Source organism: Schistosoma haematobium, chromosome 1 (genome assembly GCF_000699445.3).
Source record: "Schistosoma haematobium chromosome 1, whole genome shotgun sequence".
Classification (NCBI taxonomy): Eukaryota; Metazoa; Platyhelminthes; class Trematoda; order Strigeidida; family Schistosomatidae; genus Schistosoma; species Schistosoma haematobium.
In genome coordinates this window covers 78,653,543-78,783,156 of record NC_067196.1, presented here as the reverse complement: position 1 = coordinate 78,783,156, position 129,614 = coordinate 78,653,543, and the positions used below count along the sequence as shown (strand labels likewise).

At 34.9% G+C, this 129,614-nt stretch overlaps 3 protein-coding genes across 5 annotated transcripts; 2 read left to right on the top strand and 1 right to left on the bottom strand.

Annotated features, from left to right (window-relative positions):
- Positions 1-6,676: 6,676 nt before the first annotated feature.
- MS3_00000929 (uncharacterized protein) lies at positions 6,677-8,051 on the top strand (the record flags this gene model as incomplete). The annotated part of the gene is made up of 1 exon (XM_051208497.1): positions 6,677-8,051. A coding segment is annotated over one exon (306 nt), but the record flags the coding sequence as incomplete, so codon positions are not given.
- Positions 8,052-34,035: 25,984 nt separating this feature from the next.
- Positions 34,036-47,637, bottom strand: MS3_00002196 (uncharacterized protein; the record flags this gene model as incomplete). 2 transcript variants are annotated; one of them, XM_012941606.3, is made up of 13 exons in its annotated part: positions 34,036-34,403; positions 36,160-36,343; positions 37,484-37,649; positions 38,159-38,387; positions 38,764-38,946; positions 41,024-41,188; positions 42,921-43,119; positions 43,777-43,923; positions 45,144-45,309; positions 46,099-46,223; positions 46,311-46,496; positions 46,586-46,686; positions 47,377-47,623. In XM_012941606.3, the coding sequence occupies 13 exons, from the start codon at positions 47,621-47,623 to the stop codon at positions 34,261-34,263; spliced, it is 2,241 nt and encodes a 746-aa protein (XP_012797060.2). In that variant the 3' UTR covers positions 34,036-34,260. The 2 variants fall into 2 exon arrangements, with proteins under 2 accessions (XP_012797060.2, XP_051075227.1); XM_051209769.1 differs by lacking the exons at positions 41,024-41,188; positions 42,921-43,119; positions 43,777-43,923; ... (1 more) ...; positions 46,099-46,223; positions 46,311-46,496 and having other exon boundaries at positions 47,377-47,637.
- Positions 47,638-68,631: 20,994 nt separating this feature from the next.
- On the top strand, positions 68,632-129,290 carry GPD2_1 (glycerol-3-phosphate dehydrogenase). 2 transcript variants are annotated; one of them, XM_051209767.1, is made up of 13 exons: positions 68,632-68,710; positions 69,855-69,971; positions 75,211-75,382; positions 78,863-79,085; positions 79,758-79,921; positions 89,338-89,686; positions 98,816-99,009; positions 105,403-105,596; positions 105,963-106,214; positions 109,790-109,969; positions 115,421-115,582; positions 117,941-118,039; positions 127,987-129,290. In XM_051209767.1, the coding sequence occupies exons 2-13, from the start codon at positions 69,855-69,857 to the stop codon at positions 128,086-128,088; spliced, it is 2,208 nt and encodes a 735-aa protein (XP_051075226.1). In that variant the 5' UTR covers positions 68,632-68,710; the 3' UTR covers positions 128,089-129,290. The 2 variants fall into 2 exon arrangements, with proteins under 2 accessions (XP_051075226.1, XP_051075225.1); XM_051209768.1 differs by lacking the exons at positions 68,632-68,710; positions 69,855-69,971; positions 75,211-75,382; ... (1 more) ...; positions 79,758-79,921; positions 89,338-89,686 and adding an exon at positions 104,451-104,531 and having other exon boundaries at positions 97,285-99,009; positions 117,941-129,290.
- The last annotated feature ends 324 nt before the right edge of the window (positions 129,291-129,614 follow it).

The window sequence follows — 129,614 nt, the reverse complement described above, 5'->3', positions numbered from 1 at the left end:
TGACCAAACCATCCAGCTCAGAGAACAAAACTCCGTCAAGAACAATTTAATTCAGAAAATTATTCATTAAATTAATGGATATGTATTTGAAACCTATCATATTTGTAGAATAATACAATTCATTTGTACTTCATTATACAAATAGATGATAAATTATGATATAAAATACATTTATGTGCTATTGTTGTTATGTTTTATTTTATCCAAAAGATTCAATGTGCTATAAATTACAATGAACATCTTTGTATAAACTTTAAGTACTTTTTAAATTTTCATTATTTTTTTCATCATATAATATTCAGACTCTTGTATTAATGGAATTCTTATGTATAATCATTTCTTATGACTTTATACACAAGTTATTGTTATTTGTATACAGTGGCACTGAGTCAGAATAGAACTAAAATTATAACATGAAACGCTCCGCCTAGATCCCTTCAAGAGTTAATGCTGGTCCCAAGTTCGGTTAAAAGAGGAGAAGTGGACACAGGGTCAGCAACCGCCTCACGGTGAAAGCCAAGATCCTTTGGAAGTCACTAGACAGATGTCTCTTCTAATAACCTGAACAAAAATTAGCATAGGTATATGACATGGAATGTCTGAAAATCAATTGTGACCATCAGACAAATCAAAAGCGGAAGAGCAGTAGGACCTAACAACATACCAGTCGAAGCACTGAGGTCACACATAGAAGCAACTGCAAACAAGCTCCATGTTCTATTCAGGAAGATTTGCGAGGAAGAACATACACTGCTAAAATTTACGAATCTGCATCATGAGAGGAGCGCCAACTTGGAATCGTGAAGGAAACGGACAAGAGGAATACCAAAGAACACTGAGTCGAGAGCTAAAAACAGACATGAAAAGAATGAATAGTCACTGAAAACAGCTGGAATGGAGAGCGCAGGACAGAGTTGGTTGGAGTATCGTGATCTGTAGCCTATGCTTCTTCACGAGGGATAATAGGTCTTCGGATAATAAATTATCTTTAATGAGACACTGACAGTGAAGGAACTCAATGAATTTGTAAGATGATTATTGGAGTTAGTCGACAGGAAACCCTGGGTGTAAGTTTCGTGTTGTTCGACATCCTTCTGCGAGATATACCTACAACCTTGAAAGAAATAACGTCTCCTAGAGGATTCAATCCCCTGTTACCTGGTTTCACAGTCAGAGATGTTAGCACTAAGCTACTTGGGTCTCAAATGAAATGTATTTAAAATGTATTACACAGACTATAGATTCACTTCGAATGGTGGCCATATTTCAATTAAATAGATAGTATTCAATTAACATTAAGAAAATCTCAATAAGTTACTTTGTTTTTCACCTTAACTTATCTTATCTATCGCTAGAATAGGTTTTCTGAAAAGTTATATAAAGAAAAAAGTGCAAACTTCCATTAATTTCAATAATGAATAGATACTATTCCCTGTTTCTATTGTTATCTCAATAAATGTTCATTGTGTATTCGGGGGGTTTTTTTAAACAAACGAAAAAAACAAAAAATTGTACTAATACATATTGTCCACTTAAAAAAAATAAAAGTACCAATGTAATTTTTAAATAATTTTCTTATTCTTCACCATGGTTTCATATGACAGTATAAACTGAGAAAAATTTATAATAAATTCACATTAGAAAAGAGGGGAAAATGTCATGTTTTTCACGTGATCTAAATAATTTATTCTGGTCACAACAACAAAAAAGTACAAATAAGATGTTCTCATTTAATTAGAAGTCATTAAGCAACGCATGAATCATTCTATAAATTTATTATAATATTCAAGTAGAATGATCATAGATTTAATGTGGCTTATACAACCTTAGAATGTAATTGTCTATGTTATCTTGATTCACAAATCTTTGTACTATTATTATTATTATTATTATTATTATTATTATTATTATTATTGGTTAGACATCATTATTAATCTCCTCAATACATGATTTATTCACTTTACATTCATCCCTTCTTATTAAGTCTTACTAATCTTTTACTCTAAGCATTTGGTTGAATTCTAATTGCACTATTATTTCTTTCACCCTATCTAACCCATATTTATTCTGATCATGGATCTTAAATTTTCATACAATCTGATTCGAGTTAACATTCTATATGAATCATATCAACATTAACAGTTTTGTCCTATTTTGTTTGACAATCCTAAATTCACATGCTTTAAATGATGTACTTTGCCCTTAACCTGACCATTTTTCGGTTTATTAATTTGGATATATATGAATTATACAACCTGAAGAGAATTTATCGAAAAGAATATACTTCGTTCACATATTAGTCTTTCAAATATACAATCATTTAAATAGAGATTGATCAGATTGTTTAGCGTATATTTTAAACAATAGTGATTGTACTGTAAAAAATGTTATCAGTTTCTTCAAAACCAAAAATATGTTTACCTGATGACTTCCAGAATAAAGAAAATTCTAATCTACAGCTTTCTAGCACTCACATTTAGTCATCTAATTAAAGATTACTAAATGTGGATAAATTTTTCATAAGTAGCTGGCACAAGTAATTACTAGATGGTCTACGCTAACCGACACAGTATCGATTGACAGAACCTTTCCCCGAATCTTAGCTAAACAGAGGATAAAATCACCAAATATAAGAGTAGATATTATAAAGAAATTCAAGCTGTTAATCGTTTACTAACCAATTTACTACGACTTTATCACATGTAACAAATGACTAATCAGGTATGAGAATTCAAGTTACAAATGGACTAACATAATTTCACTTCTGTCTTTTACATTTTGTAAAGTTCTTTACTAACTTTGATATCTTGACACAGTACATCTGTCCCATTCATGTACTGAAAAAGTGCTACATCATTTTGTATGACTAGTTTAGAAACCCAACTCCTCTATTAGGAGTACAAATTAATCTATTTGGTTTTAAGGACTTGTAATACTACATGAATCACTTAAATCAAAGTAGATTGAAAGACATACCCTTCAATTAAGTAGAAGTGCATAAATATCTACTCTGAATTACACATTTATTAGTTATGAGAGTCGAACTTAATACACTATTATGATTTGACTGATAACAACTAGGTTTTAAACTGTCACAACTTTACGCACACTTTCTAAATACAAATATTCTATTTTGATGAAGTTTTGTTCTCTGGGCTGGATGGTTTGGTCGTGGAACTTTCATCGTCCCTCTGAACAACATCATCAACACAAACTTTAGGTAGAAGTGAAGTGTTCTAATTCCTCCACATGTGGTTCACAGCTTGTTCTATACAACTATATCGAGGCAATCCGCGCAGGATTTACATATGCCAACATGAGACTGATCAAGTGCAGTCCTAAATAACAATGGGAAGAGACAAGTAAAACAAAACCAAGTGAATTTACACCCTTAATTTGTTTCGAAAACTGGTATTTTAATAAAGGCAGTCTTAAACCGAATTTTTATTTTTATTACGGTTTGAACAATCATCTTTCTTTAGATTTGATAGCTAAAAACATACTATGAAACTAGTTTTATATATAATTAGCTTCAAACTTAGTGTTCAGTATGAATAATATTGATGCTTTAGCATGTCTATTTATATATTATTATTATTATTATTACTATTATTGTTATTATTATTATTATTGTTATTAATGGCTTTATTCAATATTATATTTTGGTACAATATAGAATTCTCAGCACAGGGTATTTAACAAGTTTCTTACACAAAAATAACAGAAACACTGACAAAACGAGGGAAAAAAAGGTTTAAAAAAAACTGAAAAACTGTGCAAATTTTCAAATTAGAGACATGTTAAGAATGCAGGTTATTGACTAGGTTAAACCTAACAACCTGTTCGTCACAGAGTATACTTGCTAGGTACGGTATTATAGAACTTTTATACTTTTTCTTGCGTACATGGATTTTAATGTAATTACGTCTCGTTCTACCAGAAGATATACAAGGAGAAAGATAAGAGTGAAGGTGATGGTTAGTATCTGATAAAATAACACCTGCTAGGAGTTTGCATGACTTTAGATGTCTATCCACGACCATACTAATTATGACCTCGAAAGATTCACCACACACCTTGCTAACTGCCTTCACCACTCTCCGCAATACAGCAAAGTCTTTTCTCAAAAGCCCGGGAGAGAATTTTGTGGCCCGTAGTTCTCGACTCCATTTAGAGCGTACGAATGTTTGCTATCGCCGATTCTCGTATATCATCGTCGACTTTAATCACGTTAGTCAATAACGGAATTAAATAAGTCAAATAACGAGAATGGGATTTTGAATACATATATTTTGTATATGAGATGAATGGAATAGAAGGAAGAGAAGCGATGCAGAGTGGAGATGGCTGGTAAGCCAACTCATTTTTAGTCAGGCGTTAGCCAATATTTATAGGCAGACAAAAATAAGCTACAGGCATGTGATGAGACATGGCATAAGAAGTGTACACACATATACGCTCATATAAAAACAATGAAGACTGGTAAGCGAATAACTAACAAGGTCAACATATGACTCAAGTAGAATGAATAGAATGGAATGTCCGAAAGCTAGAATAAGATATATGGGCTTAAAATAATGACTGACACTACAAGAATAATGGAGAACAGTAAAGAATAATAGGTAATATGCAAGAATTGACAAATTGTAAGAGTAAATGACGAGTAATCTCAACAGCATGCAATCTCTTTATGTAGTAGGTCAGACAGAAAACCTTCTTCGATAACAATAAAACGTGAGAAGACCAAGAGAGATCAGAGGAAAAGGTAACACCAAGATAATTGACCTTCGACACTGTGTTTATCAAAGAGTCTCCAATGGCACAAGCATTATGGGATCTCAAAATGTTGTTTAAATGCCGTTCATGTCTAATGCTAAAGTTAACAGCTTGACATTTAGACGGATTAAGTATAAGACCATTACCAACAGACAAACAATCAATACGAGACAAAAACTCATTCATTTCTATGGGGTGTAAAGAGAAAGAGACAGACATACATACAGTGAGATCATCCGCATATTTCACAGAAGTGTTTTCTGTGGAAGGTGGCAGATCATGCAGGAAAAAGAGAAAAGAAGAGGTGAAATAACAGCTCCTTGTGGTACACCTTCATGAGACAGTGTACTGTTCCCTTCCAGGGAGGTAGGAACATAGCCAGTTGGTTATCCAGCTGTCAGTGTTGACGCTGATCAACTTGTTAAGTAGACGTTGTCTTGGTATAGAACCAAAAGCTGAAGTATAGTCCAGAAAAGCGCATCGATCATACTTCCTACGCTTTTCTAAGTTGAACACTATATTGTAACGCACAACAGCAACAACATCTAAGGTGCTTCTTTTGCATCTGTAGGCAAACTGATATGGATCAATATGCTCTTTTATCACAGGCTGAAGTGGAAGTATTCATAATTTTTCCATTGTTTTGAGGAAGGGCGAAGTTATTGCAATGGGTCTAAATTTCACATTCTTACCACCAGATACTTTCTTGGGTACAGGGATTATCTTCATCTTTCTCCACATTTTCGGTATGAGATTAGATGAGAAGGATCTGTTAAAGATAGTCGTGAATGGATAACATAGGACGTCAGTACATTTTTAAAAAGGAGGTTTGGGATACCATCAGGTCCTAAACAGGTATGTGAAAGTTTCCACCTGTTGCAGTGTTTCTCCATCAAGTCTGATTGGTTTGGTTAATGTTCTCTTTGTTGTATTTGAGGATGTTGGTTTTTGTCTTGTGTATGTTGAGGCCTACTGATTCAGAGGCTTATGATCCACTGTTTGTTTTGATCTGAATTTGTTCGTGTGTACATACTTTATATCATAATATCAGAAATGTAGTCATCGATGATGATAATTTAAACTACAATTAATATGACAGAATTATAAAAGATGTTAGAATCATTTGTAGAAGAACAATTTTTATGGAATACACTTAAACAGGTGATTAATAAACCTGTCCTTTAAGCTATTATAAATGAGAAAAATAGTAAAAACATTATTCAGTAGCTTTATCATTCTATGCACCATATAACTAATATTTATCTTCAAACTGAAGTGATCCATTTTGTTGCTTATTAAATATAGTACTTGTGATTGTGCATCATGTCAATCATATCATAATGGATTGTTTTACTAAACTGTTCTTCGTTGAACAATTCAATGTAAATCTTTCATTCAATATGTAGTGTTTTACTAAAAACCAAATCATACCCTAAAGATCATTACGAAACAATGAAATTAAAGTACATCATATTTCAAAACTATAATCTTGTGCAAATAAACTAAAATACATATGTAAACTGATTTCATTATGAAAAATTGACTGACATAAATCATATTGTTAATTTCTACTAATTTATTGTTCCGTATCCTTTTACTTCATATTACATTCTGTACACATGTATACAAACATACAGATATTGGCACATTGACATAATTGCCAGTTTATAATTCATGTCAATTCACAAGTGACATAGAAAAGAAACCATCGCTTCAACGATTATCTTGATTATGCTATTAAAAGAATGTAATTTTTGTACTTTTGTGTCGAAATTTTCATATCCTGTGATCAACAATCACATTGAAACATATAAACAAATATTTCGAAATTTTATAAATGTTCAGTTTGAAAAGAACAGTACTTTTAATAAATTGTTTCAATCCATTTTACTGACTATAGGGAATTTTAAACGAATTAGAAATTAGGAAACACTGGGTTACATTAAAGTTAAAATCACAAGTTATTTTAATTTTTACATCCACAACTAAGGGAAAGCACGGAATAAAATGGACAGCTTATATGCAATTTGACGATATAGACATTGCAGATCACCTAGACATTCCATCCTATACACACAAACAAATTCAAATCAGAACAAACAGTGTAACACAAGCATTTGAATCAGTAAGCCTCAACATACACAAGCCAAAAACTACCATCCTCAAATACAACAAGGAGAACATCAACCAAATCAATCAGACTTGATGGAGAAACACTGCAACAGGTGGAAACTTTCACATACCTGTCTAATCAGCATCGTCGATGAACATCGATGAACATCGACGCAATCATCAAGGTGAGGATTGACAAAGTAAGCTCAACATTCCTACAATTGAAGAACATATGGAACTCAAAACAACTGTCAACCAATATCGAAGTCACAATCTTCAATATGAACGACATGACAGTTCTATTGCGTGGAGCCGAAACTTCGAGAACTACCACAATCATTATCAAAACAGTACAAGTATTTCTAAACATTTGTCTACATAAGATACTGAATGTCCGTTGGTTGGATATCATCATTAACAGCCTACTGTGGGAGAGAACAAACCAGCCTCCATCTGAATAGGAAATGAGGAAACAACGTTGGAGGTGGATAGGACATACATTGAAGAAATTTCATACAGAAATTTACGAAACTGCATCACGAGAGGAGTGCCAACTTGAAATTCTGTAGGGAAATACAATAGAGGAATATCAAGTAACATACTGTTTTTGGAATCGGAAGCAGATATTGAAGTGATTAATAGTATCTGGAAAGGATCGTCCAGGACAGAGTTGGATGGTGAATACTGTTGATCGGCCTATGCTTTTCCATGAGGGGTAACAGGCGTAATTAAGTAAGCAAGTAAGTTAATATAGAAATTGATGACAAATCATACGACTGAATATTGTAGTTTCTGCAAAATATGACTGAAATAAAAAATATTTTTTGAAGCTTGATTGTTTTCAGATCCCGTCTGACCGTAGTTCTTAACTAACTGAATAGATCCTTATTCGTTATATCGAGTTCTAGATTTAAAAAATCTGAAAATATTAACATAATCTCAGTAGTTTGTAAAAGTTTCAAGTATTCAGCTAGAAAAGGTTTAGTTTAAGTAAATTTATTTTCCGAAATCACCGATCAAATCAGAGGTAATCAAAATCGTCTAAAATCTTATTATACAAATTATAATTTCTCATTTCTTTAGATGAAACAATTAAGTGATTAGGATTAGAATTGAAAATTGATCATTGTGTGAATTGCATATGAGTAGTGTTAAACACGAACAAATGAGTAGTCATAGTATTTTGGTAAATCCATTTTCGAAATAAATAACATGATTTGAAACTGAATATCTGAGTTTTAAATAATTTTATGTACATTACTTAAGGTTAAGAAACTAATTCATTTTGTATCGGTTGTTTGAATCTTCCCATTAATGCTTATGACGGCAATTGATCAGTCTCTTATTGGTATGTACGCACCCTGTGAGCATTGCCTTGGTATCGCCTGAAGTCACAATTATTGTAAACAAAGATAAATGATGGCTAGCAGTGGAATCTAGAGTGAACACCAACCCTGAGATGTAAGTACATTCAACCGACGAGCTCCAATCAGGATGAAACGCATGCCGTAGATTCCACTGTTCGCCACCATCTATCTTTGCTTAAGAAATTATTGTCAGTTTGGGATGGCTTAGCCATTGTAAATTATTAGGAAATAGGTATTCGCAAATAATCTATTTTTAACTAGAAAGGGAAATTAATCAAAAATAATTATGCTAGAGAACAACTTAAACTTATAACTTTCGACATTTCATAAATGGATGAAAATTTTATTGGTTTAAACTATTAGGTTTATAATTTGTACAGATTATTTATCCGATTAATTAACTTTCGAATGTTACTTCTCTTATTCTGTGAAAACAGATACAGAATGAGGATGAATTTTCTTAATAAACTTCAGAAAACTTCGGGAATAAAATATAAGCTTACTTCAATGTTTGTGGAGCTATTAAATTTCTATATTATTGGAATCAAAAATGTGAACTACAGAGTTTTCGATCAATGATCTACACTTATTATGTGCACTACTTGACTTGAAGCTTTTTGGTTTAATTCTCTGTGGAACGCTTTGCATCAGAGTAATAAGCTAATAACTACTTCTGTTCATTATTTTCGCCTTCCTAATAGTTTTTCAGTCCATATCACTCAGGAATTAAAATTATCTTTGAATATTTTCTAGTTACTGATATTAAAAACTAACCTTAATTAGATAGCCATTAGAAACTAGGGGATACTGGACAGCTGTTTCGTTTTAGTATGGGAATTCTCGTCGGTATATATTCCCAACCCCATCGGGGATCGAACCCAGGACCTTCAGGCCTTGGTAATAGCGACTGATCTTTAGATCACTGATTCATTACCCAGTAATGAACTTGTCCCAGTTTGTGATCTCAATGACATTCAATAATCCCCATACATCCCTTAGACTGATATTTAAGTTAACAATGATGTAAGTTATCACTTATGTATAAATGAACATAGGTAGTAGTAAGATGATATGACAAGTAATCACTAATATCAGTGCATGCAGACAACCATAGACAAGATTTAATTTTGAAAAAAACATCAAAATTTCAGATCTGGGAAAATCCAAGAATGTTAGAAAAATTCTAAAAGCATGGCATTCAGATCAATTAGCAATCAATAGACACATCGGCATAGCCCTAATCTATGAACTGATACGGAATCAGTCAAACAATCACACGACCAGAGTTTAACTGACAAAAACATTCAGAATGAAAGCAGAGACAAGTGAAAATAACAAAGCCTACGAGAATAGCCAACCACATATCAGATTATCAGAATGAATTAGCGGTTGATGTTGTCCAGAATGATAATGAAAGATGCATAATGTAACCATTTATCCCGTGGAACTCAACATCACCAAGTTATCAAACTTTTTGTAAGCAAAGTACATTTATCAAGCTTTTAAGATACTCTGTTTTTAAAAGATATATCGAAACACTGATCTTACTACCACAAAATTTGCACATATTATGATTCAATAAGCCGATGAATATTTCAATTTCTCCTTATCGGAAGTATACCTTTCTAAGTTGTAATCGATCTCTTGGAAATATTGTAAAAGCCCATGTACAAAAAATAACATTACTCAGTACAGATTTTACAGATGACAGACAAGTTGATTACACAACAACAGAATAGAATAATGATGGCACAAGTTTTTTTAAGTATTCTACCCAGAAGATAATCAAGAGGGAAGACAATAACGATTGAAAGAAACAACCCATCTAACTAAAGGTTAACCTGACTATCAATAAGAATGGAAATGTCTCACGTTGGATGTGCCACCGTATACTTGACCGAATATTTTCAGCTAATGGTGTTCGTTAAAACTCAGAAGACCCTTACAACTATTGAATATCTAGCTGACCATTTATTTTGGAAGATTATTAACGGATACAAGTGAACCACCAATATAATACTAAATTAAAGAACTTATTGATTTTCGTCTTATGTAACTCCACTGTTCTTGGTATTATCATTGACGATAAATGTGGTAGAGATCATTTATTCACTCTTCATTCCAATTTTAAGATCATTAGTTATAGAATATGAAAATTTATTTTATAAATTAAAAATTGACTAGTTCCCCTTTAGTTTAATCAATATACAATTAGTCAAATGAATTATTAATGAAACTAATTTTTTCTTTACAAATTTCACTGGTAGAAATCATGAGTCAATTGAAGCTAGACCACCATGGAAAACCTAGATCTACTGGACGGACGTTTCGTCCTAGTATGGGACTCCTCAGCAGTGCGCATCCACGATCCCGCACCACGCGAGACCCGAACCCAGGACCTATCAGTCCCTCGCCAGGCGCTTAACCAACTAGACCACTGAGCCGGCCGGCATTCAGCGGTGTTAATGTCTAACTTCAACTAATCCATGAAATTGAGCGACACATCCACCATTGTCATCAGTGAGTTACTACCTCACAACTGTCCCAAGTGAACTCCACTGGTCACTACTTCTCACTAGAACTCCAGGATATATCTCTTGAAGCCAGTCACTAGTTAGCAATCATTAAAAATAATTTCTTTGATACTTTCAAAATATACATATCAGCTAAATTAAATCAGGTCATCTTTTTTTATTTTTTTACTTTTTTTTTTATTTCCCAAAAATAAATGAAAACTTAGTTTATTTCCCGTTTCGAATAAATTTCTAACTCTCTGTCATTAAAAAAAAAAGAAAATTATTTTTTATCATACGAATTTATTTAATGGTACCATTATCTAAACTTACGCCTAGTAAATTTATTCAAAGGGGGGAGGGGGAGAAAAATTGGTTTAATTCAATATAAACATGAATGGGTGTTAAGTGAATATATCGATTCATAATAAATTGAATATATTTTTAATATAATTGATTGAATTACAAATGAATCTTCTAAGAAAAGATTTTTTTTAGCTCGTTCTACTTTTAAATGAACAACTATTTTGTTCGGAACAAACTTTCTTTTTCTTTTTCAGATTTTATTCTAATAGATTAATGAAATATACAAGTTTAATGGTTTGAATTCATTTCTATCCAATAAGATATTAAACTAACATTGAAATATCATACCTTAAGGGTTCTATCTATAAAATATGTCAGTATAGGGTTGTGGAGATTATTATGATTTTGATTGAGATCATGAACCAATTGATGTTAGACCACCACTGAAAACATGGAAGCACTGAACGGCCATTTCGTCCTATTGTGGGATTCCTCAGCGGAGCGTATTCACGATCCCGCTCGCAAGATTCGAACCTGTTGGCGGTAACCAGTCCAACGTTCAATTTATAGAAAAAGTAATTGGAATGGCCTCTACCTGAATTTCAATCGTTTTTGTCCAATTAGTTACAAGAAGGCGTTGGTTAAAACACTATTTTACAGGGCAGAAAAGATATGTACCACCGACAAACTGGAAGAAGAATTAATGAACGTAGAAAAATGTCTAAAAGAAAACCTTTATCCACAAAAGTTTATTGACAAATATAAAAGGCCCAAGGAAAAGAAGACGGTAATAACTATGGTCAATAAAAAGCCAGTATATATAAATCTTAACTTTAAAGGTGATGACGTCGCACAAATTATCAACAACAGACTAAAAACAGCGCTAGCCAGAACTTATCCGGCTACTAAACTTTTAATTCTCTATAAAACAACATGTTCAATAACCCAATCAAAGATAGACAAGCAACCCTTTCAGGTTACCGCCAACTGTATTTATAAATTTACGTGTACCTGCCAAAGCAGCTACATCGGCCAAACCGAAAGGAGAGCATATGTTAGATTCTTTGAACATGTTCCAAAAAGTCTTAGAACAAGGGAAAGAAAGACTCTGAACAGTGCAGTCACCAAACATCTCCTTGATACAGGACATCAGGTAGATACCTTACAATCCTTTAGGGTGATTAGTAAGCAACCAAACTCCAGTCTTCTGAAGTTTGCTGAAGCCATTGCCATCAGGCGTCAAAAACCTGACCTATGTATTCAAAAGGAGACGGTGGTCAATCTTTCCTTGCCCTGGTGACAAATATTTCTTCACTGCACCATAAATGTTTTTTCTTTTTTCTTTTGCATCTATTACATCATTGATGTTATTTTATTTTTTCAACTATCTTTCAAATTAATAATCTTTCAACTGAACTCTGCTCACTACATTCCTTCAATGTTATTCATTATGTAATCGATTGTTTCTAACCCACTTTTGAACTGTTGTCACAATTAATGTTGTAGAATACTCTTTCACATTAGGTATATATTTACAATATTCAGTTAGCAATTTAAACCCATTATGTAATTATGATTTTTAAATATCACAGGTTGTATGCAGCTGACGAGAATGAATTCATGCTATTCTACTAGAATCTTTGTTCTTGCTCTTTTCATTCGACAGTTGGTGGTAGAAATCCTTAGATCTAGATTTCGAAAAGAATTGATATTCTTAGTGAGTTCTACATGAAATTAACACAATAGAAATCAATAACCACTTGTTGTAATCACGTAAGCACTAGAGTTCACTAGTTACAGTTAGATAGTTCACTGGTAAGTTCTCTGGTCTCAGCATGAAATGACATTATTTTAGATCACCTCTAGACAGTATATACACCATGCTGAAGATTGCTAATTGGAATAAAATCCTGATGGGATCCTATCATACAAATATGGAGAAAAAATTTCATTCTTCAATAGATAATTTTTGGTTTATACATCTTAGTTCATCTAACCCCATCAAATTATTAAAGTACAAGTTTCTCTAAGTAGACGGATCACACCCATTCAAACAAAGACCATAAACATTACTTAAGCAAACAGTTCACTTTACGGAGAACTTATTTTCAAAGTTATTCAATTGTAAATATTTACTGATTATCGATAAGTGAACATAGAATTGGTCGGATGAGAGAACCTATCATTTGGATTTGTCTTGAACATTGGTCGGTCGGAAAATCCTAATCTCAAGGTTGGTGCGAAATTCATTCTTTTGAAAGAATTAGCATGTTGTCTCTTCAAGGTGTTCTTGTCTTTGCTACCTTTAACACTGATGTTCATCTGTAGAATTTTATTTAGTGAGAGTGTTATTAAGACTTTTGTATTCTGCACAAAATAAATTGCATAATAACTAACTATCTTTTAGTCTAGTCGACCTTTTATTTTTATATATAAATGTTCTTAACAAGTATATAAGTGATCAGATTGTTCGAAATGCATTGCGCTAATATATCTTTTATCTGTCTCAATTAAAAGTATGCAACCTGAAATGTCTGTAATTTATACCTTCGTTAAGAGAACTACATAACTTTCAGACTTAGTAAAACTAGATCATTACTCGTCACTGATTAGTTTTCTTGTAATTAAAAACATATTCTCTGCTTTGAACTTACACAATACATTAAGCATAATCGTTAGTTTGGTCCAACTCAACTAGCTTCTCCTATCTACCTACCTATATATATCATTTGATAATTAACACATCAATAAATTCATTTACAGGAAATGAACATATGCCTATTAGATTTAATTGAAGTGTTTTACCTTATAAACATTGAAATATATGCATATCCATGTCCAAAGTTATTATCGGCTTAACAATCCCATGTTAGTCTCTCACATAATATTGATTAGAATAATTTATACAGTACAAGAAATAGATATCACTGTCCCTAATTAATACCGGTCTGTTCGTTTGTGTTGTAAGTGTTCATTTGTTCAATTGTTAAACAAAAACGTGGACTAACAAGGAAAATCCATAGAAAATCACAAACCAATAGCTAGTTGGAAAGGAAATCACAAAAATAGATTGCAAGAATGAAAATGAGAATTGAATAATTGCATTATTTTTTTCCTAACTAGCTTGTACTTTAAGACAAATAAGCATTGATAAATGATTCCATTCGTTTTCAATTATAAAATATGTAATTCACATTGAAGTTTATTTGTTAAGCTTATAGTCATGATTCGTGCCTATCACGAACAAATTACTGCGTATTGACTAATGTCATGTATTTCAAGTCATTCTTAATGTAGATCGAATTCTATCGATCAAGTTGCAATGTGACTATTAGTCTAGGTGACTTGACATTGAATGCACCATGTTGAGATGTAAAGTTGGTCTTTCTAGTATTGATCGTCATTTATTTAACCCAACGAATTTTATTACAACTTAGTTTCTTTTTAAACTGAGTCGAATTATCTACATGAAACGTGAAACGCATCAAGTTCACTGGCGTACACAAATAAATCTAGATTAGGATGATGTTCAATAATTTAATGTAACGTTCAGCTCTTAGTAAGTTTGCATTTAGCATAAAGATATCTTATGTGTTAGGGGAGTATAAAGAGCAATGATGAAACCAATCGATAATAACTAGGAATTAACACAATCTTGAAATTATGGCAATCCGATAATCGGAACTAGTAGTTGATAGTGCAATGTTTACAATTCACTGAACTAAATCTACTTAATGTAACCTTGTCTAAGAACTAAACAGAATGTATTGTTTGACTAATATTAGTTGTCAGAAGGGGTTTTGTGGAGATTTTAGGATTTTCACTGATTGAAATCATGAATCAATTGAAGCTAGACCACAATGGAAAACCTAGATCTACTGGACGGACGTTTCGTCCTAGTATGGGACTCCTCAGCAGTGCGCATCCACGACCCCTCACCCCACGAGATCCGAACCCAGGACCTATCAGTCTCACGCCAGGCGCTTAACCAACTAGACGTCCGTCCAGTGCTTCCAGGTTTTCCATTGTGGTCTAGCTTCAATTGATTCATGATTTCAATCAGTGATATTAGTTGGACATATTTTGTTGGTTTTAATTCAAAACTCAACAAATGTTTATTTAGAAGTTAAAATTATTAGTCATTTTCCCCGTAAAAAAAATTCATCTCATTCTATTGACAACGAAATCGGATAAACTTTTATTCATTACTCTATTTGAACGAAATTTAATGATGTTTGGAAATGGCGTGATGGAACAAATTTTTGATTGAAAAATCACGTATCTCAATACAAACATTCAAGTAGTCTAGTCTATTAAACCTACAAAAAAGAGACAATGTTTAAACAAGAATAATTTAGCAAAGAGAAAATAAACAGTAAAATAATTCATTTTACTATGAAATATCGGTCAAAACAAACTTATACTTATTTGTCATTTGAATATAGAAGACAATCAATGAACAAAAGGAATACCTTCTACTAGTATCAATCCGTTATAAAAGCTACTTTTCGTTTCGACATCAGGTAGATGTGCTATAACAAAACCTGTTGAATTATTTGAATCAGTCAATAGATTTCTATTTTACTATTTTCATCCAAATTTCATTAATATCAACTAGCCTTCAAATGCTTTGAAGATAGCAGAAATAATTGAAGCAGTGGGTTGCAACTATAAACTTCTACTGGTAGTCGGCGGGATAAGTTTAAAAACGAGATATTATTTGGTCTGCATTAAGAGAGATATGACAAACATGACGTTGGTAACTACACAGTGATCAGTCAATTATAAATGCGTCTCAGTCCTACAGTAGGCAAATCGCGGCACGAATAGCTCGGTGGAAATGTCACTCGCTGTAAAGCTTGGTGGCACGGGATAGAATCAGCCAGGGAACATCATTTCATCCAAGATCACAGATACGTATTGTGGGCGAGTGCTAAACAGCATGAAACCTAGGTTTAAGGTTTCTTGTCGACTATCTTCAACCACCACCTTACATTTCAACATAGTGCATGAGATGTCGAATCACCTAGACTAATGACCACATTGCAACTTGATCGATAGAATTAGATCTGCACTATGAAGGACTTGAAATACATGACATTGATCACTATCCAATGATCAATCGACTGTAAATACCGACACTATTTATCGTATGCAATAGTTTCTTTTCGGTGTTGTAAATTTTCTAAAATATATCATTTTAATTTAAAAATACTGTTATTAAAATAAAATCTCCTTTATTATTGTTTCCTTAACATGTGTTACATTATCCACTTTTCATGAGAGAGAAATAAAACATACTTTACATGTCTTGTTTGTCTTAAAAATAACTCATTAAGAGCTCCATATCTTGTTACACAACATAATTCAACTTTTATTTCTTATAGTAATAAGTAATTTAAAAGAAGTATCTTGAAAAACACTTATCATAGTTGAATATCAATGATGGGCTCTTGTGTATTATATATTAATTGACATTGTTTTGTAAATCCCTTAACTAAATTGTTGCTATCAATCAGGATGATATCCATTTGTTTGAAATTCCAGGGACATTTCTGAGTGCTTTGGATTAGTTAGGAAGCAGTCTCCAAATATTTCATCTGTTTTACAGAGCAAAACCATTCATAAGGTCTAACATTTATGAGATATTCATATAGTTTTAATATCGATTTATGGTTGTTGGAAATAGTAGAGACTCCTATTACTGATTTCATTTGTAGGCATTTCAGTTCTACAGGACATCTAGAACTCATTTTCATGTTATTTATATATTCCTTGGGACGAGTGGAGATTTCATAATAAGACTCCACAATATAGAAAATACTGAGATTGACACAGCGTAGTGTGTAGACATAATTCTGTGTAAATGTAAAAGGGAACTTTTTCTTGTTTTAAACTAAAGCATTTTTTTGTATATTACTTGTTTTATAAAAGAAAACGGTACATACTATTTCCAACATCCACTAGATAGTGATCAGAAATATAATTCAAAAAAATTTCAACTATAAAGAAAGGCTAGTGGCTAAAGTCTTTCAAATTGTGTTAGACCTCTGCCGCTAGCATAAAAGATGGTCTAACTGTTCAACTAACTTGTATATTTTATCCACAACTAAATATATTTAGTCTATTACCCAATAACCTACACAAAGATATGTATGATAATGTCTAACACAGGATCACATTTGTCGTAATGATATGACTTTGACATGATCAAACCTGATTTGATTGTACTAACTATTCTAATTTATTCCTTTGTATTGTTTAAACTTGTGTTAACTTAATACCGTAATATTTTTTATTATCTGAAGAGATGATTTATGCTGAATTGTATTTTCTACTTATTGAGATATTACAAATGTATTATTTTATCACCATAAACGATCCACCTAGTGCTTAATTTATTTAAAATTGTCAATTCGAACCTGGTTAACGATACTTAAAAACTAATTATGCATGTTAGAACTATCAAGATATTTAAGACGTAATACGGAGGGATGAATGCGAAGTGAATGAATCATGCATAGGGGAGATTAACGATAATAATAATAATATAAAAATTTATGAATAAAGATAACAGGGACAATTGCAATTGACTACGAAAGGTCATAGTCAAATTAGGTCATTCAGTAGTTAAGATTACAATTGATTAATTGGACTTGATGTTGGCCAGGGGAGGAGGAGTGGTTGAATACATTTTTTCTGTACGCATAGCTCCGGTTTCTTCATCCGCTGCTATCTACATAACCATTATACAAATTAATGAACCATGTTGTATTTCATCTTCGAGTGTTTACTTTTTTATTGTTGTTCTACTGAGAAGTTTTCTTATCTGTGTAATTTCATATCTGCTCTTCATGGTCATTTGAATAAACCTAAACTTAAAATTATTTATTCAAAATGCTATTAAAACATCACGAAGTTCGATAGAACACTCAGAAAACATGGTTGTTGACTTTAATTATGCTCTTTCGAACTAACACTTACCTTCATATTATTTGACTTCATATTGTACTGTCACTATTCACAAAGTTACTGCTTGATAAACAGTATATCTATTTTCTAAACAGACACTCTAACATACTACTAATTACTAATTTTTCCAGAAAATAGTTTTATCCAATTAAAACAAATCTATTATTATTACCAGCTCTATTCAATATTATATTTTTGGTACAATATGGAATTCTCAGCACAAATTATTTCAGCGGGTTTCCTTTTCTTATTTTTTGATCGATCCTGACGATAAATAATAAGTGGTCGCCAGTTAGATGTTAACAGTTCAGGACTAGACTTAAGAATAATGCATATTCTTCTCGATGCACATAGCCAACAACTACGATGTCTCTGATTGGACTCTTTTTTAACTTGTACAACTAAATGTTGCAAGCTTTTCACAAACGCATCTGAATAGGTTATGAGACTAATAGGCATAATGATGTGTTAAAACAAACAAGCAAAAAGATAACTTGTTGAAATATCCAGATAGCAGGAACAGGTAGTCTAGATATTCAAGCAGTGTGTATTTGCAATAAAATTTGTCTATGAATCATATCTATAACGAGATTATATCTTTTCATGGGATGTAACATGAACATTATTTCATTCTCTCCTAGTGTTAATAATTTAAATAATGAAACAGTTTTATGATAAATCCGAACAACTTCAGTGAAATGACATCATTATTTTAGTTTGTGTACATTTTAACGACTGAAAATTAATCCTGGAAATTCGTTTGCATTTTTATCTGGTTACTGAATAGTTCATCAGATCGAATTTTCTATTTTTATACATTTCTACATAACTTTGCTTTATTCACATAGTTTTTGATTCCCTGGTGTGAATAGTGAATTCAGTATGTTATAGTTATTACAACTTTGTAAAACATTTAGTTAGAAGTGAGATAAACGAGTGTTAAAAAATTTACCCAACAATTAGTTTCATATAATTATTTTCCATATAATAATCAAACTTCAATAAGGAAATATTTATGTGGGTGATGTAAATCCAAGTTCTAATCCAGTTAAAAAGTAACCCAATTGATCTTTCAAGATGGGGAACCTGTAGAGATTTATATAAATCTTATTTTATCAAATACGATTGATTTCATGCTTATTTTTTTACATAAGGTTAATTCTTATTCCGAACTAGTTGCATCTAAAAAGTCATCAAGAAACAGGGAGTACTAGGTGGCTGTTTCATCCTAGGTTAAAACTTCATTACCAGGAATCGAACAACAGCTTCAAAATACTAAGTCGAAATTCATCGATTTATACCTTTGATTAATCAGCAATTCTCAGCATATCTGGATCTTGACTAAATTACCTTGATATTGGTATGAATTCATGAATTTTATGCAGTCTTTATGTTATGCCCCGATAAGAATAATCAGTGGTAATTTTTGGGATCCATTTGTGAACCAATACTATACGTATATTTTACCGTATAATTGTTAATTAACTAAACTATTCTTATTGATTAAATGTTAAATATTTCTATGGCAGTCGATTGACTAAATCATCGATTAAATGTTTAAAAAATACTTCCATGGTAATATCGATTATATACATATAATTGATATATATACGTTTGAATTGTGTTTGTGGATCGCTGTGTGATCGCTCGTTTCTAGCTGTTTGCAGAATATACTTTCTCATTTCAAGCTTGGACTTCTCCTTCTAGTTAGCGGGGCTGGGACTCATCAAATAGCTAGCTTGCAGGTCTTTGGTCACCGAGTCTTTGTTCTCGTTCGCAGATTAAGTGAACTCGTGACAGCATCAACTCTAGCACTTTATTATCAACAACTAGGAGATTCGAACCCACTCAAATATAATCAAAATGATTTAGAAATGCTAGTCTTTCTAATTGCATTCGAGTATCAAAATATTAACACGATTTTCTTAATTTTTTGAAGTTTCATGTTTGTTATATTTGAAGAAATTAGTTGATGTTAGATCCAAACTAAGTTTTGGACTGAAGAATAGCTGTCGAGGTGGGTTAGATACGCGCTTTTACCCGGTTAAAACCAAAAAGTGATTGGGTAAAATGACGGTTCTAAAATTCATCATAAATTTAAATGTACATTGTTACCTATACGAAAATGACCACCCATCTATTCAAACAATAATTGTTCAATTAATCAAATTTAAATTACGATAAATAAGGAAGTTGATAAAGGATGCGAGAAAATTACCAATCACAACAAATAAATGTTATTCTATCCTGTCTGGATAAACCACACACGGATTCGTCCAAATGATAATATTTGGTTGCTTGATAACAATTCCAATTCTGGAAGAGTGCTTCAATTCGCAATCAGAAATGCACAATTCCAGTCAATACAAGCAACACAATCAAAAGGAGGAACAAACAATTATGGCTGCTGCCAAGACTAAGTATCAAGTATAACAAAAAAAATGCAGTTCAGGGAGAAACATAGAAACTTAGTAAAGGCGTAAGAAAAATAAAAACTATGATAAAATACAAATATGAACAACTCAAATGGAATCAAAAAGACTAACAAAATGTACAAATAAAGGAATCAATAGAAACAAACTACAAGTGTATACATGGAGGGATTTTGATACACAAAACCTTCAAAATGGATCTTACAGTTAATAGATATGAAAAGTTTTTCGTCTACATAACTTTTACTACTGTTGTGGTGTATGCTACTGATGTTGACAGATAAAAGTAGCATGTAACACCAATCAGAAGTGGAATGCCTAGCAGAAAAGGATTAAGAAGATTGAATTGGAGAAAGCAGAAAACAAAAAATGAGAGCAATTTTAATAACAGAATTGAATGAATGATGAATCATATGAAGGACAACTGAGGGAAGACGTGCAAATATTGTATTTAATGTATGGTTTTCATTGAATAACAAATCGGTTATCCCCACTTGAGTTCATTCACTACACTATCTTCGGAAAATTTAACTTTATAATGTTACTTTCATAACTCATTTCTTAGTTTTCCTCTCAATGATACAATGAATTATTTCTCTATACTATTATTCCACGAGTGATTGGGTTATTAACTCTTTAGTCTCATAAAGGTACATATGTTTCTAGCTTTTATTTTCAAATAGGTAGATCGAAATAGTTATTTAACAATATACACAAGGACATCGGATATAATTCCTTATCACTTATGTAAGTTTTAATTTAAAAACTTCTGTTTTAAATTCGAAATCGATTTAAATTAAGTATTTGAAATCAACTTAGCATGGTCATGTTCACCTAAGACAAACGATTAATTGCTCAATGATATCTAAATGAAAACGATTATCTGCTGAACTCAATATCCATATTGAAATGAAGAATAAAACTGTTGGGATTGCCAAGTTTTAATCAGTAACCTTTGGGTTCTTAACTCTGTTCTTCACAGAGTGAACTATGAAACGATTATGATAAAATAAAAACACCTAAATAGTATTAAATTTCCACGGGAATTATCCATGAAACTCAATACCTGATTACCAGTCAAGAATATTCCATTTTCAGATATTTTTATTTGCATAATAAAAAAAATATTTTATGAGATAAGACCAGTTCAGATTAAATAACTACTGATATAATATTTGATTATTATTATCAGAAGGGGTTTGTGGAGATTTTAGAAATTTCACTGGTTGAAATCATGAGTCAATTGAAGCTAGACCACCATGGAAAACCTGGAACCACTGGACGGACGTTTCGTCCTAGTATGGGACTACTCAGCAGTGCGCATTCACGATCCCTCACCCCACGAGATCCGAACCCAGGACCTATCAGTCTCACACCAGGCGCTTAACCAACTAGACCACTGAGCCGGCATTATTATTATTATTATCAAGATCTCAGAATCACATAAGTTTCTTTCTCCCTCTCCCTATTGCGATCCCTGTGAATTCTTGATCAGATAATAAACAATTTTACTAATTTTTGGAAATTTTGGATGTAACACATGGCTTACTGGTAATTATTTTCGTTAGAAATATGGACATTTGTCCAAAAACTATATGATTTAATTTTATTGTGAACATTCGAATTCAAACTTTACGTCCTATTTTTTAAACGACCAAATATGTATTTGTATTCATAACCTTTTACTTCGATTAAAATCAGCTAGATAACTATTTAGCACTTCAACAACACTATACAATAATGGAAGTGCGAAGCAATTAATGTCTTGAATTTCACTCCAAAACTTAATTGTAATTTTTTGATATCATTTAAACGATTATTTGTTAGATCGTTGGGATTAGATAAAAGGGAATCTCTAGACCTAGGTTTCGTTCTAGTTGGCATTTGCCAACAATAAGTACATGTAATCTTGAGGTATTTGATGTCATCTGTGGGATTTGAACTCACGTTACCCCGTTGCACAGTCTAGGAGTTATGAGTTAACCTTAGCTGACCTGTAAGACTGAAATATTTACAATTGATTGACTACTGAGAAGTAATAACTAATATCATGTTTACTTAGTTCTTCTGTCCTGGTCGAGTTCTATCAATCAAGTTGCATTTTGCCCATTAGTTGTAGTACCTCGATGCAAAGTGTAATATGTTTAGATCAAATTTATCAACAGAGTTGGATTGATAGAGATGGATGGCAGGTAGCAATGGAATCCAGGACCGATTAAATAAATAATAATAGTGCTGTATATGATTGATTGAGACTTGAAATTGATTATTTTCTATTATCATCCGCTAAATTAGTTATAACTAAAATTTCAGAAATAATTTTACGTGAATCAGCATAGAACTTTTGATAATTCTTATTAGATCTCATATTTTTGGTTATGAAAATTTCAATAAAGAAACTCAAGTAATTTAGTCTCTTTTTTTCTGTTTTTACAACTGTATCACAAATCCCCAGTGTTTGGCGACGTTATTGTTCGAAACAACTTTTTATTTTGACATACCGAAGCCAATTAAACCAATTGTCGAGAATGAATGAATACGAAGAAATATTTGAATAATGATCGATGTGTCAGAATGTATACAATTTAAACTGACTAGTCGTCGTAGGAGATAAGCACCACGACCTGTCCGATTGTGATGTGGTGTGGATACTTGACTGAGCTCCTTAAGCTAGGGTTGTATCCAGTAAAACTAATGTAGTCAACATCATTGTTGTAGACTTACAAAAACTTTGTTTTGGAGATTTATTTACTACGACAAGCATTAAAGATTATTCACATAATTTTAAGCATTATCATTACTGAGCTTAAAAAGTCTTCTAAACTGAATAAACGTTTCATAAATCTAGTTGAAATTTGAATGATTCATTTGGTCTAACTTGTGTTTTGACCTCTCAAAAGTGTCAGATCAGAGAGTAATGATGAATCACAAGGATACAATCACCATTATACATGTTGTCGTAAATAATTCATACTGTAAAGAGACGCATTACAGCTTCATTTTGAGGTCAATGAAATGTTAGTTAACAAAATGTTTACCCTGATTACATATAGTGAAGTTCAAATCACCAGTGAATACTTACAAGTTCGTAAAAATGAAATATAAGAAAAAGTAATCTTGATTGATTTATTAAAGTAAGACTGAATCTATTTATAAATGGATAATAGGTGAATGTAAAATTCAATTGTTTATTGAGATAGGGTTAGTTCAAAATAGTGACTCCTAAAGGAGGACCAATACTTGCAGATCATTGGAAATCCCGTTCGTCATATTCTAAAACACCATAGAACACTTTACATTTATCAACAGAATCTATTCCAAGAAATCCGTGTCTCTCGGTAATAACCATGTCTTTCAGTCAAGTAATTTTATTTAACAATCGGCAGATTAAAAATGCAACTAATTTAAAAACATGGTTCGACCATCTTTCAGCATCGATTTCCAGTGTCAACTTGTGTATAACTACAGATTAAGGGTCATTATTAAATTCCTAGACATTCTTATTGTGATTCATAACTGATATATTTCTGACTTATTGATATGTAAACAATTGGTTCACTTAAATTTTTGGTCACAAGGCTGAGAAACTGTGAACAGTTTAAAAGTATGGAGAGAGGAAATTCTATGTTATTAGTATGAAATACTTACTACTGAATAACTATTCATTTATGTTTATTAATAAATTTTATACTGTTTTTCTATATACTCGCGAAACACTTTTATTGACTTGTTTATCATACACTTTAAATGTTGGTTGTGTGGTTAGAATTAGATATAACTTTTCCTCACACATAATGATGTTGCTATTGTAAGTTCATTTAATAAATATTAATATACTTAGCTTCCCGTATAAAGATTAACAAATTTAATGGATACACTAGACTGCTTTGTTAAAGTTTAAACTTGTGTCTGAATGATGAACGAATTTCAGTATTGATTAGTATTGAATTGTTTACTTTTCAGTGATTGACTAGTTTACCTGGCCTTGTGGGGTAGTCAATTATAGCCTGTTTAACCCAGTAATAATGATCTCTAATGTGACCACTGGTTTATTGAGGTTCTGAATGTTTTACACATAGAAAATATGGTAAGATAGAGAGATTTCTCCAGGTTACCTACAAGTACCGTAATGTGAAAGAAAATAAATTAGTTTGGGAATTTCAATTTTTTTCCAACAAGAGAGATACACAACACTGGTTTCCAATTTTTTCATCTATACTATTATACATGTTTAACCTTCAATATTTTATTAGTACCTTCGAGGTGCAAAATATCATTTATAATGGCTAGATCAGTTATTTCATAAATTGATATAACAGTTAGTTTTACCAGTGAAAAGGAGAGTTTCTATTGGATAAGTACTGGCAATGATACTAAATGCAGTTATATCTCTTACTGTAAACTAATGCAAATTTTTGCGTTTGGTTCAACTAAATGTGTTGCCAAGCTAATTAACTCTAGTGTGATCAGAAAGTCTATGTTCCAGACTAAGTGAATTCTAATTTTACTCCAGTGCTTGACAATAATATGAACTCCTACATTAGAGTTCCAATAAATTGAAAAACTAACCTAGGAATCTAAATAACTTTTTATGTAGTCTGAATAACTCATTGATATTACATTCATTTTGTATTGCTTGTTTGAATCTTCCCATTGATGTTTAAGATTACAGTTGGTCAGCCTCTAGGTTTGAGTCCCGGAGTGAACATCAACTCTGGGATGCAGGTACATCCAGTTGACGAATTCCAAATAAGACGCAACGCGCGTTTTGGATTCCACTGCTAGTGACCATACATCTCGCCCCCAAATGCCCTGGTACGACGGAGAGTGGGGAGAGTGAACTCTCCCTCTTGAAATGCTCTCACATGGCCACGTGCATACAACCACTGCCAGGGAAGTCCTGTTCGCTGCCTTTTCGTGCGCTGGCGGATTGTTTACGAATTTGCGAAGACGAAAAGCGGGTGTCCGGCACTTCAACCGGGTTGGTTGGTTTCAGAGGATCCATCTAGTGGAATTGGAAAACCCTGATTTCAAACCAGTGGTGCACATGGCCTCCAGGATCCTGAGCAAACAAATGGCGTATGAACCAATTATTGGTTACCGGCTACCATGAGACTGTATCTCCTTACGTTGATCCACTGCCTTGTGGATTAGACCTTTAGGCCAAAGGCTCGGGGTGTGGCCCCTTAAGAAAACCACATGCTTCGGTTTAGGCACCCGAGCAGTATCCCAGCTCTCACACAAATCGTATGATTTATGTGGCTAATATCTATTTGGTGTCTTTTTGTATCTATGTTTATGTGTTTAAATAATAATGATAATAATAATCACCTGCTTAAGAATTCAGTATACTCTTGTTGCAATTATTTCATCAAAATTAATTGTTAGATATGCTATTCGAAACAACATATTGTACATACATTTTGATTTTAAATTATCTATCTTACTATTGAATGGTATTTGAAGAAAATGCATAGGCTCTATTAATCGATCAGTAAGAAATAGCCAAGATCTTGATCTCCAGTTTTCAGAATTGTTCAGACTCCATCGGTTAGATATGTCATATTGCTCTTATCCTAAGTGGTATGTTTCCATGGTGTGTTATGTCTAATGTTAAATTGTTGTAATAGATCTAGTTGAGTGACTAAACCTCCAGGATTTCCAGATCCCGGATTCAAGCCTTTTGTCAACAAGCTTTTTACAAAATACCTCGTCACTTGACACTATCTATCTATCTATCTATCTATCTATCTATCTATCTATCTATATATATATATATATATATATATATATTCCAATAAAAACTATGTAATTAAAAGTAACATATTCACATTTAAATATTTTCGTCAATGGAATAAAATTTCATTCCGAAACTATCGATTTTACGACATGTAATTAGTGATTAATGAATGTTTGTGATAATTATTTGTCTAACTATTCTTAAAAGTAGTTGTATGGGTAGTTGGGAAATTAAGAGACAAAAACACAGTCCTAATAACACAGGGAATTACCTACGGATTGATTTTTATCAACTGATAATTTAGTAAGGATTTATAATATTTATAAAATGAAGCTCCGTAATAACCCTGTTCATGAAGCACACTTAGTTTGGGATTTAGATTAAAATGTATATTGTTATATCTGGTCGTCGCTAATTGTTATGTAGCAATCGCTTATCACTTATACTTGAAACAACAAGGGTACACTACAATTCCCAGGACACGAGTAAGAAGACTACGATTGGTACAAATTCAGATTTATTAAATCCAAAACACAATAACCGTAGTTGAAAATACACTCATTTATACATTGATTGTACACCCCTTTTGATCATTAATTAGGATAAAATCACATATGAAAAATTCCCAGAGTTATAAAAAATCAAATGCTGCTTGTTATGCTGAACACAGTTCATGTTAATTGAATACAAGAATATCGTATTTTATGCAGAATAAAATCTAATACGGGAAAATAGTAACAAATACTACATTGCGTAATCATCACACTGATATAAAACGGAATTAATTTTGACTAAAAATCCCTTCATATCATATATATAACCAATTGTTCACCCATTTGCCACTACAATTTTTTTTCTGCTTAGAAATTTTACTAACATTGAAAGTAGCTGGATGAATGCTTGTGTAGTAGTTCTCTTACATAAATAAACAGTATGAGGTTTATTAGCTCTAAATTGTTAGAGAAACAAATAAAACTATACAGTTTATTAACAAACTAGTAGGAATTTATAGCCAAAATTGTTTTTGCAAAATACAGTCCGTAATTTAAACAAGTTGTATAATAGAGGGCAGAATAATTTAAATCATCATGCCACAGATAGAGGGATTCAGATACATCGAACGAATCAATAAATCACTAATAGATTTATGTTAAATACAGAAATATTCACGACATTTCAGACACATAGTTCTTTTCTGTGATTATGATAAGTATGTCAGGCAATTCAGAATTCTAGTTTTTTTCTGTAGATACAATGCGTTGTCATGGTAAACTATTGGTGGAAACAAGTTAGACTTAAGTGTTTCTTTCGTATATAATTCTAAATAACTTTTATTTATTTTTTTAAACAATATTTTATTGAAGCTTAAATGTATCTACCCATCTATCTACCAGTAAATTCACCTAATTATCTGCTTCAGTTGACATATATTTTGTTTAGTCGAGTAAAATCAATATATTCAGTAATTTCAAGGACTAACAATTAAACAGAGTGTATTCATGTCATCAGTTAAATAATACAACTATGTGTCATAACATTTGGTTCTGTTATTAGTCGTATCAAAACTTCCGTATACAAACTCAAGAGTTTTTGTAAAACTCCTATAGCAAAAGAGTATTTAATAGCTTGTTTAACATAAATATGAAGAATAAGGACAAATTTGTAATGTATCTCTTTCAACAATCGAGTTGATGATATTTATTTCCCAATAAAAATTACCATCAAATTAGATTCTATTTATCTGGAAAATAAATTTCTTCAAATTATTTTTGTTGTAATGTAAACTGTTAGTTATACTTTCCTCATGCATATACCTTGATCATAGATGTATATCCATGATCTATTGTAAGAAATCTTATTGCTTTTAGAACTCATTATACCACATGTATTTTTTAACATGGGAAGAAATTCTATTCAATATAAACAGTCTGTTGAGTGAATACATTTCTGTTATAACGATTGGTTTTCCATGTTTACATGTATGAGATGTTAATTTACCTGAAACGAATATTTACACTAAATTCCCTCGCAGTGCCTATTCTACAGGATGTCAACACAACTCAGATCAAGAACGAGTGATTAGCCTGACTAGAACGTGAATATGTTTCCACACCAAAACCTGACACAGTCCAATAGCAATGAACAATCGGTGATAATTATTATTATAAGGATAGGGGAATATATAACTCATCTGACACCTGTCAGATTATCTACATATCTGACTAAGCAGACAACCAATCATAATGCGTCGTTCAATTTCGTGAATTAGTTGAAGTTAGACATTCACACCGTTGGATGCCGGCCGGCTCAGTGGTCTAGTTGGTTAAGCGCCTGGCGCGGAACTGATAGGTCCTGGGTTCGAATCCCGCGGGGCAGGGTCGTGGGTGCGCACTACTGGGGAGTCCCACAATAGGACGAGACGGCCGTCTAGTGCCTCCAGGTTTTCCATGGTGGTCTAGCTTCAATTGACTCATGATCTCAACTAATGAAATTACTACAATCTCCACAAAACCCCTACTGATCTTAATTATCATCCTCGCCCACACATCGATTTCAAATTCATATACACTCTTATTTACGCCACCTTACATATGGGTTGATTAAAGATATGAATTTATCATTCCTCCTTTTTTTATCTACCTTACAAATAAGAACAGTTTTGCACTAAGTGGTATTTTCTTTTCAAAGCTTAACAGTTTGAACATAGATGAACATTTAGTTTATTTTCGGATCAACATTATTAAGAAAATTATTCTGAAGAGCCCAACACTTCAATTAAACTCAATTTCTCACTAAGTTCGTGGATTTACATAAATAAACATTAAATCTATACTTAACTTCATAGTTTTAATTAAAATAACCCGAAAAGCTTTGCCTGAAGCGAAAATGAGACCTACTTGCCTGTTACCCCTCATGGAGGAGCATAGACTGCCCACCGGCATTCTACATCCAACTCTGTTCTGAACAACCCTTTCAAGTTCTTTACAGTTGCCATTCAGCCTTTTCAATGTCTGCTTCCGACTCCCTGCATAGTGTGTTATTTGGTCATATCCTTTTCCGTTTCCCTTCATGATTTCAAGTTAGATCTTGCCTCGTGATGTAGTCTGGTGATTTTCACAACGTTTGTCCTATCCATCTCCATCGTCTTTTCCTAATTTCCTCTTCAGCTGTAAGTTGATTTATTCTCTGACACATCCACCTGTAGCTCTCTTAGGGTTACTACCGGTCCCAAAACCGGGTAAAGAAGGTGTGTTGGGTATGGCGTCAGAAACCTCATCCCGTAGGAAATAACATTACTAAGAAACACTAACCAAAATGAGACCTAGATGAGTAACTAATTTAGAATAGTTTGCATGTTCACTGGTCTGACTCGTCAATTTAACAAGCGTACTAGTTATTATTTTCCACTTGTGATGTACCAATGACCTTTTTAACTTTGAAATAATTTTATCCACATCCATTAAATTTGTCGTGAACTGAAGTTTAAATTTAAACTGTATATTGCTAAATTACCTGTCAATTGCATTAGTATGAGATATCCCGATTTCTGTTTTAAGTAACTTTGACTGATTTTACAGGATGCAGGACATTTAAAGCCTGAACTGAATATTAATCTTAGAACCTAAGATCAATGTTCATTTAGGTCATGACCTTTATTTATTTGATCGATAAAAGTCAACTCTTGTGATTTTTCACTGGTGGTTTAAGACGCGGATTAAACTAATTAGTCAGGACTAGTCTGAAAACGATTAAACAATAAAACTGATTCCAGTAATTGTGATTAGTTTAAAAGTGGATTGTTATCTAACATATAAGTAACACGACGAGTTCCTAATGTTAGTTGTTGTTTTCTATTCACAATTTAACCACACACTCAGATGAAATCACAAAACGAAGAAAGGCCGCAATGACAGAAACGATAAAACGGTAGGCATTTTAAACCAAAACCTCTAGTAAGATAACGCTACACGAATACACACAACTGAGAGTTCAGAATGAGCCTTTTAATAATCACACGGATAGCTTAGTGAAATGTCAACTTAAGGCCCTTTGAATATCTACCAAAATGCTAGGTCAGTGAAGTGCCGTAGAATTTTGCCTGAACAAAATCTGAACGCCTTCATCCTAAACTTTTTAATATCTTAGCCTTATACCATCTAATGAGGACAGTGTATATCTTAGACATAGGTTTGACTCACGAACTCGCAGTTCCGTCCGGTTTCTTATGTATCCATATTTTTACTAGCTTGAAGGCAGGTTATAATACAGATTGCTATCACTATTGGTTTGGTCAGAAATAACTCTGACACATAAAGTAAACCAGTAATCCACGCGATATTTACACAAACTAAACACAACCGTAAAGTACTGCTTGGTTTTGTACACCTCACATGTATTTAGATAGTCAAAATATGAATGGAATTCACTTGAAAAAAAATGTAGACTCTTACTTTACATCAGTTGAATAGTTTAGCAACATGTATTCTAGCTGAATATTGCTCTACAAGTATTTCATATTTGAATAAACGCTCAGATGTAAAAGCGACTAACCAAGAGGTTGGGTATCTCATTTTATAGCTACTTCAGCGTTCTTTTTTTCGATAATTTGCCTTTTTTTATATCTCATGTTAATGAAAGAGGATAAGTGCATTATACTTAGTTAATGTATTGAAATAGCGTTATTCAACAACACGAGGTTAATTTTTGTTACTACGTGATTCATATTTACTTAAAATGTATAGTAATATCGATTTATTGAGATGAATTTCAATATAAGGTTACAGATGTATACTGCTCGAGGGACCTAGTTCAAGTGATGTCTAGCTAGTGTACATTATTTTCATGATTAAAGTTCACTTTACAAGGAGAATAATGTTTCTACGAAATTATTGCTTAAGATAAATAATTACATCAATCTAATTGACTTGAAGACCATTTTCACTATCTGGAAAACCAACAGAAATCAGTAGAGAAATGGTAACTGTTACACATTCTCATTTATGTTGATTCCTTAGCAAACGATATATCGTAAATATATAATTTCTTTTTCCAATAAATTACTATAAAACCAGACGATAAGAAGTCCTGATCTTAACTCTTGGAATATTTATCTCTTTATCGCTCATGCTCTTACAGAGACTTAGTTTGTCGTTTCAGTTCTAAATAAGATTATCAAACAATCTACACTAAAACTGGCTTCACATTATACGAAATTATGTACATAAGTTTGTCTTAAGTTATGAAAATCAGTTCAATTCTCAAATCCTGTCAAAGTGACAGTCAATCTATATTCTGTGTTGTGGGTTATTCTCATTACTCCTTTTATCGATCGACATTACTCAAAAGTTAGAACTTAATAATTGCATTATTTCCATTCCATAACTGCTTCACATAATATTATATGCTTGTATGAATTTTAATACATTTTCATAAAATGTGTGTATTTTGTGAAGTATAGAATAATATTGGAAAGAACAGGACGTTTTCCTATCTAATTAAGAGGAAAGTATATGCACATATGAGTGAATACGGGATACACGATATAAAATAATAATGTATATACCATAATAATTAAATTCGTTTATCCGCACTTCACTTAGAAATTGTTTGTTGATGATCATTCTATAGAACCATTCATTTTGTAATGTAGCAAAAAAAGATTAACTTAATGAAAAGCAAAAAAATTCTAGATAATTACAACAGATTTAAGATTTCCAATACAAGACAACTATCACTGTCATTCTGTGTGCAGAACATACATACAAAACTTCTTAGTCTCCGTATCTTAAAGTTTATATGTTGTACATTCCTCAGTAGGTACAATTCAATTAAACTACGTACTTTTGTACAGACTGTTGGGATAAATGTCAGTTTCTGCTTTACGCTTTAAAATTTAATGTTTTTTTAGATTGTTTTGTACACATCGGTTAGTAATTTAACTTTACTATGATAGAATGAGACTGTAATAAAAGTGTTGTTTCGGTTGGTGGCATTCCTAAGCCTCATTGATTGTTTTGTGATTTCTATCTTCATTCTGACTGACAATTTTGACTGGATATTTATTCATTTTGGTGATAGATTTAATTTCATAGTATGTTCAACCAGTTAGTTGGTCAGTAGTTCTCTTAACAAACGAACAGTTTGACTAATCTAATCACTTCAGGACTTTATCGATCCCGCGGAGTGGAATCGTGGATGCGCACTGATGAGGAGTCTCATGCTAGGAAAAAACGACCATCCGATGCTTTCAGGTATTCCATGGTGGTCTAGCTTCAATTGACTCATGAATTCAACAATTAAACTACTAAAATCTCCACAAAACCCTCTTATAAAAATTTAATTATTGATGATAAGCGAACAATGTTACTGATGTTTTAGTGTTGTGCAAAGTTAGACAAGACGAATGACGTAAGATATAAATGTAAAAACGCAGTGCTTAGTCCTTGAATGTAAGATAATGCTAAAGATGTCATTTTCATGGTTGGGTGTACTCACTATTTAAAACAAAAAAAAGCACAGTCACCCAGATTTATCTCGTATTACTAAGATTTATTCAATTTAGGAAGTAACTTACATTACAGTGTACCTCAGTGTCAACGAAGTATACTGATTAAGTTACCAAACTTTATATTCTGTCTTAACTTTTTCGGATAACTATTGGTTTAATTTATACAACACCCTAGATAAAAATAATATTCGAAATACACAAATGCCATTTAATTTGACTGTTGGATATTTGAAGTACATATGACAAGCTTGATATCATGCTTCGAAAATGTCTTGTACAATTTAGTACCAATAAGAATTCCACATTATATAACCCATTACTAATCTATATGATTTGCCTGAAGTTAATAACTCTTCAGGTCAGTAGAAGGATCTTTTACTTCAAAGGATGAATTTTGGAGAGATTTCAGTTTCATGCATAAAGAACCATTGGACTATTAGTTTCCATCCCTTAGTTGTAGTGACATAAAGTGAAATTATAATGATGGCCTATGGTATAAAAGTAAATTTTCCACGTCCTTATGTTACAAAAATTGTACAGGATAGGTTGTGAATAATGTTGAAATTCTATAGTACTTATTAGATACTGTCTTTGCTTTAGTTAAATTAAGGAATTAAAACGGCATTGTAAAGCTTATTATAAATTATGAAAGAACATTTAGTTCATGAACGATCAACAAATCACAAATGATGCAATATCTTTACAAATAAATGATATATCCTTAAGCTATCAATGAACAGCTAATTATCTTATAAAGGCGTATATATAGTAAACTAATATTTGATGCTTTCTTTTATCAATCTCTTGATACGGGACATCTATATGATTATGTGACTGATATCCTCTTACTTACCTACGTACGCGTTTTACCCCTCGTGAAGAAGGATAGGCCATCCACTAGCATCCCCCCTTGTGTTAATATTTATTCTTCGACTTTTTAAGTGGTCATCTTATATACTATAACTCTGTTGTAATTTATCCAATGCATCACTATCGTTCCTATCTCAACTAGTTATATCCAAATTGAATTATGTCTGACACTTCTCGAGCTTTGTCTTTTTTCTCTTGCTTTATTGCCATCTCTTATAAGTCTAAGGTGGTCTATTGGGTTCACGATATTAATATATTCGCTTTCATCTCGAGTATTAATTATTGCTGACATAAGTACCCACATACAAATGTCAAAATCTAAGAAAAACCATCACTTGACTACGCTCTAAAGCTAATGTTTTGAAAATTCGAATAAGTATAACGGTTCACTGTTTGTAAGATTAGACAACTATTCGTAAAATTTCAAAATGCAATTTGATTATGTCAACTAACTTATGTATTATTAACAGTAACCAAAGTGAAATGTATAGCTAATACATTACATTTTTTAGAATAAAATACATCGATTTTAAAACTACTAATTAAACATCTAAACAATAAAAGGGTACATGAAAAATGAAAGGAAAGAAGGGAAAAAATGAGTAGAGTAAGGGAATTGTAGTATATACTGATTTGTCCAAAAAAGACGTTGTTTAAAGGAATATTATAGTCCTTTTTCAATTTCAATCATTTTAGCAACACCTTCTGCCATTTCATGAGCTGCTTGTAATTCAGTTAAACCAAGACGGCGCTTATTGCTAATATCATATGTACCATCGGGGGATTCTGTATGTTCACCATAGAGACCTTATAACGCGAAAACAAAAACAGAATATCTCAGTAATATGGAGTGATATTAAGAGATTTTTAAACAAGGTGATACACTTCACAGATTAACCTTATTTGGGATACTTTTGAAAACTATGAAGCAGTGGACGGTTGTGCAAGATATGAGGTAAGTCACTAAAATAAACAATTCACTAACTGTTTACACGTTTATACACTAGGCTATGAATATAAAACTCTAGTATTGATTGGAACCCGAACTTTTCATCGAAATATATCTTTTAGAATCATAATTTACGTTTATCCATTTCCTGTATAATAGAAACTGATCAGCAGTGAGAATCATAATACCATAACAGTTAAATTTTAAGGAGTGGTTATATAATATCAGGTAGGATGAACTGTAAGTTTTCCGGTTTCATTGTTTCAAATACGTTAATCTTAAAACTGCTAATGAAAGAAAATACAAGTCTAGACCTATTCAAACATTGTCTTTAACCATTCATTATCAAATATATTTAAATTTGCTGAGGAGTCCCATACTAGGATGAAGCGGCCGTCAAGTGCTTCCAGGTTTTCCATGGTGGTCTAGCTTCAATTGACTCATGATTTCAATCAGTAAATTATATTAAGCTACTACAATTGTTCCTTTAATCTACAAAAATTCGGAAGCACAAAAGATTAAAATATTACCATGGATCATATTCGGCTATCCGTTTATATACTTGACACTTTAAATATGAATCTTCTTTACATTTAATAATTAAGAGCTTTTTTATTAGCAAAAATGTACTCCGAAAAAATAAAGAATCTGATGTGTGGGCGAGAATGATAATGAATTGGTTGTCTGCTTAGTCAGACATGTAGATAATCTGACAGGTGTCAGATGAGTTATATATTCCCCTATCCTTATAATAATAATTATCACCGATTGTTCATTGTTATTGGACTGTGTCAGGTTTTGGTGTGGAAACATATTCACGTTCTAGTCAGGCTAATCACTCGTTCTTGATCTGAGTTGTGTTGACGTCCTGTAGAATAAGTACTGGGAAGGAATCTCGTGCAAATATTCGTTTCAGGTAAATTAACATCTCATACGTGTAAACGTGGAAACCCAACCGTTATAACGCTAGGCGAAGTAAAAGCGAGCGTTATAACAATTGGCGACGGGGTGAAAAACAAAGAACTAGGGGTACAAACCACAAGTTATAACAGAATCATGCTTTGCTTCCTAATATTAAACGCTAACAAACAAAAAACAATAATGAATACCTGACTCTGAATAATAACATGAATGGTAACGATTTTTTTCAGTGTTCTTTTTTGTTGTTGACAAAAAGTGCTAGAGATACATTTTTACATTGCTGAATACGAAAGAAGATATTTGTTTTCATTAAAATTTACTTAATATGTAACTAAACAATACAAATCTCTGTGATCAGTAGTAGCTTCAAAAAGTTGATTTCATTTTCTGGGCATCAGTAATGCGTAAGTTAAAAATTTATAAAATATAAACTACATACAGCGTTCGGTTGTTCTCTACAGTGTCTGTAACGCAACTAATGCTTGGTGCATTTTTAAGAACTAGGTTATAAAATATGTACCCAGTTATAAACTGTTTGTGTGCCTGTTCAAACAATATCCTATAAGTCACCCGTAATAATCACTACATAACTGTTAGCTTGTTGATCATAAGTCATAATCACGCAGTTTGAGTTTAAGACAGAAAAGATAATGTAGAAGAAGGTACTGAATGTAAAACATTTAACAAATTTACCTCTAGCTTGAAGCATATACTTTGCACAAATTTCATCCAGTTTTTTCGGTTGAGAACTAAGTTTTGGTATCTTTAATAATACACTGGCACGCATTGATGTACCTAAGTTTGATGGACAGCAAGTTATGTAACCATATTTATCACTGTGTGCAAACTTCATACTCTTTCCGATAGCATTAATTCCCTGTTATGAATTAAGTAAAGTAAAACTATTAGAAATTGATCACTATGAATAATAGTGTAGGTATAAATAAACTTCTTTTCATAAAAAGATTGACTTATCTTAAGATACTAAGATCTTTTAGTGCAACTCGGTAATTTAGTTGATCAAAAAACTCGGACCAGATACGATGACTGTAAATTCATATTAATGGCAGTCATTGTATGGATTCATTGACCAGTGATTAACTTGTTTTATTAAAATAAGTCATAAAATTTAACTGCATATTTTCAGTTTATGAACATCTCTCCTACTTCCTCTGACTACCAGATTTGTGGAGCAGACTAAATTTAAAGAAACCAACTAGTTAACCGACCGTTGCACTTAATGACTGAATACTAGAACTAACAAGTCATAACTTCATCAAATCTGAGAAATAAATTAGGCTTTTAAGAAACATATCTGAATGCTCTAAGAACTGTCAAGAATCACGGAGATTCTGAGACAAAACCAATTGATTATACTTCTTCCTCCTTATCTGAATGGTCGATCGCTAAATTTATTAAAAATCTTACAGGTCGCTTAAGGTCACTTGTAGACCTATAAATGGCCATTATTTTCTGTGTATAAAAGAACTCTAGAATTATAAAGCTTCTTTCATTATTCGAGGTTCAAGTGTCGAAGAATCCTATCACAAACGTATCAACTTGATTACAATATGTAACCAGCAAAAGTGTATTGTAACAGCGATAGAAACAATGATTAATATTACTAGAAGCTTCTTAACTGAATGCTCATTCTAAACTTTTTTCTTCACCAGTGAATTATTTTGCTTGGATTACTATAGCTATTTATACAGGCATATTTTCGTAGCTTTTTCGTATCAGTGAAAACCATTATAATCATTAGGACAGACATTAAAAGAGAAAAATGTAATAACGTATCTTGGGACTATTGTGTTTACTATATTTATGTTGTGGAAGTAATTACTGGTATGATATATCTGGGTCACGGCTATAAATCCTGACCCAGTGTTATATAAACTGTGCTGTACAAGAATAAATCTGGGTCAAAACATAGTAGATCTAGTGACTCGTAAAAAGCGAGATAAATTTTCACTTTTACTCGAAAACGTTTATGTATTTCTATTGGTTATCCACTCACTTCAATTAAGCGCTTATAAACAGAAGCTAAATCTCCGCCTTGTTGCATTGATATAATTCTCATGTGATCTTCTTCGCAAACCCATACAAGGAAAGTCTTCGAATTGTTATGAAAAATTCCACGTCCAACAGGCCAATCGCGATACCCACCGGCATCACGTAAAACACTAAACAGAAGAACGGTAGAGATATACATATGGATATGTATACATTTTGTCACTAGATTCAATGGCCAAAATTCATTAACATTAAACTACAACCAATTATCTCTGGGATTAACCAATCTTTTATCAAACATACTCTACTTTGAGGATTCGCTTATGTAAGACGAACATTTTAAATGTATCTTTACGACAATCTTAAATCGTTTACCTACAAAGTGAAGCTTTAAAGACAGTTTTTAACATCTACATTCATCGTAACACCAGTGTACTCACCTTATAAAATAACTCTATAATCTACTAACTTTCACGAAGACACCCATCCTAAGTAATACTAAAAGAAACTCAAATTCCCATTTGAGTTGAAATTGTTTCCTCTTGTTGTTTATTATCTCCGTCCCTTTATGCTGTGATGTCGGATCATAAGTTAACTCTGGCTGCCCAAAACGAAATTTGCTAAATAGTAGTGTTGAAATTTTAATCACTTAAAGGAATTAAAATAAGTTCACACTTACGGATCATCATTTTTAAATAAGAAATGGTCTTCAACTAGTTGTTTTCTATCTTCCTCTTTCATATCAGTTAATGGATAGTAAGTCCCAGCATGTTCGCCAGTAAGTCCTTTCAGTGCTCCGGAAATAACTTGCTCTAATTTTATACGATCAGTTTTGCTCATAATTGTTGGGAATAAAAAGCCTTCAACACTACGACCAACACGGACACGTGTAGAGACAATGTATTTACCTAGAAATAGTGTAAATGGAAAACCGATGTTATACTATCAAAAGTAGTGGTATATGATGTCAAGATCAGTGAAGCCACCTAAATCCCCAAAACAAATTAAATAAAAAGAGGTTCTAGCCTGCAATACAGCAGTTGAAAGTTCAATACTATAATTATGAAACCATCATTCTCGTGCTCCTGAATATTATTTGACTGTAGATCGAAAGATCTATTACTAGTTCCAGCCATGAGAATTTAGTGCACTCTCTCTTAGAAACGGAGAGGCATTCAAACGTAGTAAACAGTAGAAACATTATATTAACACCATTAATCGATACCCCAAACTTTCGAGCTAGAAACCACTCCATTAATCCTGGCAGCATAAAAAGTTACATACCAACTGGATCTAGGTCACCGAATGGAAGCTTTGACAAGTCACCAAATGTGGGCGCAGGATGTTTAAATGCAGGATCTTTCACGCCGTGATAATCACAGATCAATGGATCTAAGTAATCAATGAACGTCGAATAACATTCAGCTTCCCCGGTTCGTGGACATATTGAACGATGATTGTATGCACCTATAAAAGAAATTTTGAAGAAATTCCTTACAATAACTGTTTGGATAGTAATATAAACCATGAAATTCTACGGTATAAGCAAAAAAAATAAAATGACCTTTTGCATTCAGCAAATCTATGTAATTCTTAGAACTAAATGAACGTATTAACTAATTGTCTAGTTTAATTATTAATCACTTAATGAATTGTTTGTAGGTCAGTTATGAAAGTGTAAAATTAGTGATTTATATGGTCTTTTCAATATATACACGTAGTTTAAAGTGTGAATCTTTTGAAAAATGATTTTTTATGACTAAATAATGTCTGGGATGATTTTCATGGAACAGTGAATGGAATAAGCGAGACTCTCAATTAAGGTGAAAGTGTAACGCATAACATGGAGATTTCTTTGAAAAAAAAGGATTCGTTGTATGAGAGAAATATTTTAAGAGAATAACCATCTGGAGATTAGTATGCTAGGCCGAAATTCATGAGTATATTTGGAAGGCTGTTAATGTCATTTAGCTAACCGCACCTTGACAGATAGAAAAGAGGTCAAGCCAGTGACTCGGTGATTGAAGAATAAAAGTATAGAGCGCTAGGGATGGTAAATGACTGCTTTGGCTCACTGTAGTTAGTACAAACACTGAAACAATAAGACCGGATTGGGACCAACCCAATAGAAAAAATTGGGGTTTTATTGCGAAAATATTAGATAGGTTTGACTGATCACGTTATTTGTATGAAGTTTGCAGCTTAGTTTTAAGTGAGAGTGAAAATAAATTTGAGAGACATATAGGGTATCTAACAGCTAGAATTGTTACTCATTTATCTAATTTAAATAAAAAAACAACATATGTTTATATAAAAGTCACATAGGACGGTTGAAGCATCCTACTAAAATCATCCACCAATCCCAATTGGTTAGGAGGAAGCAAATCAGCATTTGTAGCTCATTTGTTGGAAGTAGATGTTTCTAATACCTTGTATTTTAATATACTGATATTTTCACTTCTTTTATCATACACTAAGCCATTATGTGGAAATATAGATTCAACTGAAGCTATAAGCAGGGTATTACCATCATCACACTCTGATCGAAATGAAACATAAATATTCAGTCGACCTGATGTTTGCCACTTTCAGCTTTAGTATTTTTTTTGTAAAACAAAAATGATAGCATTGGATTTATAGCTGTAGAGCCTGATGAAGAAGTTATCGGAAATAGTCGTTCACTCTAATACTTTTTGTTTTTAAATGTCCAAAACTATTCGACATTATTTATTTTAATCATATGGGATTACATTGATGCTCATATTAATTAACAGATTGTTCATCTCTCTAGATAAAATTAATCGAGTTAAAAGCATCACCACTTTCCCTGATTTTTTTTCTGTTAAAATGTATTTTAATGTATAATATAGTTTATAACTTAATCTACATTTTCGCAAACAGTCCTTAGACATTTAGTATGTTTGTTAATCTAACAGTTTATCAGACTTGTTTCTCTCATGTGTGCACAATTTTCGTCCAAGTTGATATATCCATACAGTCTCATCCACTTAGCCTACAATTCAGCAGACACAATCAACCACAGGTCATTTATGTGAAAACTTGCTAAGATCTGAAAGAAAAGTAACAGAAATTGAGCACCAAGTATGCCAGAGATATATTAAAATATATTTGAAATAATCTCATAGACTAATGTAAATAATTCAAACATATTTCCCGGCTACATTGTTAAGACCTGTAATCAAAATACCAACGGTAGTGTTTGCACTTCTCCTACATGACTCAAGTGCCCATAATGCTGTCTATTAAAAGCTCTTCAGTTAAATTTATCTAAGAGAACTCAATAGCCTCAAAATGTCTCGAGACAGTTCTGATTGATGTCAGAAAAAATTTGAGGATTTATAGTAACCAGAATCAAATACTTTAGTGATTAATGAAGTTAACCAGAATTGCCGTTTTATCTACAAGGGAACAGATCAGTTAATCCCATGTAAAGCCAATTAAAAAAAGCCCCATACTTGGTAATTGTTCGGAATTATAAAAAAAACGAATCGTTCTTCACATTAACTTCATAAAAGCAGCTTACCATTGCGTATCATATGAGCTAGGGTAGCACCGTGGGTTGTTCGTTTTCCATCATATTTTTTAATTATTTCTGGTGTCAAATATTTGCGAGTATAGCACTTTTCGATAGAAGCACCTTCTAGCAGTTTGGCCAGGTAAGTTAATGGTTCAACTGGCATAACGCCCTCTGTAAACAGGATCATATTAAGGAGAGGAATTATTTATGACAGTGACACACAACTGTAAGCTCTCAAGAGGTCTATGTGAGTGAACTAGTTTAATAAATCCATAAAACGAAGCTAGTACAGATACTTCTCGCTACAAATAGTTAAAGATATGTTTAACATCAGTATGGACGGTAAGATATTTTGTGGTACATGTTTCGTAATTTTAATGTTACTTAGGTCTGGCTAAGTGAATTAGCTTTAGGACTGAAAATTAATTTTCGTTTAGCATATGAGATCAGCCCAGTAAATCAAATGTTACTGAGATGTGACAATGAGGTCTCAGTGGGTAAACTGCTAACTTTGGAATTTGCCAAATTAATTGACATTTAAATGATTTCTGAAGGAACCGCATATTCGTTGGTTATATATCTTAAATTAAGCGATTATTTAGTTTCCATATTCGATCACATACAAGATTAAAGGAGGAGACTAAGAGAACCATAGAATATGAATTTAATCACAAACAAAGTCGTTGGATTATACTTAACAGTAGGTAGCACTAAACCTGTTAGCTGGACATAGACTGGATTAAAGCAGGCTCAATGCGCGACTGCATTGGTGCACGCTGACTGGCCAATTCTTATCCAATCAGCACTAGTCGATACTTGGAGAATACTCTGGAATCTTCTCATGTGAAAAACTATAAATATACTAACGCTTTTCCCTATTGCTGCTGATTTGCTTCTTACTTCCATCTAACCTTGTTATTTTGAATATAATCTATTTCCTGTTGAACCGTGTTCTGATTTGGGGACTTGTCGAGTGAATCGGTGTCCGAGAATACTAAGCAATAGGAATAGCCGGGTCATAACCGTAAGAAAGAGATTATAACAAAACCCATGTTTACGGCCTGACCTTACGTATTACTATTTCGAACTATCAAGTATAGCAGCTTACTTAACGAAGCCCACTTATACTTAAGAGCTAATGAGGTTAAAATTGGTTACTACTTGGTAACCGAATCCTGTGATGGAGTGATTTACAAGATTTCCTTTAGCATCACATAATGAAGAATTTAATGACTATTATTATAGCTAATATGAGTGAAGGAATATAATTATTAGATAATAAGTCAAACTGTAATAAAATGAATCACAGTGGTACAGACATATCCATTCTTTATATTCAACTAAACTCTTAACAAATAATTACTTTCTGCTCTCCCACATGCTACCACTGACAGGGTTCAAAACAGTTATCAAGTAGACAAGATCCGAGACTTTGTTAATATGAAGGAGTGGAACCTTAATCTGTAACCGACAGTCGAGTCTTTCGCGGTCAATGAACTCATGAGGTTGAGCCATTACACCTCAACAGAAGGCTAGATTCAGATACTTCCAACTCAAGGACTTCGTTCCTACTGTTAGGTTTTCGTATCACTGTACCATTCAAAAATGAAGCGACTTGAATAAATGTTGTTAGGTTGGTACATAACTTCCCTGGTTTACTTCTAAAATCCAATATTTTTAAAGTGTTTATTAACCTATTTTCCTTGATTTTCTTTGGCACTATGGCTGAACAATATTTACGGTCTAGTATTTGTAGTTCGCATGAGAAAGAAAAGTAACATGATAGAACTAGCTCTTAGCTCCTACCTATTATAACATATGAGGAATATACGTACAGATATATACTTTTTACTAAATAACATTGAAGCATACCACTAATACAGTCAGTAAAAACAGCAATTACCTGGAGCACCTTTGTTATATTCTTGTAACATAACTTCAAGTTCAAGTAAAGCTCGAACACCGGAATGCATTTCAGTAACAGCATCAAGCTCAGTAAGACCAAGGCGACGTTTATTACTCAAATCGTAAATACCACCAACTGACTCAGTATGTTCTCCATGAGTGCCACGAGGCTGTATACCATGCTTTTCACAAATTTCCTAAGGATTTTAATTTTTCAGTAGCAAAATCAAAGTATTATTACCAACACTAGTTAAATTAACAGTCGGGTGTAATAAGTTTGTAGAATGGAGTTGTAAGCAAATGAAGTTAGGTTAGGTGAGAAAACCTGGTCTGCTTTGTTCCAGTTTGGGGTTTATTATAACGACATTTATAATATTTTGCACAAAAATATGATTATTAACAAACCATTCAAAGATGAAAACGAAATTATTATCAAAAACACAAACTGATACAGGGTACGACCGAATCAAATCCAGATAGGGTTTCGCTAATAGTTTCATGTATACAATGTATACAGGTCCACTCAGAATATTTAACTTGAACACATTTCAGTCTTAATATAAACCATGAAAAATTTATAAGAGAAACTGTGTTTATTGTTTCAACATAATTTAAATTTTTACTCAGTGCAATTTTTTCGCTGATCATATCTGTGAAAATTTGGTTTATTTGCCATTACATAATGACTGGCTGAATCGTAAGTGGACATATGGCTTCCCTCACAAATGATTAGTCTCTGTTTGAAACAAAGGATAATATTAGATTAAGTGCTTGCATTATATTTTTACCTCTCATTTACAAAATGGACTTCCATACAGAAATACAAAGCACTCAGAAACACAATGCCAACTAACCTTGAAATTCGGTAATGAAGCCAGCATAGGGATTTTTGCATGTACACTAGCTCTTAGTGTCGTACCCAAATTAGATGGACAAAATGTGATAAACCCTAAACGATCATTGAATGCGAATTTCAGTGATTTGGACAGTTCTTGTATTGCCTGTATAGATTTCAAGAAAACATGAAGGGCAACAGATGATGGAAAACAATTACTAAACATCACAGACTTAAACCAGTGACAAAATTAATTAGTCATATATTCATATCACACGTGCTAAGCTATTTGTGATACAACGTTTTTGAAATCTGTTTATTGTATTATCAAGTTGCTTTCCCCCCCCCTCATAGAAGATAGTGACTGGAGTTGACTATCAATTTCGTGGGCACAGCTCTTCAAATACTTCACTTTCAACCACTTGGCTGAAGGTCCATACCCCGACTCACTCAACTGCACTGGTTATTCAAACTTTACATTGACATGTTCACTCCAAACTTAACATCAAGTCTGTGGCACACGGTTAGCAATAACGGACTAAATACAGTTAGGTTACTTATGTGGTGAGACAAAGCTTCAGCCTTATCAAGTCAGTCGTATCTAAATCCCTGGTAGTATTAATTGGTTAGTATTCTGACTTTTAAACCCGTAGTGATATGTATGTTATATACAGAGACACTCAACAAAGTGTTAGAAGTTGCACACATTTACTATGGAAAAGTATGCCGAAATAAATAAGAATAAGTTTCTACAAAATTGTAAAGTGTTTTCAAGATTTAATCAGGGAGAAGTTCATATTTGTTCTCCATTTGCGTTCATCAAATAGACCACTCTGGAATCATGATTGCTATCAAAACCAAACGAAGATTCATAACTTTTTTTTCTATATTGGTAGTCGGAAAATCTACCAAGGACTGATAAAAATCCTTGTCTAAAAAAGAGACCTAAAACCGAATAGATAATGAAAAAACTGTAGTTATGTAAGAATGGATTGAAAGTTCCAGTAAATTTCTTCTACATATCTACAAGAGGAAACAGATCAGCTACTTTGAACCCTTTCCGCTTCGTTAAAAACAAAATATTTGAAATAAAAAAGTAAAAACTTCAAACTGTCTTCTGAATCCACATTGCACGAGGCTACCTAGTGGGTGAATGCATTGATAAACAGACTATCAACCAAGTAACGACTAGAAACTTTACACTTTGTGACTACTCTTGTCATTTTTCATATATTATATGGTTAACTTTTTCTACACGTTTATTATTCTTCAACTTCGGGTTTTTATCAGTAGGGTTTAAGCTATTAGCTTAAAAGTAAAATTCTAAATGTATAAAAACATATGAATTACATAGAAATAAATATAATAAACACTTCTAAAACCTACACTGGCCAGTCGTTTGTAAACTGCGATTAAATCACCACCCCTTTGCATTGAAATGACGCGAATGTGATCCTCTTCGTTAATCCAGACCAAAAAGTTCTTTTGTTTGTTTATGAATATACCGCGACCTGTTGGCCAATCAATGTATCCACCAGCATCTTTAAGAACGCTATGAAAGCAGTATTGAAGTTAATAAAGATAAAATGAAGTGGCAGTATAGAAACACAATTTTAGTAAATGTATTCTTAAAACCAAATCGTCTGGTGGGTCAAAACGAGAACTTGATAAAGATATGGTAAAATGCAAAACAAATGACGATAATAAATTAAATAGTACGAATGGAAGATGGGAGATGTTGATTAACAGTTAACCAAATATTTGAAAAGAACTGGCAAAATGTTCGTTTTTAAGCAACAAACCTTAACTTAGAACGCAATTGTGGGAGAGATGGAACATGTGCACGTTTTGACCAGCTATTTTATTATTTCGAGAATTTGGTGGATTGAAGGTGACGTAGGGAACCTAGGTACTTGAAGAAAATGCATACAAGTGTTCTTTAATGTGCAAAAGTAATTACGTTATATGAGAATCAATAGAATTATCCCTTTTCTCAAAGTGTTGACAGATAAAAAGTACAGCTTTGAGTCAAAATGCACATAATCATATCTTGAAAGTAATTGATTCTCAAATGATCGGATGAAAGCTTCATAACTTTATCGAAATAAAATCAACATTATAATGAGTAAAGAACAAAGTTTCACTACGTGGGCAGATATTCATCTTGAAATAAATTACCAAAAAAATGTTTCAAAAATGTAATACCGTAGGTTAACTTCAGAAAGTTTACGTACTGACAAATAGAATTATCGTGGAAACTTTAAATTTAAAATTTGATTCAACACAGAAAAGTGATTATACCAGTAGACAACTTGACAAATACATTTTAGCTACAACATACTTGTCATCGTTTCTGAAAAGAAAATGATCGTTCACTAGTTTGATTCTATCTTCCTCTGACATTCCTGTCAATGGATAATACGTCCCTTCGTATTCGCCTGATAAGTTACGTAGAGCAGTTGAGATCTAAGAACAATAAGGAAATGAATCAACTTTTCATGCCTTAAAATTACGGATTTTGTAGGCATAAGAAGTTATACGAACAGAACTTACCTTCTTTTCCAACTCAATTCGAGTGTCTTTGGTTAACGTAGGGCCAAAACCAAACCCCTCAACCGTTCTACCTAGGCGAACTCTAGTAGATACGACTAAATTGCCATAAGCATTTAGATCCGTAAACGATAGACTCTTGAGGTCACCAAAATCTGACTTTGGATGTTGTATTTTGCCATTTTCCACCTGAAAAAGACATTCCATTAATACTGAGGATGACGATGGATATGTGAACACAAGCCATTATTAATAGTAAAAGATAAGGCTGAACAAACCTTATGATAATCTGCAATCACGGCGTCAAAGAAATCCCTGAAGGATTCATATGCATTTAAATCGCATGATCTTGGCAACAAAGCTCCAGGGTTATGAGCATCTGCAATTTAAATAATATACACCCGAAGGTAACGTAAATTAGATAAACGTACTAAAGGTAAACAGCAAAATTTATAGCGTTCAACTGGATGTGGGATTACGGTTAAAAAAAAAGCCAGTGAATGCTCGTAAGAAAGTGCGCTAAGAACTAATTAGTGAAAGTATAGAATGTAAACTAATTTTGGTCTTCAACACGAACTTAATCTGGGTTATTGATAAACAGGCTTGTCTCGATTGCACGAATGATTTTAACACATACCTATGATCTTAATTAATAATGAGACGTTTCCACTATGCATTCTCCTGACTGTAGTTAGGACAAGTAATCCAGAAATGAGTTGTATGTCCGTGCAATGAGTAAATCAGAACACTGCTCAAGATCCAAAACTGATAACCATAAGTTAAAGTAGTACCAAAAATTCTTCAAATGTATAAAACTTGGGAAAAACTACAGAATGAAAAAGCAGAAATCATGTAGAAATCGTTGGATGGTGAACCAGTTTCGTGAAATCAGACGTCAAAAATAATTCACCAAAAAATGTTTCTGAATCAACATCTATACCACTCAAACATAATTACTAATATCTACAATTTTGATTTCTCTGAGATACAAGTCTTCAACTTATATTGAAGATAAAAATACCAATAAACGAAGTAAAAAGACGCGAGTTTTAGTCAAAAAAGTTCTCACTTGTATTCACACACTGAGCTAGAGTCCCACCCAAGCTCGTTTTTGTCGCCTGATATTTGTTGACAATGTCATCAGTTAAATATTTTTTGGTCAGTGAGTGATTACGTTCATCATTTCTAATTTTAGCTTGGAGATTGTGGAGGCTTTCAACCTGCATGTTGATTGTGTACAGAGAACGGATTTCACGAGAAACAAATACCACCTGGATAAGTCGTACAACTTTTATAAATGTACTAGTACATGTCATATGTTTTCAAGTCCATCGGACTAGTAAAACAAATTTGGTCTACATTGATAATGGTGTTGTATATCGGTGTTTAAATTTGCAGAAACATGTTTGGACGGACAGAAGATTTGCTTTTTTTCAAAATATTCTAATTTTTGATAGAATTGAAAGCTGTGATGCTAACATATGTAGAACATGCAGGTAAAATAAAAACCAACAAAAGATATTGCAATACACAGATCTACTTTTCAGCATCTCATAAGTTTCTTCGTGTGGTTCATCGTCGTGTAGCAGTAAATAAATCCCCAAAAGAAATAGCTCTGTAGGTTTTCGACAATGGATGCTGACCAGATTAGTTTTAGTGGACTCACCTAGCTGAAGGCGCTCGGTCATGCATCCGCACCAGATCACGTGTGGTAACGCTGTGCTCAACATCTACCGCAATCGCTAGCCAGATTAGATCAGAGAATTCCGATATATTGGTAATCGCCAAATACACTCTTCCGATCTCCTCGACTCTGTCTTCTGATTTCTCTCTGTGGGTACAAATTTTATTAGGTGTTGCTGGTAAAAGCGTTGTCAAATACTGAATACCTGTGTCCTCTTCAATCGTATGGAATTAGAAAATCGCAAATGTGTATTCTACTGTTGAGTGATTAGGATAAGTGCACATATTGACTGCAGTTGAGCTAAAGCACTCTAGTCAAATACGCTGATGCTTACATCCCGCCTGAGGTAGGAATGTAGTTCCTTGTTGTGCAATGAGGATTGAAGACTTACTAGTTCCCTTAAAAGTTGAGGGTCTGGAAGTAGTCGAACCTGGTCACTCTTCACTTACCTTTGTCTTTAAGTGGTCATTTGTTGAAGATAGATCTGCTGCCCGTCAAAAAGGAGTGAATCTGTAATCTCACTTGAAGGGCAAAATAATGTGGAAGGTTTTGATTGCAGTCACATTCTTTAGTTTGACCAGGTTTTGAATGTAGCGGAAAGGGTTACCGATGAATTGCTACAACGTTATCTATCAAAATCCGTACTCAGACTAAAACGACATGGAGGTTTTTGAGACAGATCACGAAATACAACCCTGTTTGTCACCTGGAATCCTATAGTGGGTCAGTTGGTAATAAGCTTTTTAGACTTCTCAAGAACGTTCGACAGAAATGTCTGTGGAATTCGCTTTGCGAAACTGGAAACGCCAGATTATTCGAGAACTTCGATTTGGTATCTACAGGTCTACTTATGGGGTTAGAATATAATCTTATTAATTTGGACAATAATTTCGAGTAAAATACTTCACGGTTCTGAACTTCAAACAATTCTAGTCTCATTATTTATCAGTGATCTATAAGTTGACCTCGAGCTTAAAATTCGGAAGACTAAGTAATATCTACAGATGTGTCCTCTCCATCTTGACAGATCATAAGGCTGCACGAAAATGATGAAAAAAATGTACTCAAACCTGCCAATTTTTGAATCCTGAAAGGATCTTCGATCACGTAGGGGTTATGGAACACTGTTTCATTTTTATTTCACTTGTCATTTTGAATTTGGAAGACTATTTTGGAATATCGCTCTATTTTGATCGGTCTGTAACAGCTTAAGTTGATTAGTTAAGAGTCCACCTCAAACAACTAAGTATATTTCAGAACAATACAGCCCAAGTATTCACTCACTTCTTTATTTTGTAAAGACATTATACTTCCTATTATGTTATATTGAATGTTGAAAAGTCTTGTGTAGTTCAGCAGGTAATCTCCGACTCCACTGTGACTGCCCCACCATCCAAATAAAGACCCATTCACAGCTAGTCTAGTGTCTTCTATCAATAGTTAGCCCTTACAGGCACGAAAGATCCAGTATAATATGTTAGGCTGAACCAATCTTTGATAAGTTGATTATTAGATTTTGATGTAACGGATGACTCAAAATATTTTCCTGACTCTCATGTATACTGCGAAAATAAAATTGTACGATAATGAAACTATTCATTTTACATCATATCCAGGAATCACGACCCAGAATAGAATAGAGTATTCTCTCCCCCAAAAATAATGTAGGATCTTTATATTGCGATATTTTGAACGATTTTATGACCTCAATGTAAATTATCTCATATATTACACATTGGTGATGTATGGTCATTCGGACACACATATTGACATATAATTTGGTGTTCTCCATCATTTGACACTGACTCCCGTTTTTCTTTATTTAGGTTTTATCAGTTGAACTCAGGGAGTATTTTCCACATTTGCCAATATGTCTCCTAGCTAAGATAACTGTATTCATCCAGACTTCGATTCTCAGGTCTACTGAGAATTTGTAGCCGGAAGCGATGATATACTAACTGACAAAAATGGACATTAACTGAATGTTGCCCGTAAATTCCTACTGCGATAAAAATCATGTGTGAGTTTGTAGAATTATGGTCTACTATGATATTAGTACTGCCCTAATAATAGAACTTATCCTAAAATTGTAGATTTGTCATGATATAACTGCCTAATCTGTAAGATCTTACGTGGAAGCTACGTCATCGTCTACACCAACTCATTGCATCATAACAATTACCAATACATGATGTAGAACAAAGTTAGGCTAGAGATAGGACAATATATTTAATATGGTTAAAAGATATAAGATAACAGGGACCACGCCTGCATGGCCGAGTCATGCTTTTCGATCAACCCAAATTCATTCAACTCATTCATCCTGTCTTCTTCATCGTTCGGTATTTCTCCGCATTAAATATTGAATATCTATTTTCCGAGTAATCTCGTATTCAGCTTTGAGGATTGTGTGGTTATGGTTCAATGCCACTACACTACTCCCCCACCAGAATCAACGTGGTGTTGGTTCGATACCGAATTGGATGGGATTGTCGCGTGCCGAGGGTTACCAAGAATAGGTAGAATCCTCCGGATATTGATAAGCTGAAAGATAAATCAAAAAGAAGGCGGCAGCATCTGGTCGGGAAATACATGTGATAATTTTAAAATATCTGCCTTCAAGCTTAACACGCTTGAAATGAAAATTTGGGTGAAGTTTATTTGAGCTATAAAGAATGGGATTACTTACACCTGTTACTCCTCATGAAGGAGCATAGGTCGCTCACCAGCATTCTCCATCCAACCCTGTCCTGGGCAATCCTTTCCAGCTCCTTCCAGTTGTAATTCATCCTTTTCATATCTGCTTCTATTATCCGACGTAACGTGTTCTTTGGCCTTCCTCTTTTCCGCTTCCCTTCAGGATTCCAAGCTAGAGCTTGCCTCGTGATGCAGTTTGACGATTTGCGTAATGTATGTCCTATCCATTTCCATCGTCTTTTCCTAATTTCCTCTTCAGCTGGAAGTTGGTTTGTTCTCTCCCACAGAAGGCTATTGCTGATGGTATCCGGCCAATGGATGTTGAGTATCTTGCGTAGACAGCTATTTATAAATACTTGTACTTTCTTGATTGTGGTTGTTGTAGTTCTCCAAGTTTCAGCTCCATACAGTAGAATTGCCTTGACGTTCGTATTGAAGATTCTCACTTTGATATTGGTTGAAAGTTGTTTTGAGTTCCATATGTTCTTCAATTGTAGGAATGCGGCCCTTGCTTTGCCAATCCTCGCCTTTACGTCTGCATCTGAACCTCCATGTCTATCGACGATGCTTCCCAGATATGTGAAGGATTCTACATCTTCCAGAGTTTCGCCATCAAGGGTGATTGGATTGCTGTTCTCCGCTTTGAATTTGAGGACCTTGGTTTTCCCTTTGTGTATGCTGAGGCCTACTGATGCAGAGACTGCTGCTACATTGGCTGTCTTTATCTGAATCTGTTCACGTGTACGTGATAGGAGGGCTAGGTCATCTGCGAAGTCCAAATCGTCTAATTGGTTCTGAGCTGTCCATTGTATTCCGTGTTTTCCTTCAGATGTCGAGGTCTTCATAATCCAGTCGACCACCAGAAGAAAGAGGAAGGGAGAGAGTAAACAGCCTTGTCTGACTCCGGTCCTTACTTGGAATGCATCTGTCAGCTGTCCTCCATGCACTACTTTGCACTGTAGTCCGTCGTATGAGTTCCGGATAATATTGACAATCTTCTCAGGAACTCCGTAGTGTCGAAGAAGTTTCCATAATGTCCTCCTATCTACACTGTCGAATGCCTTTTCATAATCAATGAAGTTGATGTATAGTGATGAGTTCCACTCAACTGATTGTTCGACGATGATCCGTAGTGTTGCAATTTGGTCTGTGCACGACCGATCCTTTCGGAATCCAGCTTGTTGATCTCGAAGTTGGGCATCTACTGCATCCTTCATCCGGTTCAGCAACACCCTGTTGAAGACTTTCCCTGGTATTGACAGTAGTGTAATGCCTCTGTAGTTTTCACATTTGCTCAGATCTCCTTTCTTTGGAATCTTGATGAGGTGTCCTTCTTTCCAGTCCATTGGCACTTGTTCCTCCTCCCAAATCTTTTTGAATAGAGGGTAAAGCATGCTTGTGGTTACTTCGACGTCTGATTTCAGTGCTTCAGCTGGTATGTTGTCGGGTCCTGCTGCTTTCCCGTTCTTGATTTGTCTGATGGCCATTCTAATTTCTTCCGTCGTTGGTGGGTTGACATCTATAGGAAGATCTGTGTGTGCTGCTTCGATGTTCGGTGGATTCATTGGAGCCGGCCTATTCAGGAGTTCCTCGAAGTATTCTACCCATCTGTTTCGCTGTTGTTGAATTTCAGTGATTGGCTTGCCTTCTTTGTCTTTGACCGGCCTCTCTGGTTTACTGTATTTCCCTGATAGTTTCTTCGTTGTATCGTAGAGCTGTTTCATATTTCCTTCTCTAGCAGCTTTTTCTGCCGTCGTTGCTAATTCTTCCACGTATTTCTTCCTGTCGGCTCTAATGCTCCTCTTCACTTGCTTGTTTGCTTCTATGTATTCAGCTTGTGCTTGGACTTTCTCTGCTCGTGTTCGGCTGTTGTTAATTGCTGTCTTCTTGTTCTTCCTTCCTTTGATCTTGTCCAGTGTTTCTATGGGATTGCAATAATAATAATAAAACGATGCGTGTTAATAGCCGTTGGTTAATAACTTAACGTATATGTAGTAAGTATTTTGTGTTTAGAAATATTGAAATAATGAATATTGTAGAAATATTAATATTGGTGTTAGTTTTGGTTTAAATTATGAAATCAATTTACAACTATTCCGGTAACCTATCCATATGTGATTTCCAATTGCATCTGTATTAGTAGGCTAACTGAAAGAACAAAAGTATTACCATGGAGAAGAATTCTAACTAGTGTTCCAGTTAGTTTGATACGGTCTATTTAGTTACGGGGAGATTTTCTCAACCTCATTTTTACTTGGCCGTGATAGAATTTATTAATACTACTAATACACATAACTCCGCCTGGAGTCCCTCCGGGGGCTACTGCCGGTCCCAAGCCCGGATAAAGGAGGAGGGTTGGGCATGGGATTAGCGTCCCCACCCCGTAGAAAACTAACTCGCTAAAAAACGCTAACCAGAAAAAATTATTCAAACCTTTTAAACTCTGCCCTGGGAGTCAGAAGGTCTTCATTTAGAAGAATTATGACGCCTCATGATGAAAGCCGAATCCCTTCGGAAGTTACGAGGCCGATGCCCCTTCTGACAACCAGAGCGACCATTTATTTAGGTACATGGAATGTTCGTACAATGTGGGACACCGGAAGAGCCTTCCAGATTGCTGCAGAAATGAGAAGATACAACCTAGAGGTACTTGGGATCAGTGAAACACATTGGACACAAGTTGGACAACAACGACTAACTACAGGAGAGCTCCTGTTATACTCCGGCCATGAAGATGAAAATACTCCACATACACAAGGAGTTGCATTGATGCTGTCCAAACAAGCACAAAATGCGCTTATGGGATTGGAATCTCATGGAGCAAGGATCATCAAAGCCTCGTTCAAAACAAAGAGGGTATTTCAATGAACATCATCCAATGCTATGCGCCTACCAACGACTACAATGAAGACGCTAAAGATCAATTCTACAATAGGCTGCAGTCAATCGTCGAGAAGTGCCCAAAAAAGGACCTGACCATTCTGATGAGAGATTTCAACGCCAAGGTTGGAACGGACAACACTGGATATGAAGACATCATGGGACGACACGGACTGGGAGAAAGAAACGAAAATGGTGATAGATTTGCAAATCTATGTGCCTTCAATAAGCTGGTCATAGGCGGCACCATATTCCCACATAAACACATACACAAAACCACATGGACTTCACCGGATCACTCTACACAAAACCAAATCGACCATATTTGCATCAACAAAACGTTCAGGAGGACTATAGAGGACGTGAGAACAAAGAGAGTAGCTGATATAGCCTCAGATCATCACTTGCTGGTCGACAAGATGAAATTGAAACTCAAGAAACACTGGACAACGGGGCGGACAATATCACAAAAGTTCAATACGGCCTTTCTTCAGGATACTAACAAACTCAACAAATTCAAGATAGACCTCAGCAACAAGTTCCAGGCCTTTCATGATCTACTCAATGGAGAAGGAACTACTGTGGAGAGCAACTGGAAGGGGATCAAAGAGGCAATCACTTCAACATGTCATGAGGTCCTGGGTCACAAGAAGCACCATCACAAGGAATGGATCACTGTTGATACACTGGATAAGATTCAAGAAAGAAGAAACAAGAAGGCAGCGATCAATACCAGTAGAACAAGAGCAGAAAAAGCCAAGGCACAAGCTGAATACACAGAAGTAAACAAACAAGTGAAGAGGAGCATCCGAACCGACAAACGTAAATATGTGGAAGATTTAGCAACGACGGAGGAAAAGGCTGCAAGAGAAGGAAACATGAGACAATTGTATGACACGACAAAGAAACTCTCTGGAAATCGCCGCAAACCAGAACGACCAGTGAAAAGCAAGGAAGGCGAGGTAATCACCAACATTGAAGAGCAACAAAACAGGTGGGTAGAACACTTCAAAGAACTCTTGAATCGACCAGCTCCACTGAACCCACCCAACATCGAAGCAGCACCCACGGACCTCCCAATCAATGTTGGCCTACCAACAATTGAAGAAATCAGCATGGCCATCAGACAAATCAAGAGTGGCAAAGCAGTAGGACCGGACAACATCCCAGCAGAGGCACTAAAGGCAGACGTAGCGGCAGCTGCAAGGATACTCCACATTCTCTTCAATAAGATTTGGCATGAGGAACAAGTACCAACAGACTGGAAAGAAGGACTTCTGGTCAAAATACCGAAGAAATGCGATCTCAGCAAGTGTGATAACTACAGGGGCATCACTCTTCTCTCAATACCGGGAAAAGTCTTCAACAGGGTATTGTTAAACAGGATGAAGGACTGCGTAGACGCCCAACTTCGTGACCAACAGGCAGGATTCCGTAAGGATAGATCGTGTACAGACCAAATCGCAACTTTACGGATCATTGTGGAACAATCAATTGAATGGAATTCATCACTCTACATCAACTTCATTGACTACGAAAAGGCATTTGATAGCGTGGACAGAACAACACTATGGAAACTTCTTCGACACCACGGCGTGCCTCAGAAGATAGTCAATATCATACGGAATTCCTATGATGGATTAAACTGCAAAATTGTGCATGGAGGACAGTTGACAAACTCGTTCGAGGTAAAGACCGGTGTTAGGCAAGGTTGCTTACTCTCACCCTTTCTCTTTCTCCTGGTGATCGACTGGATCATGAAGACGTCAACGTCTGAAGGGAAGCACGGGATACAATGGACAGCTAGGATGCAGTTGGACGATCTGGACTTCGCAGATGATCTGGCTCTTCTATCCCAAACGCAACAACAGATGCAGGAGAAGACGACCAGTGTGGCAGCAGCCTCAGCAGCAGTAGGTCTCAATATACACAGAGGGAAAAGCAAGATTCTCCGATACAACACAGAATGCAACAATCCAATCACAATTGACGGAGAAGATTTAGAGGATGTAAAAACGTTTACATGTCTGGACAGCATCATTGATGAACATGGTGGATCTGATGCAGATTTGAAGGCGCGGATAGGCAAAGCAACAGTAGCATATTTAAAACTGAAGAACATCTGGAACTCAAAGCAACTGTCAACCAATACCAAAGTCAGAATTTCCAACACAAATGTCAAGACAGTTCTACTGTATGGGGCAGAAACCTGGAGAACTACGGAAGCCATCATCCAGAAAATACAGGTGTTTATTAACAGTTGTCTACGCAAAATACTTCGGATACATTGGTCAGACACTATTAGCAACAACCTACTGTTGGAGAGAACAAACCAGATCCCAGCGGAGGAAGAGATCAGGAAGAAGCTCTGGAAGTGGATAGGACACACATTGAGAAGAGCACCCAACTGTGTCACAAGACAAGCCGTCACATGGAATCCTGAAGGCCAAAGGAGAAGAGGAAGATCAAAGAACACATTACGCCGAGAAATGGAAATAGACATGAGGAAAATGAACAAGAATTGGATGGAACTAGAAAAGAAGGCCCAGGACAGAGTGGGTTGGAGAGTGCTGGTCGGTGGCCTATGCTCCATTGGGAGTAACAGGCGTAAGTAAGTAAGTACTAATACACATAAATGGTTATTAAAACAAAATTTAAATACGTTAGTGATAATTATATGAATTTTGAACAGATAGCTAGGAACAAATCGTTAAACATGAGTGTATTCGTAAGAGACATGCTCTAGACTCAATGTTCTGATCTGCGGCAGACTACTTATTTATATTTATACTTACGGCTGATTGGGCATACAAGTTAGTTGCAAGTATGCAGTTATCATAAGGCGGAATACCATTTAATTGAGATCCGATCAACTCCAGTCCATTCAATTCATTGTTCACGCCTTCTCCATCGTTAGGTGTTTCTCCGCATTAAATATTGAATGTCTATTTTCCGAGTAATCTCGTATTCAGCTTTGAGGATTGTGTGGCTATGGTCCAACGCCACTACAAGTTTGCTCGGTTAACAATGTTCCTATGCAAGTAGTGGCACTGATGACATCACGCGAAATGTAAACCTTTAGTGTAACTGAACAATAATACGGCTCAAAATTCCAACGTAGTGCAGAAGGGCCTTGAAGGCCGTTATAAAAATAATATGACCCTCAGTCAGTGAACGATAAAGGGGGAAGGAGAGATGAATGAGATAGTTTCTCTGAGTAACAACAGTAGTGTATTATTCGCTCAATCAACCATCCCCATTTTATATTGTTAAAGATAAACAATAGATATGGGACACAATTATGATCACATTTAAACGTACTTAGACATATTACACTTCATTTAGAAGCGTACGCCACACAACTCTGTCCTCCGCTCTTCTTTACAGTTGTTTCTAGTTGCTATTCATCGTTTTCATGTCTACTTCCAATTGCCGACGTGGGATGTTCTTCGGCCTTCCTCATTTTCGTATCCATTCAGGATTCCGAGTTAGTGCTTGCCTCGTGATGCAGTTTGGTGATTTCCATAATGTACGTTCTATCCACTTCCATTGTCTCTCCCTCATTTTCTCTTCAGATGGAAGCTTGTTTGTTCTCTACCACATTACGCTGTTCCTGATGGTATCCGGCTAACGAATATTGAGTATCTTGCATATACAACTGTTTATAAATACGAGTACCATTTTGATGATTGTTGTAGCAATTCTCCATGTCTCAGCTTCGTAAAGTAGGACTGTCTTGAAGTTCGTATTGACGTTTTTTACTTTGGTATCCGTTGACAGTTGTCTCTATATTCATATTTTGTACAGTTGTGGGAACGCAGCGCTTACTCTGTCGATTCTCTTACCCGCATTGTCAAATGCTTTTTCACAATCAAGGAAATTGATGTATAGTGACGGATTCCATACAACTGGTTGTCCAACCATGATCCTTAGTGTCACAGTTTGGTCTATGTACAACCGATCCATTCGGAATCTAGCCTGTTTATCTTGATTTCGGACATCTAATGAGTCTTTCATCCTGTTGAGCAACAATCTCTTGAGAACTGTTCTTGCTGCTGTAAGAAGCGTAATATCTGTGTATTTTTCATATCTGCTCAAATCTCACATCTTTCGTATCTTGACGAGGTATCCTGATTTTCAGTATGCCATTGGCACTTGTTCCCCTTCCTAAGTCTTCCCGAATAGAACGTGGAGCATGTTTGAAGTCGCTTCTATGTTTAACTCCCTGGATTCACCTGGAATATTATCAGGCCCCGCTGTTTTCACACTCCTGATTTGTTTGATGGTCACAATTGATTCTTTCGATAGTTAGTGGAGTATTACGCATAGATAGGTAAGGCCTCTTGAATAGTTCCTAGAAGCAAGCACTTCTCGCAGTGCTACAAAATTGGGACTGAAAACTCCATCATTACATTTCCAATGCTGACATCCAGACATCTGTCGAAAATTGATTTTACACTCTCCAACATCAAGCAGGCCATAGCTGCTCTGAAAAAGTCTTATGATGGTGGACCTGACGGGATACCTTCATCATTTGTGAAATATGGAAGTAGAGAATTTCCACTATTTTGTTTGAAACTTTTCAATCTATCTATGGAATATGGGACCTATCCATCTGTATGGAAAACATCCCTTATCACCCCTAGATTCAAAACAGGACCACGTAGTGATATTATTAACTATAGGCCAATTACTTTGACATCCGTGCTCTCAAGAACCATGGAAAAAATCATCCACAAACAGCTACTATCATTTTTACTTTCGGCTAGTCTGATCAGCCCATCCCAACACGGGTTTATGACTAAACGCTCGTGTTTCACATCGCACCTGGAGTTTTTTGATCAAATTACCCAGAGAAGAGATGTTGGTCAGTCAGTGATAATTCTTTACTTCGATTTTAGTAAGGCTTTCGACAGTGTTTCACACAAACTTCTTCTTTTAAAACTCTCTTCATTTGGCATACAGAATCCCCTTTTATCTTGGCTCAAATCTTTTTTAGAAGAACGTAGCCAAATCGTTCGCTTTGGATCTTGCTACTCTAAACCTGTGAATGTAACCAGTGGGGTTATACAAGGAAGTGTGGTTGGTCCATTACTATTTCTCCTTTTTACCAATGACTTGTGTTCCCTCTTTCAGTATGGTAAGCCTTTTCTTTTTGCTGATGACCTGAAAGTAGTTTATTCATTCTCTTCTCCCACGAAAGAAAGCTATATTTCAGCGATAATCCAAGAGGAAATAAACAAGTTGTACGAATGGACTGTTTCGTGGAATATGCCACTTACTGTTGACAAAAGTGGATTTATTCACATTGGTCGCTGCCTTAACTTAAAACTGACTGTACACACACATACACTCAAACCTCTCAACACTGTTCGTGACCTGGGTTTAAGATATAGCAACAGTCTGAACTTTTCTGAGCACATTATATCTCAAGTATCCAAAGCTAGAAAGCTGATCGGATTGATAATGATAAACTTTAATAATATCGAATGGAGATCGTTATTATACAGAAAATGTATCTTACCCATTCTTGAATATGGTATTTTAGTTTACAGTAATTGCAGACATAATGACCTGATTAGAATTGAAGGTGTTCAAAGAAAGTTCACCAAAGCTGTTCTGGGGTATTCCGATAACAAAGACTATTACCAAAGATGTCAACAACTCAACTTAGAGCCTCTTTGGATCAGACGTATCAAATTAGATCTTGTCTTTATCTACCGGCTTATTAACGGTATTTCCTACTCTTCGGTATCCACCCCTTCATACCTTATGATATCATCCCACAATCTACGCAATAAGGAGAATATTCTAGCGATTCCAAGAACCCACACAAACTTACGTCAGAATTTTTTCCTTATTCGCTACTCAACCATGTGGAACAGACTGCCAGTGAACCTCCGTTGCAGTGAAACTACAACCCGGTTCAAAAGTCTCCTTGATGATTTTCTTTCCGAAAGTGGATTATGTCACCTATTGAATATCAATGTATTCAATAATGATTTATACAAACAAGGTCCGTCATCCATTTAATTGCTTGAAAAGCAAAATAAAACCTTTAAATCTTTCCACATCTATTTTATTTTATTTCTATTTATCTTAACATATGAAATCTGATTGTGTTCGTGTTTATCATTATTTCCGTTATTAATATCATTATTAGTTCCCCGACACATTAGATATTCTTTTTATATCTCCTTATCCTTCTAAACATATTTAACTCCAGATTGTCCTTTAAAATCAATTTTGACTTTCATAGCATCAATCTTAATTATTATTGCACAAACATTTATACTAATATCCGGTTTCACTCTGTATACTATTACATAAATCTAAATGTATTCATCCGAGTGCTTTAACGGATTTTTATTTTAATTTTGCAATTGCTGGTTTCCTTCTGAGGTCGATATTTATTACGCAATTATTATTCTTATCATGGATCAGAACTTTTCACTAAGTGTTCACTTCTTTTCACTCCATTCTTTCCCTCTAAATAAATATTATTCTTAAGATTACGAAGTTTGTAATTAAGACAATAACTTGCGTTACACTTAAATTAAATTCTCAGACCCGTTTTATCTTCACCATGAATATATGACTCATACATATTGATATTTTATTATCCTTTTCATTTAATTGTAACTTTCATAGCATCACTCTAAACTATGACTGCACAAACATTTATTCTAGCGTCATATCTTACTGCAATTATAAGTTATTTTTTCTTAATTATTTTTTGTTACTAATTTAACGATACACACAGTCGTTTATTCTTGTTCTGTGTTCGTAAACACGCCTATTAGAATGTTTGCGTATTTCATGTCTCCTTTATTTCTATTCCCTTATTTTCTGCATTTCCTTTCTTAAATTCAATTCAATATTGTCAATTACACGGACTCGATTTATTATTATTAATATTCTACTATTCTTCCTCAAATTTTTTTTAAAATGGCAAGTAGAATGCTGACATTATTGAAAATTGTGTATTATTGCATTTTTTTGAAGAAACCCGAAATGGTTTCTTCACAACACTTATGTACCCATAAGATGTTTGTGAATAATAATAATAATAAGTAAGGCCTGTTGAATAGTTCCTAGAAGTGTTCCACTCATCTGTTCCTCTGTTCGTGAATCTCAGAGATTGTCTTGCCTTCTTTATTCATGACCAGTCTTTTTGGCTTACTATATTTGTCTGCCAGTTTGTTCGTTGTCATATAATCGTCTTTTGGTGGCATTGGGCCCTAACCACACAATCCTCAAAGCTGAACAAGAGACATTTGGGAAAATGGATGTTCAACATTTAACGCGGAGGAAAACTCAACGATGAGGAAGGCGGGAACAATGAATGGAATTAATTCGAATTGAGAGGATGACGTGGCTCAGCCTGGCAGGCGCGGTCACTCTCTACAACTTGCTTTTACTCATATTAAATATATTGTTCTATCTTCAGCCTGAATGTGTTCTCCATCATACATTGGTCAGTGTATACAATGATGTGACTTCCACGTAAGATCCTTAAGATTAGGCAGTTACATCATAACAAATCTACAATTATGCGAATAAACCTATTATTACTTACTTGCCCGTGATACTCCTAATAGAGCATAGGCCACCGATCAGCATTCTCCAACCCACTCTGTCCTGGGCCCTCCTTTCTACTTCTATCCAATTTTTGTTCATTTTTCTCACGCCTGTCTTCACTTTTCGACGTAATGTGTTCTTTAGTCTTCCTCTTCTCCTTTGGTCTTGGGGATTCCATGTGAGGGCTTGTCTTGTGACACAGTTGGGAGCTCTTCTCAATGTGTGTCCTATCCACTTCCAGAGCTTCTTCCTGATCTCTTCCTCCGCTGGGATCTGGTTTGTTCTCTCCAACAGTAGGTTGTTGCTCATAGTGTCTGGCCATGGGATCCGAAGTATTTTGCATAGACAACTATCAATAAACACTTGTTTCTTCTAGGTGATGGCTTCCGTAGTTCTCCAGGTTTCTGCCCCATACAGTAGAACTGTCTTGACATTTGTGTTGGAAATTCTGACTTTGGTATTGGTTGACAGTTGCTTTGAGTTCCAGATGTTCTTCAGTTTTAAATATGCTACTGTTGCTTTGCCTATCCGCGCCTTCAAATCTGCATCAGATCCACCATGTTCATCAATGATGCTGTCCAGACATGTAAACGTTTTTACATCCTCTAAATCTTCTCCGTCAATTGTGATTGGATTGTTGCATTCTGTGTTGTATCGGAGAATCTTGCTTTTCCCTCTGTGTATATTGAGACCTACTGCTGCTGAGGCTGCTGCCACACTGGTCGTCTTCTCCTGCATCTGTTGTTGCGTTTGGGATAGAAGAGCCAGATCATCTGCGAAGTCCAGATCGTCCAACTGCATCCTAGCTGTCCATTGTATCCCGTGCTTCCCTTCAGACGTTGACGTCTTCATGATCCAGTCGATCACCAGGAGCAATACTAATATCGAAGTAGATCATAAATTTACAGATTCATATTTTCTTCTATTGCAGCTTATTCTACCGTCGTTGCTAGCTGTTCCACATATTTCTCTTTGTCAACTCTAATGCCCTTCTTAACTTGCTTGTTTGCTCTCGCGTATTGAGCCTGTGTCTTGAAATTCTCTGTTCTTGTTCGATTGTTGTTAATTTCTGTCATCTCATTTCTCTTTTTTCGAATCCAAAATAGGGTTTCCGTAGAGATGCATTCCTTATGATGATGCATCTTGCGACCCAGGACCTCCTGACACGTTGAAGTTTGTGTTTCTCTGATCCATTTCCTGTCGTTCCTTATTGTAGTTTTTTCTTGTTTGAGTAGATCTTGTAAAGCTTGGAACTTGTTGTTGAGAGCTATGTTGAATTGGTCCGGTTTATCTGTATGTGGAAGGAAGTGTTAATAGAAACTTTGTTGTGCTGTTTTCCCAGTTGTCCATTGTTTCTGTAGCTTCAGTTTGATCCTTGCAACCACCAGTTGATGGTGATCTGAAGCAACGTGAGCAAAGACTGAATGGTTATCTGGACGTCATTCTTCATATCGCCCACTCAACGTTCCCCTCTGTTTTAAACTATGGACAATCCTGTAATATCTTTTCTTCCCGACATTGCCTGCCTAATTTCCACTTTTCGAGTTCCGTTGCCAAGCCACAAGGACAATACTTCAGAAACGTACGGTGAGTTTAAACTATAACTTTCTGCAATCATAAGGCCATTTCGGATGATTATACACTGACAGCTGTATAATTATCCAGACTCATCGGATTGTTCTGAATCAAACGAGTGACAAGAAGGTCAACAGTACCAAGAACCCTGGAATTAATCGCAATACTGCGTGTTGAGGTTTTCGCTGCGATTAATGTTGAATGTCTATTTTCCTGGTTGTCTCGTGTCCAGCTTTGAGGACTGTGTGATTAGGGTACAATGCCACTTCATGATCATTCTGTATAACCTGTTTTTATTCACTTTAAAATATCATTCTACCTTTCCAAAATGTATTCTTTGGAAACTTCATGCATTAAATTTCTGATTGTTACGTAACGATGAGTCGGAATATACAGTGATGTGACTTCCACGAAAGATCCCATAAGTTAGGTAGTCAAATCATGACAAATCCGCAGTTTTATGATTATTTCCGTTTTCGTAGTGATACCAATGACGATTTGGACCATAATTCCACTTCGACTTTTTAAATCCTTTGTGAAATCGGGTTCGCTCGGCACTACCAAATTCTTCAAAATTAACGGAAGCTTTGTTGACGATTCTGATACTATTTCTGAACAATTCACCCATCATTTCTCGCGATGCTGAAGTACTGAAGCCGAAACCTTTGTCAATACCTTTCCATTGGTGACGTTGTAGTGGCATTGTACAATAGCCACACAATCCACAAAGCTGTGAACACGAGACTACTCAGAAAATAGATATTCAATATTTAACTCGGGGAAATACCTAACAATGGAGAAGGCGCGGAGAATGAATTGGATGGATTGGAGTTGATCGGATGGCATGGCTCGACCATGCAGGCGTGGTCCATCTGAATGTTACCTTATATCTTCTATTCATATTAAATATATTGTTCCTTCTCTAGCCTAACCTTGTTCTACATCATGTATTGGTAATTGATACGATACAGTGAGTTGGTGTAGTCGATGGTGTGACTTCCACGTAAGATCTTATAGATTAGGCAGTTATATCATGACAAATCTACAAATTTAGGATTAGGTCTATTATAAGAGCAGTACTAATATCATAGTAGACCATAATTCCACATTGGTGAGCCCAACTAAAGAAACGCAACCCATTACTGTTAATCCTTATTTCCACCTTAACCTTCTCAATCGGTTTTTATTTTTGTAAACCCAGTATTCGTATAGTCCTTTGATTAATGGTCACATATATTATCGTAATGTTATATCTATTAGTTCACATAACTTACTAGCTCAATCGATAATAAAAGTTGATCATCTATATCAACTAATTAGCTTTGATGGTTCGTTAACAAGCTTTAATAGCATTTACATGCTTCAGCGACATAGACTTGTTTGAACATCAAGGTCTAGCAAATATGACCTGTAAATAGCGTAAATATACATTGACTAACAATGCAATCAAGGATTGAATAGTTATCTGGATCTAATTCTTAGTGTTCCTTCGCCTAACACCTCATCCTGTTTTAAACTATGTACTATCCTGTAATATCTTTTCTTCCGACCACTGCCTGCCTAATTTCATATTTCGAGTTCCATTGCCAAACAACAAGGATGACACTTCTCCAAAAACACGGTGAGTTCCAGCTATAAGTTTTCTGCAATCATAAGTTCATTTTAGATGGTTCATTCAATGGCACACACAATTATCTGGATTCATTCAGTTGTTCTGATCAGAGCGAGTCCCAAAAACCTCAACAGCATCGAGCACCCTGAAAGTGATTACCATACTGCATGTTTTATTCTGGATACTTTTGGATCATTACTACTCCTCACGAATGGCTTTATATATGTCGTCCACTGAATAATCTAATTTTCAAAAATAACCCAGGCGAGTTCAACTATTTTACTTAATGATTTTTTTTTACTTAACATGTATATGTTTTCCGGTTCATTTTGCTATATATTTGTTAGTGTCCCTAGGCTAAATGCAGTAACTTCTTATGGAATGTTTATAACGCGTCATATTCCTGCCTAAAGTTTCACAAGCAGTCTAAACTTTAAAATTATTTTCTGGTCACGTTCATTATTTTTAAATCGTCATATACGTCAACAACCTGCATGTTAACCTGGCCCATACATACGTCACACTATATCTCCATGTCTTCTAAATTTAGAAATCATCTGGATCGCCTTTAACATTTATCAATAAACCCATCATAGTCGTTGTTGCTAATCGTATTTGGGTTTATGGATTGGTTTATCATATTAGCAGCCTAAAATGCGAACATAGTTTAGGTAATAAGATTAAAAGTTTAGGTACTATCAACTGCACTAGTAAAATAACTAAATCCCCAGGTAGCTGTTGGCTAAACAAAACTCCGTAGCCTACTAGAATTAACACTAAACGAATATTTCTGAATTGAAATTTATAATTAAATTAGGCGTCTCGGATTCTTTAACGTTATAAATTTCTGATGATTTCGAATCACCTAAAGCAACAATACCTATTTTTCCACTGACTAATCCTCAATCAACACTATAACTAGTTAAATTTAATAGTTTCAGGATATCGTCATAAAGCATTGTCATGACTTGACAATCACGTAATATGATTGATAAAATTAATGAAACTATTAACAAAATCGGTCAGCAAATCGACTTACAATTATCACTAGTGTTGTTTTTCTTTTATCTTCATTCACTACAGATGATTACAGTATGTTTCTCTATCGGTTGCTTATTCAGTAAATATCTCAAAACCTTGTCAGTCTAATTGGAGGTTTAGCGACACAATCATGCATGCAAATAATCAGTATAAGCAGTCGAGCAAATCTCCTGCAAACTGAAAACATCAATGTCGAATTTACCCCAACACTGACTAAGGTTCAAGCCATTATCATAGACATGAGTTGGGAGTGTACTCCCCTTGGTTACAACTTATGTACTCCCTGATAATCACATGAGCATCACTCACGGTTAATCATCTTGTAAAAACGTATTTGGCCGAGTACATCTTACAGCACCACATAACTTAGTAATGTGACACAGGCTTAACTGATTTCAGTAACTTATAATCACCATATCTCATTTAAATCGTATTCTGCCCGCATACGTGCAACTAACTTGTATGCCCATCAGCCGGCAAATATAAATATAAATAAATAGTCTATCGCAGATCAGAACATTGAGTCTAGAGCATGTCTCTTACGAACACACTCATGTTTAACGATTTTTCCTAGCTATCTGTCCAAAATCCATATAATTATCACTCATGTATTTAAATTTTATTTTGATAACCATTCATGTGTATTAGTAGTATTACTAAATTCTATCACGGTCAAGTTAAAATGAGGTTGAGAAAATCTCCCCGTAACTAAATAAACCGTATCAAACTAACTGGAACACTAGTTGGAATTCTTCTCCACGGTATACTTTTGTTCCTTCAGTTAGCCTACTAATACAGATGCAATTGGAATTCAACTCTTATGGACAACTTACCGGCATAATCGTTATCTGATTTCATAATTTAAACCAAAACTGATACCAATATTAACATTTCCACAATATTCATTATTTCAATATTTCTAAACACAAAATAATTACTGCCTATAAGTTAAGTTATTAACACGCATCGTTTTATTAATATTATTGTAATCCCATTTTTTATAGTTCAAATAATCTTCAACCAAATTTTCATTTTAAGCGTGTTAATCATGAAAGCAGATATTTTAAGATTATTACATGTATTTCCCGACCTAATGCTGCCGTCTTTTTGATTTATCTTTCAGCTTATCAATACCCGGAGGATTCTTATTATCCTTGGTAACCTCCGGCGCGCGACGATCCCATCCAATTTGGTATCGAACCAACATCACGTTGATTCTGGTGGGAGAGTAGTGTAGTGGCATTGTACAATAGCCACACAATCCACAAAGCTGTGAACACGAGACTACTCAGAAAATAGATATTCAATATTTAACTCGGGGAAATACCTAACAATGGAGAAGGCGCGGAGAATGAATTGGATGGATTGGAGTTGATCGGATGGCATGGCTCGACCATGCAGGCGTGGTCCATCTGAATGTTACCTTATATCTTCTATTCATATTAAATATATTGTTCCTTCTCTAGCCTAACCTTGTTCTACATCATGTATTGGTAATTGATACGATACAGTGAGTTGGTGTAGTCGATGGTGTGACTTCCACGTAAGATCTTATAGATTAGGCAGTTATATCATGACAAATCTACAAATTTAGGATTAGGTCTATTATAAGAGCAGTACTAATATCATAGTAGATCATAATTCCACAACGTCTAGACATAAATTCGAAGTTGAATATAAATCCATCAACATCAACCAGACTATGACTTCTCCGAAAAAGCCCTATGACGATGAATGTGATGGGATTCCTGTGTCATTCGTAAAATATGGTAGTAAAAGATTTCCGACATTCTATTTAAAACTGTTCAACTTGTCTTTGGATTGCGGACACTATCCATATGTTTGGAAAACATCGCTTATCACCTTTAGATTCAAAACAGGATTACGTACTGATATTTTTAACTGTATGTTCATTAACTTGACATCCACGCAATCAAGAACCATGGTAAAAATCATCCACAAATGGCTATTGTCATTTCTACTTCAAGCTAGCCTGATTGGCCCTTTCCAACATGGATTTATGACTAAACGTTCATGCTTCACATCGTACCTGGAATTTTTCTATCAAATTACCAGAGGACAGATGTTGGTCCATCAGTGATAATTCTGTACTGCAACTTCAGTAAAACTTTCGACAGTGTTTCACACAAACTTCTTCTAAATCGTTCTTTATTTGTTCAACGGGATCCCCTTTAGTCCTGGTTTAAATCATTTCTGGAAGAACGTAGCCGAATCGTCCGCTTTGAATCTTGCTACTCTAAGCCTGTGAATATAACCATTGGGGTTATACAAGGAAGTGTGATTAGTCCATTGCTCACTTTTTTTTACCAATGACGTGTGTTCACTCTTTCAATACAGTGAATCACTCCTTTTTGCCGGTGACCTAAAAATGGTTTATGCATTCCCTACTTCCACTAGCGGTAATCTAAAAAAGACAAACAAGTTTTACGAATGGGCTGTGTCATCTGATTCATCACTGAATGTTGATAAAAGTGGATTTATATACAATGGCCGCATCTCTAACCCAAATCTGACTATACACAGACATATACTGAAGCCTCTCACAGTATCCGTTATAATGTTGCATACAAGGTGTATCTACCGGTTTCTTTTTCTTAACTAACTGAAAGCAGCAGAAAAGGAAACAATAAATTTTCTCAACTGCTGGCTATTCGTTTTGTACACAAACACAGTGACTGGCAACACCGAACTTAACACCGGCCATTCACAAACTATCTAACTTCTATACTTCTGTCGATATTTGACCATTAATCAACTGAAGTGAACACTTCTGATATGTTTAATTATGATTCACACTCGAAAATTTGTTTCACTCCGAATACTCTTAGGTATTTGTGTTAGCCACCAGACCTTTTATTCACTAGCCGTACCGAACTGTCTATCGTTCTAGAAAATGCGACACCAAGAAAAGCTATTTTATTATCATTCACCAGTTAGTTGGTAAATTTAATAACTGGATGAACGTTATCGCAAAAGTTCAAAAGCTTTCGTCTGTTGATACTTTTTTCACACACGATTAGTGTGTCACCTGTGTATCTACAGTAATAATCTGACTTATTTAGGATATTATTATCATTCACAAACAGCTTATGGGTACTTGATTGTTATGAGGAAACAATTTCAGATCGCCCCTAAAGTCTGGTATCTTCTTTTTCAAAGATATGCCTTGAACAACACTCAAATGTATCCTCAGTTTTTTTTGGAAAAATAGTTTTTTTTTCCCAGTCTGGTTAATTGAACTCTTTAGGGCGGTAGAATCAGAATCCATTTTAGCGGCAGGTTGGATTAGTGGCCTTTGCTTATCTTTAACATGTATGGGAATTCTGATTTCATTTTGTTCCATTCTATATTTTTGTGAATCTACGGAGTTTTTCATCCGTATGGGTTCTCGAGAACCCCTTTAATCCGTGTTGGACGCTTATTTCGAGGGAATTCCCTCCTAAGTGACATTTTCTTGAGTATTGTTATTAGAAAACTGGGTAATCGCACCATCAATCTCACTTACAGTGATATCCCTACCAAAGTATTGAGATGTTCCACAACAAGTAAAGTGCAGGCATGCATTGTTATCGTACTTGTTAATTATATGGTTCACGTTTTCGTGTCATAGTTTTATTTTAAGATTTTCATTTGCTGGGAAATAGTTATTACGTCTTGAACAAACGGTCACTTGGGAGCCTCATGCAAGTACTTTGTAGTCCTTTGCTGAAATATTTGGAATTTGTAATCAGTAGATATATTTTTGCGTAAACTGACGTTAAGAGTCTATTTTTGTGTCTGTTTTTGCTAAAACATTTTCAAGATTCCTCAAACAAAACAGCGGAGAAGATGAGCGGTAGATGAATTTGTGTTACGTAATAATCAGGGTATGTTTAGTGAAATGTAGCGTCTATGAGTAGGGCTGTATGTCTTGGATGTGGTGAAATGATTTACTAGCAATCAAAAGGGACTGCAGGTCACGATTACTAAAGATAACTCAAATCCATGGATACATTTCAAATTTTTTGATCTTGTCATAAAGTTGATCGACTAAATGCTTTAATAAAAGGGGTTTTGTCAGCATAACGAAGAATAACTTAAATATAGATATAGGAAGAATTTTGACTGGTAGATTGGACTATGTGGGAGACGTGAAATTTTATATGGTGAACTAATAGAGTGATTAAGACTAGAGAATTTTCAACCCGAAAGGATTCAGCAACGCGTTATGATTCAATAACTACTTCTGTATTTCCGACCAGTATTTTTAGTCTCTGTTCTTCGTTGCTAAACAGTGATAGTTTGTCTTCATTTAGGAGATTTGTGGCATAGTTAGGTAGAGGAGTGCTGTCTTTGATTTTGGTTAGTGACTAATTATTGGCAGTATTAATTGTTGAACCCACCAGTAATTACCCGATCCCATAAGTCTTTTCTTACCACTATTGTATTAAATGTTTAAAAAAATCTTTTTACATAGATGTCCGCCTTTCGAAGAATAGGTAAAAGGCTTGTTTTGGTTGGAGCAATATCTGGCGTCGGTGCTGCATTTTTATTGGAATTTGTCCCCAGAGTTAATGAAGCAAGAAGGACGAAGGTGAAGTACTTATAACAGTAATGATTAATATTTACCATTAATTAATTACTAAACAAATCATTGCTTGTACTGACATGTTAGTGTTTGTTTAGAAACGAACTTGGGTGTTCATTAGTATGAAAATTCAATGTGTTTATGTATAGATCACCGTGTAGTAGCCGATATCATGTTTTGTTTTTCTTAAGTATCAATATAATCCTTTTGATCAACTTTAGATAACTCATCACACTGACTGTTTCGAAGTGAAATGACTGGAGGCAAGTGACTGTAAGATATTAGTATAATTTTCTTACTAGTTGGTGTTCATGGTTCGTTTGTGCTTCAAGGCAATAATTCCTAACTCCGAGCTCGATAGCAGTGGGCGAGAGTGCTTCTTATTCTCTTCTCTGTCCGCTAACTATAGATTGGAGTACAAGCCTTCCCAAATGATTTGTGGAAAGAAACTAAGAACATTAAAATTATTCAAATACGTTCATTTATGTACAAGTTTAATTTCAGTTGATTACTAGTTGAAGAATTTGTCAAACTAAACAGATATCACAGAAATAATGCAGTCGGTCATTAAATCGAGTCAATATCAACTTGACAAAAATAGCACTGGGTTAATTGATGCAAAAAGTGCTTTGAAAGCCAATTGAATGAAAATTACTTCGTATCAATGACCCATCAGAAAGATTTACCTGCAGTTCTCAGTAACTGACACTCCTTGTGCAATGGGAACCCGCATCACTGTATTTATTTTTGTTTATTTAAACGCAAACACTGGTATGAGGAGGCACCAAATGTATATGCGCCACACTTCGTCATTCGATTTGTGTAAGGGCTGGGATACTGCCCGGGCGCGCAAACCAAGGTGGGTGGTCCTCTTAGGAGGCCACTCTCCAAACCTTTGACTTGGAGGTCTAATCTATAGGGCAGTGGAGCAACGTAAGGAGATGCGTCTTACTGGACGTAGGAAAGACGCTGCAAGTAAACCTCTTAGGGCCCTACTTAATGATAGTCAAGCTAAGAGTATATTTCAGGAACAACTAGGAAAACAGTTAGGCAGCCATGTATGTGATGCCCACCCCGAGGCAGCATGGAATGATATCCGAAAAGCTGTGGAAACAGCAGTGATATCTGCTAGTACGGTAAACCGTAAGGTTAGGGAGCGACACTGGATCTCAGCAGCATCTATCGCACTGATAGATGCTCGGAAACTCATTCCACCTGGCTCTGAACATATGGAAGAGCGGAGTCAGCTTAAGCGCAAGCTGACAAGAAGTCTACGCAATGATCGTGAACAGTGGTGGGTAGCGAAAGCAAGAGAGATGGAAAAGGCAGCGGCAATAAGTAATAGCAGACAATTGTTCAGACTTGTTAAGGAAACCGGTATTAGGAAACCGACTGTTAGCGAAACTATCTCAGAGAAAGATGGATATATTATTCATTCTCAATGCAGGAGATTGGATCGATGGGAAGAACACTTCAGGGATCAGTTCAACTGGCCTTCAGCCACACTTCGGTTTCCCACGATCTCCAGTCAACCTAAATGGCAAGTTAATGTAGATCCTCCGTCCCTTTACGAAGTTGAAAAAGCCATAGGAAATCTGAAGCGAGGGGGAGCAGCAGGCCCTGACAGGTTTACTCCTGAGATTTTTAAGGATGGTGGTCCAGTATTAGCAGTGAGATTAACTGAGGTCTTAGGTAGAATTTGGGAACTGGACGTAATCCCATCTGACTGGTCTCAATCACTGATTGTGCCAGTCTATAAGAAAGGACAAAAGTCCTCTTGTGACAATCACAGAGGAATCAGTTTGACTAATATAGTGTCTAAAATATTAGCTTCAATAATACTTCGACGCCTAACTAAAGCTCGTGAAGAACAGATTAGAGAAAACCAGGCTGGTTTTCGACCTGGACGTGGTTGTATAGATCAGATATTCACACTACGTCAGGTTCTAGAATACAGACACACATTCAGACGCCCCACAATGGTAGTATTTCTCGACCTTAAGGCGGCATTTGACTCTGTTGATCGTGAGGTTCTATGGCAGTGTTTGTCACTGAAAGGAGTACCAAAGAAGTACATTAACCTTATAAAGGCTCTCTACTCGAACACAACTGGTAGAGTGAGAGCTTATGGCGAACTGTCATCAGAATTGATTACCTCAAGTGGTGTTCGTCAGGGCTGTCCACTCTCCCCATTCTTGTTCAACTTTGTCATTGACGTACTTTTAGAGATAACACTCTCCTCATCTAAATTTCCAGGGGTTGAACTTCTACCGGGAGGTTCACTTGTTGACTTAGAATATGCTGATGACATAGTTTTATTTGGTGAAGACGCTGACAAAATGCAGAGTCTTCTGACCACTCTAAGCAACAATGCAAGCATGTTCGGGATGCGATTCTCTCCCTCGAAATGCAAAATGTTGCTTCAGGATTGGGTTGCATTGACACCCGAACTAGTGATAGGGAGTGAAGTAATTGAGTGTGTCGATCGCTTCACTTATCTTGGAAGTCTCATCAGCCCTTGTGGTCTGGTGTGTGACGAAATCTCAGCACGGATACAGAAGGCTCGACTAGCTTTTGCCAACTTGCGTCATTTAAGGCGCAGGCGAGATATCCGTCTATCAACCAAAGAACGTGTTTACTGCGCAGCAGTTCGTTCCGTCCTACTTTATGGCAGTGAAACATGGCCGGTAAGAGTAGAGGATATTCGTAGGCTACTAGTATTTGATCATAGGTGTCTTCGAAATATTGCTCGTATATCATGGGACCATCGAGTAAGTAATGCAGTTGTTAGGGAACGGGTACTAGGTAAGGATGGCAAATCAATTGATGAAGTGGTGAAACTTCATCAGTTGAGATGGCTTGGACACGTGTTACGTATGCCCAACGACCGACTGCCTCGAAATGCGATGTTCAGTGGTATAGGAGTAGGTTGGAAGAAAGCTAGGGGCGGCCAAACCAAAACATGGCACAAGTCCATGAAGTCACTGACAAGTGAACTGAGTCATGTTGGTAGGTGTGGACTACCTGGTTGGGGACCGCGAGATGATAGCAACCGATGGTTAGAGACCCTGAATGACATGGCTCAAAATCGTTTGCAATGGCGCAGGTGCATACACTCTTTGTGTTCTCCCAAATTTTGATCTCCTTGTCTCCTTTTTTTCTCCTTTCAAATTTATTTCACTGTATTATACTCTTTAAGTAACATCTCCAAACACTAATCTTCCCGATTACTGCTTATACTCTTATTACCTCTACCACTACGGGATTTGAATCGACCACTGCATCTCTATGCTAATGTGGTGTGGCAACTCGAACTGATGTACGTACGTACGAAGTTCTACGTTGTTACTGACTGACTGACTGTAAGGAGATGCAGTCTCATAGTAGCCGGTGACCAACAATAAGTTCATACGCTATTTGTTTGCTCAGAATCCTGGAGCCCATGTGACCATTCGTTTGGAATCAGGGTTTTCCAACCCTCCTAGATGGGTCCTCCGGAACCCATTGACCCGGTTAAAGCACCGGACATTCGCTTTTCGTCCTCTTAATTTCGTAAATAACAACTCCGCCGCGAGAAGGCGGTGAATAGGACTTCACTGTTGGGGGCTATACTTGCGTGGCTATGTGAGAGGATTTCGAGAGGGAGAGCGGACTCTCTCCACCTTCGACCGTATCATGGTATTTGGGGGGCATATATTCCATATTATCACTAATATTATTAGGCTACACCTGACCTCATCATCTTACACCAAAATATAGTGGCTGTAATGCTGAGTCAGTTATACCAATGACCATATTGTACGTAATTTTGTGTATAATTTGATCAACACTAAGAACATGCTACTAATTACCATTCACTGTTTTAATTTAGTCGCTTGTTGCCATTATTCATTAATAGTTAACACTGTCAAGAATAATTGATGTGATTTTCTCTTAATATCTAATTCAACGTGAATTTGGGCTTACATTATAATCTGTCATACATTCCGTTGAAACAATTTTATTTGAACTTATTTCGAAATGTTTAATTCATTGATAAATGTTTTATCTTGACACGTATTGTTTCCTCTGTTATCATCACAATTTGAGCTTTCTGAAAACCTAAGATCGTGTAGACAATTTTATTCTCTACATCATCAAACGTAAACTCGTGTTTTTGATGTGTCTGCAAAGTCATATCGCAACACTTTATTGAGACTTATTTTTTAAACTTCTGATATGTTACCACGAGTTTAGAAACGCAACATTTTATTTTTGGTTCAATTAGTTACTCACCTGAAATCTAAATACTGTAAACTATTTAGGGAACGTGTGGAAAAATGACTACAAAAGGACGATGGATGTGATAGGTTTATTCCTGGTTATGTCTTCTAACTCCTCAATTCACTTCTAAATGTTCTATTCTTCAAGCCTGATCAGTATAGGATTTTAGTTTTGGTCAAAGCTTGTTATAAGTTTTTTGGTAACTGTGTATTTTGACTTTCAAATAAAGCAGAAATGTATGAAATCTGTTAATGTGATTTTAGGCAATTATGCCTCACTTTTTGTTTATTATCATTGCATCTTCATTTTAAGTGTTCATAACATCATGTTAAACTGTATAGCTTAGTGTTCCTGATATTATATACTTGCCAAGTTTGTAATCAAAACTAGCAAATAAGTAGATCACTCATTTGAAAAAAATTTAACGCAATTAACAATTTGTAATTCACTATTCTGGAAAAATCAAACACGTGAATAGAAACAAGCCGGAGCTTGTCATAATAATTTAGCTGTTGATTCTATCATACTTTTACTCACCAGTCGTTTATTATACTGATATTCTACGCCATTACTGTCTATCTAACCTATAGTTCAGATATATATTCGGAGGCGCTAAAAATGTTTGCGACTCTGGAAACAATCAGACTCCAGTTCTCAGTGATCGTCGATGATGGTATTAGTTAAATCACACTTCTTTACAGACGCTTTTCAAGAGAATAAGTATTACATCTTTTTCATTCTGAACTTTTGGCCGTTCTCGTGGGTAACCAGAAATATTTAATGCTTTTTGTTTTTGATAGTCTGTTTATTTCCTTAAAACAGTTTTAAAAAATAAACGAACCAATTCAGCGACTGATCATGCTTCATCATAGCTTCTTATCTGCTATTTCACTATTGGTTTCGCCTTTTTATGTAATCAAGCAATCACTAGTCACATTGTTCAATAAGCTTATATTCTCATCACTACATCTAATACTTACAGGCTTTACTGTCGAGACCTAAACCTTCAGAACAGGAGTTCAAACGTTTTGAGCGACCCTTGCCGACTAGAGATGAACATCTCAAAAGAATGGCATCAGGTGAACTTTTCGATGTCTTAGTAATTGGTGGTGGGGCAAGTGGTGCTGGTGTTGCGTTAGATGCTGCATCTAGAGGTAGGTTGAAAAAGTGAATAATTTCAACTATGCGCCCAAATCCTTGTCATCACATTTATTGACATAAACAAACATAATTCTTTCTCCTGAGGTTTACCTTTACTTATTCGAGGTACTAAGAGAATTCCTAAATCCTACACTGTTTAGATGACCGGTTAAATTTGTTGCATCAATAAATACTTTCAAATTTAGCTATCTAAATCTTCAAAAATTTGGGTAGGGTCTTCTAATTAATAGAAACCAGTAATTTAAGAATTTAAGTAAAGTGGCTGAAGGCTGGTAGCAGAAGCATTTATGCAATGTGTTTTATCATACTGCAAGTTTCAAATATGCTACTGTGTTCTTATATGGCTTCATATTACTTCGTTATTCCCTTTTTTGTAGTGACATGTTTCCCATTATTATTGTTAGTATTTTCGACTCAGCCTTATGATTTTTAGATATGACTAATTGAATCAGTACACCATTTTCATTTCGTTGTAGGTCTTTGTCGTCAGTCAATAATAGCTGTTTATTTGACCCTGTTTTTGTCGTTAAACCGGTTTCAATATCACCGTTTAATGATGAGTTTTAATTAAATACTTTGGTTAAACCCTGTGTATCTCTAACATTAAATGTTTAGTTTCATGATGTAGTATTAGTTATTTGTATTTTTAATACAATGGTATTTGATTAATCCAGTGGATTCCTTGTGAAATATCAAATAATGATGTTTGGAGATGATTGCGTACAGAAGCTGAAATATCGAACAGACAAAATACTAACAATGTTATAACCTTATACTTGAGTACTTATGTAATTAGCAAATTGAGAGAAAAGCATATCTACTAATAATGGAAGAGAATTAGTGAGAATAATTAATTACTTTCGGTTTCTTCCAGTAAGTTATGCTTAAGATCTATCGTTTGAATGGTATTCAGTTAGTTTTTTGCCTTATAATGGGTGATACCTATTCATCTCAAGAATAATGCTTATTCTTCAGTTATATAAAACTGTGGTAAACATTTATTGCACGGCCATTTTTGTATTTTTTTTTTCGAGTGAAATTTTTTTTCGTCCCTTTGGAAAAAATTTTCATCCCCATCTTCCAATAATTTTCATTCTGTTTCGTCCAATCAAATAACTAGTTTTGAGTTCGTTATAATTGGTCGTTTATTTCTTGAAATCGATATAAAATATCAGGACATGACGACAGAGCACATTTTCTTACAATTATGGACGGTGGTGACATGCAAAACACGAGCTCTGTCGTTCCTCACGTTGTCACAGAAACCGATAACCTGTTCGTTCTTGAGCACATTGTATCTCGTAGCGTCTTAATCACTTGACGAGCGCCATAAGAACTTATGAAACAGCTGCGTACTGCCATTATGTGGTGAGGGATTCTCATTTACATAGAGATCGAAAGCCGTATATTAGATTCGTATGTTGGAGAAATGGTCGTAGAACATCTAGCGGTTCTTCACAGCCGAGTAGACGAACGAGGTAATTTGATTAGTGTTATTATAATTTTTCATTAAGGACTACCGTGAACACTCCATGTCCTTCCTTCATATTTTGTAAGTTACCAACTGTCAAAATAATGTCGATATGGATGCAACGTTGAGCAATGCCGAGGAAGAAATTGTTTTAATTAACTCAGAGGAGTTCACAGAACGAGACGACGACAATGACGAAAACGCGTATGTCAACAGACTTTGTGATATTTGCAATCTTGCGCAACCGCCACATGAAAATGAAACTGCTGATGGAAGTGCCTGGATTTTCTGTCCATGCGAAGCAATGTTTCATTTATTTTGTGCCTACGACCCATCACCACACGTCCACGGAATCCACTGTCCCATGTGCGACGCTATAACGGGATCATGGCAACTTTTTTGTCCATGAAATTCGGAACTGTTAAGAGAACGAGTAAAGGCCCTTTTCAGGGCCACCCACAATTTGATTTAAATTCTTTTGTTTCAATTTCTTATTTCCATGGCAAAGGTCAATTGATGAAGCTATCAAAATTCATTTAAGATTGGTAATCATTATGTGATTATCGTCCATGTATTCGTAAACACTTTTTGAGCTTTATCAGATATACGGTTTAAGTAAACGATTTCGTATAGGAAATGTCATCTAACGAACACTAAACTGTCTAACAATAGTACATGCAAAATTTATTCAGAATGTTTCAGTGTTTTGTCATATAGTTACGTTAGGCGGACGTAGTACTACCAGTTCACTAGTACAACGACATCATTTCTATAGGAAAGGTCAACTGAAAAATTTTTTCAAAAGGGATGAAAAAAAATTTCACTCGAAAAAAATATACAAAAATGGCCGTGCAGTAAATGTTTACCCTATTTTTAAATCTTAAAGATATAGATTATCTAATTGTCTCAAGTAGTGGCTTAGTGTTTGTGTTTAAATTTTAGCTTTTAAGTCCCGAACTCCGCTTCATCCATTTCACAAAGAGGACGATTTTTTCACACATGTTGGAATAGTAAATCGAATGTCAGCGGTTCAAATTAAAGACTTTATGAGGACCAGTTCAAATCATCATTACGTACCTGTAGTTTACAGTCTAAAAAATTGCTGATATTCCTACACGACTGATACGTCGTCTTGATCGGGACCCGATGTCAACACTGAAGGAAGTTTCTGAAGAATATCAACGATTAACAAACCTCAAACACGACACCAATCTAGTTCATTGCGCTGGTCAAAATAGGTTTGACGGTCAAGCAGTTCAAAGTAAAGTTTTCGCAAAAGGTTTGGGGCATTATACTACAATGAAAGTAAATCTTCACCTGAAAATAAAACGCTAATCCATTGGGGTTTCCCCATCGCCAATTGTTGTGTCCTGCTGTTAGAGTTCAGTACGGCCTATGGTGTTGTGGATTTAGGAACGAAAACGATTGAGCTTCTCTAATACTATCGGTTCTTTTCGGAACTGACAACAGTCAATTATACTCAACATATGAAACCTCGACGGCTAAGACAGAAAGAGGACAGAATTACAGGTAACTTGATATATGTGGTAGAACTCAAACGAAATCGGTACGGAATTGTTACTATAATAGCAGAATATGATCTTCGAGCATGTAGTAATTTAGCGAACTAAAAAAACAAGATGACCAATCAGAGAGCAAAGGTTATGCGGAAAATCGAATTGGTAGAAAGTGTGCGAGCGGTTATCGTCCCAGAAGAGATCCTAGCCCTTCTAATAAAACATGACTACTCTTGCTACCCCTTTGGCACAAATTCGTCTACATTTTTGTTTGAATCGATCGTAAAAACTGCTTAATTCTTTTTTTTACACATATATTTAAATTTTCTGCATAGGTAAGTGGGAAATAAAAAAGATCACTATTCTTTCAATTCATTTATGGTTAGATGAATAAATAAATGTTTATGCTTCCCTCATATAAACACCTTCAATCAATTATTGTTTTGTAAATACTAATTTTCTCTTCGTTCTTTTTTTGCCTAAAGGTTTATCAACATGCCTTATTGAAAGATTGGATTTTGCTTCGGGTACCTCCTCTCGTTCAACCAAACTTATTCATGGTGGTGTTCGATACCTACAAAAGGCTATATTTAATTTGGACATTGAACAGTTTCGTATGGTTAATGAGGCACTTAGTGAACGGTCTAATCTAATCGATATTGCTCCACATCTAGCCTATCCATTGCCAATCATGTTGCCCATATATAAGTAGGTTTATATAGATTTTTGTCATTTAAGACTAACTAAAATTGGAGATTTAAACCATTGATTACCAACACAGGGTTTCAGATGTAACATGCTCGTTTCCAAATTCGAATATATTGAGTTTGAGACATGACAAGGTCGTGGGTACGCACTGTTGAGAAGTCTCGTTTTAGGATGAAATGGCTATTCATTGTAGGTAATATTCATCACGGATTGATCACAGTTGGGGTACATTAAAAAACGAAGGGTATTGGACAGCTATTTTATTCCACCATTGGACTCCTCGGTAATGCAAACCCACAACCAAGAGTTCCAACTAAACGAACACCTTTGCACAAACTTCTTTTGTACACATGGGTTCAGTTCGCTGAGATGGTTGTCAATGCTTTCAGCCGTATGCAATGAGCGTATTGGTTGAGCATAGAGCAAACTAGATAGATCATTTAGAAGTCTGTATTCAACTTAATTTTCACAATTATTATAAATATAAGTGATAGATCTAACAAAAAATGCCATCACAGACATTGTAATTTGAACTACTCGTTTCTTCTCATTCTCGCTCAACACAGCTGTTGGTATTCATAGTGATCCTGGAATTCAATACTAACCATGCAGTTTACTTATTAAAAAAATTCACTTTTAATGTTGTCATTGTTTTTATTGTCAATTCTGTAGATGGTGGCAGGTTCCGTATTATTGGGCTGGTATTAAAATGTACGACTTAATATCTGGTGCTCAAATACTAAAAGCCAGTTATTATCTTAATAAATCACAGGCATTAGAACGATTTCCTTTATTGAAACGTGATAAACTAGTCGGTGGGTTAGTATATTATGATGGTAAGTTAGTTTCTAGAATGCCTTATTTAATGCTGCGTTATCCTTCCACAGATATACATCTTTCAGGTTGTTTTATAGTTTTATTGTATTTGTTGGATTTTGCCTCTTAAAATCATAAACAATGTTCATCATTGAGATCTATCAGGTTTGGATTTGTCAGATATATGCTCTTTAAAAGAAATGTAAATCATCCATTCATTCTTTTTATTGTTATATACCATTATGCTCCTGGGTAAATTTTATCTATGGTTTGTTTTACAACGATTGGTTTTTTTAAAGGTTATTTTTCATCACGAATTAACTTCACCCATAGATCTAATAAAATGAGGGAGGACTTTACTACAATTTCGTCCTAGTTTGTTACTTTTTGCCAATAAGCTCCCATGATTACGCAAAAAATTTAGATCCGGATCTAACGGGTATCGCGCTAAGTGAAATGCTGTTAGCATTAGTTGATCGTCAGTCTGTACCATAAACTGACTGGATTTGAAATTGCACCACTTGATGCAAACCAAGTGATTCTCGTGGTTATGCATTTGCCGTTAGATTTGAGGTTCTTAGAGTAGATCACTGGTGGAGTTGTGAGTGCCCATCGACATAAAGACATATACTAGGACGAAACAGCTGTCTATTATTTTTGGTTTCTGGTGGTACCCAATCTCATATCAATCTGTGATGACTGCTGCTTGCAAGTTAAGTCAATCTCCACAATCTCCTTCAAATAAAAATAGTTTACTCTCTTAATCCTGATTCGGTTGATTAAAAAAGTCGCGGTTTCCTATTGTAGAATTTCGAAAAGTCTATCTCGACAATTTTTTATAGTATGGATATGGTTAACTTAAATAAGTTTTTAGCGGAAACTGTTTAAGTTTAACTAATCTTTGCTAAGAGTTTGTTTTAGATTTTACACATATAAATGATTGATTACCCTGAAAAGTAATTATAAGTATTGGTCGTGCATTATACGCCGACGCTGGGACCGGTTGGGAAAAGCGGACAGGTCGGTCAGTGCACGATATGTGGCATGAAAGAAAGCTGTACAGGGCTGACTTCTGTTGGTCCTTCATGACTCCCTGATTGCGATTAGGTTGACTAATATTTTAGCTAAGATCTGGGAATTAGACGTTATTCCATCTGAGTGGTCACCATCACTTATCGTCCCAATATATAAGAAAGGGTCAAAATCATCCTGTGACAACCATAGAGGGATTAGTTTAACTAATATAATATCTAAAATACTAGCTTCGATAATTATCAGACGCCTAACTAAGACTCGTGAACTGCGAACACGAGAGAACCAAGCTGGCTTCAGACCTGGTCGTGGCTGCATCGACCACATATTCACCATCCGTCAGATTCTAGAACATAGGCACACTTATCGGCGTCCGACAATGGTGGTCTCTCTTGACTTAAAAGCGGCATTTGACTCTGTAGACCGCGAGATTCTGTGTCAGTGTCTGTCATTGAAAGGCATACCTCAGAAGTACATAAACCTTGTAAAGGCTCTTTACTTGAACACTACTAGTCGAGTCAGAGCTTATGGCGAACTGTCATCTGATTTTGCAACCTCAAGTGGTGTCCTTCAAGGTTGTCCACTCTCTCCAATTTTGTCCAACTTCATCATAGACATACTTATGGAAACAACATTCTCGTCGACTGAATTTTCGGGCATTGATCTCCTTTTAGGAGGTCGACTTATAATACGCTGATGACATAGTACTGTTTGGTGAAGACACTAATAAAATGCAGAGTCTTCTGGTAGCACTAAGCAACAATGCCAGAATGTTTGGAATGCGCTTCTCTCCCTCTAAATGCAAGTTGTTGCTTCACGACTGGTCTGCGTCAACACCTGAACTAAGGATAGGGAATGAAGTAGTGGAACGCGTTGACAACTTCACTTATCTTGGAAGTCTGATCAGCCCTAATGGGTTGGTGTCTGACGAAATCTCAGCACGGATTCGAAAAGCTCGTTTGGCTTTTGCCAACTTACGTCATCTGTGGCGAAGGCGAGATATCCGTCTATCAATAAAAGGACGAATATACTGCGCGGCAGTCCGTTCTGTTTTAATTTACGGCAGCGAAACATGGCCATTAAGAGTAGAAGACACTCGTAATCTACTAGTATTTGACCACAGATGCCTTAGAAATATTGCCGGCATCTGCTGGGATCACCGGGTAAGTAATGGTGAGGTCCGACGCAGGGTATTAGGGAAGGATGGTAAATCAGTTGATGAGATTATGAATCTTCATCGACTGAGATGGTTGGGCCACGTGTTACGTATGCCTGAACACCGATTACCGCGACGTACAATGCTAACCGGTGTAGGGGATGGTTAGAAGAAAGTTAGGGGCGGCCAAACCAAAACGTGGCATCAGTGCTTGAAGTCACTAACTTGTAGTCTGAGCCATGTTGGTAGATGCAGACTACTTGGTTGGGGTCCGCGTGACTATCGTAACCAATGGTTGGAGACTGTGGTGACATGGCTCAGAATCGATCACAATGGCGTCGGTGTATTCACTCTCTGTCTTCCCTTAAACTAAGAAATTAAAATCACTTCATATCTTTCTTTCTACGAACTAATTCTTTGTTCCTGTACTATATCCTTATATGCAATCTTTTTTTCATATATTACCACCATTGAATTAACTACTTTTATGAGTCCGGTGTTCATCTTGTTGTGTTAATGAGGTATGGCAACTTGGACCGATGCACATATGTGCCTGGTCCTACGTTGTAGCTGACTGACTGACTCATTGATATTGTGCGGCTCATATGTATTTGGCACCCCCTTGTACCAATGTTTATGTGTTCAAATAGCTAGTAATAATAATAATGCCAGTCTAGGACGAACATAGTTTTTCTAGTACTCTTTGATTGTAAACAATCCTTTAGCAGACATCAGTTCGTGATGAATTTTTATCACCTTTACATTCTGCAAAATCATCTTAACTATTTCTGTTCATGATCCGAGAAACATTTTTGTGCTACGTGGTTGAAAGTAATTCACAAAAAACCCTTGACCTAGGTTTCTTGCTGTTTGGCACCCGTAAGATGCACCTGTAACCCTAAAGGAACTAACGTCTAACGGATTCAATCCCCTGTCATCCGACTTCATAGTCAGAGAGGTTAGAACTAAGCTACTCAGGCCTCAACTGTGATGTATTGCACGCAATATTGAGTCAGTTTGAATAGTGATCACATTTGAACTTGACCGATGGAATTCAGTCAGCACTAAGAAGTGCTTAACAAACATAACATTAGTCACTACTCAATGACCAATTAATTATAAATAAAAGCTGTTCTTTTTGTGGCATTTTTAATTGCAAAATCTTGATTTGGTTAATTATTATCATAGTGCTAATTGTTTTTAATCCACTTATTCTATCATTTATTTGATCAGTGTTAACATTATTCGGTTTAGATTCAGATGCCCTTCAAATCGTACTTGTAAGTAGTGGATATATTGCATATATTCTACGGTAAGAAAACAACAGTGTGTTTTTACCACTCAGTAGTTGTTGTACATCTACATACTTCACTACTAATTAAGGAATCTCGCTATTATCAAAATAACTTTAACATAAATATTGGCTGAGCACAATGGGTATATCTTTAGCATTGTTCTATGAAAAACAAAACAGATTTGGTCAAACCTTATACTAATGATAATTAATTTTAAAGTCAACATTTACTACATATTTAGGTTACATTCATTACAAATTGATCTTAGTTCGTTTACCATTAGAAACCAGGGGCAATAGACAGCTGTTTCGTCCTAATTTGGGACTTCTCAACAGTGTGAAGCTATAACCACACGAGATAGGGAATTCGGTACCCTTCTGTGTGTAGGAGAACGCCTTGGCGAATTCAATTAATTTGCAATATACTGCGGCGATCATTCAGTGTTGTTAGTAAAACCTATTTCACTTCCTATCTGTCTGAATACCACTAGTCATGATTTCATATTACATATCTTGATAAAAAATAAAAGTACATGATTGTTTATGATTTCAACAATTATGGGTCATTATTTACACTATTTATGAGGATAATATTTTAAGTGATACAATTCTCAGTTTATTGAAATGAGGTTGAGTTTCATAGTGTCATGAACCATTATAAACATAGTTGTATTGGCAATTTGATATTTTATAGATTAATTAGGTTTTTGAATTTTACGATAGAATAAATTCTTTAATTAACACAAAACTATATTTATTTCAAGTTGAAATGAGCAATAACATTGAAAAATCAGTCCAGATACATTTTTCTTAGTGTTCGATTACATAACAGTGTTTATCGGTACTACTAATCAAATTACTTATATTTTTTGACTATAGTAAACTCATTCTGTGTGTGACATTTTTGAATCTAGATTAATCTACTACTTGTTTTGAATATTACTAAAAATCACAATGTTCTATTCTTGTTTCATAAACGCTTATCTCAGTGTTGAGGCTCTCTTTCTTCTTTTACTATTATTTAGTTTATATGTACTTGTTTAAATCAGAACTTAGTCAAATATATTTACAATATTTTCGTTTTTACTATGTTTTTAGTAAGTAATACTAAATTATTGCACTGATACTGATAATAAAATAATTTAACACATTCTATTTTCCATAATAACAGTTTTTCTTAATCAGTTTAGATAACGCAATTAAAGCAATTTTAGCTGAATAAAATATTTTATTTTTCTTTCCCCTAGTTTCTCATAATCATTATGTACTGAAAGTCTTTGTCTTAATCATCAGACAGAAAACTTGATATATCCTTTCTGTTCGACCTTGGGTGGGTTTAGAAAATAACCAGAACTCCTTTTTATTCGAAATCATAAGGAAAATAATGCTTTTCATGTAATTCTAACCTACGTCGCCCAATGTTATAATCAGAGATATTTCCACTGAGCTATTTACACTGTGATCGACATTCTGCAAGACTGAAATGTCTACAAATTATTTGATTACTTAGTAATGTTATATATCTTGTTACTACTGATGTTTTAATTCTGCTGATAAAGGTGAAATATAGTCACTATTCTAAATTATATGAAATCACAGTGCACTTTATTCGGTCTTAGATGGTTGAAGAGAGTTGGTAGAAGGGTTGAGCGATTTGCTAATAACTTCTCTGACCGTGCGACTTATTAAGACATGTGTTAATCTTATAAAGAGAATTGTTCACCTTGAGACTGCAGACGGTCCTTCCTTACGCCTGTCAAGGAATACGAAATCAAGGTTTTAAGACTCCTTAATGATTATTTTCATTTAAAGAAGGAACGAATTGAGCGAAGAAATTTCTTTTCAATTAGTTTTTCATCATGGCTCTACACTAATATATATACGTTTTACAATAATAATATAATACTTATCGAGTAGATACGTTACGTAATAATTACATAATGACATTTAAATTAACATTGATTAATTGGAAGAAAGAGGATTATTAATATTCAAAGTGATCAAGAAGTTGCTACGTTGCGTAATGTAAGAAACAAAGAAGGAACAGAATTTTAACGGATGGTCAATAGTATGGTAGTTACGTAAGAATCAAGAGATGAATGTTGAGAAGTTATTAAGTTCAAAAGCAACAGAAACAAAATTACAAAAGTTTAAAAAAAAACAAATGGAAGACTTATAAAAAATAGTTCTTTTGAAGGAAATCTTAAACTGATGGCCAGGGCAGGGAAAGTGGTTGTACGAATCTCTTTTGAATGCAAAGGTCAGGTTTGTGAACATGGATTGCGATGGCTTCCGCAATGTGCAAGAGGCGCACTCGTAAACCATGTGGCAAATTAGATGGGATATTGTAGATAACCTTAAAACCTTTATTCAGTTCGACTTGATGACCTGTGTCAACCTAGTGAGACAGAATATAACTTTTAATTACTTTTACCTGTCCTTTGTTTAACCACGACGGATGATGTTCAGTAATGCGATGACGGACTTGCCGAATCGTACGCCCAATATAACTGGCTCCACAGGAGCAGTTGAAACGATAGATACACATAGATTTGGCGAATTCAGGCAGTCTGTCTTTGTTGGCTGTTCTTATCTTGGGATAGTTGTAGAAGATTGCATTTAATCTGGCAGCATTAAATGTTTTTTGTACGGCTCTTCTTAGTTTCTGAGTCAAGATTTCTTCAATGGTGTCATTTATGAATTGTAGTTTTATGAATAGTACCTTCTTATGGACGGTGGGTATCTTTGTCCTTGTTTTCTTCTCCATCATATGTTTGTCGATGAATTTCATGGGATACCCATTCATGCTAAGTAGGTTCCGAATATTACTCAATTCTTCTTCGATGGTGTCTTCAGAGCAAATCATTCTAGCCCGATGTGTCAAGATCTTTATCAAGTTCCTTTTGTATCTGACTGGAACTGCACTATGGAAATGAGTGTATTGTCCTGCTGCAGACTTTCTGTGTACCCCTCTTTTTAAAGTTCCGTCTGCTCTTCTTTTTAGTTGGACATCTAGAAATGATATGCTTTCGTTCTGTTCATCTTCTGATGTAAAATTAATTGATGGATGGACGTTATTAAATGTATTAAGTAAATTGTCCTTATCATTTTCTTTTTCTAGTACTATGAAGGTGTCGTCTATATAGCGATAATAAGTTGGTAAATGGCTAATTATGCTTTTAAGTGGTCCGTTTTCCAGTTTTGCAAGGAAAATATCAGCCAGTAGAGGGCCCAATGGTGATCCCATGGCAACTCCATCTAGCTGTCTATAGTATTCGTTGTCAAATCTGAATTGTACATTCATTGTGCATCTAAGAATTAACTGTTTTATCGCGGATGCTGGAATCGGGGTTTCTATGCGTCTCTCTGTTAGTTCATTGCAAATAAAATCAACTGTTTCTAGTAGTGGAATGTTAGTGAATAAAGATGATACATCAAGTGATAACATGAAATTATTCTTGACTGATAGATTTTTTATGTTCTCAACAAATTCAAAGGAATCCTTGACACTATGCTTGACAATTTCTTTGTGTAATGGTTTAAGAATTTGCACCAACCATTTTGCTATAGTATGATACGCTGAGTTATTCATATCTAAAACTGGTCGAAGGGGTAAGCCACTTTTGTGTATTTTTGGTAGGCCATATAGTCTTGGTGTCATCGTTCCTGTAGGTTTCAACATTTCGAACACCTTTTCTGAAATAAAACCTTGTTGTTTAATTTCTTTCAGTGAATTTGTTAATTGCTTTTCAATCTTATCTGCTATGTCGTTCTTCACAGCCAGTTTCTGAAATTTGCTTTTATCATTTAAAAGGGCTTTCATTTTGTTTATGTAGTCATTTTTATCCATGAGTACTATCCAATGTCCTTTGTTTCATGATTAATAAATTGTCATTAGTTTTAAGTTTTCTTAAAGCTTCTGTATGTTTTTTCGTCAAAATCCCTTTCGTGTTGTGTCTATGATTTAAATATTTAAAACAACAGTCGACTAGTGTTGATTTAAATCTTTCGACATTATCTTTTGATGAAGTTACTAGTTCTGCCGTTTGAGCATAAAGATTTTCGAATTGAATTTCAACGTCCATTTTATTTACTGTTTTCTTGAAGTCACAAAACTTAGGGCCTAATGATAACGCTTCTAACGCAGTTTTATCCAGCATAACACTAGAGAAATTGTGTACGTACTGACCTGGATTGGATGGAAATTTCATTTCTGGAATCTGTTTGTCTAGATTTTTCTTAAGTTTCATTCTTTTCTTTTCCTTTATTGAGTTAACAACCATCTCCACATAGTCCAGATACTGATCTCTTAATTTATCAGGGAGATCATCTACAGCATAAATTCTCTCGTTGATATTTTTTACCATCTCAGCAATGTATGAGTTTAGAGAATCGATTTGGTTAAGGGCGTAGCGTTTGAGAGTCTTTCCATTTGGTCGAACTCGAGAGCAACGTAAAGATTTCCAATACAACTTTGGATACAAGTTGGTTTCTATGCACTCCTTTATAAAATCAACATTTGTCATCGCCTCACTGAGCCTTGCGCTATACTTCAGATACTCATTGAGAACCTTTAACGCAAATGTTTGCTCAGAACGTTTCAATATAGTGGAAATTCCCATTTTGCCATTTGGTAAATAAAGAAGGAACGAATTGAGCGAAGAAATTTCTTTTCAATTAGTTTTTCATCATGGCTCTACACTAATATATATACGTTTTACAATAATAATATAATACTTATCGAGTAGATACGTTACGTAATAATTACATAATGTTAATTTAAATTAACTAATTGAAAAGAAATTTCTTCGCTCAATTCGTTCCTTCTTTATTTACCAAATGGCAAAATGGGAATTTTCATTTATTTAATACCAGTTAGAAAATTTGTTGTAAATTGTGAGTTTACTTGTTTAGTTATGAGAGTTAACTGTAAAGCCCTTAATAATAGCTTTGGCTTTCGTTCCTGTCCGAACACTATCATTTAGGGAATCGTCATTCATTAAATGTTACTAACCCAACATACTTATGTTTTATTCTATTGGATTTTTTTAAAAGCAAGCTATCTGTATTTTTGATTCTTTCAGCTAATTGTTTTTATTGACTTTGAATTTTCTGAAATGTCCTTAACTTTATTTTGAAGAGGCATGAATTATGTTTGTTTTATTACGTAGAATAAAAGATTACCAGATTACCTGGGTTTTCAAATATCTGCTTCACTTGAAATAATGTTTCTTTTTAAATTTGTCGATACTTTTAATCAGTGTTACCATATCAACATGTGTGCTTCTATTGACGTACTAATTTCTTGGAAACCTATTAATCCCCGTTTATGACGTAGAAGGTAATATCTCTTGTTTATTTGTCGAACATATTTTATTTCTTGCCTACAATCATTTAACCTGAACCTTATATATTCGTTATTCTTTTCTCTACATATCCATATATAAATAGTTCATGTAGTAAGCCTTCAGTACCTTTCCGATATTAAAGAAGGCGATTATTGGCAAAATTATCTTTGTTTTCTATATTTTTTAAAATAAATGATGCCCCTCAGCATAAATACTTAGTAAATATTATCATTTTAAGGTGAAGAAAAACAAACCTCTGACCACATTGTAAACCGTGAATAACTGCTTATTTATTGTTGTGAATAATAAATTTTTCACCTGGTGATCAGGGGACTCCGAAGCTAGTATGAATCGAGGATTAGGGGTCGTAGATTCAAAATGTTATCACTTTCTTATTTATATCCATTTCCTAGATCAATTTTACAATCTATGTTTATGTCGAGAAAGGTAATTATTTGATCCAACATATTATTACATCAACATCCAACTACCCATCTAAATAATTGCATATTTTCTTTTTTGCTCATTCACAACATTTATTTTCTCTTATGATCCAGCTTCTGATTTTATTTTCCTTTTAAACTTCTCTTTTTCTCATTAACCTAGGCCAACAAGAGGATGCTCGTATGTGCTTAAGTATTGCATTAACTGCGGCTCGTTATAATGCTGCGATTGCTAATTATGTTGAAGCTGTTGAAATAATTAAACAACCATCTCGAACTAAATCAATTTCATTGAAATCAACATTGGAAACAACATCTGAACCAGTACCTACAGTATCAGGTGCACGAGTTCGAGATAGATTAACTGGTAAAGAATTCACAATCAATGCTCGTTGTGTGATTAATGCAACTGGACCATTTACAGATAGTATACGACAAATGGATGATAAAGAACAACCTACTATTTGTCAACCTAGTTTAGGTGTTCACATTATTCTTCCTGGTTATTATAGGTAATGACAATTTTATTTTGGGATAATAATAATAATCCATTTTGTACTGTTTGTTTGAATCTTCCCATTGATATTTAGGACTGAAATTTATCAGTTTCTTATTGGCATATTTGCATCCTGTGCGGATTGCCTCGATAGTGACTTAAGTCAAAGGCATTATAAACAAAGATGGATGGTGACTAGCAGTGAAATCCAGGAGACGATTTTCGTCCTATATGGGACCACACTGCACAAGTTAGTGGCTATCAGGACTCAGTAGATAAATGAATAACGTGATGGCGTTTGAAGCGAACGATATTAGGTTCAAGTCCTAGAGTGAACATCAACTCTGAGATGCAGGTAAATTCAGCTGACGAGTCCCGAATAAGATGAGACGCGCGTCCTGGATTCCACTGCTAGCCATCGTCCATCTTTGCTAATAATAATACTTATAACAGTAATATTCGTAATAATTTATTTTGATGCTTCATGCTATTACATAATAAATCAGTCTCTGATAATAACTGATTGGTAGTGTTTTCGTATGTATTTATTATTATGCTAGTGTTGTGACATGCCTGTTCATGTCCAAATTAAGAAATGCCTATATTCTTTCTAATAAATTACACATCCTATATTGTTTGCTTTGATGAAACGAACAGTAAATCACAAACGTTTCACATAGTTTTCACTATTATTTATAACTTTCTAATCATTTATTCGATCTCTCTTTTGTTTTTGATGTTAGAAATTTTTAATATAATCCCTACTTTTTATTCCTTTATGCAACGATTCATTTCATTGATACGAAAGTTTTCTTCAGGTTTGAGATTATTTGAATTTATCTGTTAATTTTGTAAGTACTGTTTTTGATTTATGATGTTAAAGTTTCCCAAACAGTTGAAAAATGTCATATAGATTTTTAGTTATTATTACTTTATTGTAGCTTTTTACACATAAATAATAAAAACCGAAATTGATCTTGGCTTGTTTGAAGTGACGTTCGAAACATATTGAAGTATTAGAGTTATTTGAGTCATTTCAATCTAATAGGAAACTTGAATGCAAAGTTAAATAGGTTCATTCTTATTTTCTATTTTTTTAAAATTTATTAACTGAAATGTATTCTGTGTAAGTAGGATTTGTAATGAGATTTTTAATTTAACCAGAAGTTAGTATTACTACTCTCCATTTGGTGTAGTTCACTTTTCTCATTATTGCGGCTAGTCAAACATTGACAGTTTAGGACTTGGAACAACTGTGTATTGACTCAAGTTACCACATCTCTGATCAGTGTGGCAAGAAGAAATTAATAAGATGAAAAAAAGAGGGTGAAAATTTTAATAATATATTTTATATTCACATTTACAAATGACTGCACCTGGAGAATAAAACATACATACTGAGATGAAAACCTTAGTAATTCATTTATAAACTTTCGATTTTCATGTGAAAACTGCATATTGGTTATAATCGTATTGCTTTTTTAACCATAAATTATTTCTTAACCAAATAATGTTTTCATGAACGTCGATACACTTTACTTTCAATCATTTTTTTAAAAAGAGAAATGAATTATCATTTCAACTTACGATTATCTTAAAATTTTCTCGTCCAACTAATTTTCAATGATCATTTTTGCTATTCACTTTTTTTAAAATTACACTCCTACCATTGAATGTCATATGATCAATCACTGTCATGTGTCACGTGTATAACGTCGATAACTTTAGTTTTGATAAATAACACTTTCAGAATAGTAGGTAGATGTATGTTGAGGGGAAAATAAATATCTGGCATTTATTAAACCAGAATTAATATCATGTGTCTCGGATGAAATTGGATCATATGACTATGAAGTTCATTGGTAGAAATAATTATTGTCCTTTATACACAGAATTTCGTCCTATCAGCTAATTGCATTATTTTTCTCTTTTGAAATATCGTACTTTTATTACTAGTAGTATGGTGTTATTAATATTAATAAGCAATTTTATTACTTTCATTAATTCAATCATTAAATTCACAGACTTATGAACTGGAACATTGAATTTGTAACTTCTCAGTCACTAGCTTCTTCATGCAAAAATACTGCTTTTCTACAGTCAAGCAAATTTTGTATAAAGTAGTAAAGATGTTTTTTTACGACAAATTATCAACAACTTCTAACATGGGAAATGCAATCGTCAGCTGTACTGATAGGATAGGCTTTTTAATAAGTTGAGTAGGAAAATCGATGAGACTATAATTCATGAACGAACTAATGAAACTAAGGGTACCAACTCTTTAATTTCTGTGCAAAATTCATTCATTCGTACAGTTACAATCGCATTTCGGTATTATAGCTGATATCAGCTCGTAATTAGTCGTCGGGTCACGTATCACGCATGTTCAACCACGGACTATCACGGCTCGCCATGTTCACTAGTATTGAAGACAGATGGAAGAAAGGTAGGGGCAGCCAATAAACTTGATATTATTCCATAAAGTCACTAACTTCTGGTTTGAGCCATGTTGGTAGATGTAGACTACTTGGTTGGGGTATGCGCAACTATTGTAACCAATAATTAGAGACTCTGGGTGACATGGTTCAGAATCGATCACAATGGCGTAGGTGTATATACTCTCTGTCTTTCCTTAAACCGTAAGATTAAAATTACTTCATAACTTTCTTCCTACGAACCACTTCTTTCTATATGCATTATATCCTTATATGCAATCTTTCTTTTATATATAACCACTACTGAAGTAACTATTTCTATGAATTTGGTGATCATCTTCAGTCAGTCAGTAACAACGTAGAACTTCGTACGTACGTACATCAGTTCGAGTTGCCACACCACATTAGCACAGAGATGCAGTTGTCGATCCAAATCCCGTAGTGGTAGAGGCGGTAAGAGTATAAGCAGTAATCGGGAAGATTAGGGCTTGGAGATGTTATTTCAAGAGTATAATACAGTGAAATAAATTTGGAAAGAGGAAAAAAGGAACATGAAGGATTCAGAAGATTAGAATTTGTGGGAACACAGAGTGGATGCACCTGCGCCATTGCAAACGATTTTGAGCCATGTCATTCAGGGTCTCTAACCATCGGTTGCTATCATCTCGCGGTCCCCAACCAGGTAGTCTACACCTACCAACATGACTCAGTTCACTTGTCAGTGACTTCATGGACTTGTGCCATGTTTTGGTTTGGCCGCCCCTAGCTTTCTTCCAACCTACTCCTATACCACTGAACATCGCATTTCGAGGCAGTCGGTCGTTGGGCATACGTAACACGTGTCCAAGCCATCTCAACTGATGAAGTTTCACCACTTCATCAATTGATTTGCCATCCTTACCTAGTACCCGTTCCCTAACAACTGCATTACTTACTCGATGGTCCCATGATATACGAGCAATATTTCGAAGACACCTATGATCAAATACTAGTAGCCTACGAATATCCTCTACTCTTACCGGCCATGTTTCACTGCCATAAAGTAGGACGGAACGAACTGCTGCGCAGTAAACACGTTCTTTGGTTGATAGACGGATATCTCGCCTGCGCCTTAAATGACGCAAGTTGGCAAAAGCTAGTCGAGCCTTCTGTATCCGTGCTGAGATTTCGTCACACACCAGACCACAAGGGCTGATGAGACTTCCAAGATAAGTGAAGCGATCGACACACTCAATTACTTCACTCCCTATCACTAGTTCGGGTGTCAATGCAACCCAATCCTGAAGCAACATTTTGCATTTCGAGGGAGAGAATCGCATCCCGAACATGCTTGCATTGTTGCTTAGAGTGGTCAGAAGACTCTGCATTTTGTCAGCGTCTTCACCAAATAAAACTATGTCATCAGCATATTCTAAGTCAACAAGTGAACCTCCCGGTAGAAGTTCAACCCCTGGAAATTTAGATGAGGAGAGTGTTATCTCTAAAAGTACGTCAATGACAAAGTTGAACAAGAATGGGGAGAGTGGACAGCCCTGACGAACACCACTTGAGGTAATCAATTCTGATGACAGTTCGCCATAAGCTCTCACTCTACCAGTTGTGTTCGAGTAGAGAGCCTTTATAAGGTTAATGTACTTCTTTGGTACTCCTTTCAGTGACAAACACTGCCATAGAACCTCACGATCAACAGAGTCAAATGCCGCCTTAAGGTCGAGAAATACTACCATTGTGGGGCGTCTGAATGTGTGTCTGTATTCTAGAACCTGACGTAGTGTGAATATCTGATCTATACAACCACGTCCAGGTCGAAAACCAGCCTGGTTTTCTCTAATCTGTTCTTCACGAGCTTTAGTTAGGCGTCGAAGTATTATTGAAGCTAATATTTTAGACACTATATTAGTCAAACTGATTCCTCTGTGATTGTCACAAGAGGACTTTTGTCCTTTCTTATAGACTGGCACAATCAGTGATTGAGACCAGTCAGATGGGATTACGTCCAGTTCCCAAATTCTACCTAAGACCTCAGTTAATCTCACTGCTAATACTGGACCACCATCCTTAAAAATCTCAGGAGTAAACCTGTCAGGGCCTGCTGCTCTCCCTCGCTTCAGATTTCCTATGGCTTTTTCAACTTCGTAAAGGGACGGAGGATCTACATTAACTTGCCATTTAGGTTGACTGGAGATCGTGGGAAACCGAAGTGTGGCTGAAGGCCAGTTGAACTGATCCCTGAAGTGTTCTTCCCATCGATCCAATCTCCTGCATTGAGAATGAATAATATATCCATCTTTCTCTGAGATAGTTTCGCTAACAGTCGGTTTCCTAATACCGGTTTCCTTAACAAGTCTGAACAATTGTCTGCTATTACTTATTGCCGCTGCCTTTTCCATCTCTCTTGCTTTCGCTACCCACCACTGTTCACGATCATTGCGTAGACTTCTTGTCAGCTTGCGCTTAAGCTGACTCCGCTCTTCCATATGTTCAGAGCCAGGTGGAATGAGTTTCCGAGCATCTATCAGTGCGATAGATGCTGCTGAGATCCAGTGTCGCTCCCTAACCTTACGGTTTACCGTACTAGCAGATATCACTGCTGTTTCCACAGCTTTTCGGATATCATTCCATGCTGCCTCGGGGTGGGCATCACATACATGGCTGCCTAACTGTTTTCCTAGTTGTTCCTGAAATATACTCTTAGCTTGACTATCATTAAGTAGGGCCCTAAGAGGTTTACTTGCAGCGTCTTTCCTACGTCCAGTAAGACGCAAGCAAATACGCGCTCGCACTAGAGCATGATCTGAATCTAGGCATGTGCTCGAGAATGAGCGACAGTCTTCTATCGAGCCCCTCCATCGGTGGCTGATAGCGATGTGATCTATTTGGGTCCAACGTTGGGACGAATTAGGGGGTCGCCATGTTAAAAGATGTTTTTCCTTATGCTTAAAGTTAGTATTTGCAAGGAACAGGCGGTTATCTGAGCATAGCTGTAACAGACGGTCGCCATTATCTGTTCTTTGAGCCACGACACCATAAGATCCACCTGGGTGTCTTTCCGTATCGCTTAGTTTACCTACTTGAGCATTAAAGTCACCGGCCACTATTACTACATCCGAGCGCTTAGCTTTTAGGAGAAGGTCGGAGAGCTTTCTGTAAAACTCATCTTTTACATCAACTGAGCTGCAGTCAGTGGGAGAATAGGCAGAGACGACGAAGAGGCAACGACGAGTGTCCCTATCTTTCCGGATTGCTCTAGCGGTGATCATCTTGCTGTGCTAATGAGGTGTGACAACTTATTTATTTATTTATTTCAACACATATATATTGGTACAAAGAGGCACCAAATACATATGCGCCACACAGATCTCATTAGATTTGTGTGAGGGCTGTGATACTGCCCGGGTACCCAAACTTGGTTCGATGCATATATATGGCTGGTCCTACGTTGCAGATGACTGGTGACTGGCGGACTCAGTTCGTAATAAAAACTCTTACTTTAGTTCCTAACCCTAAATAATCACTAAATCCTGATCTCAATTCCTCATACTAACCTTCCTTTGACCCTAGTATGTCTTATGGTCACTATAGCATTGCTCAGAGGTCGTCCATAAACTATAGTTTCTCCGAGAAATCACTGCATCTCTCAGTTCTACAGAATAATATTTTCCAAATATCCTTCAATTTTGTGTATGAGTTTTTTTCACTAAGACTTAATGTTGAATGAATAATTGGTGTATATTACAAACAACTGAATATATTTCTATAGAATAGATGGATTATAGGTAGCAGTGGAATCCCAAATTTGCATTTCATCCTTATCACAACTCGTCAGCTGGATATATCTGCGTCCCAGTGTTAATATTCACACCAGGGCTCGAATACCTTACGTTTTGCTCTGAACTCTAACGCGTTTTCCATTGAGTCGGTTACTGAATCCAAGTGTTTACCAGCTTATCGATAAAAAGTTAATTCGAACTTTTTCTAATAATGATATAAACTAAACGTCGGTTAAAAGTAATCGATGTCAGAACGAACTATCATCCATATCATTGTGGCTTCGATTTCTACTCTGTTTCATCAAATTTAAAGCGTTCCCATTCATGTAGTTCTTATAACTTTATAGTTTAATACAGTGTATGGCTTAAACTGTCTTTTTGTGGTTTCTACTTCGTTGATTAAATTTTCGTTTTGTGCAAAAGTTCTTTTCAAATCAATATCATGACAAGTAAGACATTTTGAATATTGATGTTTGTTTGGTGAGCATGTCTAGTTACTCACCTTTTTCTTCATAACACTAGTTATAATGCTTACCAGATTAAAATACACCTAGCAAAGAAATATGTTTAAGAAAGATATGAAATTCACGTTAATCGATCAACTAATTGTGACCAATGTTCAATCGATCAAATTTTAGTTTAGTTATTACCTTAAGTGACTCGACGTTTCAGAGTTCTTTATTGATTGCTGTGTAACCCTAATAGATCAGTGGTGACTTCCCTAACTGATACTTAGTGATTCAAGTCGAAAGATTTTGTGCTAAAAGGATTGTTTGAATAAAATTCATATGATGTCATTGTTGGCAAGCGTATCAATTATTCAGTTATTGATATTCAGGACTGAATTTTTGATTAATCTATGTGCAACGTGTGCAGAGTACTACGATATAACCACGTTGTCACTAGGTTTTTTTAGAATAGGTCGGCAAATAACTAGTTGATATTTGAAGCAAAATGTTTTTATGTTCGAGTCCTGGTGTGAACATGAACACTGGAGTGCAAGTATGTCTAACTGACGAGTTCCAAACCAGGTAAAAAGGACATTCTTACTTCCAGCACTAGCCACAGTTCACATTTGATTAAAATATTCTCATAATATTTTATAAGGTATGTGAATCAAATTAAGTCGAAATGGTATTCTTCTCTCATAATTTTTTTTTATCTAATAGATAACCTTATGTTTCCTTTCTTAATTCAATTAAAACGTTCATTTCACTTTAAATCAATAACACTTCATCTTTCTTTCTATTTAAACCGTTTAGTTGCCAAGATCGTGATGACTTGCAATGTATCACTTTAGAATCTATTTTAAATGAATTTTTTAAATTACATATAATACTTATTTTATTTTAGGGTCATATATATAAAATAACTTTAGCAATTCTTAACATATAACAGAGTCTTAAAAGATAAAACCCAGGTTCATAGTTAGTAGAGGGTCATTACATTGGTGATAATGTATGGATTTTCTTAAAAAAATTTTCTCCACGTTTATTTCGTCAAATCATATTAAACTGTTATAGAAACATACATAAGATCAATGTTAATTAATTAATTATAATTGACAATGCGTTTGTTTATTCTATTAATTTGGATTTGTTCAAGCTATTCATTTTTATAGTTAAAAATATCATGATCTTATTATTCAAAATAGAATAGATACATCATATACATTGTGATATCTGCTATATGTGTCTGTGTGTGTGTGTGTTCTAAGCGGTTTTATAAACATTATGAAGTTGATTTGACGTAACAAAATGGAGTTGTTGTTAGAACAAATATCTCTGTGAGATTTTACTTAGTTTTTAGTTTATAGTGAATTAATTTGACAGAAAATACAGTGGAGGAATCATTGAAAATTTCCAGTTATTTTTTTAATATTATTGTTGAACGAAATGTTCATGATAAATTGACTGTTTCATAACTTAGTGGCAATAATATAGACGTAACTATTAATAAAACCCTTTGTAAATTTAAGAACTCAACAATTCTGCATGAGTATGAAGTTTTGGATTTGTCACTCGTAAACTAATAAGTGTTTTCACAGGTAAAAAGTTATTCTTTAGGTATATATTACTAATCATATTCGTCTATTCTTTGTTCCAATTACAAATTACTTTATATTACATAGTAGAATAATATGTTCAGAAGTCTTATCTGATTAAAATTTGATCGGTTTACTGATATTCATGATTCAAAAATTGTTGGAAATGTAGTAAACTCATTCATCAGGTACTTGGATTTGAAACACACTCTAAGTATGAGTGTTAGTGATACTACTCAGTTTCTCAAACTAAGGTGAACGGAATAGGATTCGAACCAGGGAACATAGTGACTGAAAGTCGGATGCTTTAGCCACTAAGCTATCGCTTCATTAAATCTATTCGTGATATTCTTAGATATTTGTTATTTGGAAAGGCATCATAGGTTTGATTCTAGTTAAAGTCGCTTATTTTTTCTAATAACTTGTGCTGAGTCAAAGTTAGAAATCCTCAACACAAATCGTATTATTGCGATAAGCTTTTTTAAAATGCATTGAAATTGTAAATATTTCATAAATATTATAAAATAAATTTTTCAGTAATTTTGACCATTCGTTATCAGTCCCAAGGTTTTTCGTCGAGTTCTACCCCACACATTATTTTCCAATACATTATATATTTAATGCATGAATTTAAACGTACTCGCCTCCAATATAACAATCAATGTATTGTTTTCGCTTATATTTTTCTCAGTAGTTAGCATCATGATATGTTTTTTAACATTTTGTGAAAGCTCATGAATACATCGTATGGTTATTATTAGCTTGAAAGTTTTGAAATATGAATCAATTTTGGAGTATTCGCATAGTAACAAATGAATTCGCATTTGATCAATTCATTATTATTAAACATTATTCAAAAAAGTTCTATCTTATCTTATTTCTGATTGTATTTTTAGCCCTACTAAAATGGGTTTACTAGATCCAGATACGCGTGATGGTCGTGTGATCTTCTTTTTACCATGGATGAATTATGCGTTAGCTGGCACTACAGATACTGAATGCAATGTTACTGATCAGCCATCGCCTTCTGAAGCTGAAGTGAACTTTATCTTGGAAGAAATTAGTAGTTATCTTTCTCCGGAAATCCAAGGTAGGTGTTTAGTCTTGGTCTTCCTTTGTGAGAATGGTTCATCAGGTGCTCGTATAGTACCCTTTAGTTTTTTTTACCGCTTTACACCTGTGTAAATTTGTGGTTACATAATATATCAGGTTACTATTTAAATTCTCATTTTTAAGTAACTTCAGTACATATATTTTTAAGACAGTCGATACCGTAGAGAATTATGCAGCCCGAATAACTCAGTAGTACTGTAGAGAACAAATACTTAAGTGGAGATGAACAATTTATTGTCCAATGTACAATCACACAGTGGTTTAGTAAAATGTGGAAGTCATCCATCAAATACATCATTTGCACATTTTCTTTGAATTGTTTCCTACAAGCTTCATTGTTCCTTCATTTCTGTCCTTATCTTGATTGATTTTAGTTTTCTTCTCTCTTCTCAACCTTCTTCTTGCAGACATTCCACTTCTGACTGGTGTTACATACTACTTATATCTGAAAAAATAAGTAGCATACGCCACTGTACCAACTGGGATTGTGACACTTGTTAATGCAGTTCAGAATATCACAGGGAATATGTTTTTTATTATATTAAACAGTGGTTTAGTGGCTAAAGCGTCGAACGTTTAGCCGTCGAATCCCTTGATCGAACCCTACTTCATCTGCTGTAGTTTGGGCAACTGAATAATATCACTAGCCGTCAAACTACGAGTGTAATTCATATTCAAGTACCTCAGTCAGTCAGCTACAACGTAGGACCAGGCACATATGTGCATCGGTCCAGGTTGCCATACCGCATCAGCACAACAAGATGAACACCGGATTCATAGCAGTGTTTAGGTCAAAGGTGGTAATAAATAAGAGGAAGATTGCATATAGAGATATAGTACAAGAAGAAAGAATTGGTTCGTAGAAAGAAAGATATGAAGTGATTTTAATCTCTTAGTTTAAGGGAAGACAGAGAGTGAATACACCGACGCCATTGTGATCGATTCTGAGCCATGTCACCAAGAGTCTCCAACCATTGGTTACGAAAGTCACGCGGACCCCAACCAAGTAGTCTGCATCTACCAACATGGCTCAGACTACAAGTTAGTGACTTCAAGCACTGATGCCACGTTTTGGTTTGGCCGCCCCTAACTTTCTTCTAACCATCCCCTACACCGGTTAGCATTGTACGTCGCGGTAATCGGTGTTCAGGCATACGTAACACGTGGCCCAACCATCTCAGTCGATGAAGATTCATAACCTCATCAACTGATTTACCATCCTTCCCTAATACCCTGCGTCGGACCTCACCATTACTTACCCGGTGATCCCAGCAGATGCCGGCAATATTTCTAAGGCATCTGTGGTCAAATACTAGTAGATTACGAGTGTCTTCTACTCTTAATGGCCATGTTTCGCTGCCGTAAATTAAAACAGAACGGACTGCCGCGCAGTATATTCGTCCTTTTATTGATAGACGGATATCTCGCCTTCGCCACAGATGACGTAAGTTGGCAAAAGCCAAACGAGCTTTTCGAATCCGTGCTGAGATTTCGTCAGACACCAACCCATTAGGGCTGATCAGACTTCCAAGATAAGTGAAGTTGTCAACGCGTTCCACTACTTCATTCCCTATCCTTAGTTCAGGTGTTGACGCAGACCAGTCGTGAAGCAACAACTTGCATTTAGAGGGAGAGAAGCGCATTCCAAACATTCTGGCATTGTTGCTTAGTGCTACCAGAAGACTCTGCATTTTATTAGTGTCTTCACCAAACAGTACTATGTCATCAGCGTATTATAAGTCGACCTCCTAAAAGGAGATCAATGCCCGAAAATTCAGTCGACGAGAATGTTGTTTCCATAAGTATGTCTATGATGAAGTTGGACAAAATTGGAGAGAGTGGACAACCTTGAAGGACACCACTTGAGGTTGCAAAATCAGATGACAGTTCGCCATAAGCTCTGACTCGACTAGTAGTGTTCAAGTAAAGAGCCTTTACAAGGTTTATGTACTTCTGAGGTATGCCTTTCAATGACAGACACTGACACAGAATCTCGCGGTCTACAGAGTCAAATGCCGCTTTTAAGTCAAGAGAGACCACCATTGTCGGACGCCGATAAGTGTGCCTATGTTCTAGAATCTGACGGATGGTGAATATGTGGTCGATGCAGCCACGACCAGGTCTGAAGCCAGCTTGGTTCTCTCGTGTTCGCAGTTCACGAGTCTTAGTTAGGCGTCTGATAATTATCGAAGCTAGTATTTTAGATATTATATTAGTTAAACTAATCCCTCTATGGTTGTCACAGGATGATTTTGACCCTTTCTTATATATTGGGACGATAAGTGATGGTGACCACTCAGATGGAATAACGTCTAATTCCCAGATCTTAGCTAAAATATTAGTCAACCTAATCGCTAAAATTGGACCAACATCCTTAAAGACCTCTGGAGTCAGTCCATCTGGACCAGCTGCCCTTCCTCGCTTCAGATTAACTATAGCCTTTTGAACTTCAGCAAGAGTTGGGGGACCTACTTCAATGTTCCATTCACACTGTCTGGGAATGGAGGGTAGTTGTAGAGTAGCTGAAGGCCAGTTGAACTGTTCTCTGAAATGTTCCGCCCATCGTTCTAAACGTCTGGACTGGGAGCAGATGAGAGTATCGTCTTTTTCCGATATAATCTCACTTACACTTGACTTATTAATCCCAGTTTCTTTTATTAGTCTGTAAAGCTGTCTTGTGTTGCCTATAGTCGCCGCCTTTCCCATCTCTTTTGCTTTCATTGCCCACCACTGCTCACGGTCGTTTCTTAGACTTTTTCTTAACCTAGATCTGATTTGTTGTCGCTCTTCATCATGTTCAGAACCTGATGGGACGAGTTTGCGAGAATCCATCAGTGTGATAGACTTTGAAGAAATCCACTGGTTCTTTGTAACTCTGTGGTTTAAGTCGCTAATAGATGTCACTGCTGTTTCCACAGCTGCTTGAATATCTTTCCAAGCAACTTCTGGGTCAGCCTCGTTTTCAGAACTACCTAATTGTGACCTCAGTTGTTCCTGGAACCTACTTTTGGTTTTCTAACTGCTCAATTCAGTTCTAATGGGTCTTTTTACTGTGGCTTTTTGCGTCCAGTGAGGCGCAAGCAAATGCGTGCCCGTATTAGGGCATGGTCGGAGTCCAAGCAGGTACTCCAGAATGAGCGACAATCTTCTACCGACCCTCTCCAACGATGACTGATGGCAATATAGTCTATTTGAGTCCATCGTTGGTTTGGTGTAGGGGGTCGCCATGTTAGACGATGTCTCTCCTTATGCTTAAAATTTGTGTTTGCTAAAAATAAGCGATTGTCTGAGCACAGTTGCAGCAGACGATCACCATTATCTGTTCGCTGTGCCGGAATGCTAAAATATCCACCTAAATGCCTTTCTGTTTGGTTTAAGCTACCTATCTGAGCATTAAAGTCACCCCCTATGAGTACTATGTCTGAGCGTTTAGCTTTCTGAAGAAGTTCAGAAAGCTTTCTGTAAAATTCATCTTTCATTTCATCTGAGCTGCAGTCAGTGGGAGCGTAGGCAGAAACGACGAAAAGGCAACGACGTGTGTCCCTATCCTTCCGAGTTCTTACGGAGCCGTTTAGCCGAACAGCACATAGACTACTGTTGACGGGGATCTACTCTAGCAGTGCTTGTTCCGCCTTCATGCTTAGTGCTATCCCTACTCCTGCCAGTCCACGAGAACTGGCCATCGGGTCACCAGATACACAGAGGGTGTATCTCGTTGGCTCTCCGTTTTGCCGAGGTGAGGTCAGGTGAATGACCACACTGGAATCCTGTATGCGTGTTTCGGAGACACAGCATACAACAATGGTAAGAGACTCTAGGGTTTTAGCCAAGAAAGCCTGCTGACCGATTTGACATAGGGTGCGTACGTTGAAGGCTCCAATGTGTAGTTTGGAGCGAGGTTTCAGTAGACCTGGGACAGTGTTTTGAGCACTAGAATCGTTAGCTATGGTGACACTTGAGGAGGAAGTTTAGGGTTGAAAGTCGATGTAGGAGGAATAATAGGAATTGAAGAGGAAGGTTGATTATGAATACAGTGGTCTTGGGTGCTGTTAGAGGTATGAGGGCGGTTATCACTTCCCGGTTGCCCACACCGTGGAAGGGTTCTTCTGGAGGTACCTGAAAGGGAAATTGGATTAGAGGTGGTCTTAGTGACCTGAGAGCGTGACCGCAGTGCCCAAGGGATAACTGCTTGAGGTCGGTCACACACGACCTTTTTATGGGTAATTCTTGTGTTGGCTCCGTACTTATTGAGACCTTACCGCCGGAGACGGATATCCGTGGGATAAGGCCAGGTGTGCATTTTTAGGGTCGACCTTTTCTAACCCAACCCCTCCTTGTGGGAAGGCAGCATCGCTGTCATGCTGGTTGTCTGGAGGAAACACCTTACTGCTGTCACACCTCTGTACAGTCAGCAGTACGACTTCGCCTTCGGACCTTGGGTTTGTTGCTTTTAGTCTTACCGCTCTTCAACCGACCTGTCTGACATGGTAGGACCTTGAGGAACGATTGTTCCAGCCAGTATAGCTCGGTTGCTTCATCACGATAGGCAAGCCCGACCACCACGTCAAGGTAGCAACAACGGTCGGGATTCAAGTACCTAGTGAATTAATAAACTTAATTTTAAATCATTAATAGTTATATCGATCATTTGATTTTATCATCTCAATTTTTCTAGTTCATAATCTTGATTTGCACCACTCTCAGATGTCGACACATTTCATTGCTTTCGTACACAGTCACTTTGTTTCGGCCGTACAATATTTTAGTACCACCTTAATCCAATGTCCTGGGAACCTTCTATTACATTTAATGGATAATTACAACATCTTATTCAACCATTTTACCATTTTTATATGAATGTTTGCTACACTAAGCCGATATGTTTTTTGCACCTTGTTTTAACCATTTTCACTTCTATAGGTACGTTAAACTTCATTCGAAGTCTTGATTTTGAAACATATAGGTTATAAGCCGTTGAATAATCACTTCAAATGGTTTTTCCTGTTCTTATGAAGTCAATAAAAGGAATTAAGCGTTAAGTATCAGTTTCTTTAGAATTGAAGATGTTTTCTTAAGTTGCGCTAAGTAGGACAAAACGTAGATTCCTGTCTCCCCAACAATTTTTCCACTCGCTTCATATCAAACTACGTACATCGGTATTCTGAGTCAGTGAGCGTCAGAATTCATCTTCATATATGGGATTTGATGAGGAATTATAGATGGTCAACTGTATATTGGTTACTATAATAGTGGTGAGTTAATTTACTTAATTAACTCAGTCACTGAAAAAGGATTAAATAAGTAGCACACACAATTAGATATCTCGATTTTGGACAATATGTCAAGTTACCGAATTATACCCTTAATCTTATACCACATAAAGACCTAGCTAATTTCAAAATTTTTGTGTTTTCTTAGCTTAAGCTTAAGTTATGAACTTTTCATTGTCTTCCCAGACAAAATCTTGTGCTCAAGACATGTGGATTCATTTTACTGTCTGTAAGTAGCTTTCAGCATATCTCTTAACAATGGTTATGTCTAATTAATATCAATAGGTGTACTATTACTGTTTTTATACATACGTTTCAATTGATTGCTTTTTTAATGTAATTTTCGGTACTAAACATCACCGTCGTCTTTTTTCTTTAATACTTTTTTGTATTTGGTTTTAGACTTTGTAGTTATCAGAAAGTGTCCATATCATCATATTGTAATCAGATATTTCCATCAAATTACCAGCTATAATTCAGTTATTTAAAAAACGGCGTTCATTTGTTTCCACAATAATAATAATAATAATAATAATAATAATAATAATAATAATAATAATAATAATAATAATAATAGTAATAGTAATAGTAATAGTAATAGTAATAATAATAATAATAATAATCGTTTTTTCAGTATTACAATATGGAATTATCAGCGTACAATATTTTAAAGAGTTCCTCTTTGCAACGCTGGATATGCTCCAGGTTCAAGGAGTATAAATGTTTGTGATCCGGCCATCCTTTTCAATTTGATTATTGTATAGTGTATAAACTAAGTATGGTATTATTTAGCTTTGTACTTTTCTTTGATTGTATGCATTCTGACGTACATTTGTGTCTTATTTTACCATTATGCTTATACATTAAGTTAATATCTTGAGGGATTTTCTCTATTCTTAAATAACTTGAATATTTGCATATTATTTTTTGCCTGCTATTTGATTAATAATTCATTTTTAAAATGAATGACAGTACACTTGAATAAACAGTTTTGCTTAACTAATATTACATCATCATAACTAATGTTTTAGTTAAAATGTAACTCAAATTTTTCGTTTCATTTACTTTTGTTATTGCTATATTTATTTCTTTGTTAATAGTTCGTCGTGGTGATGTACTGTCATCTTGGGCAGGTATTCGACCACTTGTTCGTGACCCAAATTCTTCTGATACACAATCGATTGCACGTAATCATATTATTGATGTTTCGCCATCTAAATTGATAACAATTGCTGGTGGTAAATGGACAACTTACAGAAGTATGGCAGAAGAGACTGTGGATAAAGCGATAAAGGTAGTAAACAAGTTCTGTCTTTATTTGAATAGTTCACTAATAAAAGTCGCTATTTTATTAACAGTGAATCAGTTAATGAGTACTTGTTTATGCAGTTAACTTTAAGCTGCACTGTTTTTGTAAAGTTAAGTAATACTATGTGGTTATTTAAACTGAGTTAGGTGAAATGTGATATGATACTCAAACATCAGATCATTTAACCGCTAAGTTATCGTTATTTGATAAACACAGTCCTACATTTTATACCCTTAATAGCTGATTGTCATTAGAATTAATAATTGTTTTAATATTTTCATTTTGTTATTACAAGAGAAATATACAGAAATTTATTGGGAATTATTTTATTCTGTTTTATTAATTAACTAGGTATGTGATCTTAAACCAACTGGTCCATGTCGTACCAAAGGTCTTCTTTTAGAGGGTGCTCATGGTTGGTCACCAAATCTATTTATACAAATTGTTCAAGAATATGGTATGGATGTTGATGTGGCACGCCATTTAACTGGGATTTATGGTGATAAAGCTATCACTATAGCTAATATGTCCAAACTAACTGGTTTAAGATGGCCAATATTAGGTAAAAAATTACATCCTGAATTTCCTTTTATTGAAGCTGAAGTAAGTTAATTTTGTCATAAAATTGATAATTTGTATAATAAGATGAATAGTGCTATTATTGTCTGTGAAACTGCCTTCACTTTTTCTACATAGGCATGTTATACTGTATATTTTACAAGTAGTTTGGGAACATGTTATAGAATGTCAAACCAATAAATATGCATACTATCATTAAGTTTCTTGTTTCAAAATACCTTAATCTTTTCAACATTTCTTGTCTGTTGAGGTTTGTTTTGTACTGATTTGGCCGATCTATTCTAGCTGTCAAGTTTGTCTGGACTGCTGTTTCATATTGATTGTCACTATTGAATACCGTTAGTTTACGAACTAACAAGATGAAAGCTCCCTGTTGTCACCATTATTTCCAATGAAGTTATTGTACAGTTAAGTTAGTTCAGCTATACAGATCAGCATATAAATAATGTTTATTAATTGGTTTCCAAGTGAGTTCATAATATGCAACACTTACTGGTGTCAATTGTCCATTGTGACACGTTTCACTTTTATCCGTATACCACGTCAAAGGAATTTTCATTAAGAAACGACATCTGCTTGATAACTGTTGAATAATAGCGTTGACGTTATTTCGTGATAAAAATTTGCCTTTCCATATTATGTTCATAAAACAGCGTAAGTCTGTAAAACTTGTGTTTGCTCGCTAGTGGTTAGCTTCGAAAGAACTCTCTTAAAGTCTGCAAACTAGGTACTTATGTATGGTTAGCATGTTGATGTCCGCACTATTTCATTTTTTAAGTTCGAATCAAATGGAAATATGCTCATTGGTTCATTTTTCAATCAATCAGTCCTAGTGGACGAATTAATTTACTGAAAGTTACTTAAGTAAATCTTACATAAGTACTAATGTTTTACTACCGTATCTATTTTGTTCGGGTTTATTGGAAAGTAGATTGTTTTCTTTCAATTCTTGTTCTGATTTAGGAATAGTTAAATGAAGTATAGAGCTTCCAGGGAATAATACTAAACAGTACGTTATTATGTCCCTGAAACACTTAACTGACTTGGCACTCGTTACTGAAACTGAATCAGACAACGTAAGACAAGCACAACGACGATAAATCAGGATTTATTTGGTCTCCATAATGAGTCAAAATGTTAAATGAATGCACAAATTTTTCTATGATTTATTTACGGTCAGATTAACATTTAGATACAATAAAGAATATGTATATAAAAAGTAAAACCATATCATCAACAGAAATAACATTTTTGTTCACTAATATTCCACTGACAGAAACCTATTACATGTATGAACAACCGCCAGAAAAGAAAAGAAAGGTACCGATTACGAAAAATACATTGAAGGAGCTTCTGTTGAAATGCACTACGAATATCTGCTTCATGTTTAACAACAAAACTTATAGACCAGTAGATGGAGTAGCAATGTTATCACCCATAAGCCTGATCCTCGCTAATATTTTTCTATTCATACAAGAAAATGGACTGGTGGGTGATATCCTAAATAAGCTAGATTATTGTCATTGTTACACAGATGAAATACTAATCCTGTGTGACGAAACTAACGACAAACAAGAGGTTTTGAACAGTTTAGATCACGTTCACCCAGCTATTAAATTCGCCAGCGAAGAAAAGAACGATAATAGAATATCTTTCCTTTGTGTATTACTTTTTTGGGAAAATAGACGGCTCCATAAAAACAATTGTATTTAGGTAGAATACTTGGACGGGTCAGTATACCTATTTGCACAGTTTTAAACCTCTTCAATGCAAAATAAATTTAGTTAAATGTTTTAGTCACAGAATCAAAGTATTATGTTCTGAGGATAAAGTAGATAGCGAAATAAATAAACTAAAGAACACAATACGGCATATTGGCTTTCCAGATAATGTCAGATTTCTATCAGAAGGTAAGAAATAACAAACTAATACAATCAGCGAGAAAACCCTCTATCTAAAACTCTATTTAAAAGGGGACATAGCAAGTGACATTTCAACAAGTCAACTCAAAAAATCTGTTGAGAAGCCATTTCATGCAGCCAAGTTACATGTGACCTTCTCAACCAAACCAATAACTACGCAAAAAATCAGGGATAGTTTACCGATGATGATGTTTGTACACCAATTCGACCACTCCTATAGAGCTGGTTACCTAGGTCATAAACAGATGTCTTTATCCTTACATGTTCGTGAGCGTGTAACAGTATTACTTACTTACTTACGCCTGTTACTCCTAATGAAGCATAGGCTGCAGACCAGCATTCTCCAACTGTTGGGATATTCAGGAAAATATCCCAGAAATTATTCTATTAAGTCTAATGCTATTCTTGGACTTGGAGATGGTATTATTTACTTATTGGTCAGTACTTATTTCACGTGTCATTTTCCTACTGGTTAATATTGTACAATATTATTTTCTATTTTATCGTACGATGTGGTCTGCTTGACTGGTATATAAACAAAGTATGTTTGAAATATAATGATTCATATATCCGAGGCTGAAACTTGTGTTCTGGACTCAACTGGCTGGGTTAGACAGGGAAGCGGGGCCAATCAGAACCCTAGGCTGTTCTACGTGTTGCGCGTCTTTGGTCCGATCAATAATTCGCTACCCCCTTAATCCGCAGCATTATTTTCACGTTATAGCACCAACCCACTCTGTCCTGGGGTGTAACAGTATGGTTGGGAAAAAAGAGTCACTGAATCTTTTAACCAACACATCATAGAGGGCCATTTTTCTCACTTGGTAGATAGTGAGCATCATATAAAAATACATGAAGCTTTCACTATTTTGTGTCGAGTTCTAAACAATCTACATATCTGAAGCCATCTGAATCAACTCCGGAAAACCTAACTTATTTATCCAGAAGAGATATAGTCAGCCTTTATGTTTACCTTGGTACACGACTGAATCACCAGATACCTAGGCTGGATGTTATAAACTTCTTATTCCCTCTCCTCATTCCCTATGTGTTTCTATCTTTCTTAACCTCCACGTTCACCTTTCTCAATTCGCAGGAATTCTTTTTTATTACAATTAACCTGACAACACCCCTCTTATTGCATATTATATTCACACAGTGTTGTTATTATTGCCTCATTTAACAAGACGAAATTCTCCTACTATACTGTTCACACGACTTATTGTATTGATATTATATTGATTAATACTTAACATTTTATTACGAATCATTCTGACCTTTGTTAAATGACCCTACTAATTGACAAATAACACGATTTCGAAGCATTTATGTCGGAACAAATGCAGGAGTTTACCCTTGTCGAAATCACTAATGCATACCTTATTTAGGTCTTTATAAAATATCACAGTAATTATGGACTTCTAACTGTAGAGCTTAACATGATTTATTTCTTGAACCCATACTTAAAATATCATACAATTATGCGTCTATAACCAACAGATATAGACTTGACTGTGTAGTGTTTACTCCTTCCCACAATGTGATTACATTTTACAGATGATTGGGAAGAAAAATCAATGTGATGTGTTATTCACACTCCACTAGATTACGTCACTCATTGATCACAATATCATACATGAAATTTTTTTTAAAAAAACCTGTTTAATGTTTTTCTAGGTGGAATATGCATGCCGAGAATATGCTTGTCATGTTGTCGACTTTCTTGCTCGTCGTACTCGTTTAGCATTTTTGAATGTACGAGCTGCGGAAGAAGCTTTGCCAAGAATTGTTGATTTAATGGGTGAACATTTAAAATGGAACAGTGAGAGAAAAAAGCAAGAAATGCGTGAGGCAGAGGTAAACTAGAATTTTGATAAGATATTTGTGTAATATATTTGCTGTATTTATTTTTTCTACAGTATTACTAATAGTGAAACTGCACACACATTTTATTCATAGCAAACTATACTCGGTCTTTTGAATCAACGTTGAGTTTGAACTCGTGACTTGCTTGTGTCTGTTACTCGTCGTGGAGTATAAGCCGCCGACCAACAATCTTCCACCTACTTTGTCCTTGGCTCTCCTTACAAGTTTTCACCAAGCGTTATTCATTCTTTTGATGTCTGTCTTCAACTTATGGTGCGATGTATTCTCTGATTTGCCTCTTTTCTTTTTGCCTTAAGGATTCCAATTTAGGACTTGCTTTGTGATTCACTTTGATGATATTTACTATGTGTTTCCTATCCACCTATCCTATTCACATACCGAATATACTGAGATCTAGATTTTTCGGGTATTATAAAGAAATATCTTAATGAGCATATTTTCAGCAAGCTCAAACAGCTCATGGTTTTTCTCCATCTAATTCTGTTTTTTTTTACACATTATTAGTTAATTACAGACGTTTTTGCAAAGGATCCTTTGCATATGTCACAATTAGTGATTGATAATTTCCATGTAAATGTATAATTTTAATTAAGAAACAGTATTAAAATTGATAAACAGAGATGGGTTGTAGTAAACACTGGAGTTCAGGACTTGCGTTTTATACTTCTCTGAGTCGATGTTCACTCAAACACTTGAACCCAGTACCGTTCGCTTTAAACACAATGAGGTTATCCACCCAGTTAAAGTTCAGACAACCATGATCTTGTGCACTGGGGTAAGGTTTAATTTTTGTGTATTATTTATTTGGGAATATTCAAATTATCAATACTATGATTTGTTAATTAAGTGATTTCCAACTGTTATTATTAATTTTGAGTAGTAGATATTTAGAATTAGGATGTTGGCTAGTTGGTCGCTAAAAATAATTATGATATTAATTTACTAGAAAGGATTGAGAAACTGAAATGTCCAGGATTTGTGTAGTTGTTTGTAACTGAACGATTTTTGTATTTCTAATGTATTTTATGGTATTCATATGTAAATCTAACTATAAACCTTTTTTTGATCGATAGTCATCATAACACATACTAGTTTTTCTAAGAAATATAATACAATTAATTATAAATTCGTTATTCCCAGTTGTATCAAATTTTTCCCTCACTTAATACCTACCATTTATAGTTTCATGTATCTCACAGTCTTATGAATAATTTTATGTGTCATGATTCAAACCATCGAGTGGTTGTAATGGTTAATTTTATCTTCTGTTGTTTTTATTGAACGTTGGTTTGTAGACATCATAAATTCCACAGCGTAGAATCGTGTGAATTTCGTTGTTTTAGGTAACTTGCAATCAGTAGTAAGAATGAATCCAACCAGTCAGTTGATAATGATTCAAGAATAATCATATAACATATTTGTGTTGTTTGTTATGGATATACTCTATAGTCATCTGACAATTTTATACTAAGCGAAAACCTCGTTTCTACCAGAGTGGTACAAAGGTATGTCACATCTTAATTTAAAGATAAAACAGTTCAATGTATCTTCTCTTCTAGTGGTTTTGAAGCTGAATTTAGTCCATCATGAAAATTATTTATAAATTAGATAATTTCTACAATCTTCTTACCTTTCTTAATTATATCTGGAAAACGTCATTTATTTTACGTTTTATTTATGACCGATAGTTGTGCAGAAAACTTTTTATGGATTTAACACATACAAGCGGCCTGCTTGAATATCTGGGCTACCTGTTTCTGCCATCTAATTATTTCAACAAGTTATCTGTTTTGTCATTTTGTTGTAACGTCTCATTATGTCCATTAATCTCATAACCTATACAGGCGCGTTTATGAAAAGCCTACGACCTTTCGCTGCACAAGTTACAAAAAAGTACTATAAAAGACATCGTGGTGGTTGGCAATATGCGTTAAAGAGAATGAACATTAATCGTATGTCGATTCCCGAGCTGCTAAATTCTAACTGTCGATCACTCATCAACAAAGTGGACTATCTTCAATTCCTACTAAGTCAAAATATGTATCGTAATTGTGGTGTCATCACAATTCAAGAATCTTAGTTAAATGATCTGCAGGACGACAGCCTAGTATCACTACGTGATTTCAAAATTTATCATCAGGGTCGATCAAACAATAAAAAGAGGTGTGGTGGCGGTGTAGCTACGTTTGTGAACGTGAACTGGTGTCGACCTTCGTTTGCGTGTTTCAAGTTTTCAAACGACTTTATCGACTGTCTAACTCTAAGATGTCGTCCAAAACATCTGAATAAATACAAATATGTTTATGTTACCAATATCTACGTGACTCCAGACTGCACATCATCTGCCCTATCTGTTTTCGCTGATGAATTCACTGATTTTGCTGTTACTGCCTTCAGTGATTCACTTTCAGTTGTATGCGGTGATTTCAATTCATGTGACTGTAGCTTCCTTACGTCACTAGGTCACCAAAAGATAGTAGATTTTCCTACTCGTTTGGATGCTCATTTAGACTTTGTTTTCATTAATGATGTGGGTATATATGTGACTGGTAAACGTGCCCCATTGTCTAGCTCGGATCACTGTATAATTCGTGTTCTACCTAAAGTATATGGAAAGCATGGGAAGAGTACACTCTTACATCAAACCAAGAAAGTCAAATATGGGAATTACTCAGAAGAAAATATCCAAAATCTGAAAAACACGTTTCACACAACTAACTGGGAATTATTTACAGATGACTCACTGGAAAACACTACTGATGTTATCACTTGTTACCCTTAATTCTGTCCTGATATTTGTTGTCCCACTGGAACCATTTTTGTAAGTTTTGATCGACTTACATCTACACAACTAAAACGACTACGGAGGATGCAAGAAAGAATGTACAAGAAGAACTCTAATGAAGTTCGTAAGCTAAATGGTCTGATAAACCTAGAGATTAGACGTCTCAACTCTGTTTACTCAAAAACTCTCCAAGTATGTGGAAACTCTTTAAAGAACTTACAGGTGACAGACAGATAACCAGCTGAATGTTTGTGACTTAAATGAGTCTTTTGTATGTCAGTCATCTGATGTAATGCTCCCTTTATTCACAGGTTTAAAGAATAACTGTTTTCCTACTTTCACTGAAACTGATGTCCGAAGATGTCTCCAGTCACTTAATTCATTCCGATGTTTGGGACCTGATGTTATCCCAAACCTCCTTTTTAAAAAATGTACTGACGTCCTATGTTATCCATTCACGACTATCTTTAACAGATCCTTCTCATCTTATCTCATACCGAAAATGTGAAGAAAGATGAAGATAATTCCTGTACCCAAGAAAGTATCTGGTGATGAGAATGTGAAGTTTAGACCTATTGCAATAAGTTCACCCTTCCTCAAAACAATGGAAAAATTATTAATACTTTCACTTTAGCCTGCGATAAAAGAGCATATTGATCCGTATCAGTTTGCATGCAGATGCAAAAGAAGCACCTTAGATGCTGTTGCTGTTCTGCATCACAATAGTGTTCAACTTGGAAAAGGGTAAGAAGTATGTTCGATGCTCTTTTCTGGACTATACTTCAGCTTTTGATTCTATACCAAGACAACGTTTACTTAACAAGTTAATCAGCGTCAACACTGACAGCTGGATAACCAACTGGCTATGTTCCTGCCTCTCTGGAAGGAGACAGTACACTGTATTTGGAGGAAAGTGTTCAGAGTCTCTACTGTCTCATGAAGGTGTACCACAAGGAGCTGTTCTCTCACCTCTTCTCTTCTCTTTTTTTCTACATGATCTACCAACTTCCACAGAAAACACTTTTGTGAAATATGCGGATGATCTCACTGTATGTATGTCTGTCTCTTTCTCTTTACACCCCATAGAAATGAATGAGTTTTTGTCTCGTATTGATTGTTTGTCTGTTGGTAATGGTCTTATACTTAATCCGTCTAAATGTCAAGCTGTTAACTTTAGCATTAGACATGAACGGCATTTAAACAACATTTTGAGATCCCATAATGCTTGTGCCATTGGAGACTCTTTGATAAACACAGTGTCGAAGGTCAATTATCGTGGTGTTGCCTTTTCCTCTGATCTCTCTTGGTCTTCTCACGTTTTATTGTTATCGAAGAAGGTTTTCTGTCTGACATACTACATAAAGAGAATGCATGCTGTTGGGACTACTCGTCCATTACTCTTACAATTTGTCAATTCTTGCATATTACCTATTATTCTTTACTGTTCTCCATTATTCTTTCCTGGGATTTTGAGAAAAGACTGCTGTATTGCGGAGAGTGCTGAAGGCGGTTAGCAAGGTGTGTGGTAAATATTTCGAGGTCATAATTAATATGGTTGTGGATAGACATCTAAAGTCATGCAAACTCCTGGCAGGTGTTATTTTATCGGAAACTAACCATCACCTTCACTCTTATCTTTCTCCTTGTATATCTTCTGGTAGAACGAGAAGTAATTACATTAAAATCCATGTACGCAAGAAAAAGTATAAAAGTTCTATAATACCTTACCTAGCAAATATACTCTGTGACGAACAGGTTGTTAGAGATAATCTAGTCAATAACCTGCATTCTTAACACATCTCTAATTTGAAAATTTGTACTGTTTTTCAGACTTTTAGATCTTTTTTCCCTTGTTTTGTCTTTGTTTCTGTTTTTTTTGTGTAAGAAACTTTTTGAAATACCCTGTGCTGATAATCCTATGTTGTCTTAGGTTGAAATCATGAGTCAGTTGAAGCTAGACCACCATGGAGAACCTGCAAGCACTGGACGGCCGTTTCGTCCTAGCATGGGACTCCTCGACAGTGCGCATCCACGATCCCGCACCCGGCGGGATTCGAACCCAGGACCTACTGGTTTCGCGCGCGAGCACTTAACCATTAGACCACTGAGCTGGCCGGCATCCAACAGTATTAATGTCTAACTTCAACCAATCCACGAAGTCGCGCCACCATACACCATTGTCTTCAGTGAGCTGATATCTCACAACAGACCTGGTCGAACTCCACTGGTAACGGCTTCTCACTAGAACTTCAGAAGTATCTCCTGAAGTCAGTCACTAGTGAGCAGATGATTAATATCAGAAGGGGTTTGTGGAGATTTTTAGGACTTTCACAGGTTGAAATCATGAGTCAATTGAAGCTAGACCACCATGGAAATTCTATATTGTACCAAAATATAATACTGAATAAAGCCACTAATAATAATAATGTCTCACTTTGGGTTAATGCATATATATATATATATATATATATATATATATATATATATATATATTATATTTCGTCATACATCGTGAACAGTTTCTTGTCAGTATTTATTTTAAGTATGTCTGGATTCCTATTGATTTTTGTAACTGATAACATATGTTTTCAGAGCATTTTTATACGCTTGTTAAATCTGTGTTTTTCTTTTTATAGAACTTTTTAAAATCTGAAATGGGTCTTGGTCTGCGTGTTATGGAAGGTGTTCGTATGGATTTGACCATTGATGAAATTAGTAATCTTTTACAAAGTTTCCGTAAACTTGATCATGGCACTAAAGGATATGTTTCATTGGATGATTTACGCAAATTTTGTACTGTAAGTTGTTATCAAACCAAGATATCTTGGTGATTTTTTTCTGTATTCAATTTGTTAATTACCACCGATATTTTAGAAATACTTGTGAACTGTTTTGCTGTTTTCCATAACTCTTGTTACTGTGTACATATTTATTCCCTAAAGCTTTAATGATTCATTTGAAGTATAATATGTTAACTATTTAAATTTTAAATTCATAAAGGGAACCAATTGCATGGTATTTAAATTTTCCCAAATACAATAGCTAATCACTTTTTTCAATCTACTCAATATTTATAATTTATTACTAATCTAGTCATATGATGTAATAAGACACTTCTCTCAAAATGGTGTCAAATTTTGTCATGACTTTGATGAATTCTTAATTTTCACATCATGATTAAACAATCATTAAAAGACAGGAAGTGCCAGACAACTGTTTCATTTTAGTATAATACTCCTCATCAGTACTCCTTCATTACCCTTGACCTTCAGGCTTTGCAAAAAGCGCCTGATCTTCAAACCACTATGTTGACATCCAATGGTTTAGATTTCAAACTTCAGTGGGTCTCTAAACTCACAAACCTCCACAGCATTCTATAATAGTTTTAGTTGGTTTTAAACGCTTCATCGTTGTAAGTATTAATCTTCTAAAAGTAACTGAATGTTACAGAATTTTGACGTCAACATATGTCATAACATGATTTAATTCAAAACTAATTATTTTGTTTCAAGTATGTTTTTAATGAATTTATTTTTAAGACAAAAATAATGTATTTATTTATAGAGTTTTCTTGAATTTGGTAAATTGGTTTTGCCAAAAATTACAAACTAGATTAGTATACAATAAATATTTTGATAATTGTGTAGACAATGTACCTGATATTGATTTCTCTCCATCTTGTTTAAAGTACAATTTATTCAAGTAATTAATGTGTAAGGACAATCGATTGTATAAATGTTTCATGTAATAAGCAGACTCCATAAAATCACTGTTTTAGCATTTTAAAGAAAACTAATTTTAGAAATAACAACATACTATAATAATTGTTTAAAATTACACAACACACTTATATTTCACTGTAAACTATTAACTTTAGTGAATAAACTAACTATGAATATAATTGTACAGCTTAAGTAAATAAAATCTTCGCTAAAACAACTTTCTTCACTTCACTTGAATCTTCCCATTGATGTTTTAGGACTGAAATTGATCAGTCTCTTATTGGCATATGTGCATACTGTAAATTGAGGCAATATCGAGGCAATACACACAGTATGCACATATGCCAATAAGAGACTGATCAATTTCAGTCCCAAAACATCAATGGAAAGATTCAAGTAAAACAATACCAAGTGAATTAAACTTCACCACATTGCACAAGCAAGTAGCTATCAGGACTCAGTAGCTAAGTGGATAACGCGATGGCGTTTGAAGCGAACGGTACTGAGTTCGAGTCCCAGAGTGAACATCGACTCTGAGATGCAGGTACATCCGGCTGACGAGTCCCAAACAGGGCGAAACGCGCGTCCTGTATTCCACTGCTAGCTACTATCCATCTTTGCTTATAAACTTTCTTCACTGTTCTACTTTTATGCTTCTTAAATTCTATATTCATTAACCAAGTTTACAATTCCTATCCGTAACTTTGAATGATTTCAAACACCTCAGTTTTCAAGAGTTTTTTTTATAACTTGCCTAGGTAGTTCTTTTTCGAAATAATAACGTTTTAAATGGTTTGTTCATTGTAACCATTAAGTTCATTATACATTTGATAAAGTGAACAAAAATAAACTATCTGAATACAATTTTAATCATGTATTAACACCAACTGATGAAATATCAAGAGATCAACAATCAATTATTTCATTTTATTTTCAATCTCTTCACTTTAAGTGTCAGTTATTTGGGACTTGGTGTGATATGACTCAGAATCGTTTAGAATGGCTAAGATTTATTCACTCCTATTCCACTAAATCTTGGGCTTTGAAATTACTTTATATTTTTCATTCCATGAATTTACTATTAATTACTAACAATAGCTTTATTTAAAATTATGTTTAGTATAGTATTAAATTCTCAGCATATTATCTACGTCTAATGTTTTCTACTACTGTAACATTTATCTTGGTAATTTCATCTCACTATAGTGATACAGTATGGTGACTTGGATCGACATAGATGAGTGTCAGCTTCTATTTTGTTTATAACTAACTGATCGGATGATTATCCAGCTGAGATTATCAGTTGTCGTTGAAATCTTTTTAACTAAGCTAACTTTCTTCAAGCTCCATATCTGAATAATAGTAATAATAACAGCAATATTCTTATTGTATTTCATGAATCTTTTTACAAACAATATTTATTAACCTTTTTAGGAATCTGGTGAATATGTTAGTGAAGAAGTGTTACAATCTACTTTGAATACAATGGATATTAATAAGAATGGACAAGTTGACATGTCAGAATTCTTACAAGTATGTTAAAATGGAAAATTTTTCTCTCTGATGTTTTATTTATTTATTTCATTGGTTCTCGGAAAATAATTCTTAGTTCCCTTTATTTTTCCATCATTTTCTATCTACATATTTCAGTTAATTCTCATAAAGAAATTTTATTTTATTTTTAACATTCAATCAGATACTTTACTCTTTTCAAGTTGAAAAACATTAATGCTTATGTTGTTTGAGATAACAAGTCAACATTCTTTGTTTTTAGATATTTGGTTGCTAGGTTGTTCAAATTTTAACCGACAGATTTCAGATTCAAAAGTCGACCCATTTGTTAAGGTTTGGATAACCGGCTGATATCATTGACCTTAACACAAATAGTGTGATTAATTGTTGAATACGTACAATTACACGTAGTAGTAATTGAATTAAATTAAATTAAATACGTTATCTCTTTCATATTAAATAATAACAATCCTATGTTGTTAAGGTGATATCGATTAGCTCCTGTTGTTTGCAGATATTTTCTACTTGTTTTAAATTATATACACATTCCAATTTTCTAAAAGGGCATATTGCACCGAACACGTTTTTGTTATCTCAAGAAATTGAAGTAAAAACGTTGATAAGTCAATGCCAATAAACTCCTCCAAGTTTAAGACATGATTACGAATTCATACTTCTGATTGTAAACTGCATTTGATATTTTTGCCAATCAATTACGCAGCCGTTTTAATGGTTCGGAGTTATTAATTTGTATAAAAACTTGCTGTCATACACACACACACACACGCAATATCATAATTCTGCTGTATGCATTTGCCTATGGTTAAGTTTCTAAAAAACGACGAAACTGGGCTACCTATTGCTTTAAGTATATTCATGGAAGTTAATTTCACTCTTAAATTCTTCCACTTACCATGAAGTATTAATATTAGTGTATTAATGCATATGAATACGTAGTCCCATTGGCTTAACTATAATCGCTTGTGTTAGTTGGGGTTTTGAATCAACTGACCGTAAGTTGTAGGCCTAGTTTTCATGCTAGTTGATAATCACCATCAAGCCGCATCTTCAATGTTGACTGAACTAATGCTCTTCGTATATTTTGAGCTAGTATCACAGTGTCATAGTTAGAGACTTAATTACTGAGCTATTCGGACCGTAACTACTGAATTTCTTTAGGGCTGAAATATTTACCATTCAATAATAACCAATTAGATATTCTTCTAGTCCTTAGTGCTGATCAATTTCTATCGATTAATTTCAATTTGGATACTAATTTAATTGAGTTATTATTTTGTCAGTTCAATCCTGTGCCATCGAATCTACCTTACACTGCATTAAAGGATAGACATATTGTTGCTGATTGTAATCGTTAGGGTTCAAAATAGAGGCATGAGAAATACTCCTAACACAATACTTGGTCTATCATAACTAGATAAATCTACGATTAACACACAACGACACTTCAAAAATTCTAACTTCACACAAGCGAGAAGAGATGAGACTAGACTTTGTTAGCTAGATTTTCTGCCTCTAGGAAAAAAAACAATAAATTATGTGGACATCTCAGTTTATATAATGTTTTAGAAAACAAAGTAACTAATAGGACTGCCTTATTTCAAAATTTACGATAATGTCGTGGTACAAAGGCTCACATTGATATTGCTGAAGAAACCCTGACAAATCAGCTAGAACACAAATATTTATAGATCGTGTAAAAGCCTGCGGCGCGTATTTTATTTGTAAGGATTTATATTTTCTCGTTTTTGATGTTAAGGGATGCAGTTGTCCAGTCTCTGTACCCGTTACACAAGACAGTGGCTATTTGAACTTCGTAGGTCGACGCATAACGCTTTAATGTTTGAAGATAAAAGTACTAGGTTCGATGATCTACCATGTGAAAATGAAAACTAGAATGGTTGTACACCCAGAGGACCACCCCAAGTGGGATGAAATAGGCTATCCAGATTTCACTGCTAGTCACTATCTAACTTTAATCAAGACTTGTGAATAAACGAAAATATCGAGGCAATCCACTCAGGATGCATTCATATCAATTGTAGATCTTAACATAAACAACAGGAAAGCACAAACCCTTTAAAAGAAATTCGGAGAGTTTAATTACTAAAATAATAATTATTCAATTTACTATCGTTGTTAATTTTTTTTTGGATAATTACACTTTGTTGTAAAAGATATTAATTCTTTGTCAAGTTTTGTGTCGTCACGGCAGTTCATAATGCTTTCAGCTGAAATACCTGGTTAGCGGTTTTTTTTAGCAAGGATGTTTTCTGCGGGATGGTTCCTATTAGAACTTAACAAATCACAATCACTATAGGAATACATTTAAATCTAAATGGAATAGTGTGTTTTATTTGATACTTTGTGAACAGATTTTCTTAATATCGTGTTTTATAATTTTGCATATGCAAATTACTTTTTTATTCTCATACGAACTTTTTTTGACAAGAATTATAAATTTTAATTATGAATAGTGTTACAATACTGGTTCTTTAGGCAAGTCAAATTTATTTATCTCAGTGCCCTGTATTAATTGTAACTGCTATAGAGATGTCAGTGTGATAAGTTTACGACTTGTTTTTTGTCTACGTTGGTGTTATTTTACTTTTATCGATAAATTCTTTGAAACTGTTAGTGAGGTCGGTCAGCTTTTCATTACTGAATTGCGCATTCAATTTAAAACTCAGTTTTAAAGGAAACTATTGTCAACTTATTCATTGATCCAAGTGACTTTTTAGAATTGAAGTTAAGATAGAAATCACTGTATTAAACTTGTTAATATTCTTTTCAATGGTGTACAATTTATTCAGGAAATAACACATTTTTTCAACCTAATTTTCTGTCTACGCAATCAATTCACTAAATACTGAACCGTAAATTAGGAACGTGAGCTCAGTTATATGAGTAAGAAAAGTGATAATGATGATGAAGTGGCCAAATTTATCTACGTGATTACGATTTATTGATAATAAAGGACGTTTATCAACGATCATTGTCCGTAGGTATGGTATATCTTTTACACTTTCTAAGTCCAGAGTACCTTTACCTGGAAATAAACTTTTCGGCTTTGGGTATACGGGTGATATTGTCTTACTTTGAGACGATATCCGAGCCATGCAGTGCGTACTCAATCAGTTGGCAGTCAGCATCTGTGGGTATGGGATTTATTTTGCACCTTCTGAGTGCAAAGTACTATTAGAAGACTGGCAGAAGCCTGTCCCTTCACTCACTGTTGTTAGTGTGCAGATAGAATTAGTGTAGAAGTTGATGTGTCTGTGTATCTGTGTAAATGCCGGTGGTGGCGTGAGTAGTGAGACCAATTCACGCATAATAGAAGTTCGTTTGTGTTATTTCGACGTGTGCAGTCTTTGGTGCTTTTGTTTTGTTATCCCGGGTGTAAAGGGTTGGATCTACGACACGTGGATTAGAGTAGTTGTGCTATGTGCTTTCTAATCCTGAACTGACCGAGTTGAGGATGTTAAGTGACTCTATGTTTGATCATCGTTGTCTGGGAAGTATTTGTAACATTCAGTGGCAACACGATTTCATTAATGTTAGAGGTTCTGGAACGTGTGTTCAGACACAGTGCGGATAATGCAATTGGTGTGAACATCTTGGAACACTGTCTTGGTTTGCTTAGATATTTAATACGAATGTCATGCCAACGAACTTCCCATGGTTGGTTATTTGCGGACACTGGGAGTTGTTGGAAAAATCGGAGAAGTGGTCAGTGTATGACATGGTGTCGTGATATAAAAAAAGTTGTATGGGGATGACTTGAATAAGCTGTTTTGTCTCAGTTGTATTGTCAATGGATCGTGCCTTAGAGAACTAACATTACCTAGATTTAAATCTGTGGTGGTCGGTATCCGATATAATCCTTAACTTCGTATACAATTCGTCTTGCTAACCGTTCTGTATAACGCCCCAACTGTATAATAATCAGAAGGCAAATACGAAGTGTTGATTACGTTTATTGCGAGACCACACACATATATCCAAATGTACAAATGCGTTAAATAAGCATAGAAGAGTTGTGCCGAAAGGCAAGCAAGCGAGCGATGGCCAGAGCAAGAGCGTGTGAGCGAATGAGTAAGTGAGTGAGAGTTCAATATGAATAACATGGACATATATATACCATGTGAAATGAATGTGTAATCGAATCGAATAAGCGGTTAGTAGTAAGACTAGCAGAGTGAATAAATGCGTAGGCAGTAATCAATATTCAAGCATGCGTATTTCATGCGAGCACAAAATAATAAGGGTACAATAAATTGTTATAGTACGGATGGCTTTGTCCGCTAAATAAGTTAGCGAAAGGGCTTAACTGAGCTAAATGAGAATAAACCCATTTGCACGTGAGTCGCTATAATAGCTCCCCCCTGCAAACAAAGATATATGGAAAATGTCTGTGTTTGCACACAAAAAATAGTAGACTGAATAGAGTAGTTCCAATTGTTTGAAAAAAATGGCTTATACAAAATTAAGATGAAGTTAGTGTGTGCTGTACATTTGGTTTGTGCCCGTCCGTGAGGTTACATAAAATAATAGCAAAAAATAGAAGGAATGAGGTATTGTCTTTACATTTTAAACAAAAATTATACGCATAAGTTTAAGGGTACATAAGATACGTTGAGTTTTATAGCGTATAACATGAGCTTAATAATGCATGTGTATACAATGAAGTAGAAGTTATAATTGATATTCCAAATAGTAGATTATTATTAATAGAAAATTGTAGCGACATATTGTTGGGGCCATCTTACTCTGCGGCCAGATCTTGTTGTTATCGGAGTCTTGTCTTTTTGTTGAGTTAACGTTGATGATTTTTGGGACTCGTGTTTCGCTGGTATGACCATCTTAGATGAGTCTGTACTTGTTGATTGATTATCGCTATCGATGAAAGCTGGCTTTACTCGATCGATGCTAATTACATCTGTCTTCCCAGCTTTTTCTATGGTAACCGTTTTATTTGTCCTCTCTATCACTTTAAATGGACCGTCGTAACTCGGTTGAAGAGGTGGTTGTACTTTATCTCTTCTAATGAATACGTGAGTGCTGCTATGTAGTTCCTGTGGTATGAATACTCGTCGTTGTTGTGGTCTGGGAGGTGTTATTTTTAAATCGCTCATGTGCTTTCTCAGGCGTTGCACATAGCCGGTTACATCAGTCGGGACACTTTTACTTGAAGTGAAAAATTCTCCGGGTAATCGTAGAGTAGTTCCATATACTAACTCGGCTGGACAACATCCCATGTCTTGTTTAATTGTTGCTCTTAGAGCTAACATTACTAGGGGAAGTTTATTAGACCAATCGTTGTTAACGATGACGGCTGTAAGGGACGCTTTTAATTGCCTATGTAGGCGCTCGACCATTCCGTTTGCCATTGGATGATAGTTACAATTGTAATCGAATACGTTGGATTTTAGGAATTGGATTATGTCGTTCAAGATTGTTTCGTGTTCGCGCGTCGGGATCGCCAATTATGTGGTGGTCGGTATCCGATATAATCCCTAACTTCGTATACAATTCGTCTTGCTAACCGTTCTGTATAACGCCCCAACTGTATAATAATCAGAAGGCAAATACGAAGTGTTGATTACGTTTATTGCGAGACCACACACATATATCCAAATGTACAAATGCGTTAAATAAGCATAGAAGAGTTGTGCCGAAAGGCAAGCAAGCGAGCGATGGCCAGAGCAAGAGCGTGTGAGCGAATGAGTAAGTGAGTGAGAGTTCAATATGAATAACATGGACATATATATACCATGTGAAATGAATGTGTAATCGAATCGAATAAGCGGTTAGTAGTAAGACTAGCAGAGTGAATAAATGCGTAGGCAGTAATCAATATTCAAGCATGCGTATTTCATGCGAGCACAAAATAATAAGGGTACAATAAATTGTTATAGTACGGATGGCTTTGTCCGCTAAATAAGTTAGCGAAAGGGCTTAACTGAGCTAAATGAGAATAAACCCATTTGCACGTGAGTCGCTATAAATCTACATAAAATTTAATAGCGTTTACATTATAACTTTATTTAAAAGATTTCTTCTATTTTAACTTCTGGAATTACATTCCCTAGTGTACTTCACATATTTTGAATTCCGAGTTATACGGTATCTGTTGTCCGATCCTTTAAATAATGTACTAAATCAACTTGATTAGAAATGTTTTTGTGTTTACTTGTATTAAAGTAGTATGTTAAAGAAACAGACATATTTATTCATACTTTATTTGTGTTGTTGCTATCATTAGAACTTATCGCTAGTTTCATTTTTATCAAATTCTTATGGTTTTGAAATTGATTTTGATCAATGTTTTGTATTTCTAAACACATCATGTATTTAATGTGCAATACCAGTTATCAAAAGCTTGAAGATCTGTTCAAGACAGTTGACTGGATACTTAATGATAATCTTTTGCCTTTGTAGATTATCATTTTACATGTTTGTGAGCTATCTAAGATTTCGAGATCATTAGCAATGAATCTTTAGAATGTAGATCAACCTAGTTGTCGAAGTAAAAACGCTTCTCAAATTATTCATTTATGGTCACTAAACTTTTCCATAGTTTTAAAGATCTAAAGATCTATCTAAATAATTTAATTAGTAAAAACTAAAACATCGGTTCGCCACAAATAAGGGAAGTATCTGTGTTTCAATTTCTGTCACATAAAGAGGGGCTAGATTCTGGACTAATTTGATTATTGGTTACGCTGAAGAAAGATATTAAAATTTATTTCTGTTTGACCGATAGATCCGTTTATACATAAGTATTATCTATTTATTTAAGTGTTTACAATTCGCCTAACGACATCTGATTGTAAATCTTGTTAATTTGACATCATCAACATCGGAGTTGGCACAAGTGTGTGTTCGTTTAAGTTGTCATCAGGACAACTTAAGTGGTTATAAACAAGAGAAGTGAAGTAGAGGAAACAGTATTAACAACACTTGAATTCTAAATGTGACCAGGTTCATGAAGATATAACCGTGATCGAATAAATTGAAAACCTGTGAATGGAGATTTCAAAGAAGATAGACACTGAATAAAATTGTGCTGCTCTGATAGATTTTGGACTGTGTCAATTGTATCTAACCGCTAATCTGATTGGATAAGGCTCAATCAGTCAGTCAGCTACAACGTAGGACCAGACACATATATGCATCGCACCAAGTCGTCATACCTCATTAGCACAACAACATCAACACCAAATTCATAGAAGTAGTTACTTCAATGGTAGTAATATATAAAATAAAGATTGCATATGAGGATATAGTGCAGGAAGAAAGGATTAGTTCGTAGAAAGAAAGATATAAAGCAATTTTAATCTCAAGGTTTAAAGGAAAACAAAGAGTGTATACACCTACTCCATCGTGATTGATTCTCAGCCATGTCACCCACAGTCTCCAACCATTGGTTACGATAGTCACGCAGACCCTAACCAACTAGTCTGCGTTTTCCAACATGACTCGGACTAGAAGTTAGTGACTTCATTCAAACAAGTAGTTAGCGACTTTGTCCATATCATAAAAATTACGTTTCTCAAGTTATTCAGGAAATATGCTTTTTCACAATTTGCTACTTTAAGATCAATAAGAAAGATTACAATCAGAAAAGTAAACATTGTTGATAGAGTTATACAGTTTCTGCTACATAAAATATACTCTAATCAACTTATTAAGAATGAATCTTGACTCTTTTGCCGTTATTGAAATATGATGAACTAGAAATGTAGAAAAACACTTCTTATACATTCGTACTCAGATATTAAGAAAATTTTCATTCTAGTCAAATTATATACAAACCTTCAACTTTTTTAGATTTAATTAGCTTTGTATAAACATTTCCTTCATTCACATATCTTACTTATAAACTGTTTATTTTATTCATATTTCAATATTAATCATTTATGTATGATGAAAACAACATAGGTACTACGTAGTCAACTCATCCATCAATTGAATTCACGTAATCTTGATAAACAAGCTTAACAATTATCTACGTAAGGACATTACAAAGCAGATCTACAATATTTGACTATTTTTGAAAACCCACTATTTTAATCAAAGTTTGTTTTGTGCGTGGATTTACATTAACAACAAATCATTATAATGCTTAACACTCTGCTTCTGTTACAGCTGCTTTTTGTGTTGTAGAATTATCACAGGTCACTGTTGCTGCCTCTTCTTATGAACATTCATTGTGTATTTGTCATTATTTTGCTACTATTTTTGCGCAATATGTGTCTGCGTATGTTTGTGCTTGACTTTGCAGGTTAATTTTACCTTCTATAGTATACGTTTGTCAGTTGAACACCATTTTAACTAGTCTACTTCACTCCCGGCTGTATAACTGAAAGTGAGATTGCCGTTAATCACTGAGTTGATGTTGTATTTTCACATTTTCTGATTAACCGATTTAAAGTTGTGATAATAATGAAAAGTTGGGTAATTTTAGAATATTAATTTTGTGTTCCTTGTTATTAGTAGATTTACCTTAACGTTAGGTCAATAAGTTTTAAATTTATATATACAAAGCTTGAAGTTTATATTGGATACTAGACTGTTTTGATTATGCCAGTCCAAATGTTTACCAATGTAAACTAATGCATCTGTTAGACTGATCTTTATGAATCACATATATGATGAATTCTGAAATGATGAAAATAAGAGCATAAGTGATAGCTACTTTCCAAATATTCAACAAACACACTGTAAATTTCAGTTCTCGTGAGCCAGATTATGATATTGTTTTCCATTAGTCTTTTGGTCATAAAGCTAGTATGTATACCGTATAATTAAAACTATTAGCATCTAAACAGTAGTTTTCGAGAACAATATCGAGTCAGTGGCTGAGGGGTTAGAGTTTAAGTTTAATCTTACTCCACCTATCTCGATTCCAGCATGCAAGTAGTGCTGGTGACCCTAACACACAAACTGTAGCTCTAAGCCAATTACATAAATCTTTGCTTGGCCAATGGATGATGTTTTCAATATCATTATCAGAGACATAACTGATAGTGAAATGCTGATCACTTTTAAATGTTCGTCTCGTTAAAACTACGTGAGTAGAAGCATATGACTTAACTCTAGTTTAATCTCAACTAAGCTTTTTAATTAAACAATTTTACATTGTGCACAAATTTTTATCAAATTTTTTGATGTGCTACCTGTTCTATTTATCAGCTGGTTGTTATTCGATCCTTTATTGCATTGCTTTTATCCAATATACTATATTGATTATTTTAGTAAAATCACTTTCTCCCTATGGTATTCAAACCCTTTTCACTTACGTAAAGAGTTAATATCGTCGTCGCTAAAAACGTAGAGTTTTTTCAAGAACCATCATGAAAATACGTGCTCATATTTCTTAAGTTTGTGTCACTTTTTTTTCTAAAATTTCACTTTCATTATTTATTTAAGATCATAATTCTGTTTTTCCTGAATAACTCTTGTTCACTTTCCTTTTAAATTACCTTCTATGAACAAGATGCCCCGTATACCGTTGCTAACAGTAATCATTTTTAGTATTTCAAATGACAAGTACTTATCTCGAGCTATACTGTTAAAGAATCATGTTAGATAATTTCGTCTAATGAATGGTATGAAGTACAAAAATGCTTCATATATTGTCAGCAGCCAAAACTTACTACTCAGTCGTACATTGTGTCATAGTTTGAAAATACCAACTTTATAACTTACTGAAATGAAGTGCCTGTATTCACACTAACAATGTAGAAAGAAATTGAATGGGAGTTCTTTTTTTCTAATTCTCCTATTATCGTCATTATATTTGCCTAATTACACAATTGCTTTAATGTGCATTCATTATAAATTATATAAACTTTAATTATTAATTACCATATATATAAGTAATAATCTTTAAAATTATGTCATGTCAAATTATTAACAATATTTTGCCTATTCTTCTTTTCTAGTTTATGAGTGCAATAAAATCTGGCGTTGTTGTCAACTCACCTCTAAAGAAAGTATTAAGTCGTACTCGAATTCCTGTTTATAGAAGTGGTGGTGGTGTTTGAAAGAAAACTGTTGTTCTGTTTAGAAACTTTCGCAATGATAATAGCAATAATAAGGATAAGTGTCCCTTATCTTTACTTTTTTTCAAAAGTTAACTTATTTCGCTGTGTTTTGTTCACTCCTAGTGTTATGTGTCTAAATGTGGTTGCCGATTGTGCTTTTTTGAAGATGTTGTTGAATCGACTACAAGAATGGTGCTATTATCATTAATGTTATTCGCCACTTTAATAATATCACAGATTTGTAGTTCGACTATCTTTTTTTCAATTTTTATTACTCTTATCTAGGTGAGCTGAGATTGTTGCAGAATGTGTGCATGTATGAGTGACTTATTTTAGTAATTGTGCATTTTTAAAGTTATAGCGTGTATAGATAAAAAAACTTACTTATTTTTTGGTTTAATTTTAGCTAGTTATATTATCATTATTCAATAGAATGCAAAAATATTCTTCATTCAACACTCGGAAAACTGTTTTCTATCTCATAGTTGTATTTTTCGTCGTTATTATCATTAACTTTAGCTATTCATCACTTCCAAAACAGCATCATTTGTCCACCTACTACTGTCTATCACAGCAACCATTAGAAATTTTCACTCTTTGATCTTTTACTTGTTAAGAATTATGTTCAGTGTGTATCGATTTAGTTCACGAGTTTACTTTCTCGTTACTTTTTGTTTATATATTGCATTCTTTTTGTCAACTATGTTCGAGATTATTTACAAATTTTTGTTTGAGTATCCATACCTTGTGATAAAGTCAATACACTTATACAACCCTCCAAACGTATACGTGTTTTATTATACAGACAATAGAACTTAAATGTATTTCGTATTCAAGACATAAGTTATCAAAGATCCGAAATCTCGTGCATATCTGACCTTCGCTGAAATTCTAGCCTCAGATTTCTGAGAACGACTTCTGAATTTGAGATATTTATTAAGGTTACCTAACAATTACTAGAATATATACTCATTGAGAACGTCTGTCAGGTAAGGCTTTACTGAGAATACGAGAGTAGATTAAAAGCATAAAATGTTTTGTGCAAAGACTTGTCTAAATGTTTACCCGCTTGTTGGACTCAACAGTTCATATGTTAAACGTTTTCCGTTTATTGATAACAATACTCAATTAAAATAAAGGAAATAGAATCTTCACTAACATTCAGTTGGGAAGAAGTTTTTAATAATTTCTGTTTATCTCAGGCCATCTTTAAAAGATAATACAGATTAGTCAAATTGGCTGCTAATCTTGGACAGAAGAATATTGTGGGATAGTGGACATTTTATCTGCTCTCTTATTGAAATAGATCTTTCAGTAAGGACAGTAATACATTATAGGACTGAACTTCTACAGGTAGGAAAAATATAACCTAGGAATGTGTTGTTAAAGCGAAAATATTAGGTAAATAAAAATGCCTACTGGGTTATCTAAATACAAATCATCTTAATACTGGCTTTCAAATAAAGCCTATTCTCGAAACACTATACGTTCAGCAGCAGCCATATACAGCTGAGATTTTAGATACG

Coding starts and splice junctions, on each gene's coding strand:
- GPD2_1 (XM_051209767.1), top strand. CDS start 69,855: ATGTCCGCCTTTCGAAGAATAGGTAAAAGGCTTGTTTTGGTTGGAGCA. Junction 89,687..98,815: donor ATTCTTCCTGGTTATTATAG/GTAATGACAATT, acceptor TTGTATTTTTAG/CCCTACTAAAATGGGTTTAC. Junction 109,970..115,420: donor AAGAAATGCGTGAGGCAGAG/GTAAACTAGAAT, acceptor TTCTTTTTATAG/AACTTTTTAAAATCTGAAAT.